The following is a 130928-nucleotide window of genomic DNA, read 5'->3' as shown; positions in this document are numbered from 1 at the left end:
ATGAATAGGTGATGACAGCTGCCACACATCTTGCATTCTTCTCAATGTTGCTATGTTCCTTTACCACCAATGACATTGACTACTCGAGTATATGAACCTGTAATTATAAATATAAATAAAACCGAGACCGCAATCCGGGATTGTTCGCTCCCGGGAGTGAGACTACCAGTTTGACTCCCGAGAGCGAGACTCGAGCGGAACGGCTTTTGCGAGCCTCTACTTAAAGCACACTGTATTTTTTGTCTTTCACAGAAAGAATACAGGAGCTCTGCCGGTGGTGATCATGTGAACTAGCAGGAAGGTTGATGGCCTTTTTGGGTCGTTCTGAGGTCAAGGACCCTGTTCATAGCTTCACTCTCAAATTCGTAAGGTTCAATGATCTTTTTTGTAGTGGACTCTGTTTCGGAAACAACTTCATAATTCTAGTGTCAACGAAATTTTTAAGTTGGTGTAAGTCAATGACATTGTCTGTAGTTTAAGTCTAACTCATAAGGTTCAATGACTGTTTTGTGAGTGAAGAGGTCAATGACCCTGTCCGCCGTTTTTCACTACCCTGTAAGGTTTGATGACGTTTTTGGGAATGATGAGGTGAATGACCTTCTTGGTAGAAGAGAGGTCACTGGGCCTCCTTTAGGGGTAGAGAGGTCAATGACCTTGTCGAAAGTTTCACCCAAACCCATACAAGGCATACACAGGATCAAAACTGGGTAGGTGGGGGACAAGCTAACCAACCATTTAAGGAAACTCGAACAGCTCTTTATTAGTTTTTAAAATTGTTTGCTTGAAAAAATATTATTCTCCTTAAAGACATTTGTGATTTTTGCTTCTAGGGAGGCAGCTTCCCCCTCCTGGCCCTCGGTGGGTACGCCCATGAACCTTTATACGTTATATAACGTTAATACATCTTTTTGGGAGAGATAAGGTCAATGAACACTTCTGTAGTTTCAAACGAAACCGTAGATATAATTCAATGCCTTTTGTATCACTTCTGAATCACCATTTAGCAACCTTCTTCCTGAGCAACGAAATCGAGTTTATAATTAGAATTTTGGCTTCTGACTTTTCACTTAGCATTTTTCTTCATTTTCACTAAAATTGAGTTTATAGCAAGAATTTTCCTTTCTTTATTCTAATTCCCCATTTTTATTCCTCCTTCTTAAATTCAAGGTATTAAAACTTCGGTATTGTCTACACGATCCTTTCTTCTATTTTTGCACAGAAATAGAGTTCATTAAACAAAAAATATTTCCATATTGCATTTTCCTTCATGTGCACGTAAATCGAGTTTATGACAAGAATCTTCACTTCTGGAATGTCTCTTTGCATTTTTCTGCCCATGACTAAAATCGAATTTATAAAAATAACTTTTACTTCTTTTTTGTCATTTCCCATTTTACGTCCTACCCCTAAAAATCGAGCCAAATTAAATTTACTTCTGTGATGCTTCTTCGCTTTTTTCTACCCAAGGACTAAAATGGAGTTTACAACAAAAATTGAAGGAAATGTAAAAAAAATGATAACTTTTTATTTAACATTTTTCTGCCTGCTGCGCACTTTTAAAATTGAGTAGAAACCAGCATTTTTCTAAATTTAAAGAGAGGAAAATTAAGTTCTTAAAATGGATAATGATTTTTGTGATAATAATTCGCATTTTTTTGGATTCCGACTAAAATCCAGTTTACAAAAAAATCATTTCTATATTATTATTTCACATTTATGTACCTTCGCATTGAAATTTAGCAATGAAAAGGATATTCACTTCTGTAAAGTCATTTTGCATTTTTCTTCTTTTGCAATGAAATAAAATTTGTAGCAGGAATATTAACTTCTAATATTATATTATTTAGTCAGCTAATATTACATTATAGTATTATAATTTCATTTTGTATTTTATACCGAGGCAGTTAATCGAGTTCAAAAAAAGAATTATCACTTCTGTAATGTCGTGTCCCATATTTCTTTCGGCACACTAAATTCGCGTTTAGAAAGGCAATTTTAACCTTTGGTCATTATTTCACACTAATCTTCCTTCACATTAAAATCATATTTAAAAAATGAATCATCGTTATTGTACGTGGTGTGCACAGTAGTAATTCATACTTTATTGTCATCATCATTCAGTCTTCACATTGGAATCCGGGATGATAGTTATTATTATTAAAATATTTAGTTACAAGTCGACCATGAAGTCGGGTGGTAACATAGATTTAGGAAGTGCATTAAGACACAATAATATACATAACCCAAAATACAAAGTAGAAAACAAATTTTAAAAAGCCCTCAAAATACCATTTTTCACACTCACAATACATGTCCTCAAAGCACCAAATTTTTCACCAAATATTTCACACAATGAATGTCCACATAGCACCAAATCTTCATCTTATGATCTCGTGATTTCAGTGCGATGGGGTGAAAACACTGATAGAGAAGTGAAAATTCATGTCTTTCAAAAAAAATTCCAGTGCACGAGAGGACAATGCGAAATGATGATACGAAAGTGGAAATTCTTACAATCATCTCGAGGACTGGAAAGTGCAAAACGATTAAAAGGAATTAATGAAAAATCTTGTTAGAAACAAGATTCTTGTGCGCAGTAGGGAAGTATACTAAATTTTGATACTGAAGTGAAAATTCTTGTTATAAACGTGATTTCAGGACGCACGAAGGAAATGCAAAATGATGATACAGAAGCGATCTATTTTTTGTTAAATCTTGATTTTAGTGCACAGAAAGAAGTATGCGTAATGCGTACGTACGTATACGTAATGTATGCGTACGTAAGTATGCGTAATGCGTACGTACTTCCTATACGTACGCTGTACGTACGTATAGGAAGAATAAAGCTGAAACATTAGACAAAAATGAATATTCTTGTTAAAAATTCGATTTTTGTGCAAAGGAAGATGAATGCAAAATGAAAATACAGAATGAATTTTCTTTTGTTATGGGATCGATGTATTTGCGGAAGTAGAAAAATGCAGAATGCAAATAAAGAAGGTAAAATTTCTGATATAAACTCATTTGAATGCGAAAGCAAATAAAATGCTAAATGTCAATACTTATTATTTTGAATTTTTCTCTCTGTGCATTGAAATTGAGAATATAACAATTTTCACTTAAATGTCCTGGCAAAAATTTCCACTTCTATACTCTCATTATGCATTTTTTTCATTCACTCTAATATCCAGTTTGAGAAATAATTTGCTTTTATTATTTATAATTGTTATATCAAATTTGTCTTCCGTCATATTGGAATATTTCAAATTTATAACAGGAATATTAACTTCTGCATAACAATTTTGCATTTTTTTACTTGAGCACTGAAGTTGAGTTTATGAATGGTATTTTCACTTTTGTATCATCATTTCTCATTTTCCTACCTGCGTACCAAAATGTAGTTTATTACAAGATTTTTCACTTCTGCAGCGCAACAAAATCTATTTTTAAACAAGAATTATCACTAATGTAAGTTATATCGCATATTTATGACTACACATTAAAATCGAGTTTATTACAAGAATGTTTGCTTTTGTATTATAACTCCGCATTTAACTATACCCACAAAAAATCTATTTTACAACAAGAACAAATTCTTAAGATAATCCGGCCAGGTTCTTGACGAGTGTTTTTGTGCTTGTGTGTTTTCTATTCATCAATGGAATATGTGAAATTTTGTGACAAAAATATAATATTTAGTCTGGGTTGCAGAGATGATTGACTTAGTTCTTTACTACGTACCAAAGTGTAACAATAACTATTAGTGCTGCTAGTTTTGTATTAAAAAAAATATTTGTTTTTGTCAATGCCGGTATGAAGTAATCTTACGGTCATTTACAACAATAAAGACAATTACGTTTTTGACTAGAATCTGCATATCCGGATACATATTAGTGGACGAAACTCCGCTTTTCATTGCTTTATTTGTGTGTTGTTCATGAGAAGAATGACTATTATATTTCGAAGTAGTGTGAATGCTTAATTTTAGGATGCAATTAAAATCTCGACGAGTCGCTATTGCGACTGATCTTTTCCTTGACTCATTCCGAATTTTTAATTCCAGTTTTGTTTGAAGAGGATTACATTCCTAGGGCTGGTTAAAACGGAAAAATACATCAACACCGAACTTTTGTCGTGGCCCAGTGCTTATACTGCTGTCTGCTCCTGTGTACTTGAAGTTTCAACATCTTTGGCCGAATATTTACTTGTGGTACGTATTCGAGCTTAGTAACTAATTGTAAAATATGGAAATACATAATTAATTAGGTTTTTCTGAAATGGCTTCAGTGATTATCAAAGAGGACGGTACCATTCATGCCTAATTATTGAGAGTTATTAAAAAAATATGGCTATGGATAACTAGGAGTTTTTGATTATTTCTTCGTACACCATTTCAATTTCAATGCGTTATTGTCAGTGTCTATATTATTCATGTACATTTCTCTAGAACTTATTGTTTTACTTTTATATTTACTTTTATTAAGCCTGTGCGTTTAATTGTGCTTTTATAAATCTCATAAAAATAGTGATTATTAAGAGTGGAGTGGAAGCTTATTGTTAATGTGTAGATATAACTTATTCAAGACCTGATGCGGTATTGTGTGAAAATAATACGGTTTTAATGATATCTTGGAGATATCATGATTTCTGTTGCAATAAAAACTTCTTTAAATGCATTTCTTAGTGATATGTTGCGATAAACCTAGGATATTGTACTCCTAAATCCATTTATGGTGTTTATCCTAAGCCGTAGGGGGACTTTCTGCCATTTCCTTTTGCGTTGATTCTATATTCTAGTGATTAGTAATGTTTACCATTGGAATAAATTAATAAATTTGATTTGCATTATCACTTGCATGTTGCTGCTGCTGTTCAAGCAGGTTCCAAGGGTGTCATGTGGCGAGGGAGCAACATAGGAAGAACTAGTGCACGATGCTAAAATTACTGATTGGGCAAGTTCTACATTTTACACGAAATACCCTGACATTGAACGTTCAACTACCCTTTCTCACCAGTATGTATGAATAGGGTACCACATTGCCATTTATTTGTTTCTTAAGGGTTGAGGTTAGTGTCTGTAGCTTTGAATATATTTGTTGAAGGTAATTCATTAGAGTTCCTACAGGAAAATGGTGCACTGCAAAGTAAAAGCCAAACACCTCATAATGAAAGTGGCATATAAATATTAGACGCATTGGTTCTCTTTGAGTTCGAACTTAACTTTAATTGTAGCATAAGCTTTACTTTTTTTATACATCACTGATTGGCTGAATTTTTATCATTTTAAGATTGGCGTCATTCTTTTCCAAAGATATTATGGCTTCATCGATAAACATGCAGAAGATAATTCATATTTAAATGTAATTTTTGGGTTTCTTGTTTAGTTCTCGTATTTGTTGTATAGAACACCAAAGAATCATTTTGTCTTCAGTAGAATACATTATAAGGGCCTACTATACTGTATGGTTGAAGTACAACAGAGTGTTTTAAGCATGCTGTAGAGTTGTAATTCTTACTTTCAATTTTCTACTTCAGCATATGGTTAAAATAATTTTGCAATAGGTCATTGCAACATGGTTGAATCTTTTAATCAATGATATTGTAAACCACATACTATGAAGCCACTGCTTTTTATCCTTCAGTCAAGTTTTAAAGTTCCAGTTACGAAGTACCCCCTTATTTTTGCAGAGGAAATTAGTATGTATGAAATGTTATTATGTTCATGAAATTAACTAGGAATATGCTTTGGGAAGGATAGGATGGCCTGGGGTGGCACCCCCCCTCCCCCCATCAGACAACGAATCAGTCCAAGAAAATTTTTGAAGAATAACATTCCTGGAAATACATTTGAAATCATTTTGGCACTAAAGATTTAACTTTTAGTCGATGCAGTTCAATATATAAAATAATTATAAATAATTTTTTTATTTCTCTGAGGCTTTGGGGAGGGATCTTTCCCTTCCTCCCCCCGTAGTTATGCCACTGAGTAACAGTGTTGTGGAATGTTAATGTCATATTATTCCTTTTTATAATTTTGTATGCTGACAGGAAGATTGCCATCTTGGTAATAGAATTAATTTCCCGAAAGTTGTCTGCCAATTGAAATTTAATTTATTAATTTCCTATTGCTCAAACCATGAAATATGATATAGAAACTTAAGTGATTGCAAGTTTAATAAACATTAACACATTATAGAACTTTATCATGACTGTTGATTGTGAGAATTTGATGTATCACTGAGATGCTGTTCATTAAAATTACTTGTGAATTAATGCTTTTGGTGTAGTTAACGAAATTTTATTTATATTTTTAATTACAGGTTCATATACTCGAGTAGTCAATGTCATTGGTGGTAAAGGAACATAGCAACATTGAGAAGAATGCAAGATGTGTGGCAGCTGTCATCACCTATTCATCATTCTCTCCAACTAATTTGAATCCATTTTAATAGAAATGTTACATCTTGTGCACTTAACATTTATTTTTTATTTTGCATTATGTAAATAATCTTAGTTTCAATGGAATTGTTAAATCATTCTGGAAATCTTAAAATGTAACATTTGTGGTGTGTGTACATTATAGACTTTGGAAAAATGTGATTTTTTTCTTTTATATACCTCCTTTGATGATATCTTTTATGATCTGCAACTCTCGTGAAAAGTACATAAACTGCATGACAGCTTGTGACTTATTTAGTTTTTCTTGTCTAATTTTGAGGTAGGATAATATTTCCGATTTTTCGGCACTAAGAATTGACCAGACTTGTCCTTAAATTCCTCGTATAATATCCATTGCGCTGTTTTCATGGAAGTTAACTCAGATAGTACATGCGAAATCTCTTCCGATCTGAAGATAACAATTCTCTCTCAGCTGATATTGTACTTTTCAAAATCTGAAATTATTCCTTTGACGAGAACAAAACGCTATATAGTAGCCCTGGGAGCAGTAATTGTACTTTTGGAAACAATTTACCCTGTTTCAGACATAAATATGAGAGTTTCATATCTAGAAAAACGTCCTGTGAAAAGAATCAAAACTTAACTGAAGCGCGAATATTTGTTATTTTTCACGATTTAAAATTTACAAATTGATAGTAAAGTGTTCCTAGTACCTCAAGACTGAATATATTATAATTACCGAAAATGCGACAGGAATCGCGTATTTATGAAAAAACTGGCATTATATCACTTTCCCCCATAAGACTCTATAGAGACGGAAGAACTAAAATGGCGGACGTCTCAATTCCCATAGTGGAAGTGTATGGAACGACTCGACCCTATGAGGGAGTAGTGTAGAGAACTGCCATCCAGAGGACTCTGCGCAACGCCGAACCGCCGAACTGTGAAGGCCCCCGTGCCAAGGGGGCGACATACCCATAAGGATAATGCGTATAGGTTTTGATACACCAGTGCCATCTATGGGTGCGGTCCAATGAATGCTACTTTCGCTACCAGACGCTACAGACGGAAGTGCTCCGGAGCACCGGTCCATAGGCGCTACGTTCGCTACGAGAATTTCTTTTCGGACCGGTCAGGAGCGAAGTCAAGATGGCGGAAATGAACGAGGGTGGGCAAACTGGGATTATGAAATCGAAGATGTGGTTTTAATTGCGAATTGAGGTGACTATGATCATTGAATATTAATAAATATGTTTGAATATCATTAAAATGAATTTTATTTTTCAATGCCGAGGCTCCAAATAGTAAAGGAAGAAACTTTGGACTGTATTTCTCACACCAACCCTCGCCTACCCTTCTCAATGAAACTCATTACCCTAGTAAAGGAAAAAGTAGGTACTCTACCGTTTTCCCAGTTGAAACATATTAACTTATAATGGCTAATGACTATTAAAAAACATTAATCTATTTCATGTATATCCTATTTTTCTTCAGATTTTAATTTATTGCATGAGTAAATTTGTCGATATATGTTCTTACAATCCTTTCTTTATATTATATGCCCCTTTTAATAATTTTTGTTGCCTTTTGTATGTAAAGGCTGCTTCCAAAGACATTTGAGTTCATTTTGGGGGAGATACGAGAATGTTTGTCGATATTTAGTTCTTGCTATATATTTATTTAAATCACAATTAAATTTACATCTATTTACTAAACGCGTCTACTCCGTTACTTCGTAGTCACTTATATAGGAGAAAGGCGTCCACATTCAGCGTCCATCATCTGCAACGTGAGTAAACTCTCCATTGCCTCAGTGCATTCCCTTCGAATTTCCGCCAAAAATTGACTCGCTCCTCCGCTGACCCAAGTTTTCAGGGGAGCGTCTGGAGCTGGTCCGGAGCGAGGCGGGAAACGGGTGTATGACGTTTGCCGTGACGTCACAGCCTAACCTGTAGCGCTCCGTAGCGAATAACGGACCGCTTGGTGGCGCTCCGAAGCATTGGTAGCGTTCAACGGACCGCACCCTATGCCAGTGGTCCAATGCTGCCGCGAAGTTTGAATGCACATCTCGGCGCGTGTTTCAATTTTTTTTACGCGTCACGATAGAGCGTGCTATTCAGGCCTAATAATGATACTGCAATTGCGAGAAACTTAAAAGCAGTGAATGTAGGAAAATCTTCCTGAAGAACTTCCCCAGGTTACTAAAGCAGTAACCATAATACAAGATTAATGTACAAAGTCAACTGGCGATCTGGTGGTTGGTAAGAATAATGATCTCGGAAATCTTACTTCAGTGGACATTAGTATTTATTGATACAATAACTGGCAAAAGAAATACAACAATAACAATTTCAATATGACATACTAGAGATGAAATCTGAGAAAGTTAACCATTCTACAAGCACATGAGATGCACAAGCAACAAATATCAATGACAACATGAGATGAGCAGCCTTTGCGTAATAGGAGAAAGATTCCATTACTTAAGTAAACACTCCACAGTTATAGACAAAGAGGGTGACCCAATTTTCCTTGAGGTAGATGTATCTTGCAATAGCTCTGGTACAGGGAAAACAATGCTAATCCTGAAACCATAGACCATAACAATACTTCACTAGAAATAAGCATGCAAGTTTGGATATCATTTCATGGAAGATAATTATTTAATTATGAAAGGAGGACATTATTTCGTAGGAAGTTGTTCATGATGAGTACCCATTAAGATATGCAACATATCTTGGCAGAGGAGTCTTAAAATGAAAGGTTCTTATAAGTTAATATCAATCACTTATACGAAAGAAAGTATTCCAAAAGTAGAAAACGAGAAAAGTGAAGAATATTTTATACCAATGTAGTAGAAATTAAGTTCTTACTTCAAAATGAAAGAGATTAAAGTTTTAAGAAATGTAAACATCGTAGAACACTTAATGAATAATGCTCAATTAATGACAATTAAACAGTTGAAAGGACAGAGTTGAAATAGCAAATTACATACATAACCAACAAAATGATTAGCATTAAACAAACGAAAGCATAGCACTAGCGATAAATGAGTAGTTTGAACACTAGAAAAACTGCTAGTACAATGAAAAACATATTGAAATATAAGGAATACAAGACACCATAAAATTTTGAAAACATGAGGAAAGGTTAGCTAATCACAGGTTGAAATCAAAATGGAATAATGAAGGAAACAGAATTACTCACATTTTCATAACCAAATACATTTCATACCCATGCAATTTTGCAATAACCAAGATCATTGAGACTCGTATCCTTCATCGAGCACATTCCAAAATCGTAAGGGACACTGTAAGCAATAAAAAAAGTCTGCAGTTAACACTAATGATTATCAATAAGCCTCAATATCACGTTTGTTTACATCGAGATTCAATATGGCAGCCCCCAGTTCATTACTGCACAGAAAAACAGGCTACACCAGCGCCTCTATGTTGGGTAGGCCGTTGGACCACTGGGGCTCCGGAAAAATCGAATCGAAAGAGGTTTTCTATACGATATATCGCAGTTCTGTCGGCCCCTTGCTGCCCGTACTGCCATTTGATTTCGGAACGGTTTGGCAGCACCGGCAGTACTGCCAGTGAATCTCGGAACGCGCTCGGTATCGGGGCTGGTGGTTAACTGTGTGTCGTGACAAGTGTATTGTGCTGAATAATTTAAGAGGTATGTAATAAGTCATCTCACGTGTTTATGGTTGTAGTGAATTGGTTAACTATCATGCCCTTTATTTTGTGTGTATTAGGTAGAAACACTCCCTTAGAATTGGGGCGTAAACCGGTACATCATGGCCACGGCCAAAACGCCGATGTCAACTTTGAATGAGTATATGCTGAGAAAGGGATTTACTCCTCAGTATGAGCTCATTACGGATAGTGCTGGACACGATACTTTCTTTCAGTACGTCGTGACAGCAGGAAATGTCCGAGGTATGGGCGATAATCCATTGCTTATGAAGTACTCAAACTTTTCGTTGCTATTAAAACTTGTTCTGTTTTAGAGACGGGAAGTGGACGGTCCAAGAAAGAGGCGAAGCATAATGCTGCCTTAAAGGCTTTGGAAACATTGGCCAATTCTGATAAATTAGTTCGTGCGCAGCTTCTGGTTACAAGTGGCGTTACCACAAAAGTGTAAGTGCGTTTTTTCCAACTTTTGGTTTCATTATTGTGATCATTTTTCCTTTTGTATCCGGTCCTTTTAGTGGGGATTCCGCTTGCAAGAGAAAGCCATTTTTAATTGATTTTGTCATTACGACCTCTCTCATGCAAGCGTGATTAACCAAAGAATTCAAGTGCCATGTGGGTGAATATCACTGGGAGGTAATATTTTATCGGATGATTTCTCTGTTAGTTACCATTTCTGCTGGTTTTTATGTCGTGGAAAGTGCTCAAAAATTACTTAATGTGTTGTCAATGTACCGAGGTGCTGAAGGAACTGGATGATGTAATATTGGACTAAATGTAGTTATGTGATTGACCCCTTACCTACTGTACCTCTATTTTCTATTTGTACAAAGTTTCTATAGTTTTTAGGTTATTCCGTTATGAGTATCATAACATGCCATCGAATGGAACTCAATATCTTAGGCCTTGAGTAAGCATTTTTCATATTTTCATGAAAATGTGAAACAGTGTAGAATTTCTGTCAGCATTCTGTTCATATTTTAGTTTTTGATGCCATAAATCCATAAATTGCTGATCTTACCTTTAATTCAATTCCTTCGGCAATTTTTAGATTTATGACAGAAAGCTAGAAGACTCCCAAGCATTAATGGAGAGGTATGCTTCGAGTTGAAAATTCTCTAAACACTTCGTAATATGGCACTGTTTCTCCTGCTTAGCTTTGGATGTGGTTGATGACGAGTGGCTCAAATCACTAGAATCTGATAACCAAGGTGCAAATAAGGGTGCCAGTGCAGGAAAGGTGAGTTGAGGATCAATCTGCCTGCACTCTGATTGGAGGTGAAGGGAATGAAAGGTTTGTCCTTTTTGTGATTCCCTCGGTGACTTACACTCTTCAAGTGTCCCGAGTCCTGTATCTCTAAGGAAGGGAGAGGGGGTAGAAAAAGGAAGGTAAATGGAAAGGAAACACCTCAAGCTGTTGACTCACTAGCTGTCTCGACTTCTGCAACCTTTGTGGTTCTCTCCGCGGTGCCTAAAGTCCCGTTCTGTAACCAAAACGCAAATCCCCATCACTCAGATAATATACCCCAGCCAATGCCACTGGAGGAGCAGTGTGGTGCAGAGGAATGCCAAACAACTCTTTTCAATACCTTGCCTACATACTGTGCACCATTATCAGATATCATTACTTCCGGACATCCACACTCATTAATAACGTGAGTGCAACAATATTAAGCCACATGCTGACTATTGACGGAATGCTGGTATTGCTATCGACCACCAAATGCAATAGGATGGTTTCCTATTTTTTTTATTGCCTAAATTAAAAGATGTACTATAGCGTGAAATAAGTACTCCTGGAGTACTTATTTCACGCTTTATGATTTTTTAATCTATTTTTCGCGTTTAAATGAAAAGTGAAAATTTTCAAGCATGCGAAAACGCAACATCTAATTTTGAATGCTGGGAAAAATCCATGTGACATCATTCTGATTCTGGCTGCCACCTTGGTGCAAGGCTATGAGCACTGCTACGATGCAGGCTGCTAGCAGGTAGCAGAGTAACCTGCTAGCAGATAGCACTTGGATTAATAAGGATTATTAACACGTTGCGTACGGATGGCGAGAATTCTCGTCATTTTTTTCCCGAACGTTCCGGACGGATGACGAAGATTCTCGTCATTTAGGCACGTCAACCAAAACAATTTTAAAGCGTGCAATCCGTATTCGTTAGAACGTTATCAGTTGTTGTTCGTTATTAATAATGAATTGATACATCATTAAGTTTGATTGGGTAAAGTTATATTCTAAACATTAGCTTTTTAACTATGTTTAAACCAAAGGCATTACGCCCGAATAGGCACATATTTCCATTCTCAACACCTCCACCCAGAATCGGCGTTCCTCTTCTTACCAGCGTTGGCTTCTTATTTATCGTTTTCCTTGAGTTACCCCACACACTTGGCTTATTATTTCCAAAGAGTTTATCCACATGGCCTTGTTTTATCTAGCGAGTTTGACCCTTATCTTCATCGCCGCTTCTTCGAGATGCACTCTCAGCAAGTGGACTGCTCTGCTCCGTCAACATAAACATTCTCGACAAAAGGAACTGGGGGACTCACAATGAGGCCCCCAGTTCTTTTCGTCCATGCCATGGAGGGAGATGATGCTCTCTTACTTGTTTCCTGCCTCTGGGTTAGTTTCCTCTCCTAATGTGTCAAGAGCAGTTGGTGTTTCCCTGAGTCCAAGTGAATAGAACATTTGGTGTCAAGTTTTTCTCGCTTGAAGGTTTGCACGCATTTGTGCTCTAAAAACCACTCATAAGAATATTCCATATTATGGCATCACATCGGAAGGACAACACTTTGGATGAAGAAGAAATTCTGTTAGACTTGTGTGCTGATGATTTGTCAGATGTACCATTAGGGTATGACGAAGATAACGACGAAAGTGAAAGCGATTCTGATGTTGTGGTGAATATGAAAACTAGAAAACGTATTCCTCTAGTTATCAGTGAAAGTGACTCCTATGCGAGTGAAAATGAAGACAATACTTTGGCAGGAAGTTCTACTTCATGGGAAAAAATAGATTTTGAGAGACATTTAGAGCAATTTTTGGGCCAACCTGGAGTGAAGCGATTACCAGAAAATTCCAATTACATCCTTGACGTAGTCTCACTATTTCTTGGTAATGATTTTTTTGAAATGATGTGCCATCAATCCAATTTGTATTACTGTCAAAATAAGCATAAATACAAAGAATCGCCAAAAACAGGGAAGTGGTCAAACATAACCATGGCTGAAATGAAAAAATTATTTTCTATTTTGATTCTGATGGGTCAAGTGAGGAAAGATACACTGAAGGAGTATTGGAGTACAGATCCTTTCATCGAAACAAAAATATTTAGAGAGCTACTGACGAGAAACAGATTTGAGCAGATATGGAAAGCGTGGCATTTTAGTGATAACGAAGCATTCTCAGATACTTCGGATAGACTATATAAAATAAGACCCACCCTGGAATACTTAGTTGAAAAATTTCAAAATGTGTATAAACCAAAGCAGGAATTGTCACTTGATGAAGCCATGATTCCATGGAGAGGAAGATTGAAAATCAAGACCTATAATCCTGCAAAAATTGTAAAATATGGTTTACTAGTTCGAATCGTTTGTGAAAGTGATTCTGGCTACATTAGTAATTTAGAAATTTATTCAGCCGAGGGGAAAAAATTAGAACAAACTATCTTGTCTCTTTTGAAGCCACATCTCAATCTTTGGCATCATGTCTATCAAGACAACTATTATAATAGTGTGAAAATTGCAGAACTGCTCTTAGATAACAAAGTAAGAGTGTGTGGAACCATAAGACCAAATCGGGGACTCCCTCCCACGTTGAAGAGCGAGGCAAAAACTTTGAAAAAGGGACAGAGCACGTTCTCTCGTAAAGGTGAGGTGTTACTAGTGGTTTGGAAAGACAAGAGGGAAGTAAGAATGATTAGCACTGCTCATAACGCCAGCATGGGTAACTCAAAGGTAAAAGATAGGGTTACAGGACAGTCATTCAGAAAACCCACTTGTATTCTAAAATACAATGAGTGCATGAAAGGTGTTGACAGGGCGGATATGTACTTATCCTATTACTCCATCATGAGAAAAACAATGAAATGGTCGAAGAAAGTCGTGCTTTGGCTAATAAATTGCGCTCTTTTTAATGCTTTCAGAGTTTATAAAACTCTAAACAAAAATAATGGCATTCGATTCAAAAGCTTTTTGCTCCAGACCGCCAAAGAGTGGGCAGCGAGTAGGCAGGAGTCGAGTGAATCATTCTCGGATGATGACTGCGATGATAAGCCAACAGGACGGGCCCCTTCAAGAGATCACCCACAGCGCTTATCGAGAGACCTTAGCAAACACCATCTCGTTCCTATTGTGGGGAAGGGGACGAAAAAATATCACACAAGAAGATGCAAAATGTGCGCTACGAGAAAAATTAGAAAAGAGACAAGATATGTGTGCTCAACTTGCGGCATTCCACTCCACAAGGGAAAGTATCACACGAGAAAAAGATTCTGAAATTATTTGTGAGTATTGCATTCAAAATTGCATGAAAAAATTTTAATTTTTAAATAAGTTATGGCATTTTTTCGAATGGAAGGTTTTCTAAGTGAGTGATGTTTAAAAAACCGCCGGAACAGAGGGTTAAAAGGAATTTAAATACCCCGGTACGCAACGTGTTAATACCTTATCAAACAAAGGAAACTTTCCCACCATAGGCAGTTTTAATAGTTGATTGTTAAGACATGTTTCCATGAGCTCTGTGGCTCATGCATGCATAGGTAATCTCAGACAATGTAAAACTCCTATCTACTCGTGTAGATACTAGGCCACTGTGACGTCACGTGGAGTGGATTGGCATGGGCGCCAATCTGGCCTTTTTCAAATGAGGTTAAAAATGACCATTGACATTCGTCTAAACTGGGATTTCTAAAACCAAATAATTTGTATATTATGAAGACACTAATCGTGGGTAACGAATCACAATCACTACTAGAGGTGGGTTAAACTGTTCATTTTTATGAACCGTTCACTTTGATCCTGTTCAGTAAAAAGAACAGTTCAAAATATCGGTTCATAGTGAACAGGTAGGGTCATCTGGTAGAAAATATTGTTTATCATGCGTTTAGAGTACATGAAAGCTTAGTGTGGTGTGCGATTAATAGGTTATTACAAGCTTGCCAAAGTTTGCAGATACAAACAAGTAATTTGATGTAATTTGGAGCCAAATATGTGTTTCCCACTATCATCAGTTGAGAACTCTTAAGCGACGCAGGGTAAAATATAGATTAAACCAGTTAAAAGTAAATATCTGTACGACCAACCTAAGAAAAACATAAATAGTGGATACAATGTACACATTTTATATTGTCATCATATACTCTTTTTTAGTTATAGACTTAGTTTTTGGCGCCTACGATGAAATTTTTTAACCTTTTCCCTACCGTACACGTATATATACGTGTGGACGTTTCCTGACCCGGGAGACCACGGGCGTATATATACGTGTGAGATTTTCCCGGTCAAGAAAACGAAACCCGTATATATACGTTTTCGAGCTCTCCCCCTTTCAGGACTGTCGTGGGTTTAGGTCGCATTTGTCTCGGGACCCAACGCTTCGGGGTTTAGGATTAACCCTCCGAATCCGGGAGCAGGTACCCGGACCCTTCGTCTTTTATAACCTCTCTCAGCGGTAAGGGACAGCGGTCATACAATTGTTTATAGAGTCAATTTTCGAAATAAATATTTGTTCATTTCTCAAGAAATATAAACTAAGAATTGAATTCTTTGTCTTTTGAGCAGCGTTTACAATTTTTAAACGTAATTCTACGACAAATATTAACTTATCTCGAGTTATGTATAAACATCAACATGGAAATTGTTGCTGCGTTAAATGCTTTGATAATGGCCTTAGAACTTCGTTTAAAATTTGACAATGCTCAGATAAAAATGAGGAATTATATTCAATGCCTGTAATTTACGTGCAAGCAACAATTATCCATTTGCTAAATACATATAAGCAATACATAAGTTGACCGCGAACCAATGCCGCAGGTATGGTCGTAAACCCGGAAAGGAGGGAGCACAACTACTCTTGGAGTCCGAGATAATACGGAGTCCCACCGTGGAGGGGTCGAAAAAGGTTCAGCGAGACCCTTCTTAACGAATGCCCTCCAAAAATGCTCCGTACCACGAGAAAGAAGAGTCTCTTGGGGAGCAGTACAGCAGTCAAGCTAAGACGAAAACTCCGCGGTCTCGAAAGGGTTAAGTGCGATGTGATGTGAAATGTGGATGCATCTCCAAAAATATTGTTTAAAACGCGATTCATGAACTTAAGAAACGATTAAACTCCTAGTTAGATGATGCACCTGAAAAAACAAAGTCCAAAGACTTTAATTGTTTCTTAAGTTCATGAATCGCGTTGTAAACAACATTTTTGGAGATGCATCCACATTGCACAATACAGCGCACTTAAAAAATTAAAATTTCATCGTAGGCGCCAAAAACTAAGTCCAAATATCAACTTGGTAAAGGGACCGAAAAAAATGTTTCACAATCATGTGTTCAATCGTTTCCTAAGTTCATGAATCGCGTTTTAAACAATATTTTTGGAGATGCATCCACAGATCCACAAATGTTCAAAATACGAAAGCAAAATGAACGCGATATCCCAACTGAACGCCCCGAGGAAACTAATATTTGATCTAATATTTCGAACGGTTCTAAAGAACTGATATTTTAAATATCAGTTCAAATATTAGTTATTTCGAACGGTTCGAAAGAACTAATATTTTAAATATCAGTTCAAATATTAGTTAGAACGAACGGTTCAGTGGCTATCGGAGGGGAATAGTAGAGAAAGAAGGGGAGGGGCTTGGTCGTCTACGACGCACTTCGGCGGCCTTGGATGGCCTCCCTCGTAACCGCCATCTGTTGTACCCACAACGTACTTGCTCGAGTAAGCTGCAGTTCAAAATGCCTCTTGATGATCATACCTACTGTACCGAGTACGCCGCAATTGTGCAGTGCCAACATGAACAGTGAACAGGGTGTTTTAGAGAACGGTTCATTTTCGAACTGGTTCATTTCAGTGAACAGTTCGTTTTGGCAGTTCGGTTCTTTTTGACCCATCTCTAATCACTACCTTTCGATTTCTTTGATGAAGGAAACTACCCTATTTTCAACAAACATCAGAATGTAATGGGATCCCTGCCTAGACCTGGGCATGGGGATGATGATATCCATGGACTCTACTGTCCAATGTTTAATCATCTTCTGTGATTCCATCAAACCGGCCAGATCACTATGTTCTGACAGCTTTTACATTCCCACACGTAACGACTCATGTCATGCCTAAACCCGGGCCAGAAATAAAATTTTTGAATATTTTTCAATGTTTTGAAAATTCCATAAGTCTTCTGCTGAAATGATTAATCTGTAGTAGCTGCTTTCTATTTTCTAAAGGCATTTTTCAATTTTCTAAAAGCCTCATCTTGTTCTCTCCCTCTTCCCCCCCCCCCCTCTAGATGGGTGCCAGGCTTTTCTTTCTCAGCAAATCAGTCAAGAGGCCATGGCAGCAAAACGGGGAACAAATTGCCGTTGTAGCTTCCCACCCCCAACCGTTTATATAAAAAATTTCCAGTGAAATTTCTCAAAACTGGATTCATCTATATGAATGTACAACCCTGCCCTTAGTTAGAACTGAATGAGCTTGTGAATTCTTCTCTTCAAAGTAAGATGTAAATGGTTTGCTTAAATATTTCATTCCATGCACATGAGTGATGCTCACGCACATGCCTATAGAAAGAAGTGCACTGGTGTTTTATGATCCTATGGTTTTTCTTTCCAATGAGATGTGGGGCACAGGAAAGCATATTTATGGAAACTAACAATCTGCCCTATGGAAAACGTTTGATGATTAACCATCATTTTCTATTCACTTTTTGATTGTTTACTACTAATATATGTGCCCCTATAAGCACCGATTTACTTGTGTTTATTCATCACAATAATTTTCAATGGTTATTTTCTGTTTTAAAACTTCTATTTTGTTGCATGATACTTAACACACTACACCATGGGAACGATTGTGCTCTATAGCAGTTTCAATGTCCAAAATGTCATCTGTGTTCACTGATGTTCCAACGAGAGTATATTCCATTCAAGGTGGGATGTGGGCTGGGATACTTCGGAAAAATTCTTTCTTGGGTCTATTACACTTTGTCTTACTGAACGGCACATGATTGAATTTCCCTGGCTCAAGAGTTGTGTTGTTGGAAAATGCCCGGTTGTATGAGAATATTATGAGGACAAAATTTTCAGTTTCAATTCAAACAATCAGACGCTAATGAGCTAAGCCGAAAGTCATTGTTAGACACCTTTTGGGCTAATAGGTGATTCATGCAGCAGTTGACCTCCAGAAACTGGGAACTTTGAAGCAGGTAGGCTGAAAAAGGTCAGTGGGTGAGAAAAGGGAGGGCGCGAAACACGTTTCTATTGTTCTCGTGTAACTTCATATTTTTTGGAGGGAGAAAGAGGGAAGGGTGAAACACGATTCTATTATTCTCTTATAACTGGATATTTTCTTTTGAAGCTTTTCATTTATGGTCTTCGTGATGCGAACCCTGCGCGAGCTGGGACCTTTTCACCTTTTGTTTGATATTGGAGAGGAGGAAAGCATCGGAGGAGTGGCCGAGGGCTATTGAATGGAGGGGTAGCGGATTTTGGGAATTGTGCTACGTAGTTACTATCCCATGGCACTGAGGTTCTCCTGGTGGGGAAAGCGGGGATTTTTGGATTTTTTCACCCAATCATTTTTGGCTCCCCACGTCGAACTCTTTTCACCGCTGTAATCTACGAATTTGATGTAGTTCGTCAACTAGTCTATAACGGCACTGCATGCACTAAACGTTGAGTTCTTTACAATTTTCTAAGTCAACTACCAACGACAGTGTAGGCCGCAAAATTCAAAGTATTCGAAGTATTCGAGGTTTTCGAGTATTCGCGGATACTATTCGCACATCTCTACTTTTACTGCCACCGTTGGTAGAGCGGAAACTGCCAGGGGCCGATTTATCGGCCTGAATTATTTCACTTTTATTTCGTGATTGTGGCCTTTTCAACGGCTGTAATTTATGCATACCCCCATGATCTATCTATAGTTATAAGATATAAGTATATCTTAAGAATTGGGAAAAAAATCGAGACCTTAAATATAATTAAGTAGCTGAAAAATTTTTAAATGTGAAATGTTGCTAACTCCGGAAAATAGCCTTGGCAGTCTTCATACATCCCACATCCTGAAATGGGCTGGCAGTGAAAGGGTTAGGGTGCCTTCACAGTTCGGCGTTGCGTTGACGCCGCAGCTAGCGAGCCCATCAGAGCCTGTCTTTGAGAATTGATGACGTCACGTCTCCAGCTCGCTGCATCGTCGCAGAAAAACTGAACCTGTCGGATTTTCTCTGCGTGAAGGCGGCAGTACGCCGGCGATTTCGAATTGGTGTTTGTCTATGGGAAGCTTAGGTATACAAATATGCAAGATTAGCTCCAATGGGAGTGACAAATGCTGTTTATTTCATTATTTACTATTATTTTGAAGTGTTAAGCATAGATATTTCGTATCTTTCCTAAACATAGGATAAATGTTAACCCTAAATTATATTACAATCACTGAGGAGCGTAGATTAGCATAAATCATACCCGTCAATTGTATCACAAGCTAAATACGGCTTGAGAGCTCCTTGTTGGTGACTACGGTCGTTTAAATTCCAATTGATATCTAATAATTGTGCCCCCATGATCTACTCAGTTAGAGCTATTTAGATAACATGACTAGGGGAATCTATTTGAACAACAGTTATCATTAATAAATATTCCTGATAACATTCCAAGTTACTCATGTTCACTGAGTGTATGTAAATAGCTATTTTTCGAATATTGCAAGTTGGGAAATAAAATTTAAAGATCATAATAATGCATAGGCAAGGGCCATCATTACATGCATGATTATTGACATTATGGTCGCCATATTAACTTCAAATGCTATTTATAGTTGCGAAGAATATTTTAAGAAATGAAATTGCATAAAAATACACAAAACAACATATGTATAGTGTGTTTTGCTCGAAATCATAAGATGATATGCTCCCATGCCGATTTTTAGGAGCCAATGCATTTTGCCTTTCATTTGTTTTCGCAACGCAGAACTGTGATGGGCTCCAACTTGCTGCGATGAGTTAGCTCTGCCCCCAAGTATGCAACGCCGAGCTATGAAGGCACCCTTAAGGGTGGGAAATATGTGTAGTGGGAGAAATCCACAGACAAACCTGGATCCCCCCCCTATTTCCGTTTGAGCACTTTAGCCTGTAAAGCTACCGAGGCATCATTCGTCCCTATTAGCGATGTGCAAGGAGTGCTTGTTGATCTCGACTCGAGTTGAAAACTACTCAGGAGTATCGAGTCGAGTCGAGTTTGGTCATCTCTGGATCTGGCAATATGATAATATATATGCGACAACATATTCTAATTTTCAAATCCCTTTGTGAATTTTCTGTCCTGAATGCTTAGCTTGATGTAAAAAGTGAAAGATTATGAGGAATGTTGATGGTAATTGCGTCTGTATTAGGAAATGAATGAAAATTAAAGAGTCTTGAAAAGTTCCATAAGCACTATGGGAATGAATTAACCTATGGTAATATGTGGTGAATTTAATTAATATTTATATGTATATGTAGCCGAACTGCCAGAAACAGCCCTGAGTAAAAGCATTTGCACCATTGTGATAATGCTTCATGATAGCGCTTCCTGTCGGCAGATTTTTGAACTTACTGGCATCGACAACACTGTAACCGAAACTACTCGACTCGACTCAACATTCGTAATGCCACTCGAATCACTTGAGTTAAGTACCAACTACTCGACTCGAATTTTCGAGTACTCACACATCCCTAATCCCTATGGATATTTGTGGACATAACTGGACAAGGTGGTAGTGTCCACACCTTGTGCGGTAGTGTCCGCAAATATCCAGTGGGAGGGATGATGCCTCGGTGGCTTAGTTGGCTAAAGCATTTGACCAGAGATTGGGGCATCCAGGTTCAAATCCCGGTCAAGGCAAATGATTTTTTTCTCTGTGAATTTTTCGTACAATTTGTGCTTTGCAAGTGACTCCTGTAAAGTTATCTCCGTGGCTACTCCCAGGATACTTCTACATCTACATAATACCCTGCAAGCCGCCTGAAAGACGTGTGGCAGGGGGTGTTAGGACACCAGCCATATACACATAAAAAATGAAGTGCTCTAACGAAGATGGAACTAGCATTTATTGAAGTACTTTATGGTTCGGGGAAAAAACGAATTCCCATATCTATCCATTCGGCAAAACATCTCTCTTAATTTATCGCTTCTATCGGACCTAGAAATATAGTGTGGCTCTAATATTATGTTCTCTGTGTCACTCTTAAAGATATCCATTCTCAATTGTTCAAGCAAACTAAGCCTAGTGCGTGCAGCCTCCAAGTCTCAAGCGGTTCCCAGCCTAATTCGCTTAAACCATATATGCGTAGTTTTTGAGGTAGGTTTTGCAGGAAGGTTTTGTCTGATTGTTCTGCAAGGGTTGTGGAAAGCAATTTGTTGTCAAGCAAGAAAGAAGAGTCATCATATCGTATCATTGAACTGTCGTGATTGAAAAGTTCCACAAGCTGGAGTGAATTACTGTTTTGATATGTTCTTTGTGGTGATGGGTGTGCATGTGTTGCAGGACACTTGATAAGGATGACGCTGCGTCTGTGGCTGTCTCCCCGTATGCTGAGCAGGTGACGGAGAATTCTGTTGGTGCGCTGGCAGAGCTGTGTGCGCAACAGAACCTCAAAGAACCAGAGTACCAACTGGTGGCTGAGTCTGGTCCTGCGCATTCGAAAACATTTGTCATTCTCTGCCAGGTGCTTACGCTAAGGGAGCAGGGTGAGTAGCCATTGTTTATTGTCATCATCATGATGACAATCTATGATGCATTTTCAAGGGATTTGAAATGAACTTGACTTGAATCGAACATAAGGGATGTCAGGGAGTCTTAAGGCCGGATAACAGAAAAAATTAGCAAAAACAAGATTCATCAGTGAATGAAAAATTTGCTAAATGGTGTACGTATAAAAAAACTAGTGCGTACTGGATGCTATCTGTCATACCTCAGAAGAACTAGCAGCGAATTGCCGCACACTATGTTGAAATGGAGTCAAGTAGTTGTTAATGGCTTGTCTTTCTTTTTATTTTGGGTCCTTTGATTTTATTCATTATGTTATTTTTCTTTCCAAGATGTCTTCTTTCATGATTCAGTGATTGAGTTCATGTAGCATGGATGTAAAATGATTGAAATAAATGTCTACGACACTGACGAGAGGGAGACAATGGCACAGCATTCAGTCGACGTGGGTCTGTTAATGAAGTGAGAATAAAGCGTTAGTTTTCCCGAAATTTCCCGACTTATTTTCTGTGCAACTCTTCCTATCCTTCTCTGATGGATGATGACAATGATGAGAGAGTCACGGCAACTTACAAATGCTTGGGACAGAATGCATTCTGGATGAATGACATTAATGGTGAATAAATCTGTTACCTATTTGTAAACACTGCAACTCATGATATTACCTTATAAGCGTGTGTAAGAGGCGCACACGTGTAAGAGGCGCACCCCTATTTTGAGGATCAAAGCTATAAAGAAAAAAATTGCGGCATTTTTTTATCCTATCGTGCGGTGTTGCAGACGTATGCCTGGAATTTCGACAGTTATCGAAATTTCCTCTTTCAGTACTGTTTGAAAGAGGAAATTTTGATAACTGCGGCGGTAATAGCGGCATAAGAGGGAGTAGAAAAAGTTCCGATCCTCTCTTCGCATACGCCATCGCTCTACGTTGCTTGTCCTACTCATAAACAATTTTGTTTAAAAGCTCTCACAGGAGTATTGCAATAGAATTGCAGCCGTGGAAAATTTTAAGGCAAAACGCGACAGGCAGATAGCATGAACATTCCCAAGAGATTGGACAACAATCGGGGCAATCTCAGCACCTTAGGATAATAACCACCTCATATATTTAAGGCCCCTTGCACACAGACCGATTTTGGACGGCCGGTAAAATATCGGCCGTCCACATTCCAATAGTGAACAATGGGAGAGCATTGGAGCTTGCACACGTACCGAACACGCGCCGGCACCGGCTAAATGCCGGTTAGCTGCCGGCCATTGTCACTGTGGATCGCCGTCGCCGGCTCAAAAACATAGCAACTTATCGTTTGACCGGTTAAAATCCGGCGTGTGTGCAAGCATCGCTTCGCCGGTAAAATATCGGCCGATATTTTTTACCGGCCATCCAAAATCGGTGTGTGTGCAAGGGGACTTTTTTCCTTTCCTGAACTCCACAGGAAAATAGGAAATTATCAAGTTACAGTCAATGGAAACGCATTTCATCCCTACCCCATCTCACCAACTGACCTTTTTCGGTCTACCAGGTTCAATTCTCCGAGTTTCTGGAGGTCAAATGCTAGGTGAGTCACCAACTGAGCTCGAAAATATATCTCGATATCTTTCAGCAATTGTATGACACGCACGAGGTTCTAAAAAGAATTAGACCTAACGCGACGTATATCTGACAGCATTTAAGTTTTTTGAGCTCTAATTGATTGACACAAAGATTTATAGCTAAAACAAGGCTACTAATATTCAACTTAGTCCTAACAGCACAATTTCGGAAGAAACAAGCGTAGCATAAGCGCATTCAAACGAGACGAGACGGACTGGAAACTTCAGGCAACGCAAACTGCGTATATCACATTACTGCGCCTTCGCCTCTTCGCTTTAAAGGCAACGACGTCACATGCAAGATCGAACGTGTTCTTCCCTTGCTCCTTCGCTCGTAGCCTCGTAGCTTGAAATATGGAGGGGAGGGTGCGCGCTCCTTCCCCTCGACCTCTCCTTCAGCGCTAATCCAACAATGAACACACTCGTTCGAATTTTTTAAACCGCAGGTTTTGACACCAATATAATTTTCAGTTGCAAAAATCCTCATATTAGCGTCTGAAGATAATTTTTGAAAAATCAGGTGCTCAGCGCAATGGAAATTTCTCGGCAAGACAGATGTTGACTATTAACCAGGTATGTCCTTCAAAACTACGCGTTTCTCTACGTTTGATAAGCGATTACTATATGCAGTATAAATGCCGCGGTATGCCCACTCGTGGCAGTAAATTTAGCGTGCGCTCCGGAGCGAATCACCCCGCGCGATCTTTTCAATGTTCACCTCTGGGATACCGACATGACGGCGCGATGCTTACTAGAAATTCAAACAGGAGCATTTTAAAAATACGTCACTATGGGAGAAACTCCCCTACCTGCTGCTTGTTTTTGACCCAGGGTTTCGGATGACTGACTCATGCTAAAAACCAAGGCCACTCAGTTCCCCTTGGACTTGGGACCGGGGAAGGGGAGGGGGGGAAGATAAGAAGTTTGTGTAAGAGGCGCACCCCCATTTTTGGCTGCAATGTCTGGGAAAAAAGGTGCGCCTCTTACACGCGTTTATACGGTATTTTGTTCGGAACGTACGTTGGCATCAGTGGAAATGATGAATTGTTGTGTAAAGGGACAAGTGATTAGAATAACCCGTTCAAATTCATAACATGTATGATTAAAAGTTATTAAAAAAGATTCAGAACATTTGAAAAAGTTCTTCCTCTGTAAATTGTGAAGGTAGAAGTTGTGAAAGTAATCTGGATGAGACTACCTGTAAATGGAAGAAAAATGGCACAATATTTTTACAATAAAACTAGAACATCAGTATTTTGCACCTCGATATTTTTCAATGAGCACCTGTCGCAAATTCCGTATCATTTTCATGACCACGGACATGAACTTATTGGTAATAATCAAATCCTCCGAAAGGAGTTATCCCACAACGGCAAGTTACTGTAAATAGTAACCGATTGTGAATTTGAACTGTTTAATTTAGTGTTAGTAGTCGCAGCTAATCTTATAAGTGTGGAGAATGGGAGTAATTTGGGAAAAACTAGCACTGTCTGCACTTGAAACAACTGGCTATTTCGCTCGTGGATTTTCAAAAAAATATATGAACCCTTGATTGGAAAAGAGTGCTTTCACTTGCAGAAACGGCATCTGAAGAACAGTATTTTAAAGAAAATGCTGATTCTTACTGCTGCAAAATGAGTGTATGTCAACGTCAGGAGAATTCATCTTCATGATTGTTGGAGCTCAATGAATGAAAAAGTAGGTTAATCATTTTTCAAGAAGGAAAATAAACAACTGTCATTCATGTGCCACGCATGATTCTGAGGCTGGCGAAATCCAGGATTTTTTTAGGACCCGGATCTCGGGATATTTTCGGATCCAAATGCATTTTCAATTGTCTGCTATGAAACGAAGTAGTTATTCAAGTTTCTTCTGGGTACATACAATCAAAGGAATGCTATTTAGATTTACATACACATTTAAATATTTTTACCGATAAAAAATCATTTTTATAAGCTTTCAGATCATTTTTAAAAATGATAAAATTTTTACACGCTCAGGACGTAAACCGTTATGCTTGCGTTTGGAAATGAAAATAGGTTCAATCTTCAGAAACTTTTGAAAGAAACCTTTGACTTAATTTTGATATTCCTCACATAAGTTTCCCCTGAATTTTGTCACTTTCTCATCACATACTGACTTGTGTTCCACCCTCAAATGCTTCAGTTGCGTTGAGGTGGATTTTGCACTCCCTAACGACAGTTTCACGTCACCGTGCACGCTTATGGGTCTCTTATTGTCAATAAAAATGTTTCTACACAATGAAAGACATTTTTATCGGTATATCATGAAATAGGGTAGTTTCCTTTGTCAAAGAAAACAAAAGGCATTGATTGCGATTCGTTACCCACCATTAGTGTATTCGTAATATACAAAGTATTTGGTTTTAGAAATCCCAGTTTTGACGAATGGCAATTGTCAATTTTAACCTCATTTGAAAAAGGCCAGATTGGCGCCCATATGATGCCACTCCACGTGACGTCACAGGGACCTAGTTTCTATATGAGTAGTCATGATTCATCATCAGCCTTCAATTTCTGATACAATTTCCAATTCAGAATTTCCAATGTTGACCAAAGGGTTCCTGGGCTTCCATAACCTGATAAAATATGTATTATTACCAGGGTTCCCACTCAACCGTGAAAACCTTAAAACCGTGAATTAGCCGTGAATTTCCTCTACCGTGAAAAAACCGGGAAATAGCCGTGAATTTCGTCATAAAACCTTAAAAATCTCTCAATCTTGACAATAATACCTTCCCAGAAATTTTCATCTTCGTTCGTGGCTAGCACACTTCTATTCATTGTGGCGAGCTTCGTCGCATGCGGTCGCGTGGGTCAGAAAAGCGTGGGAACGAATGTTGCCTGAAGAAAAAAACATCTTTCCCCAGCGCAGGCCTTTTCTCTCCCCCTCCTGAAATATGACACCACTTCTCATCAGCTTGTTTACTTTCCTCAAATGGCTTGGTTTCCCCTCCCTCGGTCACTGCTTAGTCCCCCTTCCACCCAATTAGCCTTCCCACTGGCTGCAGCGACCACTTTCGAAACTAAATCTAGATGGCCATTGTGTCGAAAAATTTGAACGTTTATTCAACACCCTCAATCCTATGACTGGAAGACCGCTAGCCTTGACAACCTGCCATGCGCTGTGGACACTACGCTCCCTGCGTTTGAACCGGGTGACAGCGAGCTTTCGGCGTGACGTTACTAATTCTCGCGCATTGCGGCCCTGAAAACGAGAGAAGATTTCCGCTTATGGCAACACAGCATTACACGATTGCCGCATGCGTCGACCTGGAACTTGCCAGTTTTACGTCGCAACCGGAAAGTTTGTGTGGAGTTATTTACTGTCGGTGGTGATCCAGTTCCTCCGCTTTGTGCTATCTAAGGTAATGCTGTTTGTTTGTGTCGTTAAAGCCTCAATGCCGTCGCGATATAAACTGCTACATAGTCTCACGAATACAAGGATCAAGAACTTTGCTATTTCCTTGATCCTTGTATTCGTGATATTATGGATTTCCACCAAGTTACGCCCTCTACGATTAATTATGCTACATAGTCGTTCCATTTTTCCCAGAGCAACGGTAAGAAGGGAACATGATTTGCCTCTGATTAGAGAGATCGATTCAGTTTTGGTTTCAGAGTATTACAACAGCAGAGAAAAGAAGTCATTACACTGCCGCTTTCAAAAGAAAGTTATACGGTGGAACCTCGATCTATCGTTCCCGCATTGATCGTTCGCCGTTTCTGGTCCCAAATAAAGTTCCTTATAGACAATTTAATTTTTTACCGCATCTATCGTTCCCCGAAGTATCGTTTCTCGCATTGATCGTTTGAAGATCGCGGTTCCGACGCAGAATTTTCCCGCATCCATCGTTTGACGAAAATGAGACGAAATAAATACAATGTGTCATTTATGGCTAATAACGACAAGCACGTAGTTGGAATCCTCTCCAAGAGATGGAACTACCATTGGGAGAAGCTCAGTGCCGTGGGAAAGTAACATTAGCGCATTTCCCAAGAACCTTTATCCCCCTCCATTCACCATTCGCCTCCCCCCTTCTGACGCTTTTCTCTTCTTCAAAATAAAAACAGGTCCCAGCTCGCGCAGGGATCTTATTACGAAGACTTTAGCTTCGAAAAAAATATCGAGTTACACGAGAACAATAGAAACGTGTTTCGCGCTCCCCCCTCTTCTCACCAACTGACCTTTTTCAGCCTAAAGTTCCCAGTTTATGGAGGTCAACTGCTGCATGAATCACCTATTAGCCCAAAAGGTATCTAACAATGATATTCAGTAATTGCTATTATGCTTTTATTAGATTGAAATGTTAGTAATTTGCACGTTAAAAAAAAACGAGACCACACATGACGTATTTTAAGCAAGGAAATAGATGGAAAAATACGATGGTGATTTTTGGCGAAACGCGATATCCTCGTATAGAGCGTTCCACATTTAGTTGACAGTACGGGCCTTATGGATAACAGTGTTGCCAAGCTTCCGCTCCGCCGGCAGGCATCCTAACAGCGTATGCAACCACACATAATATGGTGCCAAAATGGTTTAGTTCAAAAAGGAGTTAGGGATCGCACGAATGACGGCGTAAATTAAGGAATTTTTCAGCGTAAATTGCAATACCTTTGCTGCAATATAGAAGGAAAAGTCTTTTGTTATTTTATGTATGTACTTATTCAATTCACAAGCTTAATAATGAATAATTTGTAATATACAAAATAACAATAAATTGAAGGATAATAAAAATTATCGCCACTTCTGAATGAGACAAAATTTCTATTCCTCCCATATTATGCAATATTTTTTGGCTCTGGCTAGTATTACATGAAAGGTGATGTTGTATAAAACATCATCAGTCTTTAATTTTTCAAAATTTTTGCCGTACTTGGTTTATTGTAAATTAAAGATTTCTTTTCAAGCTGACATCTTCAAAGCTAATTTCCTTAATGTTCTTTTTCCTCCGCCTTGTATTAGGCAAGGATTCCAATTTCCTTGAGTAATAAGAGGCATTATCTACCACTATAATTGATCCTTCGGGTAAGTTTGCAAGAAGTGAGTGCTCAAACCATCTCTCGTAACACTCGCCACCCACTTCTTCATGCTCATCCATTGAGTTCTTTTTGTACAGAAACACATGCGATGCTCCTTCTATGAACCCATTTTCCGTTCCTGCGTGTATAATTGCAAATCGGCCTCGGGAAGTGGGGGCCAAGCCCAGTATTTAGTCCAACAAGGAAAGCTTGACGCGGATTTTCTAATTGTTCGTTTCGCAAACTAATGTTCACTATTTGTCCAACATTAATCCAACTCTCGCCTGTGAATGCACTCGTCCTGTGATCGCGACGATATTTTTTTTAGCTGCCTTAAATAATTAATTGTGCCAACAATGAATAATATCATCCCTTTCGATAAAGATGATTCTTTTCCCCCTGCGTTCGTACACGAAGTCTATGTCCAAAAGAAAACGATATAGTGTTGTCCTTTTGTAATCTGGGAGAATTCTATCCATATATACCGAGTTTAAGATGGATTTTGAAGTCGGAGGAATATTTTTCACGAAGGATTCATGGACTTTCCTTGTAATTCCCTATCTCACAAAATCGTCGAAAATCACTGCTCTCGAATTTTTCTAAGGCAGTCTAATTTCTTTAGTTTTTGAAGGAGTTACCAATGGACCACGGGAGCTTTCCTTTTTCACTCTGTAAACAGTAGACTCCGAGCACCCGGTAGCCTTTGAAGTTTCTCGGCAGACCTCACTAATGCTTAGAGATTTCCTGAAGTACGAGAAGACTTTGAGCACCAACTGTCTTTCGCGGCTTATGAGCTTCTCACCTTTTCTCCTCTTCTTTGTATCGGACATATTGATTGGGCGTGATACAGCAGAGATAAGTGTAAAACACACTTCACAATTCTCAAATTCAGCAGACCACACAACACTTGTTCACTCCAAAAAAATGCAACGGCAAACTGAACGCCTACGTAAATTCTTCGAACGGCCCCTTCGGCTAGGGTCGATTCTGGTGCAAGTTTTATGGTACCCTATGGAAGGAACTCAGAAAAAACCCAAGCCCCCTTTTGTAAAAGGCGTGCACTGGATGGGGTAGTGTTTCGCACAGATTATGAGATATTCTCTTTCTTGGTTTCCGCGATGGGACCGAAGCACCCAAGGCGAAAGCGTCTTATTTCCAAGCCGCTTGCTTACTTTCGTGTATCAATGTATTCATATAAAAACACTGCTGTTACGACGTATGAGTATTCTCTGTTTAGGATATGAAACGAATAGATAAATACATTTCATAGTATGCATTGACAAAAAACTCCTTTTCCGCCCGAGAATTTTCCCTCTGCGCGCAAGAAAAAGCGAGAAGCCCGGCCCAGCGGCGCCGTAATATTTTTTCTCAAGATCAAAACCTTGTAACTCGCTTCAGATTTGATGTGAGTTAATGATTTTTTCACCAAAAATAACTTTGTAATTTTATTTACATTTGATACGCAGCATATAGGGACCTACGACGTAAGAAACGTAAGTTAGTAAGCGACTACTTTTTACCTTGCAAAAATCAAAATTTTCTTGTCCTAAAGGTTGTTACGTCGGCATAACAACATTTTAACTCAATCATTGTAAAATTGGTGAAAACCGTCAAAGAGAAAATAGTATGAAAAATTATGTGCAGAAGATTCAATTCAATACAGACAATGGTCAGGCAGCAATTGTGAGAAGAAGATTAAGTAAAAAAATACACGTTTCTGACGGAAATTTAAGGAAATATTTTTTATAGCTTTTGCTATAATTTTTATCGAAAAACTGTTGGCACTAATGAATGCAGCATCTATTCCTACATAGGAATGCAATTTTTAATCAGTGTGTAGCGCAGCATTAATTTTCGTGCTGTTATTGACAACACCGCGCTCCCGGCCTTATGGAGATTAACATGGGAAACGATTCTCCATAAGAGCCCATACTGTCAACTAAATGTGGAACGCTCTATAGCTGAGCTTACGGCAGTTAATTCGGCATTTTGTTCCGAAAACATGATACCAGGTTGTTATCAGTTATCAATTTACGAGCTATACTACTACAAGTAGTCTCACTTGTCAGAGTTACTGACGAAGGGATATCTTCTCAGGATTTTTGTTTCTCCCTACTAACAATCCGAATTCATCTGATCATCTTGCTCTACGCTAATTAGAAAAGAATGGGCATCTTTAGGGTAAAAAATTTCATGGCGCAGTCATATGGTCACGCTTCGCCCTCTGCAGTGTGCTCTGCGTACCCCCGTACGCGATAGCATCAGTTCCGAACTTCACCTCGTACGAGTGGTTCCCTACTTTCCGGGGTGGCTGGACTTTGAACCACCGAGTGTTTTCCATGTGAGTTTAATAGAGTCATTTTCACTAGTTTAATTTTAGTCGTCTTCCGACCATGGCCCCTCCGAAGAAACTATTGAGAACTTTAAGAGATGGACTGAAAATAATTGAACATGAAGAAAAGAATCCGGGCTAGATGCACGTGAATATTGCAGAGCGCCTTGGGTTGTCCGCTAGCACATGACGGTAGGGGTGGGGGTAGAGTGAGCTACCTGGAGAAAACAAGTAGAGATATGAAGGCGAAGATCCAGGTGGGCGTGCCGCTGACGATTAACGCAACATTGTTCACGCTTTACACACTACCTCAATTGTATTAAAAATATATTCATTAGACAGGAACAATTCAAGTAATTGACTATTTTTGGCCTTCGTGATCCATCTCACAACCAGTCACTGCACCGGCGAATGCGGTTGTTTTAGGCACAACATGCACATTGCTCTCGTGAATACGTGTACTGGAAATGGTGTTTGATGGATAAGAATTTTTATATCTCACTGAAATCCATAATAGCAGTGTAAATGCCGTGTGTCTTGATAAAGTACTACTATTCCTGTTATTATCTAAAATATTGTTTTGAAACCTTAAATGAATTTCTTAATTACTCGCCAAAATCCTGCGTTTCCTGGGACATAGGCAATCCAGCAAAAAAAATGAAGCATTGATCGTTTTTCCGCATTCATTTTATAATCGTATCGTTATTAATAAAGAAAAATTGTCCCCTAGTGGAGTTCCAAAAAAGGAGGGTAGTCTTAGAATCGTGTTCGTCTTAGATTCGTGCTAATACGGTGTATGAAATTGTTTTTCGATTTATTATGTTCTATTAACAATTTTCATAAAATATTTTCCGCTGAATAAGAAAGAATCAATTTATTATATTCTATAAACAATTTAAATAAAATATTTTCCGTTAAATAAGAAATATTGGGGTGGGGGAAATTCGGTTACTTTGCAGTAATAACAACGTGCGCAAAAAACAATCTCTCAGCGAGGAATTAAAAAAGTACCTCGAGTGTCCGGACGGAAGAAGGTCCGAAGGGTATTCGGCGTCCGGGCAAGAGCGCGGTTGGGCTGGTCCTTTAGTCGGCCCTGAATTTTGCAAACGATAGATCACGTCATAACAGATATCACTTTTCATTGCGGCGTTAACATTCACGGCGTTTTTCGCGTACGTTAATTTTCTGTTGATATACGGCCAGTGATTTTCTTATTGTTGGCTTATTATCGGACCGTGAATTTAGCAAAATTGAGACCGTGAAAACCTTAAAAAAAAACGTGAAAATGTGAAAAATAACCGTGAAAACCTGGAAAAAGCCGTGAATTTCATTGTTCAGGTAGAGTGGGAACCCTGTATTACAGTCCTTTAGTCCAAATCGTGAACAGTTTTAATTAGGAGAAACACACAACACACCATACACTTTATATCAAATTCCAACAAAAATTAGCAAAACAAACTGTTTGAAAAAACATAAATAAGAAATATCATGGCAACCTACCACATTGCAAAATGCCATACTATTAACGGAGTATCCTGCACTGGATAAACTTAAGTTAGCTAATGGAGCAGTAGCATGGGAAAACAAAGAGCAGTGATGTGTAGCCATGTATGCAATAGAAGGCGAGTAGGTATGTAAGTTTGGCAGCTGGAGCAAAAAATAGTGTTACAGTCTCCAGAGTTATACAAGGAATCGTTGGAAAGAACTGCATTAAAATACTTGGTAGTGATGTGGTGCATTAATGAAATTAAAATTAAAATTGGTGGAAATTATGACAAGTCTGGAGTAAAAAATGCAAATTTTGGACACATCAAGGAAAGGTCACAGCACAGAGGTTAGACACAATTTTGTTAGAAGCACTGTTGCCGAAGGAAAAATAATTGCTGAATACAAGTCAACATAATATATATGGTAGCATATGTTTTACCAAAGGGGCTTTACAATTTCAAGCGTGGGAACTGCATTAATCAACAGAATCTTGTAGCTGATGGAAGCAACTAGTTGGAGGGAGGGTGTTGTACTTGTAACCTAGTTGCTAAGTTAAGAAATAAATAGCAACAACATGTTTTGTGGCAACCGCTAATGTACTGTTGTTCTCTGATGAAAAGGATGTTTTGAGTCTCATTTTTAAAAAGAGGTACGTGTTGAACTGTTTCGAGTCCATAGAAAACCTAAATCACAACAAAACTGAGTATTTTGTGAAATGCATCATTGGACATTGTGGCTGTCTTGAGACAGAATTTTGCACTTCCTTCTGATATCAGAAAGTTTTACATGGAGCAATTATATTTGAAAATTTAATATAAACATTGAAAATCAGTAATCACTACTAAGATAGTGATCACCGGTACTCTTCAATGTTTGATGATGCAGCTTCTTAAAACAAAATCAATACCCGAGTGCAGCTGAGAACCATTTTAGAAACCCATTAATTTTGATATCATTGATAGGAGTGTGCCTATAGATAGATAGCATTTGGGAGGATACTGAAAATGAGTTTGCCGTGTCATCAATACAGTATTTGGAGTATCAAAGAGTATTTGGAGCCAATTTATAATTCTGACCGCAAGTTTTTATCAAGGCTTAGCAAATCACGTGCTTTGAAAAAAAATAATTGCACTTAATACTCAATCACCTCAATGGGATTCTTTAAGCACATATCTCTGTAAATCAAGCTCACATCCATGATCACTGTATAAAATGCATACATATATAAATTACTTGATGCTGTTGTCTATTACGGCTTCACTACCCTGTATGTCCCTTTACTTTAGGTGAACTAATCTGTTTAGCAGGGTAAATAATTTTGGTACTTACTGAGCAAATTCACTTGCAATGAAGTTAATTTCGCATATTAAAGAGCTAATAAATGTGTGGCAAAATAGGAACAATTTGCGATGTGCCTTCAAATGATAGACCAGTGAGATTCTGCAAAGCATAAGCAATTTTATATTCATAAGCATTCTTTTATATCAATAAACAAAATCTTATATAGTTATTTTGAAGTGGCTACAGTAAACTCTTGATTTTACGAAGTCAGTGGGACCTGAAAATTGGCACTTGGTGAAGTCGAGTTTCGTAATTTCAAACCTTTTTCATAAGCCACGAAAAAATGTTCGCTTTTGTTTCTTCCGCCCTTTTTTGTCTTTAGTGGTCTCCTTTAAATGTTTTCGGTGGTTATTCTCGGTATTATTCATAGAAAAGGCTTTTTGTTATCGATTTATGCTGTGAAAGATCGTTAAATGATTAAACCACCATAAAATTCCGATTTCTCGTTCATACTTCAACGTCAACGATCGCTTAAGAAATTCCCGACCAGTTTAGAAAACGTAATCAAATAATGAATTGCAAAGTTTATTATAAGAATTTCATGTTATAAATTTGTGGTTAGGAGCGAATAACAATTATTAAGTTCGCGTAAGATAGATATTTGTTTCCAGCACCCACGGAATTTTAGCGGCAGCCGGCCTAACCGCCATTTATGTCGCCCTCTATCGCTCAGTGACGAGAAAAAAAAAGAAAAACGAGGGCCTCCACCCGTTTCCAAAATAACCTTCATAAGTAAATATTTCGAGTTACTCCGTATTTTCAGTTGAATGTGCTATCTTTTCCATTAGTTATTTTCATTGAGATTCAGTTACGATTATAAATTACGTAGGATATGATTATCTTCTGGCGAATATTTGAAGTAAATTCTGTTTGAGTTCTCCGTCCGGATACTGTGCTCCGTCATCTTAGCAGACATTGCTACGAAAGACTTTATTCTTCATCAGGACCATATTCTTCATACTGGGTGTGAAGTGCTATGTTCATATAGTATTTCTCTCTTCTTTTATGCCGACGGGAGCAAGGTTCCAACCGGAAAACAACAGGAGAAGCATCTTCCATTATCGGAGAAATAAAGAGAGAAACGTTATTATCCGCATTGATTGTTTTCCTACAAGAGATGTTTCATCATTTCTCAATGTGTGTTAAGTATTGGTTCACTTGCGTGAATTCCCAAAAATGACACGCAAAAACCTGTACATTCACCTCATTTAGTTTTCGTGTTCCTTTCTCTGCCGTATTGAAAGTTATGCAAAGAATCATTGACGTAGAGAAAAGATTTTCTTAGCTTTAGCACTAAAAAATAGTCGTGCCATAATCGTGAATAAATATAGTGAGGAAAGAGCAAAGAAAATAATTTCAATTGAAACGTCAGCAGAGAAGAAGAGAGACAATGAGGAACTTGCATGGGTCGTAGATTCCTCTGAAAACTATTTTGAATAAGTCAAATGGATACATTAGCTCGCAAAAATACCTTCAGTTTCTCCATTCAACATCAAAAGAAATAAAAAAAATTGCATTTAAAATCAAGAAAAATTTCTCTGAGCCGACCACTGCGCGAAGACACCCGAGAGTTGCCGAGGCCAGGCGTGACGTCATAGGTGCCTAAACAACCGTAGGGAGTAGGGAAATACGCTGAGCGCATGGTGTAAAATTTGTTTTGAGGGAGTATTTAGCCGCTTATCGTCACTTTATTTTGTTCTGTTATTCTTGGGCAAGTTTTCCTATTGATATTGTGCCTAGATTATTACTTGGGATATTAATAATGCGGCATCGGGATGATGAAGTACAAGCGTTTCACTTCGTGTGTTTTGGTTATCAGAAAAATGGATGATAACGTTGCCACTCGTTCGAATAGTACACCTGAAATTCATCTACGTCTACATAATACCCCGCAAGCCGCCTAAAAGGCGTGTGGCATGGGGTGTTAGGACACCAGCCTTTTTTTAGGACACCAAAAATTGATGCCACGACCCTCATGGAATTTGTTAAGACAAATTATTGCTATACGTCGGCGGCAAATCGAGTTGTGAAAGAAACTTGTAATACTGGAGGATAAAGATCGTAAGCTGTGCTGTTGACATTAGAGTAAGCTGTGCTGTTGAATTTGGCAACGCCGGATTAACGGAGAAGGTAGTCCTATCCGTCCTACGGTACGAATTCACAGCAAAACAGTCTGCACACAATCCACATGTGAGATCACGAATCAGTTCCGCTGCCAACACACACACAAGCTACAACCTATTTCAATAATATAGGTAAATCCATAAACAATATACTAGCATATACCATAAAAATATAGTGGGAAATAGGCAAATACTCTTATCAAAAACTGGATGTCACTATCACATTCTTATATTCATCACGTACAACTTACAATAACAGAACTCGTTGATGATGAATGATGAATACAACTATTTATTCACTGATTTAAACCCTTAAATTAGCCGACACAGGTGACATTTCTCACTACTATTCGTTGAAATAATGGAATAACAAACTTCACACACAGTTTTTATTTCAATAGCGTGATCGTGAAATGTCATATCTACGGTGAACAACGGAGATTAGCACGCCACTGACAATTTTTACACCACTGTTACACATTTATCGATAGCGTAATAGCACTTTTTACAATTCAATCACGATGGAACACTGATAACTCTTGGCCGATATTTTTCAACCTTGTCAAACTTTGTGCATTACAACCACTGGCACTGTGATTATTAGCAGTAGCTTAACGGGAGATGTCACGTTGAAAATAACACTATTTTGGCACAAAAATATTCCTAGATGTCTCCAATCAGCGAGCAAAAGTTGCATTGACTGGAATTCACCCCATAATACATGCACAGACAGTCCTAAACGACGAATTCTCCGGTACCTACGAATAAACGGATGAAGTTATTGTATATACAAGCTAAGCGGACATTAGTAAACATCAAAATCGTTCTAATTACATACTTAAATGAATGATATGCCGTCGATAACATCAACTTACAATTAACGTATCCCCCTTCCAATGGCCGTGGCTCAGACTCCTACAACGGTGTTATTTAGGTATTATAAAATTTTTGGTTTAACTGCTCCAGTTTTATATTTTATGCCTTTACTCAGATATTAATATTATAAATAATGCAAAATACGAGGGCTTCCAAGCCTCTATCGTCGGATATTTATCTTTAAATATAAAATAATCAACACGTCTAACAAACGAAGCTCTCACAACTGCTGGCAACTATTACAAACAATCACAACAATAGCTTCGCGTGATGTTTAGGCACCTTTGACGTCATCGAGGCTTCGTCGGCAGTGGCTTGGGGGGTGAGGGAGTTTTTCCCGCGCTTTAAAATTCGTTATATTTATCATTAAATATCTCGCGAAGGAAAACTCAGATTTACATGCGGTTTTCTTTGTTGTATTCAGAAAATAATTTTCTGTCCGCCTATGAAATAAAAAAAATTCATGCAAGTTCCCCATTATAAGCGCGGCACCATTTCCCCGATAGTGGAAGATACTTCTTCAGCCTCTCTCCGGTTAGTAACTTACCCCCGTTGCAGGTAAAGATGAACCATGCCCTTCTCCACAATCGGGGAACGTTCCCAGTGGGTGGGGTGGATAAGAGTGGGATGGGGATTGCCTGAGGAAAGAAGTGGTCGGCATATGGTGGGGTGAAGGGGGCAGGAGAAAGAAGGGTGAGGAAAGGGCCTTCAGCTCTGCCTCAGTTTAAGTTTGGGGGGCGTTTTTTCCTACGACGCACTCAAGCTCCGTAACTTTAGGGGGGGGAGTGAATGGGAAATGCTGGGGAAGGAGGGGTTTGGAATGCCAAGGTGGGTGTCAGCAAGATCAGCAGAAGGCCGCGGGAGGAAGTAAACAAAGACTTGGAAAGAAAGATCTCTCGGCATGGGAAAACGGGGAGACACGCGAGAAGAAAGTTCATGGTTAGAGTTAGAAGTGCGTCTTCATTACGAGTAGCCTGAAAAATAAGTTTGTGGTTAATAGAGCCCAATACTTAAGATATTTAAGTTGTTTACTCAGGAAGGCTATTATATACACGAAAAGATAGTACTAAAAAATCTGTTATATTTTCTTTTTGCCCTTCTCCATCGCCGCTTCCACCATGGTTTCTCACTTGCATAAATGGGAATCAAATTGGGGACCTAACTCGTTAGCCAGATCAAAATATCTTAATGTTTGGAGGGCAACGTGTACTTCTTCTTTATTTGGTGAAATTACTACCTCATTTTCATCTTCGTCGTCACTGCTATTCTGACTAGACCTGGCCGCTGCTTCTTCCGACATATGTACCGGCGTCCCATTGTCGCAAGCCCGGAGATCATCGTCAAGGGCAATATAATCGTTAGATGTTGCGCGCTGTGCTCTTCCTGCTTTTTCCAAGAATTTTTCAAAATCATCTTTTAGGCCTCTAATACCCTCCGCGATTTTATCCGCTGCATCTTCCTGAAGGTATAACGTAACGAATCAACCATAGCCGTGATATTATAGTGGTAGAATTACTAGTAGGCTAGTTGTATCAATTACCAACCTCGAGAACATCCTCATGATGCGTTATCAAAGAGAATCCGGCCGATTTCCAGCAATTTGCGATTGTAGTGGAGGAAATAAAGCATGTCTTTGAACCGTGTTTCTGCGATGAAAAATGACAGTTTTATTAACTTGGCCATTTTAGCAAAGTTAACAAAATCTGATTGGCAGGAGTGCGATGCAAACAATTATTTTTTGATGATGGTATTGATTTATAGATACTCAAAATGTAGTCAGAGCGGTCACTTTTGGGGAGAAAGGCTCGGAGGGTCGAAGAGAGGGGCCAGCGAGGGTGAGCTCGTCGAGGAAAGGGTCCCGGATTAGGGACCCTTTGAAGTGCTTCGGTGAAAAGTAGTCGAGTAGTCTTCGAAGTACTTTCACAGTAGCAACGTACCAGGTACGTTCACAGCAGTACAAAGGGTTAATTAGGAGTGTACGAAATACCCCGTGCGACCTTCCTGACATGTTAAACTACAAAGTATTGTCGAAGCGATGTTTACGAATAGGCACGTAAATAGGGGCATTATGTCAGTCACGATATTTTACTTAACTCCTTCTTCCCCTAAATTTCCACCGTGAGGTTTTAGGCGAACCCTTTCTCTCCAAAGTTGCACTATCATTTACGATTTCACACTTTTGATGAACCACAGTTGGAAGCGCTGATATTTTTAGCTACTTACGCCGGCGTAACTAGTTTTGTTGACAAATATTTCGCCATAGTTCGTATAAACGAATGCCTTTCGCTCCTGGGGACCGATCCGAGGTTCGTAAATTCAAAACATTTCGTATAATCGAAACTTCGTATAATCGAATAGTGCCATGTATTTCGCATAGGCTTTTCGCTGGACCGCAATATCACTTCGTATAATCGAAAACTTCGTAAAATCCTGCTTCGTATAATCGAGAGTTTACTGTATGTATTATGTTATAACCACTCCCTAATACATACAACTTGGAGCCAATTTATAATTCTGACCACACCGCTAAACACTCCCTAGTAAACTAATATTTTTGCAATACAACATTTAAGTGTTGGAAATTTCCACAATTTAGTGTATATAAGCAAAATTTTGGTTAAAACTACCACGCTTGCATTTCAATGAGTTAAATTATAGATTGTATATTGCATTCTTTGCTACCTGTGAAATTAAGAATGGGCGTAAACAAGTTACTTACATGCTCACTTCAACGCATCGATATAGAATTCCCAATTTTCAATTATAGATGGACTAATTATATCAAAAACTAATAACTATAACTCTTTCAACTCTTTCCTAAAACTTTAGGAGCACAATATAAACATCCTATGCTAACTCCAAAGACACCATCACAATTTTAGGGGCAGTGCCCGTTCTTGCCTTTGCATCAACTGCATCAAGAATTTCTGATGCTAGCCAATGTGAGTTGATGCTTCCGGAACCTCAAAATATGCTCTATGCATGCCCACATCGATGCACGTGATGTGTGATTTGGAACGCATCCCTAGAGTACAAGAAACAATGAAAAATTGTGATCAAATGCACAAAATGCCATGACAAGCTGTCAAGTCATCAACTGCAGTCTGCAGGTGTATTTTTTGCACATCTGATAGCTCTCCAGCATGCTTAAAATGCAGCAGTGTGTTGAGTTATTCAGTATGATTCTGTTACTGTATAAGTGCATGTAAGAGACGCACCCATATTTTGAGCGTCGGAGCTGAAGAAAAAAAAATTTGCGGCATTTTTTTATCCTATCGTTGTTGTGTTATCGTTTGTGTTGCAGACGTATGCCTGGACTTTCGACAGTTATCAAAATTTCCTCTTTCAGTACTAAAAATTTTCGCGGTATTTTTTCAGCCTAATTTTCATGATACCTATGGCTCTCGGTGATAAGTAGGTATTCACTTATAGTCTTAACCTTATGATGCTTACTAGGTATGGTCGGAAATTCAATATGAATCCGAAATTTTAAATCATTGCTTTCATGATTGCAATGTCCCATTAGAGGGATTAGAAAGAGTTCCTATCGTCTCTTTGCATACGTCGTTGCTCTACCATGCTTGTCCTACTCACGAACAATTTTGTTTAACAGGTTAACTGCCGAGGGTTTTTTTTAAATATGTCCCCTTAGGCCAAGTTAATATTTAAATGTGTTTATTGTGACTAATAGAGTTGAGCAATATTAAATTGCACATAACATTAATTTTTTCATTATAATGATAAATTTAATTAGCAGACACCGGTGTCCGCCACGGCGTCGGAGTCACGACCACCAACTTATGCACTCGCGGATATCTACAAATTTACGAAAATATGGCAATAACTTCATTTGTAGTGCAGTAAAACTTTGCTAATGAAAAAATAAATTGCACGTAACATTATTTTTTCTATCTAATGATAAATTTAATTAGCGGACACCGGTGTCCGCCACGGTGTCAGCGTCACGACCACCAACTTATGCGCTGGCGGATACCTATAAATTTACGAAAACACGGCAATTACTTCATTTGTAGTGCAGTAAAATATTCGTAGTGATAAATAACACCTACATTCATTTTATATTCAGTATTACACTTCTTAGTAGCAGTTTTCTCTCCAGTCCGCCCCCCCTCCGCGGACACAGCTGTCCTCCGCGGAGCTAACTTTGTCTCCTTCCCTAGCGTATACTCAAGTCCGTTCCTGCCAGTAGGCGCTGCACAGACACTAAACAACAAGTTATACCAGGAGACCCTCCTTCCTTCTACATGTAGTGCTATTATGTTTATGACGGAGAACTCTTTTATTCGACTAATGTAAATCATTGTGTGGAACTTCATATCACATCATCAACACAATGTATCCCTTTCTACTTGTTGAAGGTATACGTAGCATTATATATAGGGCGCTTTTATGTCTTGAGACGACAGAACGTTTCGAAAGATCAGTGCTGTCACAGTGACATGAAAAGAGGCTACATTTTCTTCTATAATACGATTAGTAGAAGAAATGTGAAGAGTGCTCGGTGCCACTTTGTGCGTCCTGCGCTGAATTCTACTTTGGTGCGTCATCGTCCTTTTGGTAAGATTGGTTTACATATTTAGTTGCATTTTTCTACTTTTTGGTATATTTTTGGAATATTTTCATAATCTTTTTCATTATATAAGAAATGTTGAACCAAAATCTACTTTCATCATTAGTGATTCCACATGGATAAATTCACCCCGCGGACCAGATTCATTGTTGAAGCGGCTAAGAGGAAATACTTAGAAGAGTCATCTGATTCTGAAAGTGTAACGGGAAATGATGAATATATCCCTTCCAGTGATGAGGACATCAGAGTGAACTCTTCAAGCGACGATTCCTTGCAGGATGGACAATTGCTACGAGGGGCAACCTCCGATACAACCGACGGAGAGCTAAGTGAGAGTGAAAATGTGCAGCTAAATAGACCGGTGCCCTCATCACCAAATGCGTCATCTGACTTTTGGACTGAACCAGTGAAAAATCATCCGAATTTTCAGTTTACGGCGCAGAGTGGATTGAGTGCTGTAGTTGCAGATATGAGTAATCCTTCCCCTTTTGGAATATTTTCTAACATTATAGACAATGAAATTCTCGAAATGATAGTGGAACAAACTAATATTTATGCCAATCAAGTGAAAGGTCTGACTACTTCTAGAAAATCTCGTGTGGTAGATTGGAAACCGACAACTCTTCACGAGATCAAAAAGCTCTTTGGGATTCTGATTTATATGGGTGTGGTAAAAATGCCAAAACTTTCTGACTACTGGAGTAAAAACTTCATATATCGTAATGATGTAGCTCCTTCTCACATGAGCAGAAATCGTTTTGAACTCTTGTTACGGATGTTGCACTTCTCCAATAATGAAGAAAATTCAAACAAAGACCGTTTGCATAAAATTCAACCACTCTTGGATAAAATCATTTGTAATTATCAGGAATTATATACACCTGGGGAAATTTTATGCGTTGACGAATCAATTATTCCATTTCAAGGCAGGTTAGCATTAAAACAGTACATTCCTCAAAAAAGGCATAAGTACGGTGTCAAAATTTTTAAATTGTGCTCTGGTAAGGGCTATGTATGGAATATGAAAATTTATGCAGGACGTGAGCGCGATGCCAGGCGATCTGTTCCAACAGCTGTAGTTATGCAGCTCTCCGAGAAGTTACTAGATGCTGGCAGAACGATTGTTACAGACAATTATTACACGAGCTTAGAGTTGGCCAATTCACTTCTTGATCGTAGGACACATTTACTAGGTACCCTGCGTAAAAATCGGAGGGGAATACCCAAAGATGTAACGGCCAAAAAACTTAAGAAAGGGGAAATAGTAGTCAAAGAAAATCAAAGAGGTGTGTCAATAATGAAGTGGAAAGATAAACGCGATGTTTTGCTATTGTCAACATGCCACTCAAACGAGATGGAGGAAGTGGAAAAATATAGGTCAAGGGTTTTGAAACCAGTAGCTATCCTGAAGTATAATGAGGGGAAATCATCCATAGACCTTTCTGATCAACTTTCCTCTTATTCAACGCCATTGCGTCGGTCTTTGAAATGGTACAGAAAAGTAGCGTTAGAACTATTATTAGGGACTTCTGTGGTGAATGCTTATTTCATTTTCAACCAAATTTGTGGCAGTAAGATGCAGATAGTAAAATTCAGGGAAAACCTTATCGGATCGCTTTTGGGAAATGAGTCACAGGGCGATAGATCTCCGACCAGTCTTACATTGCCACAAACATCACGGAAAAGAATGGCTACTCATTCATTCAAAAAGGAGGAAGGAGGTGCGCGAATCAATCGGAAATATTGCCGAGGATGCTACGAAAAGAAACAACTTGGGGAAATTGAAAAAAACAAAGTGAAAAAAGTCACTACCTACTGTGATGACTGCCCTAAAAAGCCACGGTTCTGTTTGGATTGCTTTCATAAACATCATCTGTAAAAATATGAATAATTGTCCATTATTGCAATAAAAAGTGATTATTTGAAAAGGATATATATTATTTATTTCACCTTTCTGATATTTCAGGAGCAAGGGAAAGTAAGAATAAATGTCGGTGAGAGGAGGGCTCTAAAGACCTACAAAATTACTGCGGTAAAGTTAATTTGAATTATAAGGTAAAGCTGGGAAAGATTTTGTTATCCTTCTCTTCAATTTCTTTTTATAGATGTGTTTACCAGTTGAAACTATCTGAAGGATGCAAAACACTGAGTAGAAAATATAATTCGTCTCCCAAAGAAGATATATATTCTTTCTCAATTAAATCTGAAAGCATACTATAGTATGCTTTCAGATTTAATGTATATATAGCAGCCCTGGATTACGAACAAAGAGTAAGTACTCCCTGCTCATACAACATCGTAGTTTATGAAACATTTAACACGGAAAAAGCGTCTCCGGAGGTCTACTTCGAGGGATAACGGCTTCCAATGTGCCAACCGGTATAAAAAAATACGTAAGTAACATTCAAGACAGCAAAAAAAATTTTATAAACAATTAGCAAAAACCAAAGGAGTGACAGTTTAGCTGAGGCCGTTGCGGAAAAGATATCTATGCAAAAGTACGTAAATGGCGGTCACCCGGCGCACGAAGACGAACTTTTTTCCGCGGACACCGGTGACCGCCACGGCGGGAGAAGAAGATACCACAGCGGACACCGGTGTCCGCCACGGCAGTCAACCTGTTAAACACCTTCTTAGGAGTATTGCAGCGGTGGAAATTTTTAAGGCAAAACACGGCAGGCACATAGCTTGAATCTTCCCAAGAGATTGAGCGACAATTGGGGGAATCTCAGTGCCGTATTTCATGGAACCACACTCGGCCCTCCATCAGCCAATGCCTCTGATTTTTTTTCCTTTCCGAGATGCCACAGACCATAAATCACTTGCCTCAAAGGTGTGCCTCTTACACGGGCTTATACAGTAGTATATCTTTAAAACAGACTTTTCGGGACTAAAAATTTCTTTTTGCATGGAAGTGTTTGCTGTATAGCTTACTAATTCTAAGGCAATAAAAACTCATTGTTTGCTGTACAGAAAATATTTTGGCTCATATGTCCTGGCCAATTATTGGGAGTGAGTTAAATCAAGCTACATTGCAACAAGCAGCAGCTAAAGTGAGGAATTTTTCCAAAATTCCCATGAAAAAAATTCAAATGTTTTTTCCTGGATATGTGCATTTTTAATGGCCTTCAACACCATTCAAATCACAGGAATGAAAAAGGAATTATAGGAGACTTTCTTTGTTACAAAGTTCGTGGGACCGATAACCATAGGTGCGTAATAATGGAGTTTGTAATTATGATTCTTTCAGGAATCATCTCAAAGAAACATACTGTGCCAAAATTCCTTGTCTCTTTAATATCCCGTACTTATAGTTGCACTGCGGAATAGCTTAAGAGCCAAGTGTTTAAAATTAGACGACTGAATTTCGCACAAAGTCTGTTCCGAGACCTTGTTCATAAATGGATTAACCTATGCAAGGCATTGAAAAGTTTGGTTAACCTGCATAATGCAACACTGCAATACAATTTTGCATAGACTCATGATGGTGACAAACTGATCTAGCTGCTCGTGCGACGTGGCTGGAGCCGAAAAAAATTTGCCATCAGTGGGGAAGGAAAAATGGGTGAAATGCTGAACAGTTCTTAAATTCATGATGGATTAATTGATACTTTGTTCAGACTGTACTAATAATGAAAACTTGGTAATAAGGTTGTTCGCATTAATGTATCATATCGTTCGTTTCATATTTCTTTAGCTACTCTTCGGCATTGTGCTCTGTGATGGCATAATTGGGAATGTCAGTGACCAAATCTTGCTATGTATTTTGTTCTAAACAGGTGAAAAATCTTGTGTGTGCCACCAATTAATTTTTATGCACAGAAATGCTTTTTGGGAAGAGGTGTGGTTCATGAGAGGGTGATTGGGGCCATGATGTATATTTGCTGTGCAGAGGTGTTTTGTGGAACGGATGTTTGTTATGATGATGATGTTTGAGTGTAAAAGTCATGGAATTATGATTTTGCTTCCAGGGAAGGCTCGCACAAAAAAGCAAGCCAAACAAATTTCTGCCAAGCTGATGATTGACAAGATAAGGGAACATCTGGCCATGGCCTCACCTTTGATCAGTGAGACGAGAACGGTGAAGCAAGCTGAGAAGGTTAGTGCATCCTTTTTACTGGTCTCCATACCTATTGTGCCACTCAATTAAATAGTTTAGATGACTCAAATTTATTAAATTTTTATCTGATACTCGGTTATCTAGTAAAGTATTCTAGCTATTCCATTTTATGTAGACTACAGAAGACTCTCGTTATTACGACATTCACGGGACTGAAAAAGCAGAGGTTCGTAATAACGAAGTTCGTATGAATGTTTCTTTTAGGAATCATCGAATAAAAAAAAACATACTTTGTCAAAATTTCTTGTCTCTTCAATCTCCTAAACTTATAATCTTCAGAGTCAAGTGTGTAATGTACGCGATTAAATTATGCACAAGTCCTCGATATACGAAGAAGATGCGTTCCGAGACCTTGCTCTTTAAGTTGATAAACCTATACAAGGCATCGAGAGATCTTGCAGAATGCAACACTGCATCACAATCGTGCGTTAACTCACGATTGTGACCAACTGATCTAGCTTGCAATGTAGCCGGTGCCGAAAAAATTCGCTTTGTGCGGGAAGAAAGAACGGGCGAAGCGCTGAACAGTTCCTGACTTCAAACCAGATTAAATGATACTTTGTTCAGCCCAAAGTGCGAGTTCCTGTACATCATGTCGTGTCGCATCGGCGAACTCCATAGGCACCAAATTTTAAATTTTGGGCACTCTTGAATTTTTTTAAACGTCATATCTCTGAAAGTTCATAAATCCAATGTGCGTAGGAAGAGGACTAACTGGACGTCCAATTTGCGAGCATTAATGAGTGGGTCACCATAATTCCACAGGAATGAAGCTTAGTATCTGATGTTGCGTGCATACTGAAGTACATATCTCCTACTGAATGAAGTACCATAATTGACGCTCTTGGGCACAATGCACAAGGAGAATTTAAATGTAGTGCAATGATGATAAAGTAGCGTAGTCTATTTCCACCTAAATGCCGTTGCCTACTACTAGTGGAACTTCGTAATAAAGTTCATTTTGTAATTGCCAGGACCGGATCAGATTCGTATTTTCAAAATAATGAAGATTTCTTATTAATTTTTATTTTACATTAGATTGGGTAGGCCTTTTCGTCGGGACCAACGACTTGCTTCGTAATAACAAGAACTTTGTAATAACGATGTTCATATTAACGAGAGTCTACTGTACAACATGGATCAATATGAGAATAGCGTGGCAAGTCCCATCCCAAGTTCGACTTCCCTCTCCGCTTCTCTACGAGGCCTACTTTATTTCATTCCAGCGATTAATCCTAATCTCTTTCTTCCCCTTTCTTGCTTGTCTAACACTCTCCCCTAATCTAACGCTGTTTTCAACATCCCCTCCCCACTCAGTACTCCCTACATCCACCCCTTCCATCTCCTCCGTATCTTAAGCTTTCTCTCCTCACCCCCATGTCCAGCACTTTGTGGTCAGTCTTCGTCAGCATCATCGTCTCAGTTCTCCCCTGAACCCAAATCCCTCAGGTCTTTTCCTTTCCTCCTTCCCAAGTGTAGACCATGCTTTGGCTCTGAATTGTGCTGTGCTCCCTTCGCTAGACTTTTCTTTTTACTCATACGTAATGATGCTCTCTTTCCTGTTCATGAATGTTTCCTTCGCTATGGCAATTGCTAAAAATGAAAAATAAATGGAGAATGTATTCCATCCCTGTGGTGGGATGACTACCCGAGTAGGGGAACATTGAAATTAAGCACTGCCTTTGCAAACATACTTGGGAGCTTGAAATGGCATTCATTAATTATTTCACTCCAAATCATGTCTGTATGTGTGATTGAGTTGTGTGCAATAGCTTTTCACGGTTATTCACTTCCATTCCCCACTTCGTATTGCGGGGGTGTATTGTTGCACTAGAAGTATATTTTGCTGTACAGTCAAATTAAACGAAATACCGTATAAGTGCGTGTAAGAGGCGCACCTTTTTTCCCAGAAATTGCAGCCGAAAATGAGGGTTCGCCTCTTACACAAACTTCTTATCTTCCCCCCCCCCTCCCCTTCACCGGTCGCAAGTCTAAGGGGAACTGAGTGGCCTTGGTTTTCAGTGTGAGTCGGTCATCTGAATCCCTAGGTCAAAAACAAGCGGCAGGCAGGGGAGTTACTCCCTTAGTAACGTATTTTTAAAATGCTCCTGTTTGAATTTCTTGTAAGCATTACGCCGTCACGTCGGTACCCCAGAGGTGAACATGGAAGATCGCGCAGGGTTTTTCGCTCCGGAGGGCACGCAAAATTTACTGCCACGAGTGGGCATCCCACGGCATTTATACTGCCCATAGTAATCGCTTATCAAACGTAGAGAAACGCGTAGTGTTGAAGGACATACCTGGTTAATAGTCAGCATCTGTCTTGCCATTACGCTGAGCACATGATTTTTCAAAAATCATCTGCAGACGCTAATATGAGGATTATTGCAACTGAAAATTATATTGGTATCAAAACCTGCGCTTTAAAAAATTCGAACGAGTGTGTTCATTGTTGGACTAAATTGTGGATGGAAGAAATCAGGAATGCTTATAAGTGAGGAGCGCGGAAGGAGAGGTCCAGGGGAAGGAGCGCGATCCCTCTGTCTTCGAAGCAAGCAACGAAATACGGAGGGGAAGGAGCGCGCGTGCTCCCTCCCCTCCGTATTTCAAGCTACGAGGCTATGAGTGAAGGAGCACGGGAAGAACACGTCCGATCTTGCATGTGACGTCGTTGTCTTCAAAGCAAAGGGGCGAAGGGGCAGCAATATGATATACGCAGTTTGCGTTGCCTGAAGTTTCCAGTCCGTCTCGTCTTGTTTGAATGCGCTTATGCTACTCTTGTTTCTTCCGAAATTGTCCTGTTTGGACTACAGGCGGTCCCCGACTTTCGTACACAATGCGTTCCCGAAAACTTGTACGAAAGTCGAATTGTACGAAAGTCGAACCATTGACTTCCATACTAATTAGGGGTTACGTTCCAAAAGAGCGGAATTTACGTATTAAAACTTTTTTTTCACGGAATTCATTTCAATTGACTTAATTTTAATAATATATTAATAAAACTCCTCAAATCATATAATTTATTTCGAAAATACGCAGAAAATGCAAATATAAGTTTAAAAAACAAGAACTCCGTTGGCTATCGAGTGAAACTTCCTCTTGGCGTTTAAGTTGACATTCCACTTATTACGTCCACTATAAATAAAAGGACGTATCAAGTAGCATAAAAAAATGTATTCGTTGAACCCGCACTCTGGATACCTTTTAATTTTTACACCAAAATTCGATGTTTGGCAGGTGACATTCGTGATCGCGTATGTTCTGCATGTTATTCAAAAAAGACAAAAGACAAACGGAATTCGGGTGATATGTCGTGCAATATCGTTGCTGAAGGTTTACATGAATTAAACAGCACTCAAACGGAAAAACACAATTAGAAAGAAGGTCTTACTAGTTTTATTGAAAGCTATTCGATGATGTCTAGTCAACGTCTTTTGAAAAATATCTTCAATGAAGGCTTTCCTCTTCTCTTGATAAAGGAGCCTATAGCAGGCAGTCTCTCTCCCAAATAAATCACCTAGATCAGAGTCAATTACCAACAATTCCCTTCATTATATACGTTCATATTGTTCGCATATACTGCCGATACTGCAATTTGAAACAATTGAATGTTGGGATGCGCAATAAACATAGCGGGAATTTTAAAAAAATTACAGACCAGCATTCGAAAGTCCGAATTTAGCGTACGAAAGTCGAGTAAAAGGTGTCACTTTTGGACGTACGAAAGTGGCGATTGTACGAAAGTCGAGTGTACGAAAGTCGAGGACCACCTGTATTTTGAATATTAGTAGTCTTGTTGTAACTATAAATCTTTGTGTCAAACAATTAGAGCTTAAAAAACTTAAATTCTGTCAGATATGCGTCGCGTTAGATCTCTTTCTTTTTTTGAACCTCGTGAGTGTCATTCAATTATTGAAAGCTATCGAGGTATCTTCAGGCTCAGTAGATGACTCACCTTTGGCCTTTTGGCCTCCATAAACTGGGAGATCGATCAAGGTCAGTTGGTGAGACGGGGAAGGGATGAAACACGTTTCGATTGTTCCCCTGTAACTTGATGTTTTCCTATTTTCCTGTGGGGTCTCGGAAAGGAAAAAAAACGGCAGAGGCATTGGCTGATGGAGGGCCGAGTGTGGTTCCGTTAAATTTACGATGTGGTTATTATCATATGGCGCTGAGATTGCCCCGATTGTTGTCCAAGCTCTTGGGAAGGTTCATGCTATGTGCCTGTCGTGTATTGCCTTAAAATTTTCACGGCTGCAATTCTATTGCAGTACTCCTGCGAGAGCATTTAAACTAAATTGTTCGTGAATAGGACAAGCATCGTAGAGCAACGGCGTATGCTAAGAGAGGATCGAAACTCTTTCTACTCTCTCTTATGCCACTATTACCGCCGCAGTTATCAAAATTTCCTCTTTCAATTAATATTGAAAGAGGAAAATTCGATAACTGTCGAAATTCCAGGCGTACTGGAATTTCGACAGTTATCGAATATACGTCTGCAACACCGCGGGATAGTATTAAAAAATGTTGCAAAATTTTTTTTCTTCATAGCTTTGATGCTCAAAATAGGGGTGCGCCTCTTACACACGCTTATACGGTATAACTGTGGCAATCCATGTTAGCTCAACCTCTCATCTGGGCTCACTCAGATTCCTTCCTAGTATGGCTCGTTTGGTACCCTTATAAGCAATTAAAAATGCACCAATTGCCTGAATTTTAGCATTAGTAGTAAGATAGTTTAAGGAATATCTACAGATAAACGGCTATTGCTCAGTCTCACCTTGTATATCGATGTATAAAAAACTGCAAACACTGACTGACTCATTGTCAAAAAAGATGATCACATCGGCAATATCTTGGGAGGTTTCATATGTTCAGAGGATCGTATTATGAAGCTGACGAGTAGGAAAGAATGAAAAATATTTTGAAGGAGTGACCTTTTTGTACCTGAAAAAATTTCAGTGTGCGTAACGCGATTATATGCTCAATTGTTTCACATTTTGTTATGCGATTATATCCTTCATTATAAATTTTCCATGATTTTTTGTGCTGATAAGCCTGTCTAGTATAGCTGCTATTGCACCATCAGTTTCAATCAGGTATTTGACTGTAAGGTGTCCATACATTTTTGATGAAGGAAGATGTAGAAAACATTCCATACAGCTGTTTCCTAATACACTCCCGATGATCCGAATGGGCTAATGATGTGATGGGGAGGGACGGCACTAATAATCGGAAAACACGGATAATCAAAACTTTCTCTTAAATGTTTTGTAGTGTTCACAATTTACGTAAAACAAACAATACATTATTATTTATGCAGTTATTCTGTTATTTAAGAGTGCTTAACGGACTCATTGAGAGCTTTCTTTGCCAGTTCGTGGTCTTTTTAGTGGCGATAACATGGTTTTACTCGTATTATTAATGCTCCATCTAAGGCCTGGTTTCGAAAACCACACATCCGTGGGTGCATGATGTCAGATACAGAAAAGTGGTTTGAACGAATGCTTCAAAACCACTGCTCGACGTCGGAAACTACACTGTCAGGCACCATGCGACGTAGTCGCGTCTCGCACAAGTTGCCCGCGTTGCAACTGCTGCGGGACATGTGTCCGTGATCATGGAGTGCGGTCATACTCTGTGAGGCTTGGAAAACAGGAACACGGTGCTCCCGTGGATGCAGCTTGGGTCTGATTGCTTCCGTTTTACGAAGGGATATAATGACTGCAGTGTATCCTGGTACATATTATAATGGAGTGATTCTGGTGATTTTATGTTCAGTTTTATTTTTTTATAAAGATCGCAGAAGAATTGAGCGAGAGTGAAAACATGTACGGATAATCCGGAACCCGGATAAACCGTAGCCGGATAATCGGGAGTCTGCTGACGTAATTTCTAAGTTTTTCAATGTGTTTATTGTGAAGATTAATGTTAATTCTCTCCTGCCTCTTCCTCGTTTTATGTACGTTTCTTATGTACGTTATGTACCTTGCAATTGGAGAGTTTGGGTGACGTGCTTTCATATCTGTCCACATTTTTCTTGCTATTCTATTCAAGTCATGTTATTCTGTTATGCTATTTATTCAGTTGTGCTGTTGGAATGAGTGTGAACCTGATGTTTTATTCCTCAGTGACTTTCTGGACGATGGTCTTTTCCTTGGTTATCATTACTTTTATTTTTATTATGGCAGGTGAAATTTGAGGAGAAAAATTATCAGGCTGCCATTGATGGCTACTGCTCCATCAAGGATAAAGATGGTGGGAGTTCAGCTGGCAAGAATGTGAGCCAAACGCTCAGCACGTCTCACCTGATGCTGCAAGAACTCTACGGTCCTCAGCTGTCAATTTTGAGAGGTGTAAGTGTGTGTGTACATAGTTGGCTCGATGGGGTATACCGTATATCTCCGAATATAGTCCCCCCTTTTTTTCCAAAAATGGCCGCGGAAAAGTAAGGGGGGGGGGACTATAATCGAGTGTAATCCAGTTTAGCATACTAAAGGTGACCATAAAGTTATAAATAACGGCATAAAGGCTAATGTTCTCGTAGTCTTTCTATTTGAGTATATTTATGAGGATTATAATCGGAGATATTAGTAAATACTGCCACGTTTTACCGGAAATTTAGACAATTTTTACCACAAATGTTGTAAAGATACGATTCTTCCGATTCAAATAGCATATCGAATATGCGTTTTCATGGAATCCATCGGGTAGCCGTTAATTTTTCTTGGAAAAGTATTGTTAGAATAATTCAATCGACACTGATCACTTAATGACGCAAAACAGTAAATAATTAAAATGAAAACTAAACACACACTATCATTACATCAATCGAACACTGGAATTGAATCAATAGTATATGTACCCGTCGCTCATTTAATAGTTACGCGATTTAAATAATTGCAAAAAATAAACAGATAAAGTGAACCTTTCGTGACGATTTAGCATTTCATTGCGTCCGTAGCTGCTATACGTCCGTGCGGTTCGTGTTTACAACCACTGCCTTTACCGCTTTCACAGAACAAGAATGCGCAATACAGTGGAACCTCGTTAAAGCGAGTACGGGCTATAGCGACACCACCGTTATTACGAGAGATAGCCAATGCACCGTCAATTGACCCTATAATAAGCGTGTTAAAAATTCGTTTTTACGAGACCCTTTCGGTGTTGGCTCTCACCATAGCGAGGGTTTCACCGCCGGAAGACTTTCATCAAGACTCCTTAACCTCTGTAACTGCTAGCGATCTCTTAGAAATGAAGTTAATGGAGTGCTCAGTCTCAAAATTATGTGGTAAACTGTCGTTCGATAAATATAATGATTGACGAAACAATGCTTTGCATGATTTTTATTCAGTGCGACGTTTATAAATTGTTTGAATAGTTAGTCGTTATTTGAGTAAGGAAATTAAGTGATTCAAAAAAAACATCGCCTTTCGTCTGGATTTATGCTTACGTTTATCTGTCACCGCACCACTCCTGTTCCTGTATATCTGTTCGCAACAGGTATATTGGCTATTACCGTATATCTCCGAATATAGTCCCCCCCCGAATATAGTCCCCCCCCCCAATTTTGAGACCTCAGTTTTGGGAAAAATTTTAAAATGTAAAGGAAGGCAATTTTTCTGTGGTTAGCAAGTTAAGATTCTAGATTCGATAAAAACTATTATTTTCTGTGAAGATTAAGAACAAATCTGTTCGCATATTTTCCATCACAACAAAATAACTATACCTAAAACACGTTGTGATCCATTGCATGTATCAGTAATTTATAGTTCCTTAACCAGATGTAATGAAGAAATGAGAAATTTTTTTAAGTATCCAAGGCTATTGTATTTTTTAAACCTTCACAAATTATTAATATTTTTGATTTCCAAATGACTACAGACAATGTCAATATATAAGCTTTAACTTAAAGCCCATAAACAGTATAGCATTTGGCCCTGAAACTTCCTTAGATCCAGTGTAACACACCCATCAAGTCATCACAAATCCAAGTGACCTGAAGAATTTAGGAAATCTAAATAAAATTGTGTTAAATAAATTATAAATATTATAAAAATATTGCTATCAAATGCCTGCTAAGCAAAACAATTAAACTACAGGACTTACAAATATCAAAGTAATAAAATTAAGAAATAAACTTTTTCCAACAAACATTAAAACTGAAAAAAATTATATCAATTTTCAATGCCTCGTCGCGAATCATTGCATAAGTTACACAAAGAGCTTCTGCTCTGCATTTGCGCACAAATTCGACGATATTTTCCTCTAATTCTTTGAATCTGCCGCATCGAGACCCCCGAAATGACTTCCGCGATGTATTAGCGCTTTGCTAGCGCTGTAAATACTATGATTTACGGCGTATTCTGCAACGGCTATTTTTAAATTGGCATCGAAACTCCGTCTTTGAAGGCCTCTAATCTGCGGCAAGATTGATCCTCATCTTTCTACTTGATCCATCACCTCACTGTTGAACGTAAAATTATTTTTAATAAAGAAAATATCGCGGAAATAATTGCGAAACGTTATGCAATGTAATTTATCGATCCTATTTACCCTGACGAATTGAAGATATTCCTCAATAAATTGATTACAATTTCGATGCTGAGTCGCTGTATTTCGATCAAATGCAGTAATGCCGGCGCTTCTGGTTTAAAGTCGTCGATTATTGCGCCTTTTCAGAAACAAATGCATCACCTATTGCGCATTCTTGTTCTATGAAGGCGGTAAAGGCAGTGGTTGTAAACACGAACCGCACGGACGTATAGTAGCTACGGACGCAATGAAATGCTAAATCGGGTTCACTTTATCTGTTTATTTTTCGCAATTATTTAAATCGTGTAGTTATTAAATGAGTGACGGGTACATATACTACTGATTCAATTCTAGTGTTCGATTAATGTAATGATAGTGTGTGTTTAGTTTTCATTTTAATTATTTACTGTTTTGCGTCATTAAGTGATCAGTGTCGATTGAATTATTCTAACAATACTTTTCCAAGAAAAATTAGCGGCTACCCGATGGATTCCGTGAAAACGCATATTCGATATGCTATTTGAATCGGAATAATCGTATCTGTACAACATTTGTGGTAAAAATTGTCTTAATTTCCAGTAAAACGTGGCAGTATTTACTAATATCTCCGATTATAATCCTCATAAATATACTCAAATAGAAAGACTACGAGAACATTAGCCATTATGCCGTTATTTATTACTTTATGGTCACCTTTAGTATGCTAAATTGGATTACACTCGATTATAGTCCCCCCCCCCTTACTTTTCCGTGGCCATTTTTGGAAAAAAAGGGGGGACTATATTCGGAGATATACGGTATTTGCTCCACCTCCGGTAAAGCGACAATTCGCTATAGCGAGTGTTAATTAGTGCACCGTGGGGTGTCGTTATATCGAGGTTGCACTGTAGGTGATGCATTTGTTTCTGAAAAGGTGCAATAATCGACGACTTTAAACCAAAAGCACCGGCATTACTGCATTTGATCGAAATCCAGCCACTCAGCATTGAAAGTGTGATCAATTTATTGAGGAATATCTTCAATTCGCCAGGGTAAGTAGGATCGATAAATTACGTCACATAACGTTTCGCAATTATTTCCGCGATATTTTCTTTATTAAAAATAATTTTACGTTCAACAGTGAGGTGATGGATCAAGTAGAAAGATGAGGATCAATCCTGCGGCAGATTAGAGGCCATCAAAGACGGAGTTTCGATGCCAATTTAAAAATAGCCGTTGCATAATACGCCGTAAATCATAGTATTCACAGCGCTTGCAAAGTGCTAATACATCGCGGAAGTCATTTCGGGGGTCTCGATGCGGCAGATTCAAAGAATTAGAGGAAAATATCATCGAATTTGTGCGCAAATGCAGAGCAGAAGCTCTTTGTGTAACTTATGCAATGATTCGCGACGAGGCATTGAAAATTTATATAATATTTTTTTCAGTTTTAACGTTTGTTGGAAAAAGTTTATTTCTAAATTTTATTACTTTGATATTTGTAAGTCCTGTAGTTTAATTATTTTGCTTAGCAGGCATTTGATGGCAATATTTTTATAATGTTTATAATTTATTTAACACAATTTTATTTAGATTTCCTAAATTCTTCAGGTCACTTGGATTTGTGATGACTTGATGGGTGTGTTACACTGGATCTAAGGAAGTTTCAGGGCCAAATGCTATACTGTTTATGGGATTTAAGTTAAAGCTTATATATTGACATTGTTTGTAGTCATTTCGAAATCAAAAATATTAATAATTTGTGAATGTTTAAAAAATACAATAGCCTTGGATACTTAAAACATTTTCTCATTTCTTCATTACATCTGGTTAAGGAACTATAAATTACTGATACATGCAATGGATCACAACATGTTTTAGGTATAGTTATTTTGTTGTGATGGAAAATATGTGAACAGATTTGTTCTTAATCTTCACAGAAAATAATGGTTTTTATCGACTCTAGAATCTTAACTTGCTAACCACAGAAAAATTGCCTTCCTTTGCATTTTAAAATTTTTCCCAAAACCGAGGTCTCAAAATTGGGGGGGGGACTATATTCAGAGGGGGACTATATTCTGAGATATACGGTATTTTGCGGTCGAGCGTTGCTCTGCAGGTCAGGGCAGTTGGGTTAATGGTTTGGTTTTGGATAGTGATAAATAACTCTTGATGAGGACTGTACATGCTTTAAAGTGATGCATCAGAACCTGAAAAACACCTCCCTATAAATCATTCCATCTCCGTAAGCTATACTTGATGAGGACTGTGCATTAGGGTAGGCCGAAAAAAGATTTTTTTTCCTGATCAAATTTGCCCTGTGCGGGAAAGTTGCGAAATGATATAAGGATCTCGCACACAAATTTTTTTTCAAATCGGATAATATTAACCACTGCCGCCCGAGCTCTAAAGTTTAAAATTTTGTGAAAAATCAGGCTGATTTCAGAATAAAACGGCTGTGAAGACGAATTTAATGAAAATATGGGATAATGGATAATATCAAAGAGTGTATACATGTTTATAGTTTATAAAAATGAAATTTGAAGTTTATTTGACAAAATATATGGTTCAAACAATGTCTATGAATTAACAACAAAATTGTAGTATAGACCACCCGCAAAACAAAACTCATTTTTGCATACGTTTCTAAAATTCCATTTTGGGGGCTAAATCGCAGTTAAAATGATATTTATTTCGATTGAATTTAAGTTTTTAGCAAGTCTTCATATGGTAGTTAATAATCCCACAAAAAGTAAAAATAAGGTGAATTATTTTAAATTATCATCAATCATAATGACGAATTACGTACCTGTGGAGCTATTTAAAACAAGAAATTCAACCAAGGCTGAGAAAGAACAGAACCTGAACACCAAGCATTACACTGAGTAGCTCTCTGTTAGTATCGTGAAGAAACTACCCAGAACTCACCACGAGGAAGTGGCTCGATTCACGATGAACTTTCCGTAAGTGTTGACCGCTTGGTTGAAGTTGGTACGGCTGAGGTCACTGATGTTTAACTTTGTCTTTATTCAGAATAAAGCATCGTGAGTTTAAACTTCCACGCAATATCGCTTTGACACTCTCAATTTTCAAAGAAATTGACCTCTTTCAATTTCTCTTCTTGGTTTATGGTTTTTCTTGATAACTTCTTGATTTTTCTATCCGCATTCCTATTTTTTTCCATTGTTCTCTTGGTTTTTACACTGTATGGCTCTATCGAAACAACTGCTGGGCAACTGCTGCACTGTATACTTCAGATGCAGAGTGCCTACGACTGCTGGGAGGGAATGAAGTCATTGTGTTTGAGACTCTGTAGCGGACCCTTTTATGTGTTTATGCTATTCATACGCAACTCAGCCACCGCTCCATTTCTCCCCCATGAATACCGAAACCTTGAAGGCTTTAGTGTAGACCTTCTACCTGGAAGTCAATCGCCCGATAACCTATGACGGCAAAAATTATGTCTCAAACCGTATTTCCACTATGTACACGCTTAATTAATTATCTAAATTAACTGCAGGCATCCCCCGAGTTACGTATGTCTCGACTTACGAAAATCCGTACTTACGTAAGTGATAACCGTATTTCAAGTGATTACATCAATTTTTGAATGGAGAGCGCGATGAAGTAGATATTCGCTCTTATACCCAATGGCAGAAAAAATATCGAATAGTTATCGAGATTTTTACGTGCTAAACAAAATAAAGTGACCCATTTTTTTTATCATTCCTCGAAGGAATTTTCATTTATTTCTGTAGAAAAATCGCTTATAAATCCCAGTTCACCAATCAACGTGAAAATTTGCAGTTCTAGCAATGGAAGTGGTTGCGCTCACTCCTGTAGGGTACAGCTTGTTACACTCCATACGCACCCCAACTCCGACTTTCAAACATTAGAAATTGTATCCTTAAGTTTGAACATTTCCATCTGTGGAATTAAAAGAAAATGAAGTACGAGCAGAAATCTTTATTGCGGAAAAGAATTAGTTGACACCCACGTGAAGGCATTGAAATTTTGAGTGTTAGCAATGAACGATGCGAAAAAGTGAAGAAAAAGTTGACACACGATATTAATTGCGTACTTGTTTACATGTTTCTGGCGACTGATTTACCGTGTTGTATTTTGCAAAGATTTTATTAAGCTGATTTTTCTCGTTCTCTCATATTGTGTGCCAATGTAAATGAATACTGCGTTATTGAAAGCTTTTCCCCACTAACTTTGTTGCAAGTTAATGATGGAGTTGGCTGAATAAAAGCTCACTTTTTATTAGCTTCGTGCATTTGAAATACTCTTCGATGTTTCCAGCGAAGTAATTATTCAAATGATTATATTTTCACATCATTTTATTGAGATATGAGAGAATGAAAGTATGTTTGTGTGCGTGAAAGATTGAGTGTATGTGCGTGTGAATGTGTCTAAGAATATAGTGATTTACTGGTATTTTTTTGTGTTATTTGCTCGTAATCCTTGAAACCCCTTGTGCATGTATTAACTGTGACAGTGAAACCACCAGATTCGTCAATCTACGTAGTATATAAAAGGCAGAAGATATAATGATTAAAGGCAAGTAGACAATGCAAACTATGGGCCCTTAGATCGCAGTATAACATAATGAATCAATTTAAGTATTCAGTTTAGTAATGTAGCGCTGAGATACCATACTTTCCTGAATCCATGCGATCGGTCAATTCGGGGAATAATGTTACGCATTTTGATTGGCAATGCTCGAGATGCAACTCTTAGACTATATTAATGTTTATTGATTTTATATCTAATAATGTAAGAATGCGCGGAAGAGTTCATGAATATTGCAGTGAATTGAATGAAGCTTCACCGAGAATTTACTGCGCATTTTTCAGCTGAGAATTCACCCCACCGATTGAAATCTCTGAAGCACTAACTCAGAATGTTCGACTTGGCAGAGTCCGCCTCTGGTGTTTGTGTTTTGAAAGGGAAATCCGTGAGGTCTCCGTAACCGTTCTGATACAACGGCCTTTACATTCATAATAATCAAAATAGCTGTGTTAACCAATATTTTTTCTGATAATTTAAAGTACTTTGATAGATCCAGTTATCCAAAATAATTGTGGCAGTGCTCAAATGGGATTTGCCATGGGGTGATCCAGTTACCCTCAAGTAGTGGGGTAAGTGGGGTCAACTGAGATGTGAAAATAATATTAAGGGTGTTCTATACGTCCGCGAAAAACGGCTCTGCAGACTTCAGTTTGCTCGCCATTTGCTCGCTTATTATACACTCTGGAGAGAACTTGTTTTGGATATGGTTTAAGCTAAGATTATTGTTCTCGGCTAGTGAAAAAGAAAATTTTGAAAAGCATTTGTTATTTAGTTTTTGTCGCTCAAAAACACCATAAAACGCCTGTTTTCTCGATGTAATTCTACCACGTAGACAACGCGATTTGAATTTTTTTTTTCGGTAGATGAGAACATTCATCCTTCTTCTTGGAAATAAGATACGTTTCATGAATCTCATCTTGGTAATAACTATGCTGTAGCTCAAATTCCAGAGCATGTTTTCTCAACGTCAAGCGCTTACGATCTTTTCTTCCATGGCGCTGCTGTGTGATCCCCCACTCTCGAGGAAAGAGCTTCCCACCCCACTGCAGTCTCTCTCACTACTTCCCCTCCAACGTCTCTTGTGTCCCCTCCTTTCTCGTCTCTCACCCATCGTCGGACCCCAGCAGGCCAACAGTTTTTTTTCTTTATAATCCGAAGCCCTGTGTTGTGTTGCGAGCGGTGCGTTTGAAACGGGGGGGGAGCGCGAGTTTTTCAAGTTTTCTGTTCTCATGCAAGGAAAGTGACAGGAAATCTAAGAGGAAGAAGAATATGAAAACCAATTGAGGAGGAAAGAGGAAGCATATATTTTGTGGGAAGGTAGAAAAGGAGTACTAGGAATAATCCTTTTTAAGTGTGCTACATTATTAACAGTTTTTATATCTTTAGACACGTATTTTCATCCACGTATAATCTGTAGAAACGTGATGCAGCTAATAAATAGTCTATCAAATTATTTTAACTATTTTTGGCATTCCAAACCTACAACAAAAGATGCTATTTACACTGTAGAGGGAGAAACTGCTTTAAATTAATTACTTCTCGATAATGTATTGGCTATGACTATAATATATTAATTTTTTGTAACCAAGCATTGAAAATAAGATGAATATAGAGAATATACTGCACATTATGAGTTAGGTTCTAGGTTACACCATTGCCTTTTAAGTTCTTGCCGACGCTAACCAAGAATAAATATTTCACCGAGTAGGTAATATATTGTGCATACCTTCATTTCGTGTCTAAACATTTTCAAAAGTAACCGTTATGTCATCAAAACACGATATGAAAAGTATCACGTTGATTTATTTGTCTTCGATTTCCGACGTATATGTTTCTCGATAACTTGCAACCGGGGGAGAAAACTTCGATAAGTTATTTTCTTATAAAAATATTCTTATTATTAAAATTACTATTATTAATTATTACGTGAGTCGCCGAAAAGAAAGAATTTGAACTTGAACCAACGTATCACTAAGCAGGGGTTGATGTTTGGTCGATGTAATACAGCGATGACGTCTAGATGACCAAATTTAATCGTAAACTATCTCCTATTTGCGTAAATATGCTTTTTGTAAGCAAAAATAGATACATGAGATCCAATAAACCTGCGAACCAGTTTTACAAGTATAAGACAATAATTTTACTTGTGTAGCGGGAGTGACGAGAAAACAAACAATACACACGGATAATACTCGAATGTGGGATATTTATTTCGCTCGAGTGAATTATGCAAACTAACTTCGCGTTATATTTCTCACCAAAAACCTGTTTCACGTGCTGCTTACACTCTTCTGAGCGACTGATTCTCTCAATGAATGGTTCTCACTACAGGTCGTAATGAACCGAAACTCTGATGATGAATGCAACATTTCTCGGAAGTGGGCGGCAACTTCCGCGATTTTTCAATTCTAATTTTGGTGAGAATGACTGAACGAGGTAGTTAGTTTTTTTTACCCATCCATCGACCGAATTATTAACTAAAATTACGATTTCGTGTCAGAGTAAACGACCACATTGCGATATAAATATGCGAGACTTCATGTGAAATACTAGTGCGCAGGATCAGGTAGACTCATTTAATTTAACTGTTGAAATTCTTCGGCATAATAATACGTCTAGAAATTTATGGCAACTAAATGTAATTTCATTATAAATTCTTCAGTTTAAAATGATACTAACATCACCGCAGAGCGGTTGTAGTCATTGGGAAGAAACTAAAATTTCTCACGAGCATTACCAGATCAATTTCTCTCTACCCCTCAGTACACTGTATGACCCTTCCGGGATGGCACCCTGCACTGAAGTTAGGTCTTGTACTTGTTGTTTCCCATTTTTTAAATTTCGAAGGGAATTTTTGTTCTTATACTCCACTATTATTAAACATAAATGAGAATACATATATACCATGACTGTTATTTGCCACGAAAAAAACATTTCGCTAAGCCGGGATTCGAAGCAAGATCCTCCCGATTTCCGGTCAGTTACATTACCAAGTAATTTTTTTCTAGGCGAATCTTAGACACAAGGAAAAAGAGAATCTCATATTCAAGTAAAAAGGTTGCTTCGCTGTATAATTGGTAGCATATTTGACCGGCCATCGGGGATATCCGGGTTCGAATCCCAGGTTAGCCAAATGGTTTTTTCATGTCGAATATCATACTTGGTGTATTTAACTATGCACTCGCGCGCGTGACTGCGTACAAAGCTGCTTGTTCGATGCAGTATTTTGTATGAGTGAGAGCACAAAACCTTTTGCATGTGACGCTGGAATATCCTCTTTCATAAATAACTCTAACCATTGTACGGAAGATAATATTTAGTTGCCGTTCCATGCTTAACAACTTTATTTGGTAGAATGATTAATGGTTTTCAAACGCTCTACATTAAAACATATACTTACTTCAATTTACAAACAAAATCCGAAGATTCGAACGTGATGGAGCGGAATTTTTCAATATTGAAATAAACACTTGCAATTTTCCACGGCTAAAAGAAAAGTTATTGTGGCCTAGATTTCAATGTTATAACAACATCTTCAACGTACAAATGGTGTGTAATTAATTCAATGTATCTTCTTGGGACTAAGCCATGTCTGATTACGAAGAAATGGATTCGACTTTGCCAACGTTTGGCCCGCTTTAATTTCGTAGGGGATAAATTGTTTCTAATGCCTATACTAATTTACTTTGAAAAACTGCGAGAAATATTCCTCCTTCCGTTAATTATATAAAAGATAAGGAGCATACGATTGAAATTCAGTGGAAAAGGTTCCGCCCTAAATAAATGGATAATTATGGTAAAGCTAGAGACTAAGCCGGTAGATACCGTAGTGGTACAAGTTTACATATCTATGACGGACTACTAGGATGAAGAAGTCAAAGGCGTCTACGAAGATATCACAGCAGTAATCAAATATGTGAGAGGTGAAGAAAACCTTATAATTTTAGGCGATTGGAATCAAGGAGAAGGCTTTGGGTGTCAATATAAACGGAGAAAAATTAGTATGCTACTATTCTCTGACGACGTAGCAGTCATAGCCGAGAGAGAGAGAAGAATTTTAAGAAGCTTTGACGAATATAGAAAAGAATTTGGCCTGATATCGTTTGAAAATTAACAAAAGGAAGACTACGATATTAGTATGCAGCAAAAGAGAGGAGGCTAGGACAAACATTAGGCTAGGAAATCAAATGCTAGAAGAGGTGAAAGCGTTTTCTTACCTGGGAAGCCGAATCACCAACGATGGACGAAGGAAGAAAGGAATAATCAATAGAATAGCGCTGGCGAAGAGGGTTTACTACAAAAAGATGACTGTTCTTACATCTGAGATTACAAGAAAAGAAGTAAGGAAACAATTCATCATATGCTCAGCAGAGAAGTCAAAGAGTGGAAGCATTCGAAATGTGGTTCTACCGAAGAATGATGAAGATAAAATTGATCGAACGTGTAAGTAATGAAGGAGTGCTAAGAAAGTGGGAGAAAAAATAAGACTTTTAAAAACCTTGAGCAGAAGATGGGACAACTTACTTGTCCACATCATGAGACATGATGGCCTGATGAAAACCATCTTAGAAGTACAGGTGGAAGGGAAGAATGGCAAGGGACGGTCCCGAATGAGTTACATTGGACAGGTTATAAAGGGTGCAAAAGAGAAGAAATATGTCGCTATGAAGAGGCTAGCGGATAGGAGAGAAGATTGGAGAGCTGCGTCAAATCAGTCTTACAATTGTCAACTAATAATAATGATTTCATACCTATAATCCCTTGGTACCTAGAAGAGCAGAAATATTCGGAAGCATACTAGTCCAACAACGTTTACTATTGCCCAAACGTAGCAGTATGAATTTTGTCAACACATTGGCATTAATATCTATTACTGGAGTAAGAGAGGGATTCTTCTGTAGGACAATATTGCATGTAATTATTTTTTATTTTAAACTACATTTTCATAGCATTACAATTAAAATTCTCTCTCATTTCACAGGCCTGTATTGTCGCCTTTCGAACTCAAAAGGTCTTGTTTATTGAAGTGAGGAACAGATATCTACTGCTGTATTTGTGCGAGAAGTAAGGATACAAAATCAGAGGTGAAAGGGCTATGCTACAAAAATTGGAGCAAATCCTCGTCAGCAATGGAAGCTGATATATCAGTCGAAGGGTTCGAACAGCAGCGTTACGAAGAAATTGTTTGAAGTACTGCCCTACGGTATCAACTGCCCAGTAGTTAAGAGTGCATAAATCATTTATAGTGCAACTACTGCAACAGGCTGAGGGACATCGCAAAGAAATCAATCATAATACGCGAAGGGTCGCTTTGCGTCATAAAAGGGCGACAATATCCCACAGAAAGGAACACCTTTTCGTTCTTCGGCCGACACTGTAATTTGAGCAAAGCTGATCATTTGAATCCACACCCCCTTGATAGTATTGTAAAATGATATAATGTCAGGAAGCATTTTGTTACCACTTGAGGCAGTAATACTTGCGTCATGGATAATGGTAGAAATAAGTACTTCATGGATTTTATTGAAACGTAGGTATTACAACGCGGAAGTGTCGGGAGTAGAGCCAAAAAGGGAAGGAAGGATTTAAGACAAGGGCGTACCCAGGGTCATAACTAGGGGGCAAGCCATGGTCTAGACTCCTACAGGGAGCGCAAGCCAAGTTGTGACATTTTAGCATGGAAAAGGTGAATGAAACAAATATTTTAAGAAAATTATAGCAGCGCTTTTTTCGTTTATGATATTATTTCCTAGAAAAATATTATTATTTTAATTACATATCTTATGCTAATGCATATAATTTTCCATGGGTTAAAAGAAAAGTTGAATACTTTCGTTTTAATTCAGTACTGATTTTTCTTAAAGACATTTGCGATTTTTGCTTCTGGAGGGGGGGGCAGCTGTCCCCCCTGCCCCTCGTCCATGATGTAAGGTTCTATTTTTTATTGGGGGAAATTCAGGAGGAACGTCTGCTTTATTCTTACTCATCGTCATTACTATAGCCAATCTTTTTTGAAGAAGTTCTACTGCTAAAGGCATGCTGGTACACCAACTGTCAATGGTAATATTTCTTCCTCTGCATTCAATGTGCTCTGCTAAGCGTTTGACAATTTCATGAGGTGAATTGGATTCTTTGAAAGGGCATCTGACTACGTGACCATATAAATTTCAATTTTTAGGTAAAATTTCCTAGCATCCACTACAGCAATTACTTCAATACCATATTTCTTTGGCTTTTGGATAGATACTGCGTTAAAGAACATCGGCCTCGAAATGGTATAAGTTGCTCAAGGATCGTGATGTACTCTGATGGTGTATTTGCAAATTCAAATTTGTTGGATATTTTATTAATGAACTCAGTAACTGCGGCTTAATAGCCACTTTTCTTACTTTCTAGTCTAGTGCTGAGGTCATAAAAACTAATGGACCGTAGAAAAAATCTGATAGCTCAGTGTACGGGAAAAACATTGATAGACTTCTTTGCTCCACATCTCCCTGATATCAACATAAGAAATTTCATACGCACCTGAGAGAAAAAGGAGACCAATAAGAGCCAGTTATTCATCTTCACTCAACTGCCTAGTATCACGATCCTTTGCATAATTTCCAGAAACAGAATTAAAGTAGAGATTTGTGATTTTCACAATTATAACTAATAATTCTGCGCAAAAAGAGGCGAAATGCTGATGATTCATTACACACACTTAGCACATGGATGTATTCCAGGAAGATGAGTCATCGGCGATTTCATCAAGCCAAATGCGAGCGAATGAATTTTAATCGTCTTCACGATGGATCGGAAGAGAGAATAAATTGTAACACTTTCGGTCGCATCGGGTCAAAACGTCGGTTGCAGCAAAACTAGGGAACACTTTGAATATTAAACGTTACTTCAGTCAGAATTACAAGAAATTAGAGATCAGAAAAACTCTAGTTCGAACGGCATCATTTCGTTAAAAAAACATCGAAGAAAAAGTCAACATGACCCGATGCGATATATTCAGGGTTATTGGCTTTATTAAAGCTGTATGTGATGTCTAATGCAATATGCAATTTATGATTTTCTTACCATATAAATCAATAAATATTAAAGATGATTGAAAATCAATGTTCGTTCATTCATTATTTGTCATATTTCTCATTAGTGTTCTCCCTGTAGTGCTATGATTACCGAATAAACATGTTTCGGAAAGTAAATGTATTGAATACACGTTTTCAAATGGACGTGGGTGATTACTATTTCATTCATACTGAGGAATAACGTAAAAATGTAAAGTTGTACGTTTAAAAAAAGTTTCACTAAGTACGCGCATTTCGGTTAGCGTAATTGACTTTTACCATGCTTTGAATAGCACTTAACAATTTTGTGATGTGAACGTTGACTAGCTCTCCCCTTCGAGGGATATAGGAGATAATAAGGAGAGAACTTTGCAAGTAATCGCCTTTCTTCATAGAAGCCGGCCGTACTTCCCAGCCTCGTCGAGAGCGTGCGTATTTGGATTCTTCCGAGAAACGTCAACCGAGTGGCTGAGATGGGACTAATGCCACTAGAGAGCAAAAATCAACCTCCGAATCCCGACCACTCTCAATATCGCACCTCCGCAGTGAAATTTGATACAGCGCCGGGTGTTTTTTTTCGGTCGGAGCGAAGCTCGACCCCTCGTCCTTTCCTTTTTTTTTCCTTTGGTCAGCGACTACTCCCCTCCACCCAAGGAGGCTTCCCATTCCACAGGCCGTAGCGGCCGACTTCGCAACTAAAATCCGGCGACGGTTGAATTTGGATTTTTGAATTAGGATAGAACACCCTTAATATAAAATATTGTTTAATGGTAGTAATTAAATTCAAGTCACATGATGTGCTAGTCATATTATTGTCAAATCGACGTGTTTATTTTCACCCATTCACTGGAGTTATCTGTACAATAAATACATATTTGAAAATGAAATGGTACTATCACATTGAAAAACTATGCCCCAGTTACCCCCGAGCACCATATACTGTAAAGAATGTCAGTGTTTCATCAATGCAATCAATGTTTTTCCTCTATTTATGTCTTTATTACGACAAGCCAGTGAATGGTGTATAGTGGAGATGATATTAATTCTGAATGAAAGGATGTACGAACTACAGCTGAATATCTCAGGGAATGCACCTGCTAGATACTGGCAGGATCTTCGATGCCTCAATGACTGCTATGGTGTAAAATGTTTTCAATCATCCAAATTCCTTGCTTTTGGCATTTTGATGTCTTGTTTTAATTAAGATAGAGTGAGAAAAAATGGTGAAAGTGAAGGATTTGTTGGCATCTTCACGTAAGAAAAGGAAGAAAAATGCAAAATGACTATACAGATGTGAATATCCTTTTCATTGCTAAATTTCAATGCGAAGATTTTTCTCTGACGTAACTTGTATTTTCCTCCTTACGTGTACTGAGTTCTTTTGGGGAATTGTGATTTTGGGTCCAAGTGTTTCCATTGGTTAGATGGCTGGCAAGTCAATAAGTAGCCAGCAGAGAGAATGATGCATTTATTTTTGGAAACCACTCTTGTAACACTCTGCTTGTCTTTGCTTTCAGTTTGCGTTGAGCCACACACCCAAGGAGACTTTGGAGAAGTTTGCAGAAGGGAATGACCTTCCTCTTGATTACATGTTCATGAAATCTAATCGTAAGTGCACTCTTGTGTATGCTGTGTGGCTGACTCGAGCAGCTCTTTAACATTATTTCCAAACACTGCTTCTGAAAAGTGACTTCCCACACAGTTAGGCAAAGTGGGTTTCAATCAAGGCTGATGCTGGCTGTGAAAAACTCTGGTGGCTCAGTTTGGATTCAAACCAAAGTCTCTTAATTGCCACTCCTAATTGCAGTGGTTTGCAGGGCAGAATTTTTGGTTTCTGGTCAGGTATTTTTTTTCTCCCTTGGGTGGGGTGTGGCCTCTAGTTGGGTTGTATCCTATCATAAACCTCTTACTTTTGCGGAATCTTCTGCTTTTATCGATAACGATTTAATTAGAAGCTAAAACTATTTTCCTAACTTAAATTTTTTCATAAACGCGAGATTTTTCCATTTTTCTCAAATCTACATTAAATTCAACCTATTTTTAGAAGATTCCATGGTGAATAAAGAATGAAGGTGAAACTTTGAATTTTTGTTGAAAGGATAAATTTTGTCTGATGCCTGAGAAATCTTTAGCTTACTCAAGAAACTGAAAAAATTACCCGGGTAATCTCAGTTGTTGTTCAATGGTGTTTTTGAAAGAACAAGTCGTGGGTTGATGTACGCGTTGGCCTAATTCTGCTCTCCCTTGTACAGTTGGGAATGCATTGTGCGCTGCTAGTCTGGGTACCACTCCGGAGTTGGTGAAATTTGGTGAAGGTCCTGACAAGAGTGCAGCTGAAGAGATGGCGTCGGTCAATCTTCTTCACGCTCTGATGATGATGATCGGGCGCTGCGAGGAGGAGTGACCATAATAATAATAATAATAATAATATCTTTATTTGCCCAACGATCTAGTACATTCGCAATGGTCAAGATATAAGGCACGTCAATAATACATGTAAATACAGAAAAATACAGATATACATAATTAATCAGGAATAATTACCTGTTAACATAAAGAGTTAAAATGCATCACCTAAGTATTCATCAACTGAATAATACATTTTAGCCAGAAGTAGTTTTTTTAACTTGGCTTTAAACAAATTAGAATTATTTACATTTTTAATCTCCTTCGGTAATTTGTTAAAAAGTTTGATGCCCATTTCTGTGGGCCCCATTTTAGTAACTCTGGTGCGTACAAAATTGTGATGAATATCACTTTGCGATCTAGTGTTATGGCTATGTACACTGTTATTGAAAGTGAAATTTTTCAGGTTATTCTTTATATACATAATAGTTGACAATATATATACACACGGAATGGGTAGTACAAGCAATTCTTTAAATATTGGTCTACTGGGAGACCTATAGCCTTTATGAGCAATTATTCTCATGGCCCGTTTTTGTAGACAGAATATTTTAATGGATTTATAAGTTGATCCCCAGAAAATTACACTGTAAGTAACATGTGAATAAAAGTCACTGTAATATAGGTTTAATAAAGTTTTCCTTTCCACTGTGGAACTGAGCTGTCTTAACAAGTAGCAAGTAGAACTAAGTTTGCTGCTGATATATACAATGTGGTCTGCCCAGGACATTTTGTAATCCAGATGTATTCCTAAGAATTTACAGTTATCCACTTGATCAATAGGTTTACTGTTCAGACTTACACTGATGTTTTCTGATCGTGGGCCACTGGTCTTAAAGTGCATTAAATTGCTTTTGTTAGGGTTAATAATTAAAAAGTTATCCTTTGACCATTTACTGATCTCATTTGAAATTAACTGAGCTTGATCAATCAATGATTGTTCAGAATTGGATGACACTATCACTGTCGTGTCATCAGCATATAAAACTGGTGTATTATTTTGATTACAAGATAAGGATGATGAAAGGTCATTTGCATATAATAAAAATAATAGTGGACCAAGAGTTGATCCTTGTGGAACACCCACTGTTGAATGACGAGCAGTTGAAGTATATTTGACTCCATCAAATTTTATGGTCACCACCTGAGATCTATTGTGTAGATATGATTTTATCCATTGATGCGGAGTACCCCTAATGCCCAATCTATAAAGTTTAATCAATAGCTGGTCATGATTTACAAGATCAAATGCTTTCGTAAAATCATAGAATAAAGCCATAGTTTCATTTCTATTATCAATGGATACCAGTATTTTATCAATTGCATGAGTAATAGCAGTAACTGTGGATTTTCCTTTTGTAAACCCATGTTGATTACTAGAAAGTAGTTTATGTTTGTCTAAAAATGATACAAATCTTGAGTAGACTATTTTTTCAAAAATTTTGGAAAATGCATTTTGCAGTGCAATTGGCCTATAGTTATTCAAATCATCAGTATTACCTTTATTCTTATAAGAGGGCACAATCTTAGACACTTTGAGTGAGTTTGGAAAAATTCCAAGTCTCAGAGATTCATTAACTAGATGCAGAAATGGAGACTTAATCATATCATAGCTGAGGTATATTACATTACCAGGGATCTCATCAACACCAGAACTATAACTGTATTGGCATGAATTTGCTATTACGGACTTTAGCTCTATTTCATTGGAGGGCATCATAAAGATAGAAGGTGCCTTAAACGCAGCAGAATTAGTGCCAGGACTTACATCTGAGGTGTCAGGTAACAAACTAAAATGCTTATTAAAAGCATCAGCTAGATCATACATACATTTTGACTTTTCACTAGAAGTGAATTGAGAGCTGGGTAAGACATAGTTTTTATCTTTGTTTTTGGCACTATTTATAATTTTCCAAGCAGCTTTAGTTTTATTAGTAGCTTTAGATAAAGTTGCATCATTATATGTTTTTTTAGCTTTCGAGAGAAGTCTGTACTGTTTTTTCATGAGTTTGTAATGGTCTTTGCTTTTGGAACTACCAGACAATTTTGTTTCATATGCCAGTTTTTTAAGGAGTGATGAGTAGAATTTTATATCATTTGTGATCCAGGACTTTTTTTGTCTAAAAGAATGTATTTTTCTCGTTTCCATAGGAAATGACACATTAAAATGGTGCAGATAAACTGAGTAAAAACTATGGAGACTCTCCTCAAAAGATTTAGCATTAAAGACCTCTGACCAGTCCTGGGAATTGAGAGACAGTAGGAAATGTGACATATTCTGGTCAGAAAAGTTTCTTTTGATTTGGCACTTTGCTTCAGGATTTGCATTGTATCTAAAGGTAGCAATTAAGGGAAGATGATCTGAGATATGCTCATGAGTTACCTGGGTGCTCACATCTTTGAGGTCAATGTTGGTTAGGATGTTGTCTATCACTGTTTGAGTGGAGTGAGTAACTCTAGTGGGAGCAAAGTTTGTTATTTTGATATCAAAAGCGGCAAGAATATCTAAGAAATCAGTTTTGTCTTTTGTATTGTGGAGTAAATTGCAGTTGAAATCACCGGTTATTATAATTTTAGAGTACCTGTTACATTTATGAATTTCTTCAATTAATCGTTGAAATTTATCCAGAAACACCCGGAAATCAGTGGATGGAGATCGATACAGTGAAACTACAATGAATTTACACTCGTCTTTCATAATTTCAACAATACAATACTCAAAAATTTTATCAGTCGATCTTGGAAAATTCGTACATTTAACTGGTGTGTGGCAGAGTGATTCTTCCAGTAATATAATTACACCCCCATTTTTATAGTTTATACGGCAGAAAACATCGACAGTGCGATACCCTGGGAGTTTTATTGCGCATATTTCTTCTTGGTTTAACCAGTGTTCACTTAAACAAATCACATCCGGTTTATATTCACTCGCGAGCACTTCAAGTTCAAGCAGTTTATTGCGAATACACTGAATATTCAGATGTAGCACTTTTATCTGCGAGTCAACTATCCGGGAAGGGGATTCTTTGTTGCATTCCGAAAAAAATATCTGTCCACCACTACACCTTCTGGCCACACGTCATTGTCAATTAGGACGTTGCCGATATCGGGACTCACAGATACCCGAAATGAGGCATATTTATTATCCCTTACCTTAAGCTGTTCGATGTCTAAGTCCTTACTCGATGACCCAGGAACTACTTTTACGACAAAATCAGACACATTCTCAATTGTGGTCTCTGGAAGAAACCTCCACACATGCAGATGCGTCTTCCGTGGAACTGCCGACAGGGTACACACTGAAGGAGGTTTGGTACCAACGGCCAGCGGGGTTTTCCTGCGACGTCTCGATTTCACTACTGTGTAACTATCACCATTATCAGGAGTTTCCCTCGTTGGATCAATCTTTACTAGATTGACATCTTTACTCGCATTGGAATCAATACTAACTGTTTTGGGGACAAAGGTCACATGTTTGGTAACATTCCTCAGTTTGGTAGTTTGCTGAGGATTTTTACTATAATCTACTCTAATCATCGATGAACTTTTTTGCACAGGATTTGCTGGAGGATGGACGGCAGGCACAGGTTTGAACGTAGAGAGTTCTTGAGTGCACACTACTTTGTTAGCGTACGTCGAGCTGTTACTTGAGTCCACCTTGGATCGAAGTTCGTTCTTTAATGACACTATTTCATTCTTTTGCGATTCAATTAATTCTACACAACAAGAAACATTGAATTGTAGTTTAAGAATTAATTTGAACATGTCTTCCTGTCTTTTATGGATCTGGCTTAATGAGTCACATGGCGGCGAGTCACATGGCGGCGAAGTCACACATTTTTTGCAGCGATAAAGGAAATTTTCACTGTTAATCACTGAATTAGCTAACGATTTAGAGACACCAACGCATCCTAAATGAAAGATATCATTACAGCCATATTCGCACGATAAAAACGTTTGGTTTTCGCCAATTACTTCGGAGCATAACGCACAAGCTAGTTCACTATCCGCCATCTTGAATCCACTCCTATCATAAAGCGCAGCAGCTCTGCGCTTTTTCAAATAATGGTGGTGCAGTCGACCACCATGTGGAGAGCCTTTATTTTTTCTGGCTGTGCTTGAAATGCATTTACATATATCTTTTGTTCTCTTGCTGACGAATTAAATTTATCTATGTTTTATATAACACTAAAGAGTGATTATTAACGACTTTAGCTAGGATTGTCCCTCAACCGGGACTCGGAATCCAATCCAACCTTTATGGACTTGCAGTCCATGGTACCTTGTCCAGGGATCATCCTCCATATATAACCAATAGTTAAAACAATTGCGGCTGTAATAAAATACCGTTTTGAAAGACTTAAACATGCGGACAATGGTGGTCCAGTGCTCAGCACCCAAGTCATGCACTAGGAAACTTCCTCTTCATCTCTTTGGGATTTTTATTTCATGTAAGCCTGTGGTCGGAAACTCTTTCCTTCCGCAAAACTTTATCTGCTTTGAGGTTTAGATTCATTAATTTTGGATTTCTTGGAATGCAAAGGGAAAAAATTAATCATTAAGTATTGGAGATTACCAATGAATAGACACATGCAAAGGGTGACATTGTTGTTTCATCACCAAAAGTGGAGTTATTTTCCCCTGAAATAAATTTTATTTTAATGGCAATACAATTGATCCTAATTACGTGCCATTCTCATTTTAGGCCCACCTAATTTCATTTATCATTGCATTGACTGGGTAAATTTATGCAACAAATCTGCTGTCTAGACTGAATGCACATATGTGCAAGTTAGATATTTTCAAGGAAAAAACATGGATAAGGTGGTACTAACTGTTGAGTTTTGGAGAAGTAAAAAACGTGAAGTGGAATGAATCCTAATGCATCATCTAAAGAAATCACAGCATTTCCTATTCATTTGATCGCTATTCATGAAATACAAATGTGTTCTTATGCATTATGGAACAGCTGTAGTCAGTTGAACAGAACAGCTGTCAGTGTAGACAGTAGATTAGTTGGATAAATTGACCCTAGTCAATGCTATGACAAACTTAGTGCTCGTAGGAGGGCCTAAAATGAGAATGGTACATAATTAACATCAAATGGAAAGCATTAATATTTCAGTATTCAAGAAAATAACACCAGACTAGCCACTGGCAATCCTTTACGGTCACCTGCAAGTGCAAGTTAAGTATGAAAATTCCACAAGAAAAATCATTTGTCTTGTTCTGAATTCTTACCTACATGTCCAGAATCCTCTCTGGATATTCTACGACATGAACTGCTAAGGAATCATATCTTCTTCCATAGCATAGTTTTTATTTCAAAAGCACATAAAAACAAGTAAATATTTTGCTTACTAATGGTCTAATGCAGCTTCTAAATTACATAATTTAAAAAAGAAGCTTCAACATATTAGATTAACCATTGTCTAATGTTTGCATCATCTACCTTGTAAAGTGGAATGTTTAATGAAGGCCTCTGGTGTTTCCATTGAAAATGCATGAGAGCATATTTCTTCCTGGTTGCTTATAGAGGTTTTGGTGTAGACGCTTGTGAAGTTCCACGTCCATTAGCAGATCATAATCAGCATTAGAGCTTTGTTAATCTTTGAAAATGTGTTTTGCACAGCTGTCCTTTCCTTCCCACAAAACAGTGCTACCAAAAAAGTATCCCAATAGTATATCGATTTTGCTGTTCAGCATTACACTTTCAATGTCATCAATAATCTGCTTTGCATTGTTTCGCTCAGTTTTGCCTCCTCCTGTAAAATAGGTTCATTAAATCTAGTATTATGACGGAAAATCAGTAAGCAGATGACTTAAGCAATAGTAGGGTACTACTTAAAGCTAGAGGCGCGCAAAAGCCGTTCCGCTCCCGCTCGAGTCTCGCTCTCGGGAGTCAAACTGGTAGTCTCACTCCCGGGAGCGAACAATCCCGGATTGCGGTCTCGGGAGCGAGCGGGATTGAGCTCTCGTCGCTCCCGGCAATTTGGCGGATAGCACATAGTATGTGCTATCCGTCAAATCTACTAGCTGGCTTTCTAGCAGACTTACACGAACCCTCCTTGTTGAAGTAATTATGTTAAAATCAAGTTGAATTCCTAAGTTTATTGTTTAATGCAGAGATGGCGCTGTGATGCCGATTTTGTAGATATGTACTGTAATGGTTCAAGCCCCATTACAGTGCATTTCCACTCGGCGCATTTTCTTCCCCACCAGTTTACCCGCTCGTTCCACGACCTTTCCCAAAACCCCCACCCCCAAACCAGGGCCCGTGGAGGAAGGCGTGGATGAGTAAGAGGGGATGAATGTGTTTTCGCCGATTTTTGTATGGTTGTGTGTGTGTGTGTGTGTGTGTGGGAGGAGGGGAGCTCGGGTTTTCCCTGAATGAGTGGCGTATTACTCCTCCCTCCCTTCATTGTGCATTACCCCACCCCTAGTTGAGGTATGATAAAAAGGTGGTGCACGAAAGAGAACGAGAGAATTCCTAAGTGACTGTCGGGCGGAGCCTATGCCCAAAATCAGTGCGACGCACGGCAGGAGGAGACAAGGGGCCCAAGTATTTTCAGAAAGACTGATCTGGAAGAAGAATCCCCCCCCCCCGTCCGAAGGAGCAAAGGACCAGCTGAAGAGGACGCATTATCTCCGTTCCGGATGCAGCTTCCTCCAACAAGGGAGAAAGGAGTGCAGTAAATGGAAAGAGAGAGTGTTGGATCCAACCTGGTCGAGACTCGGACTACGATAAAGTAAGATTGCAGCTATTCCCCCCCCCAAAGCCCCCTTGTGTCTCCTGCCAAGCCAAGTTAAGACAAACAGTCACGGAACGCACCCGTTACATAAGTGAAAGTGAAATCAGTCACCAAGTACAATTAACGTTCGCACCCCAAATTTACATTCGACGGGATGGACTATCATTTACCTCCCCAGTCAAGAAATCATTGAATTTGTATCATATTTACGTGTTCACCACCGAACTTTACTTTGTTATCATCATTTTCTATATTGATTTTCATCCAGAAACCAAGTTATATTGTTTTTTTATTTTTTATCATCGATGTTTCATAAGTGGCTTTCACCAATTCATATTTCATTAGCGTATAAGAGGGTTCCTTTTGCTTTTTTTGTCATATGCAACCTTATTTGTGTGAATTATATTTTGTTTAATTGAAAGTGTTTTGAGAGTGTTTTTTGTTCTGATTCCTCCACGGGTCACCCCATTGAAAATATCCTTCATCCTTCCTTTCGCCCCGTCTGATTTCCTTCCCGTAAATGCGTGTTGGACGAGTGCATCAGCGCCCGAACGTCACCCATAAGTTTGAATCGGGAACTCCCCCACCCGCAATCATCTTCACAGAAGGGGAATATTTTCTTTATTTATTTGAATTACGAGAAGTGAGTGGCATAGTTTTGTCCCGTAGGTCCCATGCGGGAGGGATCTTCGCGGATTTGTATTTTTTCTTATTTTTTGTGCGACGTCTCCCCCCGGTTCTATCGTGGTATCCGGGCGAGTCGGGGGTGGGACGCCACAGTACGTTACCAAGAGTGCTAACAAACAAAGAGAAATTCGAAAACAAACAAACAAAGAGAATTTAGAAAAAAAAAGAAAAGTATCTGCAGCTAAAACAGAGTTATTGTAATGTTTCTCTTATAAGTTAACGTGTCCAAGAACATTAAAAATACAATATTCCTAACGCGAAGTTCCCTAACAAATCGTCGCGTTTCGTGCAAGGTTTTGGGTGTTTCGGTTTTATTCCGTTTTTGGGGACCCCTAGCGAGATGGCTGACGCTCTTTCTGAGGAAAATGACCATGTTGAACAGTATAAAGATGGCGATAGAGCCCATTATACAAAAGAAGAAGTAGTGAAGAAAATTGAAGAGGGAACATGCATAGTTGCTTGGAACACAGGGAGAAATAGTCCATGTTGGAAAAACTTTCAGGTAACCAGCGAAATATTTTGCATATGGAACTGTAATGCATTAACTTATGAAGTTCTAACCACTTGTTTATCGGACAGGTTGTATTAGATTCTCAGACACGCAAGCCCCTGGGTTATGTGAGATGTGCAACAGAATCGTGCCAAGCTGTTCTTGTGCATAAGGCAAGTACGTCTGGCATGAAACGGCACAAGTGCAAAATCGAAAGAAATGTTTCTCCAGCCACACCTGTTGTTTCTCGGGATGACAAGGACCGTGTGAGGGACAAGTGCGTGGACATGTGTGCAAAAGACTTGGGTCCATTTGCGACAGTGGGTGGAGAAGGGTTCAAGGACCTCGCGCAAGAGTTAATTAATATTGGGGTGAAGTACGGACCCTTAGATGCCAAAGACGTGCTACCTCATCCAAGTACGGTAGCCCGTTCCTTGCGTGAAAGGGCTAATCAAATTCGAGCTACTCTCATCCCCAAATTAAAAGAAGCCATAGCTACCAAGGAACTTTCTATGACTATGGACCTTTGGACGGATAATTATCGCAAAGTTCACTCACTATATGACGGCTACCTCCAGTCACATAATCGAAGAAGCTGGTGAATGGAAATTACAGGCAAATGTGCTTATCACGACCAAGTTTCCAGATATCTCGAAAACCGGGGCAAATATTAAGGAAGAGTTACTCGGTCAATTGGCTGAAATAGGCATAAGTAGTGAGGATCTTTTTAAAGTGACCTTCGTGACAGATCAGGGTTCAAACATCAAAAAGGCTCTGAAAATGTACGATCGACTTCCTTGTTTAGCTCACTGCTTAAATACTGTTTTGAGGCACACGTTTCATGAAGAGAATTTCCTCAAAACGGAGGTACCCCAGGTTTATGTTGCTATTCAGGCAGCAAGAAAAAATAGTCGGGTTAATGAGGAGATCTGGGCTTGTCTCACGGCTAGAAAGAACTCTCCATCAGGACGTCGATACAAGATGGAGCAGCATTTACACTATGCTAAATTCCATTCACAAGCAACAGGACGGAGTTTTACAGTTGCTCCGTGACAGTGAAAGAGTACACCTCGCAAACAATTACAATTCCGACCTGGTAGCTGAGATGGTAGCCTTTCTTAAGCCTTTTAAGGAAGCTACAGATGATCTTGAAGGAGAGGCTGAACCTACGCTACCGCTGGCAGTACCCTGGATTTTTCGTCTAAGAAGCCATTGTGGCGTCTCTGTTGACGAAAGTGAGGTAGGAGTTCAATTCTCCCCTTTCGTTCATTCGACTATTTATTTAAGACTCAATTCCAATGAATAATGCAAGTTTAGCCGCTATGTCGACTGAAGCACACGATCGAGTCATCTAGCCGTGTGGATGGCGAATGTTAATACTTCTTGTTTCCTAAACATGTATTTGACTTTTTGTTTTTCTTTCAATAGACACTTAAGAAAATCAAGATAAGGGCAGCCTCATTTCTCGATGAGAAAGTTATGTCTCAGCTGGAAAGGCGACATTATTTGGCACTATTTTTAAATCCAAATTATAAAGACCTCCTCCGTTTAACATCTGAAGAGCGACAATGCGTGTATGACAACGCTCGAATAATGTGCCAGGAAGTAAATGGTAATGTATCACTACAAAAAATAAAGATTTTTTCTTAATTACTGGCTGCAATTTATAGTAGTAGCACGATGATTTAATTTAACATTTATCCTTATAGTGACAGAAATCACAGAAGAAAGTGATTTATCTCAAACTTGTCATAGTCCACCTATGAAAAAGAGGTTTTCAGAATGGTTGCAAAGGCCTGAAATACCACAAACCACTGACGAAGTGACGCGTTACATTGAGCGAAGCGTTCCGGAATATGTGCAGAAGGTTTTGCATTGGTGGAGTATCCATCGGCATTCTTTTCCGCGGCTATCGAAGGTCGCTCGGCGGATAATGAATATTCCTGCCAGTAGTGCAACCAGCGAAAGATGCTTCTCTCGTGCAGGCCTTGTAATAACTGACCGTCGATCACGTATTGACCCAGACCATGTGAATGACATTTTGTTTATTAATTATAATGCAAAAAGAAATTGAAATACAACGTAATGATGGTAAATGAAAACCACATCAAGTTATTGTTCTTTTATTTCGCGTACTATTCTTATAAATTCCACTAATACGAACTTATGTTATACATCAATTGCAGTTGAAAATTTCCGTCTTACAATTCTCTGAGCGAAAAGAATATTAGCACTCCATGTTATGGATGAAATTCTGGAATAAATCTCTCTTCTTATACCCTAGATCAGCGGTTCCCAAACTTTTCTTTCTGCGACCCATTTTAGCCCATACGTTTTAGCCGCGACCCCCTAAAAATGGTTGTCTATGTTTAAGTACATAGTTCACTTTATTATTCGTATACATCTCGCGACCCCTTTCCGAACGGCCCGCGACCCCCCTGGGGGTCGCGACCTCCACTTTGGGAACCGCTGCCCTAGATTATACAATTATAATTAATTATACTTGCTATGCATTTATTTTACTGTTCACCAGTGGTGGATTCGCACCCCAGAATGAGACCAAGAACCCACTGTGAGAGAGATAAATATGCATTCCCTGCATGAAAGCAAGTAGCGTATGTGCTATCCGCCAAATTGCCGGGAGCGACGAGAGCTCAATATATCCCGCTCGCTCCCGAGACCGCAATCCGGGATTGTTCGCTCCCGGGAGTGAGACTACCAGTTTGACTCCCGAGAGCGAGACTCGAGCGGAACGGCTTTTGCGCGCCTCTACTTAAAGCACACTGTATTTTTTGTCTTTCACAGAAAGAATACAGGAGCTCTGCCGGTGGTGATCATGTGAACTAGCAGGAAGGTTGATGGCCTTTTTGGGTCGTTCTGAGGTCAAGGACCCTGTTCATAGCTTCACTCTCAAATTCGTAAGGTTCAATGATCTTTTTTGTAGTGGACTCTGTTTCGGAAACAACTTCATAATTCTAGTGTCAACGAAATTTTTAAGTTGGTGTAAGTCAATGACATTGTCTGTAGTTTAAGTCTAACTCATAAGGTTCAATGACTGTTTTGTGAGTGAAGAGGTCAATGACCCTGTCCGCCGTTTTTCACTACCCTGTAAGGTTTGATGACGTTTTTGGGAATGATGAGGTGAATGACCTTCTTGGTAGAAGAGAGGTCACTGGGCCTCCTTTAGGGGTAGAGAGGTCAATGACCTTGTCGAAAGTTTCACCCAAACCCATACAAGGCATACACAGGATCAAAACTGGGTAGGTGGGGGACAAGCTAACCAACCATTTAAGGAAACTCGAACAGCTCTTTATTAGTTTTTAAAATTGTTTGCTTGAAAAAATATTATTCTCCTTAAAGACATTTGTGATTTTTGCTTCTAGGGAGGCAGCTTCCCCCTCCTGGCCCTCGCTGGGTACGCCCATGAACCTTTATACGTTATATAACGTTAATACATCTTTTTGGGAGAGATAAGGTCAATGAACACTTCTGTAGTTTCAAACGAAACCGTAGATATAATTCAATGCCTTTTGTATCACTTCTGAATCACCATTTAGCAACCTTCTTCCTGAGCAACGAAATCGAGTTTATAATTAGAATTTTGGCTTCTGACTTTTCACTTAGCATTTTTCTTCATTCTCACTAAAATTGAGTTTATAGCAAGAATTTTCCTTTCTTTATTCTAATTCCCCATTTTTATTCTTCCTTCTTAAATTCAAGATATTAAAACTTCGGTATTGTCTACACGATCCTTTCTTCTATTTTTGCACAGAAATGGAGTTCATTAAATAAAAAATATTTCCATATTGCATTTTCCTTCATGTGCACGTAAATCGAGTTTATGACAAGAATCTTCACTTCTGGAATGTCTCTTTGCATTTTTCTGCCCATGACTAAAATCGAATTTATAAAAATAACTTTTACTTCTTTTTTGTCATTTCCCATTTTACGTCCTACCCCTAAAAATCGAGCCAAATTAAATTTACTTCTGTGATGCTTCTTCGCTTTTTTCTACCCAAGGACTAAAATGGAGTTTACAACAAAAATTGAAGGAAATGTAAAAAAAATGATAACTTTTTATTTAACATTTTTCTGCCTGCTGCGCACTTTTAAAATTGAGTAGAAACCAGCATTTTTCTAAATTTAAAGAGAGGAAAATTAAGTTCTTAAAATGGATAATGATTTTTGTGATAATAATTCGCATTTTTTTGGATTCCGACTAAAATCCAGTTTACAAAAAAATCATTTCTATATTATTATTTCACATTTATGTACCTTCGCATTGAAATTTAGCAATGAAAAGGATATTCACTTCTGTAAAGTCATTTTGCATTTTTCTTCTTTTGCAATGAAATAAAATTTGTAGCAGGAATATTAACTTCTAATATTATATTATTTAGTCAGCTAATATTACATTATAGTATTATAATTTCATTTTGTATTTTATACCGAGGCAGTTAATCGAGTTCAAAAAAAGAATTATCACTTCTGTAATGTCGTGTCCCATATTTCTTTCGGCACACTAAATTCGCGTTTAGAAAGGCAATTTTAACCTTTGGTCATTATTTCACACTAATCTTCCTTCACATTAAAATCATATTTAAAAAATGAATCATCGTTATTGTACGTGGTGTGCACAGTAGTAATTCATACTTTATTGTCATCATCATTCAGTCTTCACATTGGAATCCGAGGTGATAGTTATTATTATTATTATTAAAATATTTAGTTACAAGTCGACCATGAAGTCGGGTGGTAACATAGATTTAGGAAGTGCATTAAGACACAATAATATACATAACCCAAAATACAAAGTAGAAAACAAATTTTAAAAAGCCCTCAAAATACCATTTTTCACACTCACAATACATGTCCTCAAAGCACCAAATTTTTCACCAAATATTTCACACAATGAATGTCCACATAGCACCAAATCTTCATCTTATGATCTCGTGATTTCAGTGCGATGGGGTGAAAACACTGATAGAGAAGTGAAAATTCATGTCTTTCAAAAAAAATTCCAGTGCACGAGAGGACAATGCGAAATGATGATACGAAAGTGGAAATTCTTACAATCATCTCGAGGACTGGAAAGTGCAAAACGATTAAAAGGAATTAATGAAAAATCTTGTTAGAAACAAGATTCTTGTGCGCAGTAGGGAAGTATACTAAATTTTGATACTGAAGTGAAAATTCTTGTTATAAACGTGATTTCAGGACGCACGAAGGAAATGCAAAATGATGATACAGAAGCGATCTATTTTTTGTTAAATCTTGATTTTAGTGCACAGAAAGAAGTATGCCTAATGCGTACGTACGTATACGTAATGTATGCGTACGTAAGTATGCGTAATGCGTACGTACTTCCTATACGTACGCTGTACGTACGTATAGGAAGAATAAAGCTGAAACATATAAGACAAAAATGAATATTCTTGTTAAAAATTCGATTTTTGTGCAAAGGAAGATGAATGCAAAATGAAAATACAGAATGAATTTTCTTTTGTTATGGGATCGATGTATTTGCGGAAGTAGAAAAATGCAGAATGCAAATAAAGAAGGTAAAATTTCTGATATAAACTCATTTGAATGCGAAAGCAAATAAAATGCTAAATGTCAATACTTATTATTTCGAATTTTTCTCTCTGTGCATTGAAATTGAGAATATAACAATTTTCACTTAAATGTCCTGGCAAAAATTTCCACTTCTATACTCTCATTATGCATTTTTTTCATTCACTCTAATATCCAGTTTGAGAAATAATTCGCTTTTATTATTTATAATTGTTATATCAAATTTGTCTTCCGTCATATTGGAATATTTCAAATTTATAACAGGAATATTAACTTCTGCATAACAATTTTGCATTTTTTTACTTGAGCACTGAAGTTGAGTTTATGAATGGTATTTTCACTTTTGTATCATCATTTCTCATTTTCCTACCTGCGTACCAAAATGTAGTTTATTACAAGATTTTTCACTTCTGCAGCGCAACAAAATCTATTTTTAAACAAGAATTATCACTAATGTAAGTTATATCGCATATTTATGACTACACATTAAAATCGAGTTTATTACAAGAATGTTTGCTTTTGTATTATAACTCCGCATTTAACTATACCCACAAAAAATCTATTTTACAACAAGAACAAATTTTGAGTTGTCAGTTCCCATTTTTCTTCCTTTGCACGAAAATAGAAATTATAAAATTAATTTAAACGTCTGTATTATCATTTTGCATATTTCTTCCTTCGCAGTGAAGTAATTAAAAAAGAACTATGATCACCATCGCGCACTGTTGTTTCACATTTTTGTAACTGCAAAGTAATTCATACTCCTAAAACGGTCATCGTCTACCAAGAAGGACCTTACCATTCCCAAAAAAAGTAATTGACATCATCACAACCTAAGAAATCATAAAATTCTCAAAAACCCCTTACAGGTCATGGACCTCTTCGATCCTAAAACGGTCATTGACCTCTCCACATCTTTAAAGGTCATTGACTTATCAATTCCCTAATCGGCTATTCAACATCCCAATCCAAAATGCTCATGGACCCTATCACTCACAAAACGATAAGCCTGACTAACTTTAACGTATTTGATTGAAACTATGGACATAGTCATTGACCTTCCCAAACGGAAACAAATCGTTTACACGCTACGGTTTTCAATTGGATTTCGAAAATAGTCATTGACCTTTCCACAATAAAAAGGTCATTTAACCTTTAGATTTCAAGTAACACAATGAACATTGACCTCTTCACACCCCATAAAGAAATTTGGTCTCTCCACTCGTGAAAAGGTCATTGACATCTCCACTCAAGTAAAAGTCAGAGCCCTCTCCAGTATCGGAAATATCGTTGACCTATCCACTCCAGTAAAGGTCATTGATCTATCCACTCCAGTAAAGGTTATTGAACTCTGCATTCCCGAAAATATCAATGAGCTCTCACTTCCTGGAAAGGCGATTGAACTCTCCGCTCCAGTAAAATCATTGGCCTCCTCGCTCCCAAAAGATCATTGACCTCGCCAAACCAGGTAATTGACGTCTCTCTTCCTGAAAAGGTCATTAGTCCCTCCATTTTAGGAACGATCATTGAATTCTTCTCTGCATAAAAACGTCATTGATCACTCCCCTCTCAAAAGGTCATTGACCTCTCCACTCCCGAAGAGGTGATTGACCTCTCCGCTCCCGAATAGGTCATTGACCTCTCGAGTCCGGAAAAGTCATTGAATTCTCCGTTCCCGAAGAGTTCATTGACCTATCCAGTCCTTGACCTTCCCAAACGGAAACATTTCGTTTACACGCTACGGCAAGAAGTTTATTGACCTTTGCGAGAGAGGAGGTGAAACGCGATACTACAAATGTAAATTTTTTTAATTTTCGTAGTATATAGCACAATTTTATTACGTTTATATAATTCTAGTAGTTCGTAAGCATATACTACCTTATGTACTAAATATAGCAAATGAGTCATTTTACAGAAATGATAATACCAAAGTAAAAATGTTTTTTGTTATTTTTAATACCAAAGTAAAAATGTTTTTTTGTTATTTTTACTTAGGTATTATCATGTCGATTTTCACCCCATGCAGTTAAATTGAGTTTATAACAATAATTTTCACTTTTGTAGTATCATTTACCATTAATTTTCTATCGAAATTAAATGTAGTTAATACCATAAATTTTCAGTTTCATATAATTTCTCCAAGTATTAATTTTTTAATCCATACTTGTAAATTTTCTTCACGTAGGAAAATCGAGTTAAAACAATTCCTTTACGTTTGTAATATCATTTCCCATTTTTAAACTCCGGAAGTAAAATCGAGTTTAAAATCGCAGTATCACTTTTTATTTTCATTTCGAAGTATTCTGCTCACACAGTAAAATCGAGCTTGAATCAACAATTTTTAACTTTGAAAAATAATTCCATGTCATTTTTCTCATCAAAAATTCGAATTTATAACAACAATTTCCACATTCGTTACAGCATATCACATTTACCTTCTAAAGCAGTAAAATTGATATAAAAACAAATATGTTCGCACACATATTGTGTTAACTTTTTTTATTCTCGGGAAATAAAATTTAGTTTTTAAAACAAATTTTCCGTTTCATATTATCACTTTTTAATCTAATGCAGCAACATCGAGAATGAAAAAAATACTTTTCACTTTCGTATTATGATTTGGCTTTAACGCATTAAAATCGAGTTTAAAATACCAATCTTCACTTTTGTATTGTCTTGTAATTCACATTTTTCCAGTCGCATTACATTCGACATTTAAAAAATAATATAAACTTTTGTAGTATCATTGCACATTTTTTTCTCTGACAATGAATTAAAGTTGATTAAAACATAATGTATTTCGTATTGCTATTCCGCTTTTATCTTCTCATACAGTAAAATCAATTTAAAACAATTGCAGTGAAATCATGTATATAACATAGATTTAATTCCAAATCACATTTTTAATTTTTTCACTCTCCGCAGTGAATTCGCGTCTATAACAAGGATTTATATTTTCAAAAAACATTTTTAATTTTTTCACTCTTCGCAGTGAATTCACATTTACATCAAGGATATTCGCGGTGAATTCTCGTCTATAACAAGGATTTTCATTTCTAAATGACATTTTTAATTTTATCACTGTTCGCAGTATATTCACGTTCATAACAAGGAATTTAACATTCAAATGGCTTTTACATTTTATCGGTCTTCGTAGTGAAATCGAAATTAAAACAATGATATTCAATTCCAAATCACAATTAAAGTTTTTTATCTATTCGCGGTAAAATCGCGTTTATAGCAACGATTTTCAATTCAAAATCATATTTTTAATTTTTTATCTATTCACAGTGAATTCGCGTTTATAACAACGATTTTCAAACACCAAATCACAATTTAAATTTTTTATGTTTTCGCAGTGAAATCGCGTTTATAACAACGATTTTCAAATCAAATTCACAATTTTAATTTATTATCTATTCACAGTGAATTCGCGTTTATAACAACGATTTTCAAACACCAAATCACAATTTAAATTTTTTATGTTTTCGCAGTGACATCGCCTTTATAACAACGATTTTCATTTCAAAATAATAATTTTCATTTTTTATCTATTCGCACTAAAAACGCGTTTATAACAACGATTTTTAATTCAAAAACATATTTTTAATTTTTATGTCTTCGCAGTAAAATCACGTTTATAACTACGATTTTCAATTCAAAATCACAATTTTATATGTTTATCTCTTCGCAGTGAAATTGCGTTTATAATACAATTTTCAATTCAAAATAACAATTTTAAATTTTTATCTCTTCGCAGTGAAATCGCTTTTATAACAACGATTTTCAATTAAATATCACAATTCTAAATTTCTTTCTCTTCTCAATTAAATTGCGTATATAACAACGATTTTCAATTCAAAATCACTATTTTAATTTTTTACCTATTCAAAGTGAAAACGCGTTTATAACAACGATTTTTTATTGAAAATAAAATTTTAATTTTTTACCTGTTCAAAGTGAAAACGTGTTTAAAACAACGATTTTTATATCAAAATCACAATTTCTAATTTTTATCTCTTCGCAGTGAAAACACGTTTAAAACAACGATTTTCAATTCAAAATCACAATTTTAAATTTTCATCTCTTCGCAGTGAAATGCGTTTATAACAACGATTTTCAAATCAAAATCAAAAAAATTTAATTTTTTATCTCTTCGCAGAGAAATTGTGTTTATAACAACGATTTTCAATTCAGTATAACAATTTTAATTTTTTATCTCTTCGCAGTGAAATCGCGTTTAAAATAACGATTTTACATTCAAAATCACCATTTTAATTTTTTATCTCTTCGCACTGAAAACGCGTTTATAACAACAAATTTTCAATTCAAAATCAAAATTTAAAATTTTTGTCTCTTCGCAGTGAAAAGGAGTTTATAATAAACATTTCTAATTCAAAATCACAATTTTAAATTTTTATCTCTTCGCAGTGAAAACGCGTTTATAACAACGATTTTCTATTCAAAATCACACAATTTTAATTTTTTATCTCTTCGCAGTGAAATCGCGTTTATAATAACGATTTTCCATTCAAAATCACCATTTTAATTTTTTATCTCTTCGCACTGAAAACGCGTTTATAACAACAAATTTTCAATTCAAAATCAAAATTTAAAATTTTTGTCTCTTCGCAGTGAAAAGGAGTTTATAATAAAGATTTCTAATTCAAAATCACAATTTTAAATTTTTATCTCTTCGCAGTGTAAACGCGTTTATAACAACGATTTTCTATTGAAAATCACACAATTTTATATTTTTTATCTCTTCGAAGTGAAAACGCGTTTATAACAACGATTTTCAAATCATAATCACAATTTTATTTTTTATCTCCACGCAGTGAAAACGTTTATAACAATGATTTTCAATTCAAAATCACAATTTTAAATTTTCATCTCTTCGCAGTGAAATCGCATTTATAACAACGATTTTCAAATAAAAATCACAATTTCAAATTTTTATCTCTTCGCAGTGAAATCGCATTTATAGCAACGATTTTCAATTCAAAATCACAATTTCAAATTTATATCTCTTCGCAGTGAAATAACTTTTATAATATTGATTTTCAATTCAAAATCACAATTTTAAATTTTCATCTCTTCGCAGTGAAATCGCATTTATAACAACGATTTTCATATAAAAATCACAAATTCAAATTTTTATCTCTTCGCAGTGAAATCGCATTTATAGCAACGATTTTCAATTCAAAATCACAATTTAAAATTTATATCTCTTCGCAGTGAAATAACTTTTATAATATTGATTTTCAATTCAAAATAACTATTTTAATCTTTTATCTCTTCCCACTGAAAACGCGTTTATAACATCGATTTACAAATCAAAACCACAATTTTAATTTTTTATCTCTTCGCACTGAAAACGCGTTTACAACAACAAATTTTCAATTCAAAATCGCGATTTTAAATATTTATCTCTTTGCAGTGAAATCGCGTTTATAACAACGATTGTCAAATGAAAATCACAATTTTAATTATTTATCTCTTCGCAGTGAAAACGCGTTTATAACAACGGTTTTTAAATCAAAATAACAATTCAAATTTTTATCTCTTCGAACTGAAAACGCGTTTATAAAAACTGCATTTAATTCAAATCACAATTTTAAATTTTTATCTCTTCGCAGAGAAAACGCGTTTATGACAATGATTTTCAATTCATAATCCCAAATTTAATTTTTTATCTCTTCGCCTGGAAATCGCGTTTATAACAACGATTTTCAATGAAAAAACACAATTTTAAATTTTTATCTCTTGGCAGTGAAAACGCGTTTATAACAACGATTTTCAATTCAAAATCTCAATTTTAAATTTTTGTCTCTTCGCAGTGAAAACGCGTTTATAACAGCGATTTTCAATTCAAAATCACAATTTTTAATTTTTGTCTCTTCGCAGTGAAAATGCGTTTATAACAACGATTTTCAATTCAAAATCACAATTTTAAATTTTTGTCTCTTCGCAGTGAAAACGCGTTTATAACAGCGATTTTCAATTCAAAATCACAATTTTAAATTTTCATCTCTTCGCATTGAAAATTCGTTTAGAACAACGATTTTCAATTCAAAATTAGAATTTTAAATTTTTTATCTTCTCGCAATGAAATCGCGTTTATAACAACGATTTTCAAATCAAAATCACAATTTCAAATTTTTATCTCTTCGCTTTGAAAACGCGTTTATAACAACAATTTTCAAATCAAAATCACAATTGTAAATTCTTATCTCTTCGAAGTGAAAACGGGTTAATAACAACGATTTTCAATTGAAAATCACAATTTTAATTTTTTATGTTTTCGCAGTGACATCGCCTTTATAACAACGATTTTCATTTCAAAATAATAATTTTCATTTTTTATCTATTCGCACTAAAAACGCGTTTATAACAACGATTTTTAATTCAAAAACATATTTTTAATTTTTATGTCTTCGCAGTAAAATCACGTTTATAACTACGATTTTCAATTCAAAATCACAATTTTATATGTTTATCTCTTCGCAGTGAAATTGCGTTTATAATACAATTTTCAATTCAAAATAACAATTTTAAATTTTTATCTCTTCGCAGTGAAATCGCTTTTATAACAACGATTTTCAATTAAATATCACAATTCTAAATTTCTTTCTCTTCTCAATTAAATTGCGTATATAACAACGATTTTCAATTCAAAATCACTATTTTAATTTTTTACCTATTCAAAGTGAAAACGCGTTTATAACAACGATTTTTTATTGAAAATAAAATTTTAATTTTTTACCTGTTCAAAGTGAAAACGTGTTTAAAACAACGATTTTTATATCAAAATCACAATTTCTAATTTTTATCTCTTCGCAGTGAAATGCGTTTATAACAACGATTTTCAAATCAAAATCAAAAAAATTTAATTTTTTATCTCTTCGCAGAGAAATTGTGTTTATAACAACGATTTTCAATTCAGTATAACAATTTTAATTTTTTATCTCTTCGCAGTGAAATCGCGTTTAAAATAACGATTTTACATTCAAAATCACCATTTTAATTTTTTATCTCTTCGCACTGAAAACGCGTTTATAACAACAAATTTTCAATTCAAAATCAAAATTTAAAATTTTTGTCTCTTCGCAGTGAAAAGGAGTTTATAATAAACATTTCTAATTCAAAATCACAATTTTAAATTTTTATCTCTTCGCAGTGAAAACGCGTTTATAACAACGATTTTCTATTCAAAATCACACAATTTTAATTTTTTATCTCTTCGCAGTGAAATCGCGTTTATAATAACGATTTTCCATTCAAAATCACCATTTTAATTTTTTATCTCTTCGCACTGAAAACGCGTTTATAACAACAAATTTTCAATTCAAAATCAAAATTTAAAATTTTTGTCTCTTCGCAGTGAAAAGGAGTTTATAATAAAGATTTCTAATTCAAAATCACAATTTTAAATTTTTATCTCTTCGCAGTGTAAACGCGTTTATAACAACGATTTTCTATTGAAAATCACACAATTTTATATTTTTTATCTCTTCGAAGTGAAAACGCGTTTATAACAACGATTTTCAAATCATAATCACAATTTTATTTTTTATCTCCACGCAGTGAAAACGTTTATAACAATGATTTTCAATTCAAAATCACAATTTTAAATTTTCATCTCTTCGCAGTGAAATCGCATTTATAACAACGATTTTCAAATAAAAATCACAATTTCAAATTTTTATCTCTTCGCAGTGAAATCGCATTTATAGCAACGATTTTCAATTCAAAATCACAATTTCAAATTTATATCTCTTCGCAGTGAAATAACTTTTATAATATTGATTTTCAATTCAAAATCACAATTTTAAATTTTCATCTCTTCGCAGTGAAATCGCATTTATAACAACGATTTTCATATAAAAATCACAATTTCAAATTTTTATCTCTTCGCAGTGAAATCGCATTTATAGCAACGATTTTCAATTCAAAATCACAATTTAAAATTTATATCTCTTCGCAGTGAAATAACTTTTATAATATTGATTTTCAATTCAAAATAACTATTTTAATCTTTTATCTCTTCCCACTGAAAACGCGTTTATAACATCGATTTACAAATCAAAACCACAATTTTAATTTTTTATCTCTTCGCACTGAAAACGCGTTTACAACAACAAATTTTCAATTCAAAATCGCGATTTTAAATATTTATCTCTTTGCAGTGAAATCGCGTTTATAACAACGATTGTCAAATGAAAATCACAATTTTAATTATTTATCTCTTCGCAGTGAAAACGCGTTTATAACAACGGTTTTTAAATCAAAATAACAATTCAAATTTTTATCTCTTCGAACTGAAAACGCGTTTATAAAAACTGCATTTAATTCAAATCACAATTTTAAATTTTTATCTCTTCGCAGAGAAAACGCGTTTATGACAATGATTTTCAATTCATAATCCCAAATTTAATTTTTTATCTCTTCGCACGGAAATCGCGTTTATAACAACGATTTTCAATGAAAAAACACAATTTTAAATTTTTATCTCTTGGCAGTGAAAACGCGTTTATAACAACGATTTTCAATTCAAAATCTCAATTTTAAATTTTTGTCTCTTCGCAGTGAAAACGCGTTTATAACAGCGATTTTCAATTCAAAATCACAATTTTTAATTTTTGTCTCTTCGCAGTGAAAATGCGTTTATAACAACGATTTTCAATTCAAAATCACAATTTTAAATTTTTGTCTCTTCGCAGTGAAAACGCGTTTATAACAGCGATTTTAAATTCAAAATCACAATTTTAAATTTTCATCTCATCGCATTGAAAATTCGTTTAGAACAACGATTTTCAATTCAAAATTAGAATTTTAAATTTTTTATCTTCTCGCAATGAAATCGCGTTTATAACAACGATTTTCAAATCAAAATCACAATTTCAAATTTTTATCTCTTCGCTTTGAAAACGCGTTTATAACAACAATTTTCAAATCAAAATCACAATTGTAAATTCTTATCTCTTCGAAGTGAAAACGCGTTAATAACAACGATTTTCAATTGAAAATCACAATTTTAATTTATTATCTCTTCGCACTGAAAACGCGTTTATAATACGATTTTCAAATCAAATTCAAAAATTTCATTTTTTATCTCATCGCAGTGAAATAACTTTTATAACAATTATTTTTAATTCAAAATCACAATTTTAATTTCTTATCTCTTCGCACTGAAAACGCGTTTAAAGCAACGATTTTCAATTCAAAATCGGAATTTTAATTTTTTATCTCTTCGCACTGAAAACGCAATTATAGAAACGATTTTCAATTCAAAATCACAATTTCAAATTTTTATCTCTTCGCAGTGAAATCGCAATTATAGCAACGATTTTCAAATCAAAATCACAATATTAAATTGTTATTTCTTCGCAGTGAAAACGCGTTTATAAAACCTAATTTCAATTCAAAATCACAATTTCAAATTTTTATCTCTTCGCACTGAAAACGCGTTTATAACAGCGATTTTCAAATCAAATTCACAATCTTAATTTTTTATCTCTTCGCAGTGAAATAACTTTTATAACAACGATTTTCAATTCAAAATCACAATTTTAATTTTTTATCTCTTCGCACTGAAGACGCGATTATAACAACATTTTCAATTCAAAATCACAATTTTAAATTTTTATCTCTTCGAAGTGAATACGCGTTCATAACAACGATTTTCAATTCAAAATCACAATTTACGCGTTCATAACAACGATTTTCATTTCAAAATAATAATTTTCATTTTTTATCTATTCGCACTAAAAACGCGTTTATAACAACGATTTTTAATTCAAAAACATATTTTTAATTTTTATGTCTTCGCAGTAAAATCACGTTTATAACTACGATTTTCAATTCAAAATCACAATTTAATATGTTTATCTCTTCGCAGTGAAATTGCGTTTATAATACAATTTTCAATTCAAAATAACAATTTTAAATTTTTATCTCTTCGCAGTGAAATCGCTTTTATAACAACGATTTTCAATTAAATATCACAATTCTAAATTTCTTTCTCTTCTCAATTAAATTGCGTATATAACAACGATTTTCAATTCAAAATCACTATTTTAATTTTTTACCTATTCAAAGTGAAAACGCGTTTATAACAACGATTTTTTATTGAAAATAAAATTTTAATTTTTTACCTGTTCAAAGTGAAAACGTGTTTAAAACAACGATTTTTATTTCAAAATCACAATTTCTAATTTTTATCTCTTCGCAGTGAAAACACGTTTAAAACAACGATTTTCAATTCAAAATCACAATTTTAAATTTTCATCTCTTCGCAGTTAAATGCGTTTATAACAAGGATTTTCAAATCAAAATCAAAAAAATTTAATTTTTTATCTCTTCGCAGAGAAATTGTGTTTATAACAACGATTTTCAATTCAGTATAACAATTTTAATTTTTTATCTCTTCGCAGTGAAATCGCGTTTAAAATAACGATTTTACATTCAAAATCACCATTTTAATTTTTTATCTCTTCGCACTGAAAACGCGTTTATAACAACAAATTTTCAATTCAAAATCAAAATTTAAAATTTTTGTCTCTTCGCAGTGAAAAGGAGTTTATAATAAACATTTCTAATTCAAAATCACAATTTTAAATTTTTATCTCTTCGCAGTGAAAACGCGTTTATAACAACGATTTTCTATTCAAAATCACACAATTTTAATTTTTTATCTCTTCGCAGTGAAATCGCGTTTATAATAACGATTTTCCATTCAAAATCACCATTTTAATTTTTTATCTCTTCGCACTGAAAACGCGTTTATAACAACAAATTTTCAATTCAAAATCAAAATTTAAAATTTTTGTCTCTTCGCAGTGAAAAGGAGTTTATAATAAAGATTTCTAATTCAAAATCACAATTTTAAATTTTTATCTCTTCGCAGTGTAAACGCGTTTATAACAACGATTTTCTATTGAAAATCACACAATTTTATATTTTTTATCTCTTCGAAGTGAAAACGCGTTTATAACAACGATTTTCAAATCATAATCACAATTTTATTTTTTATCTCCACGCAGTGAAAACGTTTATAACAATGATTTTCAATTCAAAATCACAATTTTAAATTTTCATCTCTTCGCAGTGAAATCGCATTTATAACAACGATTTTCAAATAAAAATCACAATTTCAAATTTTTATCTCTTCGCAGTGAAATCGCATTTATAGCAACGATTTTCAATTCAAAATCACAATTTCAAATTTATATCTCTTCGCAGTGAAATAACTTTTATAATATTGATTTTCAATTCAAAATCACAATTTTAAATTTTCATCTCTTCGCAGTGAAATCGCATTTATAACAACGATTTTCATATAAAAATCACAATTTCAAATTTTTATCTCTTCGCAGTGAAATCGCATTTATAGCAACGATTTTCAATTCAAAATCACAATTATAATTTATATCTCTTCGCAGTGAAATAACTTTTATAATATTGATTTTCAATTCAAAATAACTATTTTAATCTTTTATCTCTTCCCACTGAAAACGCGTTTATAACATCGATTTATAAATCAAAACCACAATTTTAATTTTTTATCTCTTCGCACTGAAAACGCGTTTACAACAACAAATTTTCAATTCAAAATCGCGATTTTAAATATTTATCTCTTTGCAGTGAAATCGCGTTTATAACAACGATTGTCAAATAAAAATCACAATTTTAATTATTTATCTCTTCGCAGTGAAAACGCGTTTATAACAACGGTTTTTAAATCAAAATAACAATTCAAATTTTTATCTCTTCGAACTGAAAACGCGTTTATAAAAACTGCATTTAATTCAAATCACAATTTTAAATTTTTATCTCTTCGAAGAGAAAACGCGTTTATGACAATGATTTTCAATTCATAATCCCAAATTTAATTTTTTATCTCTTCGCCTGGAAATCGCGTTTATAACAACGATTTTCAATGAAAAAACACAATTTTAAATTTTTATCTCTTGGCAGTGAAAACGCGTTTATAACAACGATTTTCAATTCAAAATCACAATTTTAAATTTTTGTCTCTTCGCAGTGAAAACGCGTTTATAACAGCGATTTTCAATTCAAAATCACAATTTTTAATTTTTGTCTCTTCGCAGTGAAAACGCGTTTATAACAACGATTTTCAATTCAAAATCACAATTTTAAATTTTTGTCTCTTCGCAGTGAAAACGCGTTTATAACAGCGATTTTCAATTCAAAATCACAATTTTAAATTTTCATCTCTTCGCATTGAAAATTCGTTTAGAACAACGATTTTCAATTCAAAATTAGAATTTTAAATTTTTTATCTTCTCGCAATGAAAACGCGTTTATAACGATTTTCAAATCAAAATCACAATTTCAAATTTTTATCTCTTCGCTTTGAAAACGCGTTTATAACAACAATTTTCAAATCAAAATCACAATTGTAAATTCTTATCTCTTCGCAGTGAAAACGCGTTAATAACAACGATCTTCAATTGAAAATCACAATTTTAATTTATTATCTCTTCGCACTGAAAACGCGTTTATAATACGATTTTCAAATCAAATTCAAAAATTTCATTTTTTATCTCATCGCAGTGAAATAACTTTTATAACAATTATTTTTAATTCAAAATCACAATTTTAATTTCTTATCTCTTCGCACTGAAAACGCGTTTAAAGCAACGATTTTCAATTCAAAATCGGAATTTTAATTTTTTATCTCTTCGCACTGAAAACGCAATTATAGAAACGATTTTCAATTCAAAATCACAATTTCAAATTTTTATCTCTTCGCAGTGAAATCGCAATTATAGCAACGATTTTCAAATCAAAATCACAATATTAAATTGTTATTTCTTCGCAGTGAAAACGCGTTTATAAAACCTAATTTCAATTCAAAATCACAATTTCAAATTTTTATCTCTTCGCACTGAAAACGCGTTTATAACAGCGATTTTCAAATCAAATTCACAATCTTAATTTTTTATCTCTTCGCAGTGAAATAACTTTTATAACAACGATTTTCAATTCAAAATCACAATTTTAATTTTTTATCTCTTCGCACTGAAGACGCGATTATAACAACATTTTCAATTCAAAATCACAATTTTAAATTTTTATCTCTTCGAAGTGAATACGCGTTCATAACAACGATTTTCAATTCAAAATCACAATTTACGCGTTCATAACAACGATTTTCAATTCAAAATCACAATTTTAAATTTTTATCTCTTCGCAGTGAAAACGCGTTCATAACAACGATTTTCAATTCAAAATCACAATTTTAAACTTTTTTCTCTTCAAAGTGAAAACGCGTTCATAACGATTTTCAATTTAAAATCACAACTTTAATTTTTATCTCTCTGCACTGAAAACTCGTTTATAACAACGATTTTTAATCAAAATCACAATTTTAATTTTTATCTCTTCGCAGTGAAAACGCGTTTATATCAACGATTTTCAATATAAATCGCAATTTTTATATTTTATCTCTTTGCACTGAAAACGCGTTTATAACAACGATTTTCAAATCAAAATTACAATTTTAATTTTTATCTCCGCGCAGTGAAAACGTTTATTAAAATGATTTTCAATTAAAAATCACACAATTTTAAAATGTTTATCTCTTCGCAGTGAAAACACGTTTATAACAACGATTTTCAAATCATAATCACAATTTTAATTATTTATCTCTTCGCAGTGAAAATGCGTTTATAACAACGTTTTTTAATTAAAAATCACAATTTTAAATATTTATCTCTTCGCAGTGAAAACGCGTTTATAACAACGATTTTCAAATCAAAATCACAATTTCAAATTTTTATCTGTTCGCAATTAAATCGCATTTATAAAACGATTTTGAATTCAAAATCACAATTTCAAATTTTTATCTCTTCGCAGTGAAAACTCGTTTATAACAACGATTTTCAATTCAAAATCACAATATTAAATTGTTATCTCTTCGCAGTGAAAACGCGTTTACAAAAACTAATTTCAATTCAAAATCACAATTTCAAATTTTTATCTCTTCGCAGTGAAAACGCGTTTATACGACGATTTTCAATTCAAAATCACAATTTTAATTTTTTATCTCTTCGCAGTGAAATCGCAGTTATAACAACGATTTTCAATTAAAAATCACAATTTTAATTTTTTATCTCTTTGCAGTGAAGTCGCGTTTATAACAACGATTTTTAATTCAAAATCACAATTTCAAATTTTTTTCTCTGCGCAGTGAAAACGCGTATATAAAACCATTTTCATTTCAAAATCACAATTTCAAATTTTTATTTCATCGCAATTAAATCGCATTTATAACAATGTTTTTAAATTCAAAATCACAATTTCAAATTTTTATCTCTTCGCAGTGAAAACGCGTTTAAAACTACGATTTTCATATAAAAATCACAATTCAAATTTTTATCTCTTATCAGTGAAATCGCGTTTATAACAACAATTTTCAATTCAAAATTACGATTTTAAATATTTATCTCTTTGCAGTGAAATCGCATTCATATCAACGATTTTCAATTCAAAATCACAATTTTAAACTTTTTTCTCTTCAAAGTGAAAACGCGTTCATAACGATTTTCAATTTAAAATCACAACTTTAATTTTTATCTCTCTGCACTGAAAACTCGTTTATAACAACGATTTTTAATCAAAATCACAATTTTTATTTTTATCTCTTCGCAGTGAAAACGCGTTTATATCAACGATTTTCAATATAAATCGCAATTTTTATATTTTATCTCTTTGCACTGAAAACGCGTTTATAACAACGATTTTCAAATCAAAATTACAATTTTAATTTTTATCTCCACGCAGTGAAAACGTTTATTAAAATGATTTTCAATTAAAAATCACACAATTTTAAAATTTTTATCTCTTCGCAGTGAAAACACGTTTATAACAACGATTTTCAAATCATAATCACAATTTTAATTATTTATCTCTTCGCAGTGAAAACGCGTTTATAACAACGTTTTTTAATTAAAAATCACAATTTTAAATATTTATCTCTTTGCAGTGAAAACGCGTTTATAACAACGATTTTTAATTCAAAATCAAAATTTCAAATTTTTATCTCTTCGCAGTGAAAACGCGTTTATATCAACGATTTTCAATTCAAAATCACGATTATAAATATTTATCGCTTTGCAGTGAAATCGCGTTAATAACAACGATTTTCAAATAAAAATCACAATTTCAAATTTTTATCTGTTCGCAATTAAATCGCATTTATAAAACGATTTCAAATTCAAAATCACAATTTCAAATTTTTATCTCTTCGCAGTGAAAACATGTCTATAACAACGATTTTCAAATCAAAATCACAATTTCAAATTTTTATCCCTTCGCATTTAAATCGCAATTATAAAACGATTTTCAATTCAAAATCAAAATTTCAAATTTTTATCTCTTCGCAATTAAATCGCATTTATAACAACTATTTTTAATTTAACATCACAATTTAAATTTTTATGTCTTCGCAGTGAAAACGCGTTTATAACAACGATTTTCAAATGTAAATCAATATTTCAAATTTTTTTCTCTTCGCTGTGAAAACGCGTTTATAACAACGAAATTCAATTCAAAATCACAATTTTAATTATTTATCTCTTCGCCTTGAAAACCTGTTTATAACAACGAAATTTAATTCAAAATCACGATTTTAAATATTTACCTCTTTGCAGTGAAAACGCGTTTATAACAACGATTTTCAATTCAAAATCAAAATTTCAAATTTTATCTCTTCGCAGTGAAAACGCGTTTATAACAACGATTTTCAATTCAAAATCACGATTATAAATATTTATCGCTTTGCAGTGATATGGCGTTAATAACAACGATTTTCAAATAAAAATCACAATTTCAAATTTTTATCTCTTCGCAGTGAAATCGCATTTATAGCAACGATTTTCAATTCAAAATCACAATTTCAAATTTTTATCTCTTCGCAGTGAAAACGCATTCATATCAACGATTTTCAATTCAAAATCACAATTTTAATTTTTTATCCCTTTGCAGTGAAATCGCGTTTATAACAACGATTTTCAATTCAAAAACACAATTTCAAATTTTTATCTCTTCGCAATTAAATCGCATTTATAAAACGATTTTAAATTTAAAATCAACATTTCAAATTTTTATCTCTTCGCAGTGAAAACGCGTTTATAACAACGATTTTCAAATCTAAATCACAATTTCAAATTTTTTTCTCTTCGCAGTGAAAACGCGTTTATAAAAACTATTTTCAATTTAAAATCACAATTTTTATTATTTATCTCTTCGCAGTGAAATCGCATTTATAACAACGATTTTCAAATCAAAATCACAATTTCAAATTTTTATCTCTTCGTTGTGAAATCGCGTTTATAACAACGATTTTCAAATCAAAATCACAATTTCAAATTTTTATCTCTTCGCAGTGAAAACGCGTTTATAAAAACTATTTTCAATTTAAAATCACAATTTTAATTATTTATCTCTTCGCAGTGAAATCGCATTTATAACAACGATTTTCAATTCAAAATCGCGATTTTAAATATTTATCTCTTTGCAGTGAAATCGCGTTTATAACAACGATTGTCAGATAAAAATCACAATTTCAAATTTTTATCTCTTCGCAGTGAAATCGCATTTATAACAATGATTTTAAATTCAAAATCACAATTTCAAATTTTTTATCTCTTCGCTGTGAAAACGCGTTTATAACAACGATTTTTAATTCAAAATCACGATTTTAAATATTAACCTCTCTACAGTGAAATCGTGTATATAACAACGATTTTCAATGGGGTGTTTGCATGGATTTTTTTAGCGATATATGCGGAAACTTCACTTCATCCTAGATACGGAAATGCTATTTAAACTTAAATTTAGGGTAATTTTGGCCATTTCTGGCTGCGTTAAAAATTACCCGGTTTGAACGTCCGCGAAAACAAGAAAAATGAACATGGCTGCCTGTGACGTCACGTGCCCGTAACTACGAGTACTCGCCGTACGGGTATGCTGTAGTTAATGGTTATGCGCTCTCTTGAACGAAAGTCAGAGATAAACTGTGCGCAATGTCAGCATATAAATGGTGTTTTGTACCAGAGTGTACAAATATAAGCAGCAGGAACCCTAGCAAAGTGTTTTTCGCGGTTCCGAAGGAAGAGAAACAGAGGAAGAAATGGTTTAGAGCTGCAAGAAGGGACTTCAATGTCTCTCTGAAATCAACCCTTTATTGCTGCGAGGACCGTTTTAAGGTATTTTAATATTTATTACAGACGCTTATTGAATAGATGCTGATGTATGTATATGACACGTAAATTATTCATGATGAAGAGCCTTTAATATCTGCTGAATGAATCCATTAATCGTACAAAATAGCCAACGTAATGGAATGGAAAATAGATGCTTCCAAAAAACTGCAATTCAAAGGATGTGAATTGTTGACGAAGAAAACCTTGGAAGAAGCATCTAGTAGATCAGAAGTAAACAGTCTGAGCTATGATTTTGGTATGTACAGTTAAAAATATATACCTAATGCTTTTGTTCTTAGGTGGAGGACGACATGAGAAATTTCATGAGGTGCAAAATGGTAGGAGGGCATAGGGAGCTATTGAAAAAATGTGCTTTTCCCCACGTATTTGGCTGCCAGGAAGATCGGCAGAGAGCATTTGCGTCAACCACCCGAAAATTACCCATGAAGAGGACTCAGCAGAGATTAATAGAAGACGCACTGAGTGTAAGTTATGCGTATGCAGCCCTCCCTAGGCTGGTTCTAAAGATATTTGTAGCCTCAATGTGAATTGATGAATATTACAGTCTTACTATGGGGACCCTTTATAGGTACCTACTTTAAGTGTATACTGCATTGTTTATATTTGCCCTTTAAATAAATTAATATTTTAATTAATGAATAAAATAAATGATAATCACTAAATAGAAACAGTTACAGAGACATAAATGTGTTCTACAGGTATAGATTGACTAATATATGATATGCTGCCACATCATAGGCGCATCCAGGGGGGGGGGGCACGGGGGCACGTGCCCCCCCAGGCCCTTAAAAATGTGCTAGATTTTTAATACGGTCCCATTATCATTTCGTTCGTTTTGTATGACGAGGTATCCTTGTGCCCCCCCCCCCACCCCTCCCCCCCCGTGAACAAAATCCTGGATCCGCCCCTGTGCAACATTGAAGCCTAATAACAACAGAACAGTTAATATTTCTGAAAAATATTTCATATTAAAATGTGGCATCCATACTCTTGGCTTCTAGCTATTGGCTATACTTGGATTCTAACCCCATCATATCTGAAATAAAATGGGCAAAATAATAAGCTTGAAAGTGAAATAAAATGTTGTTAATCATTTATTTAATTCTATACTTATAGGCCCAGTAGGAGTTTGAATATTTTCATATAAGCTCAAGTGATTATTGAAAATTTGAAGTGAAGAGTTTGGTGCTGCTCGGGTACTCAAATTAAAAAAAAAATCAACTTGGTACTATGGAGATAAGGGTCTCGTTAAATGTATGTCAGTTACTTGCAAATTATTACCTGAAGTATACAACTCATAAAATATATGCTTTTCTTTTAGGTTGATAAACATATCCCTCCCCATATAACCAGTCATGATTTGGATGAGGAATCAGTGGACATAGAACTAGACTGCTCTGAAGCTCATGAGGGTGGAAATGCTGCATCCAACTATGAGCCATTGACTCTTACTAAGGGTGCGATTCATAGACGGCACTTTAGGCTAAAGTATACTTTAGCAGGGCTAAAGTCTGCTTTTTCCGTTTCATAAACGCCACTTTAGAGGAAAAATGGCCGAATCGTCACTTTACCGTAAAGTGCCCAACCGGAGCTCACTTTAGGGCTAAAGTGTCCTTTACGGATGAATAAATATGGCTGCACCGGCTGTTATTGAAGTTGAAATATGAAGATATTTGGGTTACGGAAATGAATATGAACTAATTTTTAGGTTAGAACACAGCAGCAAACTGGCGCGTTTCAAGAAATAACCAGACAAGTAATATATGTCTTTTCCCTGAATATATATCGAGTCGGTATTGATGGAGGTGACCCAATTCTTATATTTTGAAGTTTAACTCTATCGGTCGTGTGATAATTACAACACAGTAAGTGGTTGAACAGGTTGGCATAATTTATGTTGATTTTATATACAAGTTAATTGTTAAGTTCTTAGGTTATTTATACGTTCATATTCTAGAATTTTCCTTAAAGATACTTGAATATGATAGTAAAATTCTGTTTACATTGGCGTCAATAGCCTTCGTAAACAAAGACTTGATTTTCATATCGTTTGGCCAGCCAAATACTAGTTTCTACACCTTGCATTGCATTTTAAGCGTTTTAATTCAATATTTGCTTAATGTACTCTTTCCGTATGCCTCCATATCACGCTTAACATGTTTCTGTGATTTTGAAACTAGAGTCGAGTTTCTGTTTCGTTTTTCGACTATGCATTTGCATGTTTACAATGATGATATAAGATCTCGTCATGAAAGGCAGCAATAAAAAGTAAAACGTACTTTCCTTCATAGCCATATTATCAGCAGCAAAGCAATGTTTTCTCGAGGATGTAGGATTGTTATGAAATGTTATTTACACAGCATCACAGACTTCACTGACATTTTTACTGCAAAATTCGTGAATGGATACTCGGGTTAGGTATTCACATATGTCGAGGCATCTTTTAAAGTAGACAAAGAGATATTTATTGATATAAGTCCATTCTCACATTCAACATGTTTCATTGCGTGGCCATTCATATTAAAATATTGGTAAGCACAAAAGAATTCAACGAACACCCATACCTCATTCAAAATATGCGTCCAACTGAGACAATCACTGATCGGTAAATCTTCAAATTAATTGGTAGTTTCAAGTTAACGTGAGAGAATTTCACTATTTCACCCACCTTCAATGAACGTACGCCATCAAACTTCGACTTACATGTAGTCCAAACAACCGTATGCAGTTAATCATAGAAAATAATCATAAAATGACATGAAAATATCACCATTTGAATATTTACTTCGCTGGGAACATCGAAGGGCATTACCAATGCACGAAGCTAATTAAAAGTGAACTTCTATTCAGCCAACTCAGTCATTAACGTACAAAAAAGCTAGTGAGGAAAAGCTTTCAATGACGCAGTATTCATTTACATTTGCACATAATGTGAGAAAACGAGAAAATACAGCTTAATAAATATTAGCAAAATACAACACGAAAACCCAGTCGCCAGAAACATGTAAACAAGTACGCATTTAATATCGTGTGTCATCTTTTTCTTCACTTTTTCGCAGCGTTCATTGCCAACACTCAAAAATTTCAATGCATGATCGAGACTTAGGAGCTAAAGTGCCACTTTATAAAGTGAGATCCTTGGGACGACTCTGAAACGAACTTTAGCTAAAGTCTCACTTTACCGTAAAGAGAGACTTTGTAAAGTGAGCAATTTCAGTGTCGTCTATGAATCGCACCCTAAGACATTTAGTGATGCTAGTGTCCTAACTTCTGTTTCTCACAGGAGTAAGGGTATTAATTGCAATATGACAAAAAAGGAAGTACTTAACATTACCACATCACCCATCAAGTTACAGAGGGATGTGTCGACATCTCCACTGAAGAGAATAGGTGGGGCTGTGGATGAAGAGGAATTGGAGTCTGTCACAACAACTGAGGGTGTGGAAAATGGCAGTGGGAGTGAATATGAGCCATGCTCATCTGAGAGTGATGAGTCTGCTCATGAATTTCAGGACCCTGATGCAATTCTCTCTTGTGTAAATAGGAAATCCAAAATGTATATTGGCGTGCCAGATGAGTGGTTTCCTCATGCAATGTCTTTGATAATGAAATACACTAAACTTGGCCAGAGAGACATTATATTTACTCTCATGAAAATCAAGGTAAATGATTCTTTTGAAAGGCTCGCGGATCAATTTTGCATATCATGTGGCCATGCATGTAAAATTTTTAACAGAACTGTGCCAATCCTGGCACACACATTGAAGGAACTGATATATTGCCATATAGGGTGACTATAAAAAGACAGCTTCCCATACCTTTCATTGTACTATGGAGATGAAATCATCAGGTAACTTACCGAAGTGCTTTCGTTCCTCTAACTTCCGGAATGCTGAAGCAGTCATTACCCTTCAAATACTCCGCCACCATAAATACATCTACTTTTGGTAGATTATTTGTATTTCCTTTATCAAAATTTACCTCTAATACCATGTTTTCGACAATTTTCCCAGTCGCAATGAGGCCTCATACCGGTAACTACGGGCAAGTGACGTCACCAACCGTATCTTCTCCCGCTGATTTCCTTGGCATTTTAGCGATTTTATTATTCATTTAATAATATATTTCTCCATTTTAATGCATTGAGACCTATGTTTTCTTCATCTACTTCCTTTCCTCTATACGATGAAGAAATATTTAAGAGCAAAACATTTTTATGCAAACACCCCATTCAACATCACTATTTCAAATTTTTATCTCTGCGCAGTGAAAACGCGTATATAAAACCATTTTCATTTCAAAATCACAATTTCAAATTTTTATCTCTTCGCAATTAAATCGCATTTATAACAATGATTTTAAATTCAAAATCACAATTTCAAATTTTTATCTCTTCGCAGTGAAAACGCGTTTTAAACTACGATTTTCATATAAAAATCACAATTTCAAATTTTTATCTCTTATCAGTGAAATCGCATTTATAAATACGATTTTCAAATCAAAATCACAATTTCAAATTTTTATCTCTTCGCAGTGAAATCGCAATCATAACAACAATTTCTCAATTCAGAATCACCATGTTAAATTGTTATCTCTTAGCCGTGAAAACGCGTTTATTAAACGATTTTCAATTCAAAATCACAGTTTCAAATTTTTATCTCTTCGCAATTAAATCGCATAAATAACAACGATTTTAATTCAATATCACAATTTCAAATTTTTATCTCTTCGCAGAGAAAACGCGTATATAACAACGATTTTCAAATCAAAATCACTATTTCAAATTTTTTTCTCTTCGCAGTGAAAATGCGTTTATAACAACGATTTTCAATTCAAAATAACAATTTTAAATTTTCATCTCTTCGCAGTGAAAAAAAAATTTTTATAACAATTATTTTCAATTCAAAATCTTAATTTTTATTATTTATCTCTTCGCAGTGAAATCGCATTTATAACAACGATTTTCAAATCAAAATCACAATTTCAAATTTTTATCTCTTCGTTGTGAAATCGCGTTTATAGCATCGATTTTCAAATCAAAATCACAATTTCAAATTTTTATCTCTTTACAGTGAAATCGCGTTTATAACAACGATTTTCAAATAAAAATCACAATTTTAAATTTTTATCTCTTCGCAGTGAAATCGCATTTATCACAACGATTTTCAATTGAAAATCACAATTTCAAATTTTTATTTCTTCGCAGTGAAAACGCGTTAATAACAACGATTTTCAATTCAAAATCACGATTTAAAATATTCACCTATCTGCAGTGAAATCGCGTACATAACAACGATTTTCAATTCAAAATCATCATTTCAAATTTTTATCTCTTCCCAATTAAATCGCATTTATAAAACGATTTTAAATTCAAAATCACAAAATCAAATTTTTATCTCTTCGCAGTGAAAACGCGATTATAACAACGATTTTCAAATCAAAATCACAATTTTAAATTTTTTTCTCTTCGCAGTGAAATCGCATTTTAAACTACGATTTTCACGTCAAAATCACATTTTCAAATGTTTATCTCTTCGCAGTGAAAACGCATTTATTACAACGATTTTCAATTCAAAATCACAATTTTAATTTTTTATCTCTTTGCAGTGAAATCGCGTTTATAACAACGATTTCAAATTCAAAATCACAATTTCAAATTTTTATCTCTTCGCAGTGAAAACGCCTTTATAACAACGATTTTCAATTCAAATACACAATATTAAATTGTTATATCTTCGCAGTGAAAACGCGTCTATAACAACGATTTTCAAATCAAAATCACAATTTCAAATTTTTATCTATTCGCATTTAAATCGCAATTATATCAACAATTTTCAATTCAAAATCACAATATTAAATTGTTATATCTTCTCAGTGAAAACGCGTTTATTAAACGATTTTCAATTCAAAATCACAATTTCAAATTTTTATCTCTTCGCAATTAAATTGCATATAAAAACGATTTTAAATTTAAAATCACAATTTCAAATTTTTATCTCTTCGCAATTAAATCGCATTAATAACAACTATTTTTAATTCAACATCACAATTTAAATTTTTATGTCTTCGCAGTAAAAACGCGTTTATAACAACGATTTTCAAATGTAAATTAATATTTCAAATTTTTTTCTCTTAGCTGTGAAAACGCGTTTATAACAACGAAATTCAACTCAAAATCACGATTTTAAATTATTACCTCTTTGCAGTGAAAACACGTTTATAACAGCGAAATTCAACTGAAAATCACAATTTTAATTATTTTTATCTTCGCAGTGAAAACGCGTTTATAACAACGAAATTTAATTCAAAATCACGATTTTAAATATTTATCTCTTTGCAGTGGTATCGCGTTTATAACATCGATTGTCAAATAAAAATAACAATTTCAAATTTTCATCTCGTCGCATTGAAAACGCGTTTATAACAACGATTTTCAATTCATAATCACAATATTAAATTGTTATCTCTTCGCAGTGAAAACGCATTTATAAAACGATATCAAATTGAAAATCACAATTTCAAATTTTTATCTCTTCGCAGTGAAAACGCGTTTATAACAACGATTTTCAATTAAAAATCACAATTTTGAATTTTTTCTCTTCGCAGGGACATTACGTTTATAACAACGATTTTCAATTCATAATCAAAATTTTAATTTTTATCTCTTCGCACTGAAAACGCGTTTATAACAACAATTTTCAATTCAAAATCACATTTTTAAGTTTTCATCTCTTCGCTGTGAAATCGCGTTTATAACAACGATTTTCAATTCAAAATAACAATTTTAAATTTTCATCTCTTCGCAGTGAAAAAAAAATTTTTATAACAATTATTTTCAATTCAAAATCTTAATTTTAATTTTTTATCCCTTCGAAGTAAATTAGCTTTTATAACAACGATTTTCAAATAAAAATCACAATTTTAAATTTACATCTCTCCGCAGTGAAATCGCATTTATAGCAACGATTTTGAAATCAATCATCACAATTTCAAATTTTTATCTCTTCGCAGTGAAATAACTTTTATAATATTGATTTTCAATTCAAAATCACAATTTTATTTTGTTATCACTTCGCAGAGAAATTGTGTTTCTAACAACGATTTCCAATTCAAAATCATAATTTAAATTTTTTATTTCTTCGCAGTGAAATCTTGTTTATAACAGCGATATTCAATTATAAAAACAAAAGTTTAAATTTTCATCTCTTCGCAGTGATATCGCATTTATAACAACGATTTTCAAATCAATCATCACAATATCAAATTTTTATCTCATTGCAGTGAAAACGCGTTTATAACAACGATTTTCAATTCATAATAACAATTTTAATTTTTAAACTCTTCGCACTGAAAAAAAGTTTATAACAACGGTTTTCAATTCAAAATCACAATTTTAAATTTTCATCTCTTCGCAGTGAAAACGCGTTTATAACAAGGATTTTCAATTGAAAATCACAATTTTTAATTTTCATCTCATCGCAGTGAAATTTCATTAATAACAACGATTTTTAATTCAAAATCACAATTTTAATTTTTTATCTTTTCGCAGTGTTATCGCATTTATAATAATGATTTTCAATTCAAAATCACAATTTTAAATTTTTATCTCTTCGCAGTGAAATCTAGTTTATAACAACGATATTCAATTAAAAATCACAATTTTAAATTTTCCTCTCTTCGCTGTGAAATAACTTTTATAACAATGATTTTTAATTCAAAATAACAATTTTAATTTGTTATCCTTTCGCACGAAATCGCTATTGTAACAACGATTTTGAAATAAAAATCACAATTTCAAATTTTTATCTCTTCGCACTGAAAACGCATTGATAACAACGATATTCAAATCAAAATCAAAATTTTAATTTTTTACGCTTTGCAGTGAAAACGCGTTTATAACAACGATTTTCAACTCAAAATCACAATTTTTAATTATCATTTTGCAGTGAAATCGCGATTATAACAACGATTTCCAATTCAAAATCACAACTTTAATTTTATATCTTTTCGATGTAAAATGAGTTTATAATAACGATTTTCAAATCAAAATCACAATTTTAATTTGTTATCTCTTCGCAGAGAATTTGTGTTTCTAACAACGATTTTCAATTCAAAATCACAATTTTAATTTTTTATTTCTTTGCAGTGAAATTATGTTTATTACAACTATTTTCAATTCAAAATCACAATTTTAATTATTATCTCTTCGCAGTGAATTCGCATTTATAACAATGATTTTCTAACAACGATTTTCAATTCATAATAAAAATTCAAATCACAATTTTAAACTTTCATCTCTTCGCAGTGAAAACGCGTTTATAACAACGATTTTCAATTCATAATAAAAATTTTAATTTTTTATCTCTTCGCACTGAAAAAAAGTTTATAACAACGATTTTCAATTCAAAATCACAATTTTAAATTTTCATCTCTTCGCAGTGAAAATGCGTTTATAACAATGATTTTAAATTCAAAATTACAATTTTAAATTTTCATCTCATCGCAGTGATATCGCATTTATAACAACGATTTTCAATTCAAAATCACAATTTTAATTTTTTATCTTTTCGCAGTGAAATCGCGTTTATAACAACGATTGTCAGATAAAAATCACAATTTCAAATTTTTATCTCTTCGCAGTGAAATCGCATTTATAACAACGATTTTCAATTCAAAATCACAATTTCAAATTTTTATCTCTTCGCTGTGAAAACGCGTTTATAACAACGATTTTTAATTCAAAATCACGATTTTAAATATTTACCTCTCTACAGTGAAATCGTGTATATAACAACGATTTTCAATTCAAAATCACTATTTCAAATTTTTATCTCTGCGCAGTGAAAACGCGTATATAAAACCATTTTCATTTCAAAATCACAATTTCAAATTTTTATCTCTTCGCAATTAAATCTCATTTATAACAATGATTTTAAATTCAAAATCACAATTTCAAATTTTTATCTCTTCGCAGTGAAAACGCGTTTTAAACTACGATTTTCATATAAAAATCACAAATTCAAAATTTTTATCTCTTATCATTGAAATCGCATTGATAAATACGATTTTCAAATCAAAATCACAATTTCAAATTTTTATCTCTTCGTTTTGAAATCGCGTTTATAACAACGATTTTCAAATCAAAGTCACAATTTCAAATTTTTTTCTCTTCGCAGTGAAAACGCGTTTATAAAAACTATTTTCAATTTAAAATCACAATTTTAATTATTTATCTCTTCGCAGTGAAATCGCATTTATAACAACGATTTTCAATTCAAAATTACGATTTTAAATATTTATCTCTTTGCAGTGAAATCGCGTTTATAACAACGATTGTCAGATAAAAATCACAATTTCAAATTTTTATCTCTTCGCAGTGAAATAACATTTATAACAACGATTTTAAATTCATAATCACAATTTCAAATTTTTATCTCTTCGCTGTGAAAACGCGTTTATAACAACGATTTTCAATTCAAAATCACTATTTCAAATTTTTATCTTTGCGCAGTGAAAACGCGCATATAAAACCATTTTCATTTCAAAATCACAATTTCAAATTTTTATCTCTTCGCAATTAAATAGCATTTATAACAATGATTTTAAATTCAAAATCACAATTTCAAATTTTTATCTCTTCGCAGTGAAAACGCGTTTTAAACTACGATTTTCATATAAAAATCACAATTTCAAATTTTTATCTCTTATCAGTGAAATCGCATTTATAAATACGATTTTCAAATCAAAATCACAATTTTAATTTTTATCTCTTCGCAGTGAAATCGCAATTATAACAACAATTTCTCAATTCAGAATCACCATATTAAATTGATATCTCTTAGCCGTGAAAACGCGTTTATTAAACGATTTTCAATTCAAAATCACAGTTTCAAATTTTTTTCTCTTCGCAATTAAATCGCATAAATAACAACGATTTTAAATTCAATATCACAATTTCAAATTTTTATCTCTTCGCAGAGAAAACGCGTATATAACAACGATTTTCAAATCAAAGTCACAATTTCAAATTTTTTTCTCTTCGCAGTGAAAACGCGTTTATAAAAACTATTTTTAATTTAAAATCACAATTTTTATTATTTATCTTTTCGCAGTGAAATCGCGTTTATAACAACGATTGTCAGATAAAAATCACAATTTCAAATTTTTATCTCTTCGCAGTGAAATCGCATTTATAACAACGATTTTCAATTCAAAATAATAATTTTAATTTTTTATCTCTTCGCTGTGAAAAAACATTTATAACAACGATTTTGAAATAAAAATCACAATTCCAAATTTTTATCTCTTCGCACTGAAAACGCGTTGATAACAACAATTTTCAAATCAAAATCAAAATTTTAATTTTTTACGCTTCGCAGTGAAAACGCGTTTATAACAACGATTTTCAACTCAAAATCACAATTTTTAATTATCGTTTTGCAGTGAAATCGCGATTATAACAACGATTTCCAATTCAAAATCACAACTTTAATTTTATATCTTTTCGATGTAAAACGAGTTTATAACAACGATTTTCAAATCAAAATCACAAGTTTTAATTTGTTATCTCTTTGCAGAGAATTTGTGTTTCTAATAACGATTTTCAATTCGAAATCACAATTTTAATTTTTTATTTCTTTGCAGTGAAATTATGTTTATTACAACTATTTTCAATTCAAAATCACAATTTTAATTTTTATCTCCTCGCAGTGAATTCGCATTTATAACAATGATTTTCTAACAACGATTTTCAATTCATAATAAAAATTCAATTCACAATTTTAAAGTTTCATCTCTTCGCAGTGAAAACGCGTTTATAACAACTATTTTCAATTCATAATAAAAATTTTAATTTTTTATCTCTTCGCACTGAAAAAAAGTTTATAACAACGATTTTCAATTCAAAATCACAATTTTAAATTTTCATCTCTTCGCAGTGAAAATGCGTTTATAACAATGATTTTCAATTCAAAATTACAATTTTAAATTCTTATCTCTTCGCTGTGAAAACGCGTTTATAACAACGATTTTAAATTCAAAATCACGATTTTAAATATTTACCTCTCTACAGTGAAATCGCGTAATTAACAACGATTTTCAATTCAAAATCACTATTTTAAATTTTTATATCTTCGTTGTGAAATCGCGTTTATAACAACGATTTTCAAATCAAAATCACAATTTCAAATTTTTATCCCTTCGCAGTGAAAACGCGTTTATAACAACGATTTTCAATTCAAAATCACAATTTCAAATTTTTATCTCTTCGCAGTGAAATCGCATTTATAACAACGATTTTCAATTCAAAATCACAATTTCAAATTTTTATCTCTTCGCTGTGAAAACGCGTTTATAACAACGATTTTTAATTCAAAATCACGATTTTAAATATTTACCTCTCTACAGTGAAATCGCGTATATAACAACGATTTTTAATTCAAAATCACTATTTCAAATTTTTATCTCTGCGCAGTGAAAACGCGTATATAAAACCATTTTCATTTCAAAATCACAATTTCAAATTTTTATCTCTTCGCAATTAAATTGCATTTATAACAATGATTTTAAAATCAAAATCACAATTTCAAATTTTTATCTCTTATCAGTGAAATCGCATTTATAAATACGATTTTCAAATCAAAATCACAATTTCAAATTTTTATCTCTTCGCAGTGAAATCGCAATTATAACAACAATTTCTCAATTCAGAATCACCATATTAAATTGTTATCTCTTAGCCGTGAAAACGCGTTTATTAAACGATTTTCAATTCAAAATCACAGTTTCAAATTTTTTACTCTTCGCAATTAAATCGCATATATAACAACGATTTTAAATTCAATATCACAATTTCAAATTTTTATCTCTTCGCAGAGAAAACGCGTATATAACAACGATTTTCAAATCAAAGTCACAATTTCAAATTTTTTTCTCTTCGCAGTGAAAACGCGTTTATAACAACTATTTTCAATTCATAATAAAAATTTTAATTTTTTATCTCTTCGCACTGAAAAAAAGTTTATAACAACTATTTTCAATTCAAAATCACAATTTTAATTATTATCTCTTCGCAGTGAATTCGCATTTATAACAATGATTTTCTAACAACGATTTTCAATTCATAATAAAAATTCAAATCACAATTTTAAACTTTCATCTCTTCGCAGTGAAAACGCGTTTATAACAACGATTTTCAATTCATAATAAAAATTTTAATTTTTTATCTCTTCGCACTGAAAAAAAGTTTATAACAACGATTTTCAATTCAAAATCACAATTTTAAATTTTCATCTCTTCGCAGTGAAAATGCGTTTATAACAATGATTTTAAATTCAAAATTACAATTTTAAATTTTCATCTCATCGCAGTGATATCGCATTTATAACAACGATTTTCAATTCAAAATCACAATTTTAATTTTTTATCTTTTCGCAGTGAAATCGCGTTTATAACAACGATTGTCAGATAAAAATCACAATTTCAAATTTTTATCTCTTCGCAGTGAAATCGCATTTATAACAACGATTTTCAATTCAAAATCACAATTTCAAATTTTTATCTCTTCGCTGTGAAAACGCGTTTATAACAACGATTTTTAATTCAAAATCACGATTTTAAATATTTACCTCTCTACAGTGAAATCGTGTATATAACAACGATTTTCAATTCAAAATCACTATTTCAAATTTTTATCTCTGCGCAGTGAAAACGCGTATATAAAACCATTTTCATTTCAAAATCACAATTTCAAATTTTTATCTCTTCGCAATTAAATCTCATTTATAACAATGATTTTAAATTCAAAATCACAATTTCAAATTTTTATCTCTTCGCAGTGAAAACGCGTTTTAAACTACGATTTTCATATAAAAATCACAAATTCAAATTTTTATCTCTTATCATTGAAATCGCATTGATAAATACGATTTTCAAATCAAAATCACAATTTCAAATTTTTATCTCTTCGTTTTGAAATCGCGTTTATAACAACGATTTTCAAATCAAAGTCACAATTTCAAATTTTTTTCTCTTCGCAGTGAAAACGCGTTTATAAAAACTATTTTCAATTTAAAATCACAATTTTAATTATTTATCTCTTCGCAGTGAAATCGCATTTATAACAACGATTTTCAATTCAAAATTACGATTTTAAATATTTATCTCTTTGCAGTGAAATCGCGTTTATAACAACGATTGTCAGATAAAAATCACAATTTCAAATTTTTATCTCTTCGCAGTGAAATAACATTTATAACAACGATTTTAAATTCATAATCACAATTTCAAATTTTTATCTCTTCGCTGTGAAAACGCGTTTATAACAACGATTTTCAATTCAAAATCACTATTTCAAATTTTTATCTTTGCGCAGTGAAAACGCGCATATAAAACCATTTTCATTTCAAAATCACAATTTCAAATTTTTATCTCTTCGCAATTAAATAGCATTTATAACAATGATTTTAAATTCAAAATCACAATTTCAAATTTTTATCTCTTCGCAGTGAAAACGCGTTTTAAACTACGATTTTCATATAAAAATCACAATTTCAAATTTTTATCTCTTATCAGTGAAATCGCATTTATAAATACGATTTTCAAATCAAAATCACAATTTTAATTTTTATCTCTTCGCAGTGAAATCGCAATTATAACAACAATTTCTCAATTCAGAATCACCATATTAAATTGATATCTCTTAGCCGTGAAAACGCGTTTATTAAACGATTTTCAATTCAAAATCACAGTTTCAAATTTTTTTCTCTTCGCAATTAAATCGCATAAATAACAACGATTTTAAATTCAATATCACAATTTCAAATTTTTATCTCTTCGCAGAGAAAACGCGTATATAACAACGATTTTCAAATCAAAGTCACAATTTCAAATTTTTTTCTCTTCGCAGTGAAAACGCGTTTATAAAAACTATTTTTAATTTAAAATCACAATTTTTATTATTTATCTTTTCGCAGTGAAATCGCGTTTATAACAACGATTGTCAGATAAAAATCACAATTTCAAATTTTTATCTCTTCGCAGTGAAATCGCATTTATAACAACGATTTTCAATTCAAAATAATAATTTTAATTTTTTATCTCTTCGCTGTGAAAAAACATTTATAACAACGATTTTGAAATAAAAATCACAATTCCAAATTTTTATCTCTTCGCACTGAAAACGCGTTGATAACAACAATTTTCAAATCAAAATCAAAATTTTAATTTTTTACGCTTCGCAGTGAAAACGCGTTTATAACAACGATTTTCAACTCAAAATCACAATTTTTAATTATCGTTTTGCAGTGAAATCGCGATTATAACAACGATTTCCAATTCAAAATCACAACTTTAATTTTATATCTTTTCGATGTAAAACGAGTTTATAACAACGATTTTCAAATCAAAATCACAAGTTTTAATTTGTTATCTCTTTGCAGAGAATTTGTGTTTCTAATAACGATTTTCAATTCGAAATCACAATTTTAATTTTTTATTTCTTTGCAGTGAAATTATGTTTATTACAACTATTTTCAATTCAAAATCACAATTTTAATTTTTATCTCCTCGCAGTGAATTCGCATTTATAACAATGATTTTCTAACAACGATTTTCAATTCATAATAAAAATTCAATTCACAATTTTAAAGTTTCATCTCTTCGCAGTGAAAACGCGTTTATAACAACTATTTTCAATTCATAATAAAAATTTTAATTTTTTATCTCTTCGCACTGAAAAAAAGTTTATAACAACGATTTTCAATTCAAAATCACAATTTTAAATTTTCATCTCTTCGCAGTGAAAATGCGTTTATAACAATGATTTTCAATTCAAAATTACAATTTTAAATTCTTATCTCTTCGCTGTGAAAACGCGTTTATAACAACGATTTTAAATTCAAAATCACGATTTTAAATATTTACCTCTCTACAGTGAAATCGCGTAATTAACAACGATTTTCAATTCAAAATCACTATTTTAAATTTTTATATCTTCGTTGTGAAATCGCGTTTATAACAACGATTTTCAAATCAAAATCACAATTTCAAATTTTTATCCCTTCGCAGTGAAAACGCGTTTATAACAACGATTTTCAATTCAAAATCACAATTTCAAATTTTTATCTCTTCGCAGTGAAATCGCATTTATAACAACGATTTTCAATTCAAAATCACGATTTCAAATTTTTATCTCTTCGCTGTGAAAACGCGTTTATAACAACGATTTTTAATTCAAAATCACGATTTTAAATATTTACCTCTCTACAGTGAAATCGCGTATATAACAACGATTTTTAATTCAAAATCACTATTTCAAATTTTTATCTCTGCGCAGTGAAAACGCGTATATAAAACCATTTTCATTTCAAAATCACAATTTCAAATTTTTATCTCTTCGCAATTAAATTGCATTTATAACAATGATTTTAAAATCAAAATCACAATTTCAAATTTTTATCTCTTATCAGTGAAATCGCATTTATAAATACGATTTTCAAATCAAAATCACAATTTCAAATTTTTATCTCTTCGCAGTGAAATCGCAATTATAACAACAATTTCTCAATTCAGAATCACCATATTAAATTGTTATCTCTTAGCCGTGAAAACGCGTTTATTAAACGATTTTCAATTCAAAATCACAGTTTCAAATTTTTTACTCTTCGCAATTAAATCGCATATATAACAACGATTTTAAATTCAATATCACAATTTCAAATTTTTATCTCTTCGCAGAGAAAACGCGTATATAACAACGATTTTCAAATCAAAGTCACAATTTCAAATTTTTTTCTCTTCGCAGTGAAAACGCGTTTATAACAACTATTTTCAATTCATAATAAAAATTTTAATTTTTTATCTCTTCGCACTGAAAAAAAGTTTATAACAACGATTTTCAATTCAAAATCACAATTTTAAATTTTCATCTCTTCGCAGTGAAAATGCGTTTATAACAATGATTTTCAATTCAAAATTACAAATTTAAATTCTTATCTCTTCGCTGTGAAAACGCGTTTATAACAACGATTTTTAATTCAAAATCACGATTTTAAATATTTACCTCTCTACAGTGAAATCGCGTAATTAACAACGATTTTCAATTGAAAATCACTATTTCAAATTTTTATCTCTTCGTTGTGAAATCGCGTTTATAACAACGATTTTCAAATCAAAATCACAATTTCAAATTTTTATCTCTTCGCAGTGAAATCGCGTTTATAACAACGATTTTCAATTCAAAATCACAATTTCAAATTTTTATCTCTTCGCAGTGAAATCGCATTTATGACAACGATTTTCAATTCAAAATCACAATTTCAAATTTTTATCTCTTCGCTGTGAAAACGCGTTTATAACAACGATTTTTAATTCAAAATCACGATTTTAAATATTAACCTCTCTACAGTGAAATCGCGTATATAACAACGATTTTTAATTCAAAATCACTATTTCAAATTTTTATCTCTGCGCAGTGAAAACGCGTATATAAAACCACTTTCATTTCAAAATCACAATTTCAAATTTTTATCTCTTCGCAATTAAATTGCATTTATAACAATGATTTTAAAATCAAAATCACAATTTCAAATTTTTATCTCTTATCAGTGAAATCGCATTTATAAATACGATTTTCAAATCAAAATCACAATTTCAAATTTTTATCTCTTCGCAGTGAAATCGCAATTATAACAACAATTTCTCAATTCAGAATCACCATATTAAATTGTTATCTCTTAGCCGTGAAAACGCGTTTATTAAACGATTTTCAATTCAAAATCACAGTTTCAAATTTTTTACTCTTCGCAATTAAATCGCATATATAACAACGATTTTAAATTCAATATCACAATTTCAAATTTTTATCTCTTCGCAGAGAAAACGCGTATATAACAACGATTTTCAAATCAAAGTCACAATTTCAAATTTTTTTCTCTTCGCAGTGAAAACGCGTTTATAAAAACTATTTTCAATTTAAAATCACAATTTTTATTATTTATCTCTTCGCAGTGAAAACGCATTTATAACAACGATTTTCAAATCAAAATCACAATTTCAAATTTTTATCTCTTCGTCGTGAAATCGCGTTTATAGCATCGATTTTCAAATCAAAATCACAATTTCAAATTTTTATCTCTTCGCAGTGAAAACGCGTTTATAACAACGATTTTCAATTCATAATCGCGATTTTAAAATTTTTATCTCTTAACAGTGAAATCGCATTTATCACAACGATTTTCAATTCAAAATCACAATTTGAAATTTTTATTTCTTCGCAGTGAAAACGCGTTAATAACAACGATTTTCAATTCAAAATCACGATTTTAAATATTCACCTATCTGCAGTGAAATCGCGTATATAACAACGATTTTCAATTTAAAATCTCAATTTTAATTTTTATCTCTTCGCAGTTAAATTGCGTTTATAACAACGATTTTCAATTCAAAATCACAATTTTAAATTTTCATCTCTTCGCAGTGAAATCGCGTTTAAACCAACGATTTTCAATTCAAAATCACAATTTTAATTTTTTATCTTTTCGCAGTGTTATCGCATTTATAATAATGATTTTCAATTCAAAATCACAATTTTAAATTTTTATCTCTTCGCAGTGAAATCTAGTTTATAACAACGATATTCAATTAAAAATCACAATTTTAAATTTTCCTCTCTTCGCTGTGAAATAACTTTTATAACAATGATTTTTAATTCAAAATAACAATTTTAATTTTTTATCTCTTCGCTGTGAAAAAACATTTATAACAACGATTTTTAAATCAAAATCACTATTTCAAATTTTTACCTCTTCGCAGTGAAAACGCGTTTATAACAACGATTTTCAATTCATAATAGCAATTTTAATTTGTTATCCTTTCGCACTAAATCGCTTTTATAACAACGATTTTGAAATAAAAATCACAATTTCTTTTTTTATTATTTATCTCTTAGCCGTGAAAACGCGTTTATTAAACGATTTTCAATTCAAAATCACAGTTTCAAATTTTTTACTCTTCGCAATTAAATCGCATATATAACAACGATTTTAAATTCAATATCACAATTTCAAATTTTTATCTCTTCGCAGAGAAAACGCGTATATAACAACGATTTTCAAATCAAAGTCACAATTTCAAATTTTTTTCTCTTCGCAGTGAAAACGCGTTTATAACAACTATTTTCAATTCATAATAAAAATTTTAATTTTTTATCTCTTCGCACTGAAAAAAAGTGTATAACAACGATTTTCAATTCAAAATCACAATTTTAAATTTTCATCTCTTCGCAGTGAAAATGCGTTTATAACAATGATTTTCAATTCAAAATTACAAATTTAAATTCTTATCTCTTCGCTGTGAAAACGCGTTTATAACAACGATTTTTAATTCAAAATCACGATTTTAAATATTTACCTCTCTACAGTGAAATCGCGTAATTAACAACGATTTTCAATTGAAAATCACTATTTCAAATTTTTATCTCTTCGTTGTGAAATCGCGTTTATAACAACGATTTTCAAATCAAAATCACAATTTCAAATTTTTATCTCTTCGCACTGAAAACGCATTGATAACAACGATATTCAAATCAAAATCAAAATTTTAATTTTTTACGCTTTGCAGTGAAAACGCGTTTATAACAACGATTTTCAACTCAAAATCACAATTTTTAATTATCATTTTGCAGTGAAATCGCGATTATAACATCGATTTCCAATTCAAAATCACAACTTTAATTTTATATCTTTTCGATGTAAAATGAGTTTATAATAACGATTTTCAAATCAAAATCACAATTTTAATTTGTTATCTCTTCGCAGAGAATTTGTGTTTCTAACAACGATTTTCAATTCAAAATCACAATTTTAATTTTTTATTTCTTTGCAGTGAAATTATGTTTATTACAACTATTTTCAATTCAAAATCACAATTTTAATTATTATCTCTTCGCAGTGAATTCGCATTTATAACAATGATTTTCTAACAACGATTTTCAATTCATAATAAAAATTCAAATCACAATTTTAAACTTTCATCTCTTCGCAGTGAAAACGCGTTTATAAGAACGATTTTCAATTCATAATAAAAATTTTAATTTTTTATCTCTTCGCACTGAAAAAAAGTTTATAACAACGATTTTCAATTCAAAATCACAATTTTAAATTTTCATCTCTTCGCAGTGAAAATGCGTTTATAACAATGATTTTAAATTCAAAATTACAATTTTAAATTTTCTTCTCATCGCAGTGATATCGCATTTATAACAACGATTTTCAATTCAAAATCACAATTTTAATTTTTTATCTTTTCGCAGTGAAATCGCGTTTATAACAACGATTGTCAGATAAAAATCACAATTTCAAATTTTTATCTCTTCGCAGTGAAATCGCATTTATAACAACGATTTTCAATTCAAAATCACAATTTCAAATTTTTATCTCTTCGCTGTGAAAACGCGTTTATAACAACGATTTTTAATTCAAAATCACGATTTTAAATATTTACCTCTCTACAGTGAAATCGTGTATATAACAACGATTTTCAATTCAAAATCACTATTTCAAATTTTTATCTCTGCGCAGTGAAAACGCGTATATAAAACCATTTTCATTTCAAAATCACAATTTCAAATTTTTATCTCTTCGCAATTAAATCTCATTTATAACAATGATTTTAAATTCAAAATCACAATTTCAAATTTTTATCTCTTCGCAGTGAAAACGCGTTTTAAACTACGATTTTCATAAAATAATCACAAATTCAAATTTTTATCTCTTATCAGTGAAATCGCATTGATAAATACGATTTTCAAATCAAAATCACAATTTCAAATTTTTATCTCTTCGTTTTGAAATCGCGTTTATAACAACGATTTTCAAATCAAAGTCACAATTTCAAATTTTTTTCTCTTCGCAGTGAAAACGCGTTTATAAAAACTATTTTCAATTTAAAATCACAATTTTAATTATTTATCTCTTCGCAGTGAAATCGCATTTATAACAACGATTTTCAATTCAAAATTACGATTTTAAATATTTATCTCTTTGCAGTGAAATCGCGTTTATAACAACGATTGTCAGATAAAAATCACAATTTCAAATTTTTATCTCTTCGCAGTGAAATAACATTTATAACAACGATTTTAAATTCATAATCACAATTTCAAATTTTTATCTCTTCGCTGTGAAAACGCGTTTATAACAACGATTTTCAATTCAAAATCACTATTTCAAATTTTTATCTCTGCGCAGTGAAAACGCGCATATAAAACCATTTTCATTTCAAAATCACAATTTCAAATTTTTATCTCTTCGCAATTAAATAGCATTTATAACAATGATTTTAAATTCAAAATCACAATTTCAAATTTTTATCTCTTCGCAGTGAAAACGCGTTTTAAACTACGATTTTCATATAAAAATCACAATTTCAAATTTTTATCTCTTATCAGTGAAATCGCATTTATAAATACGATTTTCAAATCAAAATTACAATTTTAATTTTTATCTCTTCGCAGTGAAATCGCAATTATAACAACAATTTCTCAATTCAGAATCACCATATTAAATTGTTATCTCTTAGCCGTGAAAACGCGTTTATTAAACGATTTTCAATTCAAAATCACAGTTTCAAATTTTTTTCTCTTCGCAATTAAATCGCATAAATAACAACGATTTTAAATTCAATATCACAATTTCAAATTTTTATCTCTTCGCAGAGAAAACGCGTATATAACAACGATTTTCAAATCAAAGTCACAATTTCAAATTTTTTTCTCTTCGCAGTGAAAACGCGTTTATAAAAACTATTTTTAATTTAAAATCACAATTTTTATTATTTATCTCTTCGCAGTGAAAACGCATTTATAACAACGATTTTCAAATCAAATCACAATTTCAAATTTATATCTCTTCGTTGTGAAATCGCGTTAATAGCATCGATTTCCAAATCAAAATAACAATTTCAAATTTTTATCTCTTCGCAGTGAAAACGCGTTTATAACAACGATTTTCAATTCATAATCGCGATTTTAAAATTTTTATCTCTTTACAGTGAAATCGCGTTTATAACAACGATTTTCAAATAAAAATCACAATTTCAAATTTTTATCTCTTCGCAGTGAAATCGCATTTATCACAACGATTTTCAATTCAAAATCACAATTTGAAATTTTTATTTCTTCGCAGTGAAAACGCGTTAATAACAACGATTTTCAATTAAAAATCACGATTTTAAATATTCACCTATCTGCTGTGAAATCGCGTATATAACAACGATTTTCAATTCAAAATCACAATTTCAAATTTTTATCTCTTCCCAATTAAATCGCATTTATAAAACGATTTTAAATTCAAAATCACAAAATCAAATTTTTATCTCTTCGCAGTGAAAACGCGTTTATAACCACGATTTTCAAATCAAAATCACAATTTCAAATTTTTTTATCTTCGCAGTGAAATCGCAATTATATCTACGATTTTCAAGTCAAAATCACAATTTCAAATTTTTATCTCTTCATATCGAAACCGCGTTTATAACAACATTTTCAATTCAAAATCACATTTTTAAGTTTTCATCTCTTCGCTGTGAAATCGCGTTTATAACAACGATTTTCAAATAAAAATCACAATTTTAAATTTACATCTCTCCGCAGTGAAATCGCATTTATAGCAACGATTTTGAAATCAATCATCACAATTTCAAATTTTTATCTCTTCGTAGTTAAATCGCGTATAAAACAACGATTTCCAATTCAAAATCACAATTTTAATTTTTTATTTCTTCGCAGTGAAATCTTGTTTATAACAGTGATATTCAATTATAAAATCAAAAGTTTAAATATTCATCTCTTCGCAGTGATATCGCATTTATAACAACGATTTTCAAATCAATCATCACAATTTCAAATTTTTATCTCTTTGCAGTGAAAACGCGTTTATAACAACGATTTTCAATTCATAATAACAATTTTAATTTTTTATCCTTTCGCACTGAAAAAAAGTTTATAACAACGGTTTTCAATTCAAAATCACAATTTTAAATCTTCATCTCTTCGCAGTGAAAACGCGTTTATAGCAAGGATTTTCAATTGAAAATCACAATTTTTAATTTTCATCTCATCGCAGTGAAATTTCATTTATAACAACGATTTTCAATTCAAAATCACAATTTTAATTTTTTATCTCTTCGCAGTGAAAACGCGTTTATAACAACGATTTTCAATTTAAAATCACAATTTTAATTTTTATCTCTTCGCAGTTAAATTGCGTTTATAACAACGATTTTCAATTCAAAATCACAATTTTAAATTTTCATCTCTTCGCAGTGAAATCGCGTTTAAACCAACGATTTTCAATTCAAAATCACAATTTTTATTTTTTATCTTTTCGCAGTGTTATCGCGTTCATAATAATGATTTTCAATTCAAAATCACAATTTTAAATTTTTATCTCGTCGCAGTGAAATCTAGTTTATAACATCGATATTCAATTAAAAATCACAATTTTAAATTTTCCTCTCTTCGCTGTGAAATAACTTTTATAACAATGATTTTTAAATCAAAATCACTATTTCAAATTTTTACCTCTTCGCAGTGAAAACGCGTTTATAACAACGATTTTCAATTCATAATAGCAATTTTAATTTGTTATCCTTTCGCACTAAATCGCTTTTATAACAACGATTTTGAAATAAAAATCACAATTTCAAATTTTTATCTCTTCGCACTGAAAACGCGTTGATAACAACGATTTTCAAATCAAAATCAAAATTTTATTTTTTTACGCTTCGCAGTGAAAACGCGTTTATAACAACGATTTTCAACTCAAAATCACAATTTTTGATTATCATTTTGCAGTGAAATCGCGATTATAACAACGATTTCCAATTCAAAATCACAACTTTAATTTTATATCTTTTCGATGTAAAACGAGTTTATAACAACGATTTTCAAATCAAAATCACAATTTTAATTTTTTATTTCTTTGCAGTGAAATTATGTTTATTACAACTATTTTCATTTCAAAATCACAATTTTAATTATTATGTCTTCGCAGTGAATTCGCATTTATAACAATGATTTTCTAACAACGATTTTCAATTCGTAATAAAAATTCAAATCACAATTTTAAACTTTCATCTCTTCGCAGTGAAAACGCGTTTATAACAACGATTTTCAATTCATAATAAAAATTTTAATTTTTTATCTCTTCGCACTGAAAAAAAGTTTATAATAACGATTTTCAATTCAAAATCACAATTTTAAATTTTCATCTCTTCGCAGTGAAAATGCGTTTATAACAATGATTTTCAATTCAAAATTACAATTTGAAATTTTCATCTCATCGCAGTGATATCGCATTTATAACAACGATTTTCAATTCAAAATCACAATTTTAATTTTTTATCTTTTCGCAGTGGAATCGCGTTTATAACAACGATTTTCATTTCAAAAGCACAATTTTAAATTTTTATCTCTTCGCAAATACATGGTGTTTATAACAACGATTTTCAATTCAAAATCACAATTTTAATTTTTTATCTCTTCGCAGTGGAATCGCGTTTATAACAACGATTTTCAATTCAAAAGCACAATTTTAAATTTTTATCTCTTTGCAAATATATGGTGTTTATAACAACGATTTTCAAATAAAAATCACAACTTCAAATTTTTATCTCTTCGCAGTGAAAAGACGTTTATAACAACGTATTTCAATTAATAATCACAATTTTAATTTTTTATCTCTTCGAACTAAAACCGCGTTTATAACAACGATTTTAAATCAAAATAACAATTTCAAATTTTTATCTCTTCGCACTGAAAACGTGTTCATAACAACGTATTTCAATTCATAATAACAATTTTAATTTTTTATCTCTTCGCATTGAAATCGCGTTTATAACAACGATTTTCAAATAAAAATCACAATTTTAAATTTTTATCTCTTCGCACTGAAAACGCGTTTATAACAACGATTTTCATATCAAAATCAAAATTTTAATTTTATTTCTCTTCTCAGTGAAAACGCGTTTATAACAACGATTTTTATTCAAATTCACAATTTTAAATTATTATCTCTTGGCAGTGAAATCGCGTTCATAACAACGATTTTCAATTCAAAATCACAATTTTCATTTTTTATCTCTTCGCAGTTGAATCGCGTTTATAACAACGATTTTCAATTCAAAAGCACAATTTTAAATTTTTATCTCTTCGCAAATATATGGTGTTTATAACAACGATTTTCAATTCAAAAACACAATTTTAATTTTTATCCCTTCGCAGTGAAAACACGTTTATAACAACGATTTTCAAAGCAAAATCACAATTTAAAATTTTTACTCTTCGCAGTGAAATCGCTTTTATAACAACGATTTTCAAATCAAAATCACAATTTCAAATTTTTTATCTCTTCGCATTGAAAACGCGTTTTTAACAACAATTTTCAATTCAAAATCACAATTTTAATTTTTTATCTCTTCGCAGTGAAAACGCGTTTATAACAACGATTTTCAATTCATGATCACAATTTTAATTTTTATCTCTTCGAACTAAAACCGCGTTTATAACAACGATTTTAAATCAAAATAACAATTTCAAATTTTTATCTCTTCGCACTGAAAACGCGTTCATAACAACGTATTTCAATTCATAATAACAATTTTAATTTTTTATCTTTTCGCACTGAAATCGCGTTTCTAACAACGATTTTCAAATAATAATCACAATTTCAAATTTTTATCTCTTCGCTCTGAAAACGCGTTTATAACAACGATTTTCATATCAAAATAAAAATTTTAATTTTTTTTCTCTTCGCAGTGAAAACGCGTTTATAACAACAATTTTCATTCAAATTCACAATTTTAAATTATTATCTCTTGGCAGTGAAATCGCGTTCATAACAACGATTTTCAATTCAAAATCACAATTTTCATTTTTTATCTCTTCGCAGTTGAATCGCTTTTATAAAAACGATTTTCAATTCAAAAGCACAATTTTAAATTTTTACCTCTTCGCAAATATATGGTGTTTATAACAACGATTTTCAATTCAAAATTACAATTTTAATTCTTTATCCCTTCGCAGTGAAAACACGTTTATAACAACGATTTTCAAAGCAAAATCACAATTTAAAATTTTTATCTCTTCGCAGTAAATCGCTTTTATAACAACGATTTTCAAATCAAAATCACAATTTCAAATTTTTTATCTCTTCGCATTGAAAACGCGTTTTTAACAACAATTTTCAAATCAAAATCAAAATTTTAATTTTTTTTCTCTTCGCAGTGAAAACGCGTTTATAACAACGATTTATATTCAAATTCACAATTTTAAATTATTATCTCTTTGCAGTGAAATCGCGTTCATAACAACGATTTTCAATTCAAAATCACAATTTTCATTTTTTATTTCTTCGGTGTGAAATATCTTTTATAACAATGATTTTCATTTCAAAATTACAATTTTAATTTTTTATTCCTTCGTAGTGAAAAAGCTTTTATAACAACGATTTTAAAATAAAAATCATAATTTTAAATTTTCATCTCTTCGCAGTGAAAACGCGTTTATAAAAACGATTTTCAATTCAAAATAAAATTTGAAATTTTTACCTCTTCGCATTGAAAACGCGTTTATAACATCGATTTTCAAATCAAATTAACAATTTCAAATATTTATCTCTTCGCACTGAAAACGCGTTTATAACAACGATTTTTACTTCAAAATCACAATTTTACTTTTATAGCTCTTCGCAGTAAGAACGCGTTGATAACAACGATTTTCAAATAAAAATCACAATTTTAATTTTTTATCACTTCGCAGTGAAAACGCGTTTATAAAAACGATTTTCAAAACAAAATCACAATTTTAATATTTGATCTCTTTGCAGTGAAATCGCGTTTATAACAACGATTTTAATTTCAAAATCACAATTTCAAATTTTTATCTCTTCGCAGTGAAAATACGTTTATAACAACGATTTTCAATTCAAAATCGCAATTTCAAATTTTCATCTTTTCGCAGTGAAAACGCGTTTATAACAACGATTTTCAATTCATAGTAACAATTTATATTTTCTATCTCTTCGCACTGAAAACGCGTTTATAACAACGATTTTCAAATCAAAATCACAATTTTAAATTTTCATCTGTTGGCAGTGAAAACGCGTTTATAACTAGGATTTTCAATTCAAATTCACAATTTTAAATTTTCATCTCTTCGCATTGAAAACGCGTTTATTACAACGATTTTCAAATCAAAATCACAATTTCAAATTTTGTATCTCTTCGCATTGAAAACGCGTTTATAACAACAATTTTCAATTCAAAATCACAATTTTAATTTTTTTCTCTTCGCACTTAAAACGCGTTTATAACAACGATTTTCAAATCATAATCACAATTTTAAATTTTTATCTCTTCGCACTGAAAACGCGTTTATAACAACGATTTTCAATTCAAAATCACAATTTTAAATTTTCATCTTTTTGCTGTGAAATAACTTTTATAACAATGATTTTCAATTCAAAATCACAATTTTAATTGTTATCCCTTCGAAGTGAAAAAGCTTTTATAACAACGTTTTTAATATAAAAATCATAATTTTATATTTTCATCTCTTCGCAGTGAAATCGCATTTATAACAACGATTTTCAACTCAAAATCACAATTTTAATTTTTTGTCTCTTCGCAGTGAAAACGCGTTTATAACAACGATTATCAATTCAAAATCACAATTTTAATTTTTGTCTTTGAAGTGAAAACGCGTTTATTAAAAGGATTTCCAATTAAAAATCACAATTTTAAATTTTCATCTCTTCGCAGTGAAAACGAGTTTATAACAACGATTTTCAATTCAAAATCACAATTTTAAATTTTCATCTCTTCGCAGTGAAAACGCGTTTATAACAAGGATTTTCAATTCAAACGCACAATTTTTAATTTTCATCTCTTATAAGTGAAAACGTGTTTATAACAAGGATTTTTAATTCAAAATCACAATATCAAATTTTTATTTCTTCGCAGTGAAAACGCGTTTATAACAATGATTTTCTATTCAAAATCAGAATTTTAAATTTTCATCTCTTCTCAGTGAAATCGCATTCATAAAAACGATTTTCAAATCAAAATCACAATTGAAAATTTTTATCTCCTCGCAGTGAAAACGCGTTTATAACAACGTATTTCAATTAATAATCACAATTTTAATTTTTTATCTCTTCGAACTAAAACCGCGTTTATAACAACGATTTTAAATCAAAATAACAATTTCAAATTTTTATCTCTTCGCACTGAAAACGTGTTCATAACAACGTATTTCAATTCATAATAACAATTTTAATTTTTTATCTCTTCGCATTGAAATCGCGTTTATAACAACGATTTTCAAATAAAAATCACAATTTTAAATTTTTATCTCTTCGCACTGAAAAGACGTTTATAACAACGTATTTCAATTAATAATCACAATTTTAATTTTTTATCTCTTCGAACTAAAACCGCGTTTATAACAACGATTTTAAATCAAAATAACAATTTCAAATTTTTATCTCTTCGCACTGAAAACGTGTTCATAACAACGTATTTCAATTCATAATAACAATTTTAATTTTTTATCTCTTCGCATTGAAATCGCGTTTATAACAACGATTTTCAAATAAAAATCACAATTTTAAATTTTTATCTCTTCGCACTGAAAACGCGTTTATAACAACGATTTTCATATCAAAATCAAAATTTTAATTTTATTTCTCTTCTCAGTGAAAACGCGTTTATAACAACGATTTTTATTCAAATTCACAATTTTAAATTATTATCTCTTGGCAGTGAAATCGCGTTCATAACAACGATTTTCAATTCAAAATCACAATTTTCATTTTTTATCTCTTCGCAGTTGAATCGCATTTATAACAACGATTTTCAATTCAAAAGCACAATTTTAAATTTTTATCTCTTCGCAAATATATGGTGTTTATAACAACGATTTTCAATTCAAAAACACAATTTTAATTTTTATCCCTTCGCAGTGAAAACACGTTTATAACAACGATTTTCAAAGCAAAATCACAATTTAAAATTTTTACTCTTCGCAGTGAAATCGCTTTTATAACAACGATTTTCAAATCAAAATCACAATTTCAAATTTTTTATCTCTTCGCATTGAAAACGCGTTTTTAACAACAATTTTCAATTCAAAATCACAATTTTAATTTTTTATCTCTTCGCAGTGAAAACGCGTTTATAACAACGATTTTCAATTCATGATCACAATTTTAATTTTTATCTCTTCGAACTAAAACCGCGTTTATAACAACGATTTTAAATCAAAATAACAATTTCAAATTTTTATCTCTTCGCACTGAAAACGCGTTCATAACAACGTATTTCAATTCATAATAACAATTTTAATTTTTTTATCTCTTCGCATTGAAATCGCGTTTCTAACAACGATTTTCAAATAATAATCACAATTTCAAATTTTTATCTCTTCGCTCTGAAAACGCGTTTATAACAACGATTTTCATATCAAAATAAAAATTTTAATTTTTTTTCTCTTCGCAGTGAAAACGCGTTTATAACAACAATTTTCATTCAAATTCACAATTTTAAATTATTATCTCTTGGCAGTGAAATCGCGTTCATAACAACGATTTTCAATTCAAAATCACAATTTTCATTTTTTATCTCTTCGCAGTTGAATCGCTTTTATAAAAACGATTTTCAATTCAAAAGCACAATTTTAAATTTTTACCTCTTCGCAAATATATGGTGTTTATAACAACGATTTTCAATTCAAAATTACAATTTTAATTCTTTATCCCTTCGCAGTGAAAACACGTTTATAACAACGATTTTCAAAGCAAAATCACAATTTAAAATTTTTATCTCTTCGCAGTAAATCGCTTTTATAACAACGATTTTCAAATCAAAATCACAATTTCAAATTTTTTATCTCTTCGCATTGAAAACGCGTTTTTAACAACAATTTTCAAATCAAAATCAAAATTTTAATTTTTTTTCTCTTCGCAGTGAAAACGCGTTTATAACAACGATTTATATTCAAATTCACAATTTTAAATTATTATCTCTTTGCAGTGAAATCGCGTTCATAACAACGATTTTCAATTCAAAATCACAATTTTCATTTTTTATTTCTTCGGTGTGAAATATCTTTTATAACAATGATTTTCAATTCAAAATTACAATTTTAATTTTTTATTCCTTCGTAGTGAAAAAGCTTTTATAACAACGATTTTAAAATAAAAATCATAATTTTAAATTTTCATCTCTTCGCAGTGAAAACGCGTTTATAAAAACGATTTTCAATTCAAAATAAAATTTGAAATTTTTACCTCTTCGCATTGAAAACGCGTTTATAACATCGATTTTCAAATCAAATTAACAATTTCAAATATTTATCTCTTCGCACTGAAAACGCGTTTATAACAACGATTTTTACTTCAAAATCACAATTTTACTTTTATAGCTCTTCGCAGTAAGAACGCGTTGATAACAACGATTTTCAAATAAAAATCACAATTTCAAATTTTCATCTCTTCGCATTGAAAACGCGTTTATTACAACGATTTTCAAATCAAAATCACAATTTCAAATTTTGTATCTCTTCGCATTGAAAACGCGTTTATAACAACAATTTTCAATTCAAAATCACAATTTTAATTTTTTTCTCTTCGCACTTAAAACGCGTTTATAACAACGATTTTCAAATCATAATCACAATTTTAAATTTTTATCTCTTCGCACTGAAAACGCGTTTATAACAACGATTTTCAATTCAAAATCACAATTTTAAATTTTCATCTTTTTGCTGTGAAATAACTTTTATAACAATGATTTTCAATTCAAAATCACAATTTTAATTGTTATCCCTTCGAAGTGAAAAAGCTTTTATAACAACGTTTTTAATATAAAAATCATAATTTTATATTTTCATCTCTTCGCAGTGAAATCGCATTTATAACAACGATTTTCAACTCAAAATCACAATTTTAATTTTTTGTCTCTTCGCAGTGAAAACGCGTTTATAACAACGATTATCAATTCAAAATCACAATTTTAATTTTTGTCTTTGAAGTGAAAACGCGTTTATTAAAAGGATTTCCAATTAAAAATCACAATTTTAAATTTTCATCTCTTCGCAGTGAAAACGAGTTTATAACAACGATTTTCAATTCAAAATCACAATTTTAAATTTTCATCTCTTCGCAGTGAAAACGCGTTTATAACAAGGATTTTCAATTCAAACGCACAATTTTTAATTTTCATCTCTTATAAGTGAAAACGTGTTTATAACAAGGATTTTTAATTCAAAATCACAATATCAAATTTTTATTTCTTCGCAGTGAAAACGCGTTTATAACAATGATTTTCTATTCAAAATCAGAATTTTAAATTTTCATCTCTTCTCAGTGAAATCGCATTCATAAAAACGATTTTCAAATCAAAATCACAATTGAAAATTTTTATTTCCTCGCAGTGAAAACGCGTTTATAACAACGATTTTCAATTCATAATAACAATTTTAATTTTTTATCTCTTCGCACTGAAAACGCGTTTATAACAACGATTTTCAGTTGAAAATCACAATTTTAAATTTCCATCTCTTCGCAGTGAAAACGCGTTTACAACAACGATTTTCAATTCAAAATCGCAATTTTAATTTTTTATCTCTTCGCAGTGAAAACATGTTTATATCACTGATTTTCAAATCAACATAACAATTTTAATTTTTTATCTCTTCGCAGTGAAATCGCGTTTATAACAACGATTTTCAAATGAAAATCACAATTTCAAATTTTTTATCTCTTCGCTTTGAAAACGCGTTTATAACATTAATTTTCAATTCAAAGTCACAATTTTAATTTTTCATCTCTTCGCACTGAAAACGCGTTTATGACTATGATTTTCAAATCATAATCATATTTTTAAATTTTTATCTCTTCGCAGTGAAAACGCGTTTATAACAACGATTTTCAATTCAAAATAACAATTTTTAATTTTTATCTCTTCGCTGGGACTTTAAGTTTATAAGAACGATTTTCCATTCATAATATCAATTTTAATTTTTTATCTCTTCGCACTGAAAACGCGTTTGTAAAAACGATTTTCAATTCAAAATCAGAATTTTAAATTTTCATCTCTTCGCTGTGAAATGGCGTTTATAACAACGATTTTCAGTTCAAAATAACAATTTAAAATTTTCATCTCTTCGCAGTGAAATCGCGTTTATAACAATGATTTTCAATTCAAAATCACAATTTTAAATTTTCATCTCTTCGCAGTGGAATCACATTTATATCAACGAAAACGCGTTTATAACAACGATTTTCAATTAAAAATCAAATTTTTTTTTATCTCTTCGTAGTAAAATCGCGTTTATAACAACGATTTTCAATTCAAAATCACAATTTTAAATTTTCATCTCTTCGCAGTGAAATGCGTTTATAACAACGATTTTCAAATCGAAATCAAAAAAATTTAATTTTTTATCTCTTCGCAGTGAAATCGCGTTAATAATAACGATTTTCCATTCAAAATCACCATTTTAATTTTTTATCTCTTCGCACTGAAAACGCGTTCAAAACAACAATTTTCAAATCAAAATCACAATTATAAATTTTCATCTCTTCGAAGTTAAATCGCTTTTATAACAACGACTATTAAATCCAAAATCACACAATTTTATATTTTTTATCTCTTCGCAGTGAAAACGCGTTTATAACAACGATTTTCAAATCATAATCACAATTTTAATATTTATCTCTTCGAACTGAAAACGCGTTTATAAAAATTGTTTTTAATTCAAATCACAATTTTAAATTTTTATCTCTTCGCAGTGAAAACGCGTTTATGACAATGATTTTCAATTCAAAATCACAATTTTAAATTTTTATCTCTTTGCAGTGAAAACGCGTTTATCACAACGATTTTCAATTCAAAATCACCATTTTAAATTTTTATCTCTTCGAGGTGAAAACGCGTTTATAACAACGATTTTCAATTCAAAATCACAATTTTAAATTTTT

At 34.1% G+C, this 130928-nt stretch overlaps 2 protein-coding genes and 1 long non-coding RNA gene across 3 annotated transcripts; all 3 read left to right on the top strand.

Annotated features, from left to right (window-relative positions):
• Nucleotides 1–9929: 9929 nt before the first annotated feature.
• On the top strand, nt 9930–72315 carry LOC124165346 (RISC-loading complex subunit tarbp2-like). Its single transcript, XM_046542705.1, has 8 exons — nt 9930–10080; nt 10160–10343; nt 10415–10544; nt 21848–22050; nt 45430–45557; nt 51770–51934; nt 67243–67333; nt 67978–72315. Exons 2-8 carry the CDS (start codon nt 10202–10204, stop codon nt 68127–68129), a joined length of 1011 nt encoding a protein of 336 aa, XP_046398661.1. The 5' UTR covers nt 9930–10080; nt 10160–10201; the 3' UTR covers nt 68130–72315.
• Nucleotides 33101–39810, top strand: LOC124165347. Its single transcript, XR_006866209.1, has 2 exons — nt 33101–33176; nt 39697–39810. It is a non-coding gene; the product is annotated as an uncharacterized LOC124165347 (long non-coding RNA).
• LOC124165345 (piggyBac transposable element-derived protein 3-like) lies at nt 40182–43834 on the top strand. Its single transcript, XM_046542704.1, has 2 exons — nt 40182–41445; nt 41565–43834. The coding sequence occupies exon 2, from the start codon at nt 41574–41576 to the stop codon at nt 43335–43337; it is 1764 nt and encodes a 587-aa protein (XP_046398660.1). The 5' UTR covers nt 40182–41445; nt 41565–41573; the 3' UTR covers nt 43338–43834.
• Nucleotides 72316–130928: the final 58613 nt, after the last annotated feature.

The sequence above is a fragment of the Ischnura elegans genome, chromosome 9 (assembly GCF_921293095.1).
Source record: "Ischnura elegans chromosome 9, ioIscEleg1.1, whole genome shotgun sequence".
In the NCBI taxonomy this organism is placed as follows: domain Eukaryota; kingdom Metazoa; phylum Arthropoda; class Insecta; order Odonata; family Coenagrionidae; genus Ischnura; species Ischnura elegans.
This window is presented reverse-complemented; position numbering and strand designations above follow the sequence as displayed.

Excerpts from the sequence above, each read along its gene's own strand:
- LOC124165346 (XM_046542705.1), top strand. The coding sequence starts at position 10,202 with ATGGCCACGGCCAAAACGCCGATGTCAACTTTGAATGAGTATATGCTG. Across the intron at positions 10,545-21,847 it reads AGTGGCGTTACCACAAAAGT|GACACTTGATAAGGATGACG; the intron begins GTAAGTGCGTTT and ends CATGTGTTGCAG. Across the intron at positions 67,334-67,977 it reads CATGTTCATGAAATCTAATC|TTGGGAATGCATTGTGCGCT; the intron begins GTAAGTGCACTC and ends TCCCTTGTACAG.
- LOC124165345 (XM_046542704.1), top strand. The coding sequence starts at position 41,574 with ATGGATAAATTCACCCCGCGGACCAGATTCATTGTTGAAGCGGCTAAG.